General features: G+C 47.4%; 2 protein-coding genes and 3 non-coding genes across 5 annotated transcripts; all 5 read right to left on the bottom strand.

Moving 5' to 3' along the window:
- Positions 1–12,414: 12,414 nt before the first annotated feature.
- Positions 12,415–18,863, bottom strand: HSPA8 (heat shock protein family A (Hsp70) member 8). Its single transcript, XM_059866985.1, has 9 exons — positions 18,720–18,863; positions 17,555–17,764; positions 16,879–17,084; positions 16,577–16,729; positions 15,561–16,116; positions 15,109–15,311; positions 14,624–14,822; positions 13,773–14,005; positions 12,415–12,924 (listed from the first exon to the last, which is right to left on the bottom strand). The coding sequence occupies exons 2-9, from the start codon at positions 17,757–17,759 to the stop codon at positions 12,739–12,741; spliced, it is 1,941 nt and encodes a 646-aa protein (XP_059722968.1). The 5' UTR covers positions 17,760–17,764; positions 18,720–18,863; the 3' UTR covers positions 12,415–12,738.
- Positions 13,596–13,692, bottom strand: LOC132338155 (small nucleolar RNA SNORD14). Its single transcript, XR_009489395.1, has one exon. It is a non-coding gene; the product is annotated as a small nucleolar RNA SNORD14 (small nucleolar RNA).
- Positions 14,898–14,994, bottom strand: LOC132338154 (small nucleolar RNA SNORD14). Its single transcript, XR_009489394.1, has one exon. It is a non-coding gene; the product is annotated as a small nucleolar RNA SNORD14 (small nucleolar RNA).
- LOC132338153 (small nucleolar RNA SNORD14) lies at positions 15,383–15,479 on the bottom strand. The gene has a single exon (XR_009489393.1). It is a non-coding gene; the product is annotated as a small nucleolar RNA SNORD14 (small nucleolar RNA).
- Positions 18,864–23,610: 4,747 nt separating the features above from the next.
- CLMP (CXADR like membrane protein) lies at positions 23,611–92,200 on the bottom strand. Its single transcript, XM_059867105.1, has 7 exons — positions 91,689–92,200; positions 42,052–42,209; positions 41,218–41,419; positions 38,601–38,768; positions 37,645–37,767; positions 31,819–31,960; positions 23,611–27,657 (listed from the first exon to the last, which is right to left on the bottom strand). The coding sequence occupies exons 1-7, from the start codon at positions 91,714–91,716 to the stop codon at positions 27,366–27,368; spliced, it is 1,113 nt and encodes a 370-aa protein (XP_059723088.1). The 5' UTR covers positions 91,717–92,200; the 3' UTR covers positions 23,611–27,365.
- Between the last annotated feature and the right edge of the window lie 29,696 nt (positions 92,201–121,896).

Here is a 121,896-nt window from a genome sequence, read left to right as displayed (position 1 = left end):
TCTCAGTATTTATTACCATTATATAATATTATATTGTGTTCTTTAATATTACATTATATGATGTGACAAATATTTATTATTAATAATATTATTATATCTCATTGTTTATTATTATTTTATAATTTAATATGCTATAGAATATTACATGATAATATAATATATTATAATAGAATAGAATAGAATAGAATAGAATTAATATATAATATATATTATATAATATATATTATAATATATACATAATATAATATAATATAATATAATATAATATAATATATATTATATTATATTATATTATATTATATTATATTGTATTATATTATTATATTATTATATTATATTATATTATATTATATTATATTATATTATATTATATTATATTATATTGTATTATTATATTATATTATATTATATTATATTATATTATATTATATTATATTATATTATATTATATTATATTATATTATATTATATTATATTATATTATATTATATTATATTATATTATATTATATATAATTTTTTAAAATTTATTTTATCTGTATTTTGAGGACACTTTCTGGGGTACTGTGGGTGGGAAGTCCCCCCGGACCAGCCCCAGAGTGCCTCCCCACCCCGGCCCAGGCGCAGCCAGCACCACCAGCCCTGTCCTTGTGAGGAAGCTCATGGCAGGAGCCAGCCCTCCCCGGAGCCCGGGGGAGGAGAGCTCGCTCTGGACGGGAGGGAACAGGAGATACCCGTGCCATCCCGGCGTTCTGCTGCTCCGAGCCAGCAGCACCCAGCACCGCCCCTCTCCCGGGCCATTTATTGCCGATTTCTGTCTTGAGGCCGCAGAGCAAAATCAAACCATTAGAACCTCTTAAAAGCTTTCTTGCCACCGACTAAAAATATCCCTGGCTGACAGATGCAAGCTGTCAATAAAGAATTTAAGGACTCAGTGTGGAGAGTGCAAAGAGTGCAAAGTCTTGATAAACATCTCAAATTGGGTCTTACTCGGTGGGGAACGAGGGGTTTATAGTGGTAATTGTAAAGGGCATTTTACACGGGATCAATTAAATGAAAATCTTTTAAACCCCTTTTAAAAAGAGACCTTTTGAAGTTAACAGGTGATTTTAATTGGAACCATGGGACTTGCAGCCCGGGAGGTGGGTTGGGGGTTTTTTTTTGTCGAGGAGGGTTTGGTTTGGTTTGGTTTTTTTATTTTTTTTGGAAGCTTTCAATATAGGGGAAAATCGATCCACTTCCATCAGCATCTGAACTCCCAGAGCCCTGCAAGTTGAGGCTGAGCAAGAATTGCAGTTTGCTCTGGTTTGTGAAGCTTTTCCTTGCAATCAGACGTGTCTCTAATTGTGAAAGGTGCAGGAGAATTTCTCAAGGATAATTCATTTAGTCAGAATCCTCTGCCATGACCTACTGTAAAAATTTAGAAAATTTAGAGCTATTTTATGTTTAAATTTGAATTCAAGCATCCCAGCTGACACAAGTCGTAATTCCATGTGAGTAAAATTCACTCCCTAATTGTGAAAGGTGCAGGAGAATTTATCAAGGATAATTATTTTCAGTCAGAATCCTCTGCCACGTCCTACTGTAAAAATTTAGAGCCATTTTGTGTTTAAATCTGAGTTCAAACATCCCAGCTGACACAAGCAGAAATTCTAAAACAGTTCCTGCTCCAGCTGGGCACCAAGGACAAATGATCCAAATCTCAGCCCAGGAGCACAAACCCCGTGGGCTGGAGAGAGAAAAACAAGGGTGGGACTGGCTGGGCTAAAGCTGGGATGGGACAATGAACTGCAAGGGGCAAATGGAGCAGAGCTGATCCCAGGGAGAGACCCCGGGAGCGCTCGTGCATTTTGGGGCCATTTTGGGTCATCTTGGGTTCATTTTGGGGCCATTTTGGTTCATCCTGGGCTCATTTTGGGACCATTTTGGTTCATCCTGGGTGCAGCCCTGGCTGGGTTCTTGTGCTGCCCAAGGTGCATCCATGGAGGTCTGTGGAGGTCAAAGTTGGTTCCTCTGGGTCTGGACTGAAGGCCCTCGAGGCAGCAGTTCCTGCTCACACTCAGGTGTTTGTTATCTCTTATCACAAACAGCCTCACAGCCATGAGCTCTGCAGCCATGCATCAGAAGGCACAGAATGGCCAACAAGCTCTGCTTCCAAGGGCTTTTAACACTAAACCATCCAATTAAGAGCTGACACCTGGATTATTTCCCTTTTAACCCAATAACTGATCCCACAGAGCTGCAATGGGGACTTTTCTGCCCCATTACAAAATGCCCCCCAAACCCATGGAGGAGGAGGAGGAAGGAGCAGCATGAAGAAGAAGCCCAGGGCAGCACCCTGTGCCCTCCATCTTGCTTCCACCCACAGCACACTAAAAACCCCAAACCCTCAATTTCTCACCCAGTAACACACCCACACTGCTCTCTGTAATCCATTTCACACTTCTGTGGGTTCCAGTCTGTCTTGGAGTCTGGGAAACTTTCTCCATGAGTGAGGGTCAGAGTCAGTGCTGCCCTGGGGGTCAGGGCACCCCAGAGCCGACACAGAAGTATTCCTGTGCTCTGGGTATCCACAGAGGTCTTTTAACAAATATCTGTTTTTTCCTTTAACTCTGTCCAGCCTCCTTCCCAAGGCATCAGGAAGGGAAACTGAGGCACAGCCATCAGGGGAGGCGGCAGCAACCCTCCATGGCCTGCAGCCCCAGCTCCTGCCACTCCTCCTCCATGGAATTGCTGTGTTCCCACTCCTCCTCCATGGAATTGCTGTGTTCCCACCCTTCCTCCATGGAATTGCTGTGTTCCCACTCCTCCTCCATGGAATTGCTGTGTTCCCACCCTTCCTCCATGGAATTGCTGTGTTCCCACTCCTCCTCCATGGAATTGCTGTGTTCCCACCCTTCCTCCATGGAATTGCTGTGTTCCCACTCCTCCTCCATGGAATTGCTGTGTTCCCACTCCTCCTCCATGGAATTGCTGTGTTCCCAGCTTTCCTCCATGGAATTGCTGTGTTCCCACTCCTCCTCCATGGAATTGCTGTGTTCCCACTCCTCCTCCATGGAATTGCTGTGTTCCCACCTTTCCTCCATGGAATTGCTGTGTTCCCTCTCCTCCTCCATAGAATTGCTGTGTTCCCACCCTTCCTCCATGGAATTGCTGTGTTCCCACTCCTCCTCCATGGAATTGCTGTGTTCCCACTCCTCCTCCATGGAATTGCTGTGTTCCCACTCCTCCTCCATGGAATTGCTGTGTTCCCACCCTTCCTCCATGGAATTGCTGTGTTCCCACTCCTCCTCCATGGAATTGCTGTGTTCCCACTCCTCCTCCATGGAGTTGCTGTGTTCCTGCTCCTCCTCCATGGAATTGCTGTGTTCCCACTCCTCCTCCATGGAATTGCTGTGTTCCCACCCTTCCTCCATGGAATTGCTGTGTTCCCACTCCTCCTCCATGGAATTGCTGTGTTCCCACCCTTCCTCCATGGAATTGCTGTGTTCCCACTCCTCCTCCATGGAATTGCTGTGTTCCCACTCCTCCTCCATGGAATTGCTGTGTTCCCACCCTTCCTCCATGGAATTGCTGTGTTCCCACTCCTCCTCCATGGAATTGCTGTGTTCCCACCTTTCCTCCATGGAATTGCTGTGTTCCCACTCCTCCTCCATGGAATTGCTGTGTTCCCACTCCTCCTCCATGGAATTGCTGTGTTCCCACTCCTCCTCCATGGAATTGCTGTGTTCCCACTCCTCCTCCATGGAATTGCTGTGCTCCTGGCGTGCTCACAGTGATTAGAGGCTCTGTGAAGTTATGGAGTGGGGATCCAATCCCCAGCCCCCTTTGGAGGGGTGAGTGTTCCGCAGGTTTTCTCCCTGCCTGAGCCAATCTGCACAAATAGGCTTTTAAATTAAGCAGTGATTTGGAATATAAGTGAGTGCATTTAAGCTGCTAAGAGATGGAAAGATCCTAATGGCTGAAATATTTGTCATATCACAAATAAACTGGCTGGATCGGGAGCCACTAATATAACTAATTTTTACCAAATCCTTCACTGCTCTGTGAGAGAAAATGAGGTCAGCACAGGTTGAGGCAACAGCAAATGAGCAGCTGCCAGGAGGCAGCACAGAATACTGATAAAGGAACTGCACTGCCTGCCCAGAGAAACTGGAATCACTCTGTTCAAATTAAGATACAGCTTCCTCCAGAGCATCCAGGGCCTTAATGGAAAGGTGCCAAGGAATAGAGGCTCCAATGGATCTGGAATACAAATGCATTCCAAAGGCTCCCCACACCTGGGCTCACCCAGCCTTTCTCCATCCCTGTGATTTGGGCTGGGACAGAGGGCAGGAGGGTGCTCTGGGGCAGCTGAGGAGTCCCTGGGATTCTCACAGCTCCTCTGGGATCTTCCAGTTCCAGGAATTAAAGCCTGACCTCATGTGTCATTCATGAGAAGGAAAAGTGAGGTGGAGAGGAACTCACAGTTCACTTTAACAGGAAAAACCAAGCCCAAATCCCACAAAAATTGTGCCAGGAGCAACTCTTGCACTTCTGGATCTGGAATGGATCTGGAATACAAATGCATTCCAAAGGCTCCCCACACCTGGGCTCACCCAGCCTTTCTCCATCCCTGTGATTTGGGCAGGAGGGTGCCCTGGGGCAGCTGATGAGTCCCTGGGATTCTCACAGCTCCTCTGGGATCCTCCAGTTCCAGGAATTAAACCCTGACCTAATGAGGAGGAAAAGTGAGGTGGAGAGGAACTCACAGTTCACTTTAACAGGAAAAACCAAGCCCAAATCCCACAAAGATCGTGCCAGGAGCAACTCTTGCACTTCTGGAGGGTGAGGAACCAAGAGGAGCCCCCAAACTGCCCTGGGCTGTGCCAGTTCCAGGTGCTCAGGTGGAGAATAAAACACCTTGGGAAGAGGGAGAAGCTCCTGCAGCAACAGCCTGTGCTCTGGGAGCTGCCCCAGCCGTGCTCTGGCTCTAAGGGAACAACAGCAGAATTGTTTGTGTGCTCAGAAAGGATTCAGGAACACTCGGGAAGGGGAATTTCCTCCCTCCTTTACAGGCAAGAACAGGCTGTCTGAAAAAGAGGAGGATTTTGGTCATAATTTGCCCTTTTCATCCCTAAACCCCCAAGGAGTGAAGGAAGTGCAATTCCATGGGAAACTGAGGCACGGAATGGGTTCCAAAAGAGTCCTGGAATATCCTAGATTGGGAGGGACCCTCAGGGGTTGAGTCCAACCCCTGGCCATGCACAGACTCCTGAACAACCCCACAACATCCAGGAATCCTGGAGCTCTGGCAGCCTCGGGGCTGTGCCATTCCCTGGGGAGCCTGGGCAGTGCCAGCCCCCTCTGGGGAAGAACCTTTCCCAAAATCCAGCCTAAACCTGCCCTGGCTCCAATCTGTCCCTCCAGGCTCTGGTGTAAGGAAAGAGCCCGAGCATCTCCTCCACTGGGACCCCCCAAAAACCAGCTCTGAGGGGGGACCAGGGTGTCCTGCTCTTCTTTGGGATGATCTTTAATGCAGGGTCACTGGGATCCAACCCCAAATCCCAGCGGGAGCCACGGGAGAGGGGCTCTCCCGGGATCAATCACAGGGAGGGGCACAGCGAGCACTCGGGAGCATCAGCCAATTTCACCAAAATAAGCTTGACATGGATTAACAATTGCAATAATTCCTAAATGGAACAGGAGAGGGGTTCATATTTGATAACCATTAAAGGGTTTAATGAAATAATTATAACCCAGAGCCCCGAGCCTGGCCACGATCAATAGCCATGAGCTCTGAGGCACAGCCTGAGCGCAGCTCCCAGCAGGCAGAGTGGGGACTGCAAATGTGATCGACACTAAAGCTGCATTAAAACTCCCCCATCGAGGGCAGCCATAGATTAAGGGCCGCTGGGGCGCTGCAGTGGGCTGGTCAATACCCTTTATTTCCTGCATCAGCCCCAATTTCGCCAGCCTCCCTCACGCTATTAGTGGGAGTCGATGCCTGGCGCTGGCAGAGCTGCATTAATGCGGGCTCACAAAAGCGGCAGCGCGGCATTATCGCTTCACTCACTTTCAAATGACGGCTCATGCCGAATGCGGGCGGCCCCGGCCGCGTTAACGCCCGGGGAGCGCCGGGGCGGCGAGCATCGCACGGGAAGGGATGCGGGGAGATGGGAGCAGGGAACCAGCCTGCTGCCCGGGGAATCACCGGGAAGGGAGGCGGGCACGGCTGGGAATCAGCGGGGAGGGGATGGGGATGGGGATGGGGAGGGGATGGGATGGGATGGGGATAGGGATGGGGATGGGATGGGATGGGGATGGGATAGGGAGGGGATGGGATGGGGATGGGATGGGATGGGGATGGGGAGGGGATGGGATGGGGATGGGGATGGGATGGGGATGGGATGGGGATGGGGATGGGGATGGGGGTGGGGGATGGGGGTGGGGGATGGGGATGGGATGGGGATGGGATGGGATGGGATGGGGATGGGGATGGGATGGGGATGGGGATGGGATGGGGATGGGGATGGGATGGGGATGGGGATGGGGATGGGGATGGGGATGGGGATGGGATGGGGATGGGGATGGGGATGGGATGGGGATGGGATGGGGATGGGGATGGGGATGGGGATGGGGATGGGGGTGGGGGATGGGGATGGGATGGGGATGGGATGGGGATGGGGATGGGATGGGATGGGGAGGGGATGGGATGGGGATGGGGATGGGGAGGGGATGGGGATGGGGATGCGGAGGGGATGGGGATGGGGATGGGGATGGGATGGGGATGGGGATGGGATGGGATGGGATGGGATGGGATGGGATGGGGATGGGGATGGGGATGGGATGGGATGGGGATGGGGATGGGGATGGGATGGGGATGGGGATGGGGATGGGGCTGGGATGGGGATGGGATGGGGATGGGATGGGGATGGGATGGGATGGGGATAGGGATGGGGATGGGATGGGGATGGGATGGGGATGGGATGGGGATGGGGATGGGGATGGGGATGGGGATGGGGATGGGGATGGGATGGGGATGGGGAGGGGATGGGATGGGGATGGGGATGGGGATGGGGATGGGGATGGGGATGGGGATGGGATGGGGATGGGGAGGGGATGGGGAGGGGATGGGGATGGGATGGGGATGGGATGGGGATGGGGATGGGGATGGGGATGGGGATGGGGATGGGGATGGGATGGGGATGGGATGCCGAGGGGATGGAGATGGGGATGGGATGGGGATGGGGAGGGGATGGGGATGGGATGGGGATGGGATGGGATGGGATGGGGATGGGGATGGGGATGGGGATGGGGGAGAGGAGGAAGAGCAGGGAGGAGGAGGAGGAGGAGGAGGAGGAGGAGGGTGCTGGGTGCCTGTGTGTGCTGGGAAAAGAGAGGTGGGAATAAACCCAGGCCTTGTTAGGTACAGGGTTAGAAATAAACCCACACCTTGTTAGGTGCAGGAATAGGTAAAACCCACACTTTGTTAGGTACAGGATTAGGAATAAACCCAGGCCTTGTTAGGTGCAGGATTAGAAATAAACCCAGGCCTTGTCCCCAGGTACCAGGACTACACACCTTGGTAGGTACCAGGACCAGGTGTAAACCCAGGCCTTGTTAGATACAGGAATAGGTAAAATCCAGATTTTGTTAGGTACCAGGATTAGAAATGAACCCAGGCCTTGCCACCTGGTACCAGGATTAGATATAAACCCACTCTTGTTAAATACAGGATTAGGAATAAACCCAGGCCTTGTTAGGTACAGGATTAGGAATAAACCCACTCCTTGCCCCCTGGTACCAGGATTAGGAATAAACCCACCTTGTTAGGTACAGGATTAGGTGTAAACCCACACCTTGTTAGGTACAGGAATAGATAAAACCCAGATTTTGTTAGGTCCCAGGATTAGAAATAAACCCAGGCCTTGTTAGGTGCAGGATTAGGAATAAACCCAGGCCTTGGCCCCCCAGGTGCCTGGTTTAGGTGCCCAGTTTAGGTGCCCTGTTGCTGCTTTTAAACGCTGAATAATCCCCAAAATACACAAAAGGTGTGGATGTGTCCAGAAAAACGCTTTATTTCACTAATTCCCAGCTGGGGCTCAGAACCAGCCCATCCTGTGCCCCCCTGAGAGCCCAGCCCCACCTGAGGCACCCCGGCCCTGACTCACCCCTGGTCCTGGCTTGTGCCAGCCCCTGGCACTGGCTGCTCCCGGGGCACAGGCTGCTGATTTCAGCTGGGCAAAACAGCCCCAGTCAGTCAGGGGAGGGAAAAGCAGGGACAGGAAAGTGAGGCTCAGGCACTCCTGCCTCAGTTTGCTTTAAAATCCCTCCAAAAACGAAAATCTCCAACCACAATGTCAGCCCATGCCTTTCCTTACACCCAGCTCTCTCCTCTCCTGAAGGGTTTTTATTTTATCCTTTTTTATTTTTTCCCTTTTTTAGGTGTTTCCTTGTTGTGCTCAATGCAAAAAAATCCCATCAATCCCATCTTGTTTCACTCCTTTGTCACCTGCTGCCCTGGTTCAGGCGCTGCTGTGGCTGCAGGGCCCTGCAGCAGCTCCTGCTGTCCCCACACGTCCCAGAGCTGTGCTGTGCTGTGGGATTTACCCTCTGAACCCTCCTCCCCGAGCCCCACCGGGCTGTGAGCTTGAACCAGGGCTCTGACAGCGCCCAGGAACTCCTTTCACCCACTAAATACCCTAAAACAGCAAATCCCTAACCCACCAAATACCCTAAAACACCAAATACCCCAACCTAACCCACTAAATACCCTAAAACACCAAATCCCCAACCCACTAAATACCCTCAAACACCAAATATCCCAACCTAACCCACTAAATACCCTCAAACACCAAATACCCCAACCCACTAAATACCCTAAAACACCAAATATCCCAATCTAACCCACTAAATACCCTAAAACACCAAATCCCTAACCCACCAAATACCCTAAAACACCAAATCCCTAACCCACTAAATACCCTAAAACACCAAATCCCCCAACCTAACCCACCAAATACCCTAAAACACCAAATATCCCAACCTAACCCACTAAATACCCTAAAACACCAAATATCCCAATCTAACCTACTAAATACCCTAAAACACCAAATATCCCAATCTAACCCACTAAATACCCTCAAACACCAAATCCCTAACCCACTAAATACCCTCAAACACCAAATACCCCAGCCTAACCCACTAAATACCCTAAAACACCAAATCCCTAACCCACTAAATACCCTCAAACACCAAATACCCCAACCTAACCCACTAAATACCCTCAAACACCAAATCCCTAACCCACTAAATACCCCAAAAAAACCAAATCCCTAACCCACTAAATACCCCAAAAAAACCAAATCCCTAACCCACTAAATACCCCAAAAAAACCAAATCCCTAACCCACTAAATACCCTAAACACCAAATCCCTAACCCACAAATAGCCCAAACCAGCCCTTCCCAAACCCCATTTCCATTTCGTGGCCCCCAGGGCAACAAAAATCTTGCCCACAATTAATGGGAGGTGCTGCTCTGGGTCCTGTTAAACACCAGAAATAATTTGGGGGGGATGTAACTCAAACGCAGAGGGGCAACCAAAAAAAAGGGACCCAGAAAAGGGATCCAAAAAAAAGGATGTCCCAAGAAAAAGATACCCAAAAAAGGGATGTCCCAAAAAAAGGGACCCAAAAAATTGATGTCCCCCCAAAAAAGGGACCCAAAAAGTGATGTCCCAAGAGAAAGAGACCCAAAAAAGGGATGTCCCAAAAAAAGGGACCCAAAAAGTGATGTCCCAAGAAAAAGGGACCCAAAAAAGGGATGTCCCCCCAAAAAAGGGACCCAAAAAAGTGATGTCCCCCCAAAAAAGGGACCCAAAAAGTGATGTCCCAAAAAAAGAGACCCAAAAAAGGGATGTCCCAAAAAAAGGGACCCAAAAAAGGGATGTCCCAAGAAAAAGGGATCCAAAAAAGGGATGTCCCAAGAAAAAGAGACCCAAAAAAGGGATGTCCCAAAAAAGGGACCCAAAAAGTGATGTCCCAAAAAAAGAGACCCAAAAAAGGGATGTCCCAAAAAAAGGGACCCAAAAAAGGGATGTCCCAAGAAAAAGGGATCCAAAAAAGGGATGTCCCAAGAAAAAGGGACCCAAAAAATTGATGTCCCCCCAAAAAAGGGACCCAAAAAGTGATGTCCCAAGAAAAAGGGACCCAAAAAATTGATGTCCCCCCAAAAAAGGGACCCAAAAAGTGATGTCCCAAAAAAAGGGACCCAAAAAAGGGATGTCCCAAAAAAAAGGGACCCAAAAAGTGATGTCCCAAAAAAAAGAGACCCAAAAAAGGGATGTCCCAAAAAAAGGGACCCAAAAAAGGGATGTCCCCCCAAAAAAGGGACCCAAAAAGTGATGTCCCAAAAAAAAGAGACCCCAAAAAGTGATGTCCCAAAAAAAGAGACCCAAAAAGTGATGTCCCAAAAAAAGGGACCCAAAAAATTGATGTCCCAAGAAAAAGGGACCCAAAAAATTGATGTCCCCCCAAAAAAGGGACCCAAAACGTGATGTCCCAAACAAAGGGACCCAAAAAGTGATGTCCCAAAAAAAAGAGACCCAAAAAAGGGATGTCCCAAAAAAAGGGACCCAAAAAATTGATGTCCCCCCAAAAAAGGGACCCAAAAAGTGATGTCCAAAAAAAAAAAGAGACCCAAAAAAGGGATGTCCCAAAAAAAGGGACCCAAAAAAGGGATGTCCCCAAAAAAAGGGACCCAAAAAAGTGATGTCCCAAGAAACAGGGACCCAAAAAGTGATGTCCCAAAAAAAGGGACCCAGAAAAGGGATGTCCCAAAAAAAGGGACCCAAAAAGTGATGTCCCAAGAAAAAGGGACCCAAAAAAGGGATGTCCCAAAAAAAGGGACCCAAAAAAGGGATGTCCCCCCAAAAAAGGGACCCAAAAAGTGGTGTCCCAAAAAAAAGGGACCCAAAAAAGTGATGTCCCAAAAAAAAGGGACCCAAACAAAGGGACCCAAAAAAAGGATGTCCCAAAAAAAAAAAGGGACCCAAAAAAGGGATGTCCCAAATAAAGGGACCCAAAAAAGTGATGTCCCAATCAATGGGACCCAAAAAGGGATGTCCCAAAAAGGGAGCTCTGTGATTCCGTGGGCAGGTGCTGCTATCTGGTGGCCCAGCACCAGCAGTGCCAGCAGGGCCCCCAAACTGAAATTTATTTGAATCCTTCTCATTTCCTTCTCCATTTTGGGTGATTCATGAATGTTTCAGGATTCCCTGGCTCATGCTGGGGCTCTCCCAGCTGGCCGTGCCCTGCGGGGACAGCCAGGGCAGCCCTGGCAGTCCGTGCCAGGCCAGAGTCACCCGGCTGGGGCTGGCACAGGGGACTTCTCCAGGGAGGAGCACTCCGGGCTGTCCTGACCCCAAATCAGCCCCGGGATGGCCCAGAGCAGGGCGGGGGCTCCTGGGGCTGAGGAAGAAGGGGACACGGGAATATTCTGGATTCCAGCTTGCCCAGGAATGGCTGAACCCTGCCTGGGAAAGGAAGCAGGGAAAGAACTCCATGAATGCTTTTTGTTTGCCCCAGGAAGTTTTGGGGGTGCTCAGGTTCCTGCCAGCTCAGAACAACCCAAAAACGAAGGTGAACATCTGGAATTTGAGGGATCAGGGTTTGCCCTCAGGGACTGCTGCTGGGATCAGGGGGAATCTCTGCCGTGCCCCCACATCGGCCATGGGAGAGGGGCTCCACCCCAAAATATTTTTCAGCCCTGGACTGGATCATCTCTCACGTTCTTTCCACCTGGTACTGCTCTAGGAATTTTCTGACTTTAGCTGCAAATTAATTAATTGTTCCTCCACTGGAACTATACAAACACATTTACATATACAGCAGTGGGGTTTTTCTCACAAACTATCACCGAAATAGCTTTCCTAAAATATTACTTGCATACAAAATGCATAAAATATTTTTCATTAATGATTATTTCAGCCAAGCATTGCTGAGAACATCGCCCCAGGCCAGCAAGTTCTCCACCTCCAGCCACACCTCTGAATCACCCTAAAGCTGAAATACTTCAGCTACCAATTCTTATAACCAATTATCCAGTACTTTTGTACTTGATGGATGCAATTTATAGGTTAGACTTGATCTAAAAGGTCCTCTCCAACCCAGTTAATCTTGAGATTTCCACCACAGGTCAGTCATACCTCCCAAAAATCCATCCAGGCCCAAAATGCTCAAGCAGCACCTGGTTCCAAACCCTCTTCCCAATTTAATTCCCACCTGGATCACATTCAGTTCAGCACCCATCAATTGCATTTAGGGGTTTTTTTATTACTGTATTTAGGGGGTTTTAATTACCTGTATATTTAAGGGTTTTTTTTCCCTATTTCCACAGGTCAGCTGGTACAAACAAGTGAAGGCAGAGACAGTGTGATGCCCATTAAATAGTTTTTATTCTTTAGGACATGAATTGCATTCCCACTCATTTACAGTACTGTAAAGTGCAATGGTTTTTTTTTCCATCTCCCACCTGCGCACACTTTCAAGTATTTAAAATGCCCAGAAAAAAAAAAATGGTTTTGTTCCTTTTTTAATTTTTTTTCTCTTTTTTTTTTTTTTACAGCAGCTCAGTTATGGAGTTATTAATCTGGCCAAATAAACCCAGATGTGCCTACAGGATTGGGTCCTTCACTCCAACCCCCAGCTGGGGTCTCCTCCAACACTAACTGCTAGTGGAATGCACTGCCCGGGCTCCTTAGTCCACCTCCTCGATGGTGGGGCCAGAGGAGGCTCCCCCGGAGGGAGGAGCTCCACCCCCAGGGAATCCTCCGGGCATCCCACCGGGCATCCCTCCTGCACTCTGGTACAGCTTGGTGATGATGGGGTTGCAAACCTTCTCCAGCTCCTTCTGCTGGTGCTCAAACTCCTCCTTCTCGGCAGTCTGCAAGAGAAACGAGAGCTCAGAGGGCAGCACAACACCTGGGTCACACATTGCAAATATCTGGGCACAGGCTCAGCCCCCAAACCTGGGCACCTCTGGCCCCAGCACCAAGCCAGACTTGTATTAGAGGCACTTTTATTCTTTCTGCTTGGTTTGGCATCTCACATTGCTCCAGAACAACAAAATCCTGAGAGGCAGCCAGGGACCCAGGGGGGAGACTGGGGCAGCCAGGGGACCCAGGGGGGAGACTGGGGCAGCCAGGGGACCCAGGGGGGAGACTGGGGCAGCCAGGGGACCCAGGGGGGAGACTGGGGCAGCCAGGGGACCCAGGGGGGAGACTGGGGCAGCCAGGGGACCCAGGGGGGAGACTGGGGCAGCCAGGGGACCCAGGGGGGAGACTGGGGCAGCCAGGGGACCCAGGGGGGAGACTGGGGCAGCCAGGGGACCCAGGGGGGAGACTGGGGCAGCCAGGGGACCCAGGGGGGAGACTGGGGCAGCCAGGGGACCCAGGGGGGGGAGACTGGGGCAGCCAGGGGACCCGGGGGGGGGAGACTGGGGCAGCCAGGGGACCCGGGGGGGGGAGACTGGGGCAGCCAGGGGACCCGGGGGGGGGGACTGGGGCAGCCAGGGGACCCGGGGGCGACTGGGAACTCCGTGCTGCCCAGCTGTGGTCGCTCAGACATCCAAGGAAGGAACTTGGACCAACACCAGTCTTTCGACTTCTGGTGGAAACTACGAATGGCTTTGGAGTCACTTTCATCACAGCAACCAGTGCTCCTCCTCCTCCAGCCTCAACTGCCCCTGTGGCTCAGCCAGACCCTGGGAGCTGAACGTGGAATGTGACAAACCTGGTTCTTGTCCAGCCAGTTGATGATCTCATTGCATTTGTCCAGGATTTTCTGCTTGTCATCGTCAGAGATCTTGCCCTGGAGCTTCTCATCTTCCACGGTGGCTTTCATGTTGAAGGCGTAGGACTCCAGGGAATTCTTGGAGGACACCTTATCCCTCTGCTTCTCATCCTCTGCCTTGTACTTCTCTGCCTCCTGCACCATCCTCTCAATGTCCTCCTTGCTCAGCCGGCCTGCAGGGAACACAAGTCATGAATGTGGGCTGTCCTTTTTAGGGAATGACCTCCACTTCCCAAACCTTTTTTTAGGGAATGACCTCCACTTCCCAAACCTTTTTTTAGGGAATGACCTCCACTTCCCAAACCTTTTTTAGGGAATGACCTCCACTTCCCAAACCTTTTTTTAGGGAATGACCTCCACTTCCCAAACCTTTTTTTAGGGAAATGACCTCCACTTCCCAAACCTTTTTTTAGGGAAATGACCTCCACTTCCCAAACCTTTTTTTAGGGAAATGACCTCCACTTCCCAAACCTTTTCTAGGGAAATGACCTCCACTTCCCAAACCTTTTTTTAGGGAAATGACCTCCACTTCCCAAACCTTTTTTTAGGGAAATGCCCTCCACTTCCCAAACCTTTTTTTAGGGAAATGCCCTCCACTTCCCAAACCTTACACACTTCTAATCTGGGGAGGCCCACAACCTGCCTTCTTAATAAATCAAATACCACAACTCAAAAATGGCTCACACAGATACAAATCTGATTACAGCCAAGTTCTGACTAAAGCAGCAGGCAGAGCTTGACAAAACCATTTGTAAGTGCTCTCTCCCACCCTCAGGACAGTGAATCCTTACCCTTGTCATTTGTGATGGTGATCTTGTTCTCCTTGCCAGTGCTCTTGTCCACAGCAGACACGTTCAGGATGCCATTGGCATCGATGTCAAAGGTGACCTCGATCTGAGGGACCCCTCTGGGAGCTGGGGGAATGCCAGTCAGCTCAAACTTGCCCAGCAAGTTGTTGTCCTTGGTCATTGCACGTTCTCCTTCATACACCTAAGGAGGAAAACCACCACGTTATGTCATTAAAGTCATAATGAGTTAATTAATTATCACCCTGAAGGGATGTGGTCGCTCAGACATCCAAGGAAGGAACTTGGACCAACACCAGTCTTTCGACTTCTGGTGGAAACTACGAATGGCTTTGGAGTCACTTTCATCACAGCAACCAGGAATTCACAAATTACAGGAACTGAACACCTCTGGCCTAAAAATTACTTCAACTGTTACCCAGTGAAAGCCCTGACAGTGCCCTGTTACCACCCCAGAGCTCTTTGCTCACCTGGATCAGCACCCCGGGCTGGTTGTCAGAGTAAGTTGTGAAGGTCTGGGTCTGCTTGGTGGGGATGGTGGTGTTGCGCTTGATCAGGACTGTCATGACCCCTCCAGCTGTCTCAATACCCAGGGACAGGGGAGTCACGTCCAGCAGCAGCAGGTCCTGCACGTTCTCAGACTTGTCTCCAGACAGGATGGCAGCCTGCACAGCTGGGGAGAGAGAAAGACACAGCATTAAAACCCTGCAAAACATGCCTGGCAGCTGTGCTGATGCACGGGGCTCGCTCAGACATCCAAGGAAGGTACTTGCACCATCACAAGCCTTTTGACCTCTGGTGGAAACTACGAATGGCTTTGGAATCTGATTCATCATTGCAAGTCCAAGGGAATTCCTACAGGACCGAGGTGCAAAACCCAGGGCCTACACCACCAAGAGCTGCAGAGCGAGCCATCAATTACCTGCCCCATACGCCACAGCCTCATCAGGGTTGATGCTCTTGTTGAGCTCTTTGCCGTTGAAGAAGTCCTGCAGCAGCTTCTGGATCTTGGGGATGCGCGTGGAGCCCCCGACCAGCACGATGTCATGGATCTGAGACTTGTCCAGCTTGGCGTCCCTCAGCGCCTTCTCCACGGGGTCCAGCGTGCCCCGGAACAGGTCGGCGTTGAGCTCCTCGAAGCGAGCCCTGGTGATGGAGGTGTAGAAGTCGATGCCCTCGTAGAGGGAGTCGATCTCGATGCTGGCCTGGGTGGAGGAGGACAGGGTGCGCTTGGCGCGCTCGCAGGCGGTGCGCAGGCGGCGCACGGCGCGCTTGTTCTCGCTGATGTCCTTCTTGTGCTTGCGCTTGAACTCGGCGATGAAGTGGTTCACCATGCGGTTGTCGAAGTCCTCCCCGCCCAGGTGGGTGTCCCCAGCCGTGGATTTCACCTCGAAGATGCCGTCTTCGATGGTCAGGATGGACACATCGAAGGTGCCGCCGCCCAGGTCGAAGATGAGAACGTTTCGCTCAGCACCAACCTGCAGAAAACAGTGGAAAACACTTTCATTCCTCAGTTCCTACTACACTGAAACACCTTCCTCACTGGCCAGTCACCCTGTGGTGGTGCTCACAGGGGTCCCAGAATGAGGTGAGAATCTTGCCTCCATGTTTTAAAAGTTTATTATTTTATGATTTCTATTAAAAGAAAATGATACACTAAAACGATACTAAAAGAATAGAAGAAAGGATTTTACCAGAAGGCTAGCAAGGGAGAGAAAGGAATGATAATAAAATCTTGTGACTGATGAGAGAGCCCAAGACAGCTGAACTGTGACTGGTCATCAATTAAAAACAACCACATGAGACCAATCAAAGATGCACTTGCTCATTCCACAGCAGCAGATAATTATTGTTTAATTTTGTTTCTGAGGCCTCTCAGCTTCTCAGGAGAAAAGATCTAAGCAAAAGGATTTTTCATAAAACACAACCCCTCCATACCTTCTTGTCCAGCCCGTAGGCAATGGCAGCTGCTGTGGGCTCGTTGATGATTCTCAGCACGTTGAGGCCTGCAATGGTTCCAGCATCTTTGGTGGCCTGGCGCTGGGAGTCGTTGAAATAGGCTGGGACAGTCACCACAGCGTTGGTAACAGTCTGCAAACACAGCAAACAGCTCAGTCAGGGGAGCAACCCCCACACTTAACTGCTCACCACATCCACTTCACCCCAGACTCAAACAGCTCAGTCAGGGGGGCAAGCCTCACACTCAACAGCTCACCACATCCACTTCACCCCAGACTCACCTTCCCAAGATAGGCCTCTGCGATTTCCTTCATTTTGGTTAGAACCATGGAGGAGATTTCTTCTGGGTAGAAACTCTTGGTCTCGCCTTTGTACTCGACCTGCACCTTGGGCCTGCCTGCATCGTTCACCACGGTGAAGGGCCAGTGCTTCATGTCAGACTGCACCACAGAGTCATCAAACCTGCGCCCGATCAACCGCTTTGCATCTGCAAAACCAGATTTGAATACATTAATAATGGTCATTTCGAACTGAAAACACAAAATTCTCACTAAAAATGCAGAAAATCCTACGTCCCCATCCTTTACGTTGTTACTGCTTCATGCTCAGATGCAAACACTAAATTTTGTTTCCTTTATATACACAAATCCAATGCTATCACCTCTAAAATACTTCAAACGCATAAACCAGCTTGAAACAACTGGTTAAGATTATTTAAGACTGACTACCCAAAAAAACCTACTAGAAGGCAAATATTTTTTCTGCTTCTAATGAATTTTAGCTTTTAGTATTGCAACTCTATTCTAGCTAGAAATAACTATGTAACTTCTATGAAAATACTTGAATCTTACTCTTAGCAATTCACTAAAAAATGGAAAATTATTTTTCTAGGAGAATTATTTTTCAGGAAAAATTTCTTTATAATCATTTAAGAGTGTGCCAATCCTGCAGCCTCACCGAAGACTGTGTTGGTTGGGTTCATGGCCACCTGGTTCTTGGCAGCATCACCGATGAGCCTCTCTGTGTCTGTGAAGGCCACGTAGCTCGGCGTGGTGCGGTTGCCCTGGTCATTGGCAATGATCTCCACCTTCCCATGCTGGAACACGCCAACACAGGAATAGGTGGTGCCAAGATCAATCCCGACAGCTGGTCCCTTTGACATCTTGTCTAAAAAAAAAAATTTAAAAAAAAAAATTTAGTTAAAAGGGAAGATGAAGCTTGACCAGACCAGAAAAATTGTGAAAATTTCTTTTTTTAAATGTTCAAGGGCAGGCTGGTGGGTTTGGGAGCAGGCTGCTCGAGTGGAATGTGTCCCACTGTAAGGGGGTGTAACCGGATCCCTTCCCGCCTGAGCTCCGGATGATCCCCGGAATTCCGGCCCCGTTCTCCCACGTGGCCCGAGCCGCGCACGCCGGGTGCATTTCCCGCCTCCGCCGCTGGGCGTCCCCCTCTCCATGCGGCGAGACTCCAACTCCCAGCGTGCCCCGCGCCGCCCTCGCAACGTGACCGCGGCGGCGGGGCGTGGCCGGGGGCTGCCGGGAAATGGAGTCCCCGCCGGGCGGGCCGCGTGTGCCAGCAGAGCCGCAGCCCCGTGCGCCACCGACCCCCCCCCCCCCCCCCCCCCCCCGGAGCCATCCCCTCCACAGCCCACGCGTGGCCGTTCTCCATCCCCGGGCACTGCAGCACCCGCGGTGTCCCCGCTCCACCCCAGGCCGCCCCACAGCGAGGCAAGATGGGCGCTGCGTCTCCTGAAACCCTCCCCTCTTCTCCCCTCCCCCGTCTCAGAAAAAACTAACGGGGGGGGGGGGGGGGGGGGGGGGGGAGGAATGAAGGAGAGTCCCCGCTCCCCCCCCTCCCGCTGCAGATCGCATTGAAAAAATAAATGCGGAAATACTGGAATAAAAACCAGCGCCCCATCGGCTCGAAATAGGTCAGTACTCGCTATTCCCTCCCTATCCCCGCAGCACAACGGTTCCAGAGGACACAGAATCACCCGGGAGGCCCCTGCGCCCTTCCCAGACCACCCCAAAGCTGCCTCCAACACCCGCCCTACGCCATTCCAGGGCAGCCGGGTCCCAGCCCGCCCTTCCCGTGCCGCGTGGTGCCCCCCCAGCCCCGTTACCCGCAGTCCGGCCCGGTCTCTCGTTCACACACTGGGCAACCTCTCAGCTCAGCTCCGGCTCGCTCAATGCCCCGCGACCGCCGCGCCGCCTTTTTATACCCGCCCAGAACCTTCCAGAAGGCCACGCCTCCCCCGCACAGCTCTGACCAATCAGCACGCGGATCCCGCCCCCTTGCCCGCCAGTGATTGGTGCCCGCCGTGCGTGACGCGCGCCGGAAGGGGGCGTTGCGCGCCGGCCAGGCCCGCGTTCTCGAACCTTCATGCGCTTTCCCCGCGCCCCCCCAAACCCCGCGGTGGGCGCGCCTTTCCTCACGCTTTGACCAATCAGAACCCGGATCGCGGGTGACGACACCGGTGGAGGGCGCGGCGCGGGGAGCGGGCGGGCTTTTCAGCCAATCGCCGCTGGGCGCGCCAGGTCTTTATTTGCATATTTCGCAATTGGGCGGGAGGGGCCAATCGGCGCGCGGGAATGGCGGGTGATTTGCATAGAGGGCGGTGGGGAAGGAGCGCGGCGGGGAAGGGGAAGCGCAAGATGGCGGCGCCATGAGGGGCGAGCCTGGGCGCAGCCCCGGGGATCCTCCCGTGCCCGCGGGGATCGCTCCTTCCCCTCAGGAACGGCGGCATTCCCCGTCTCATACTCGCAGCCATCGTCGGGCGCTTCCCGCAGCCTGTGCTCAGCAAATCCCCCGGGTACAATAATCTGCATCCTCCATCTTCCCTCCTGCAGGGCACAGGAGTTCCCCCTTCACCCGCGGCCTGTTCCTCTGGCAGGAATCCGAGTTTGGGGTGGTTTAGGCACTGGAACTGCTTGTTCCACAGAGAAAAAGCCACCTCAGCATCTCCACACTTTATAATCCATCCTAAATGTCCCCATCCATCAGCAGCCTGAGTCCGGGCCAAGGACAGGCTGGCAGCCCTTGGCCTGTGGGTAACGCAGATCCTGGCGTGGATTAATTAATTTATTTATTTGTTTATTTGTTTGTTTGTGAGAGGAACTGTGGATTTGTCTTTCCTAACCAGCTGTGGGGCTGCTGGGAGATAAAACCAGCACTGGGAGAAAAAAGAAACAATGGGAAGGATTCCACTGAGTGATGAATGGAAAAAGAGACTTGCTTTTACAAATAAACTTTAGGTTTGTTGGTAAACGAAATTAGACATTGAAAGATGAAAGAAACAATGGGGGAAAACCCCTAAATTCCATAAGAATTAAAAGGGAGGGTTATACTTTGGAGGGGAATCTCTGGGATCAGGTGTTCTGGGGAGTCTGAACCTCTCCAGTCCCTCAGAAATGGGGAAAGAGAGAAGGGAAATGGGGCTGGAAATTGGGATAAAAAGGAGGCTGAGTCCTCCAAAAATGGGAGACACCCCAGGGGAATGCTCCATGGCCTCTGCCTTGGTTGGAATAAAGTTCCAGGACTGCTCTGTCTCCTCTTTGGACACCAACCTCTGGTGTTTGGGGGTGAATTTTCCTAACATTTGGGAAGGGAAATGGTGGAAAACAGGTTTTTTGGTGTCCCTAGGGGTGAGGGGAGCGGGGCAGAGGTCGGGAATCACCTGAGGTCACGCTCAGGGCCGTGATTGCATCCAATGTTTACAGGGAATAAAGGCCAGGGAGGCTCTGGGAACACAAACCCGAGTCCTGGCCAGGCTCTGGGACACGGCACAGGGGGAAACAGGCACGGCTGTGAGAAACAGCTCCTCGCTTTCCATCCTTTAGGAAGGTTTAACAAACCTTATCAAAAATACAACACAGGACTGAATAGAGAAAAAATATTACCTTTTCTGAATAGAGAAACAAGGTATTTTCCCTGCCGTGTGCTCAGCCCCCTCACCATGGAGGTTTTACCCTGTTTAACCCTTTATTTTATCAAAAATACAACACGAGACTGAATAGAGAAAAACGATTATCTTTTATGAATAGAGAAAAAAGGGGCCAGGAGCAAAAGATTTTCCCTGCCATGTGCTCAGCCCCCTCACCATGGAGGTTTTACCCTTTTTAACCCTTTATTTTATCAAAAATACAACAGGAGACTGAATAGAGAAACAAGGTATTTTCCCTGCCATGTGCTCAGCCCCCTCACCATGGAGGTTTTGCCCTTTTTAACCCTTTATTTTATCAAAAATACAACATGAGACTGAATAGAGAAACAAGGTATTTTCCCTGCCGTGTGCTCAGCCCCCTCACCATGGAGGTTTTGCCCTTTTTAACCCTTTCACCCCTCCCAAAGTTCTGTCCATCAACTCTTTCTTTGCTGTCCAGTGGTGGAGATCTCCTCAAAATGGGTAAAAGAAAAGGGAGATCTCTTCCATTTAAAGGGGCAAAAACAGCCCAAAAAGCATTTTGGGTCCTCCCAGGTTGACTTTAGACAAAAATGCTCTTAAAAATGCAGCACAGGAGCAGATCCCTCAGCCTGTTCCTCGTGTGTGTCTGTGACAATTCCTGAGGGCAAGCCACATCCTGAGACAAGGGTGGCAACATCCCTTTTGCTGGCAGTTTGGGGTGACAAAATGAGGGGATGTGACACAGTGCCCTGGCTCAGCTGGTGGCCAGCCCACAGAAGCAGTCCCTCACCAGAGGCACTGCTGGCCCCACTGGTGTCCTGCAGTCTGGGGCTCCTGCTCAGGGCTCAGAGCTGAGCTGGATTTTGGGGTGGCATCCCAGAGGTGGCTCTGGAGCTGGAATTGGGTGCAGAGGGTTAAAGGTGGGGCAGGGGAAGGGGCTCTGTGTCATGGAGCACCAGCTGTGCCTCCTGAGGAAGGACAGCAACACCTGGCCAGGTGAGGTGTGCAAAGTACACTGCACCCTGTCCAGAGTACAGCCTGCTCTGGTGCTCTGCCCCAGGGTTACTACAGAGATGCTCCTCAGTGTAATTCCCACTCAGGTGTGCAAAGCACTCTCCACCCTGTCCAGAGTACAGCCTGCTCTGCTGCTCTGCTCCAGGGTTACTCCAGAGATGCTCCTCAGTGTAATTCCCACTCAGGTGTGCAAAACACTCTCCACCATGTCCAGAGTACAGCCTGCTCTGCTGCTCTGCTCCAGGGTTACTCCAGAGATGCTCCTCGGTGTAATTCCCACTCAGGTGTGCAAAGCACTCTCCACCATGTCTGGGCTGCTTTGCTGTTCTGCTCCAGGGTTACTCCAGAGATGCTCCTCGGTGTAATTCCCACTGAGGTGTGCAAAGTACACTGCACCATGTCCAGAGTACAGCCTGCTCTGCTGCTCTGCCCCAGGGTTACTCCAGAGATGCTCCTCAGTGTAATTCCCACTCAGGAGTGCAAAGCACTCTCCACCATGTCCAGAGTACAGCCTGCTCTGCTGCTCTGCCCCAGGGTTACTACAGAGATGCTCCTCAGTGTAATTCCCACTCAGGAGTGCAAAGCACACTCCACCATGTCTGGGCTGCTCTGGTGCTCTGCTCCAGGGTTACTCCAGAGATGCTCCTCAGTGTAATTCCCACCGAGCCCACCACAGCACCCTTGCTGTTCGCCTTTGGGGTGGTTTTTCGGGGTTGATTTTCGGAAAAGCACGGGCAGAATGTCGGTAGGACCTAAGAATAGCAGCTTGGGATGCCACGGTGACATTTCCATGTGCAAGCACACTCGGGAGAGCAGGCTGAGAGCAGTGAAACTGCAGTGAGTCAGAGCAGGGAGGAGGGCAGTTTGCAAATGACTCACCCCATCAGGAATTAGAGCTGTTCAACTGGACAAAAGGAGCTCATTTGCTTGATATCACAGAAATTAAAGCTTGGCAGGCTTAAGTATTTCGTTTAAGTGTTGAGTGTGGAGGATTTTTTTTTTTAATTATGGATTGAAATGTTATTTTGGGGAGTGAATTTAGTGTATCAAGGATCTAGCACTGCTTCTCCTTTCAGTGTTTAAGACAGAACTGGGAGGAGAAGGGAGATTATCAAAGGCATTCCTGCTGCTCACCACAGCAGCACTTATTTATCTAACGCTTGCATCGCTGGAGTTGGAGAATCACCCATTTCCAAGGCCCTCCCTTCCCTTTCCCTCGGGGTTCCCCCTCTCAGCCTGCCAGGACAAACTGCTCCGGGTTAAAAATAACCCCAAACTCCTGCTCCTGTAGGAAATCTGCAAGTGCACGGCTCCCCTCTGAACCTGAGCAGGGTTTGAATGTCATCAACTCCCCTGGGAGCAGGATTGCACTGGAACTGGGGACAGACCGGCCACACCCGTGAGCCCACGGTGGTGTCACTCACCCTGCTTTGTGTGAAATACTAATTATGTCGCAATTTTTGCTCCCAGATTTCAGCAAGGAGGATTGTTGGGCACCCCTGCAGACACCCCAGGGGGAGAGAAAGCTGAGAGAAACCAAGCACAGCACCTTTGGCTCCCCTGAATCCAACCCCAGCTGCCTGCACAGGTTTATCTGCAGAGATCTGCACTGGCTGAGCACAGCTCAAGGTTTCCTCCCCACCTCGGAGCTCACGAGGAGAGCCAAGCACGTGGGCTGGTTCAGCAGGAAGGTCACAGCAGGGCCAGGGTGAAGCCACCAGGGGTTGTTGTGCTGGCATGATTTATTTACCAGCTTGGCTTCCAGCACCTGCATCCTCAGCCAGAATACCCCAGATCCCCAAATAAACCCAGATATCCCAGATATCCCCAAATATCTGGGGTTTATCCCCAAACAAAACCACATTTGCTTCCGTGCATCACCCAGGGTTCCACATCTTTTGTGAAATGTCACCTAATTTATACTGAAAAATACCCAGGAAAAAAGCCCAGCTTCCCCACGCTTCCCATGCAAATGTGCACACAGGCCTGCTTAGCTTAGTTAAAAATGGTATTTTTAACTCCAGCCTTTTTTTTTTCCCCCTTTGGATTCAGCTTGACAGCATGAAACCCAGCACACCACAGGAAATGGCACGAGTTGAGTTGAGCTGCAGCACTTCAGCTGCAGCACCTTTATTTATAAAACAACCAACCAAAAAAAAATTATTAAATCATTGATTCAAAGGAATCAATAATAAATATTTGCTTTCCTCTGAGTTGTTCAGACACAGTACAAGTACACCAATCATAGCAGGCAGCAGAGATGGAAGCTTAGTTCAGCTGCTGAGAAACAAAAAGCTACTTAACATGGTAGGCAGTTAATCACACAATGAATTAATAGCTGGTATATGACAGTAAATGCTTTAATACACTATTTTACAAAACAAGGTTTGGCTTATTTGCTTCCCTTGTGCAACTCCTGGTGGGCTGGAGCTTGGACAATAAATACCTTTGGAATGATCCCTTTCTCCTGCTCCCTTTGGTGAAGAACTTTTCCCTTCCCTGGGAGTCACTGATGGGCTGAAGCAGACACCTGGGCAGCTCCTGCATCCCTCCAAACCCCGTGGGACAGTTAAAAAGCAAAGCAAATAGTAAAGGAATAGTAGTTCTGGGGGCAAGAGTAGATTTAAGGGCATTTTGTGTTAACCTTTCACACAAAATATTTTCTCCTCTAAAAAGAACAGAAATAGCCTGAGCATCCCAAGGAGGGTTGCTAGCCCTCGTTTAGAAGGGATTCAAACAGTGAAGGAAAATTATTTGAAAAAGCAATTTAAAGACTCTCATCCATCTCAGGGCCTGGGAATTCAGAGCCAACAGGGCTTGGAGCAGCCAGGATGGATCCCCCAGAGCAGGATCCAGCCCCTGCCCCTCCCCAAGCCCCCAGAGCTCTCAGCCCCTGCCAGCAGAGCTCCCAGCACGAGCTGAGGTTGCCAGGGCTGCCCAAGGGCTCCAGGAAATCCTGCCAGGGCAAATTCTCCTCCCTGCAGGCTGCAGAGGCTCCTCTCTGCTAATTACCAGCCTGGGCTGGGATCAGAGCTGCCCCTCTGGCTCCCAGGCTGTGGCCAGCTCAGCTGCTGGGGCTGTCAGGCTGGGTTTGTGGTGAGGAGCTCCTGAGGCTCAGGAGAGCAGCCAGGGAAGCAGGAAAGCAGCCAGGGAAGCAGCCAGGGAAGCAGCCAGGGAAGCAGCCAGGGAAGCAGCCAGGGAAGCAGGAAAGCAGCCAGGGAAGCAGGAAAGCAGCCAGGGAAGCAGCCAGGGAAGCAGGAGAGCAGCCAGGGAAGCAGCCAGGGAAGCCCTCCTGGGTCTCTGTGCTCAGGGTGAGGATCCTCAGGTGGAGGAACGTTCCCTCTGTTGACAGAGTGACTGAATTATTCTCTGCTTAAAAGGGCAAAAAGCCCAGAAGTTCCCCTCCCAATTTGGTACAAAGACCTCACAGGAGCTTTGGGACTTCACCTCAGACCTGGGGCTGTCTGAGTGGGCAGAGGCTGAGAGGTCTGGCCTAGGTAATTCCCTGGAAAAAGAGGAGAACAAAGGAAATCATCCCTTTTGTGGGGTGTTTTGCCCACCTCTTGCCCTTGGCTCGGTTTTTCTCTGTAACAGCTTTGTTATTTTGTCTTTGATTAAACTTTTTCTGTTTCCATCCCTACCTCAGAAGCCGTCCTGCTGATGTGATGCCATTTGGGGTAGCTGTAGGGGCTCTCTCAGGTGTGATAAGTTCTCTGAGAGCTCATAAATCCTGGCTGGAGGAGAAACCATCCCTCAGGTGCAGCATAGGGAGCACCCAGAGGCTGCTTCCACCATCCTGTGCCTGCTTTTGGAGTTTCCCCTGCTCTGGAGTGGCTCAGGAGTGCTTTGGAGCACCTGAACCTTCAGGGCTCAGGGTCAAACCAGCTGCAGAGGGATCCCAGACCCCCAGAGCTGCTGCTTCCCCTCAGCTGATCCAGGGTGGATCCTGCAGCATCCAGGGTGGAGTGGCAGAGAATCCACCCCCAGCAGCTGCCCGGGGAGGAGCAGCTTGTCAAACACCTCACAGCAGGTCTCCCTCCTTAAAACTGGGATTGTTTTCCCTGCACAGCGTCAGGAGTTTGTCCTGCCAAGGGTTAAGTCTGGGGTAGAGAAAGTGGAATTGTGAGTGACTGCTCCTAGGAAGGGAAGTTCTCACATAGTCTAGGGCAAGTTTGGAAAATCTTTCTCATCTGGAAGTAGCCCAGTCAGGGCTTGGCTTTGATCAGGTTGTCAAAGATCTCAAGTATAGAAATGATAAATTCTGGGTTTCAGTCAGAAAAGGAGATTAATGACAATCCTGGAGTGAAAGAATTCTAGATCTGTGGTTCTTCTGTGCTCATCCATCTTCTGTAGGCTCTTTCCACAAATTGGAGAAACCCTTTCCCTCCCTCCAGTGGGGAAAAACCCCCAACACTCTCATTTTTGAACCAGAAAATCACCAGTCTAGGGGTACAGGAGTCTGGAACCTACAAGCTCAGTGTCTTGTGTGTAGCAGTGGTCAGAGCCAAGTCCTTCAGAGGAAAATTCCGTGACAGAATTCTGCATCTGTCCCTACCTCCCATCCTCCCCTAACTTCATATTCCGTGGAAATGCTTAACCTGGTTGCTCACAAAAAATATTTTTTACAATTCTTGCAATTTTTTTTCAGAGTCTTGCTAAAGGTTTGAGCCTCAGCCCTGGCACATGGCCCAGGGTGGGAGCAGCGTTTTGTGCTTGTTTACCTGTCCCAGGTGTGTTTTCCTCTGCCAGGGATCCCTTCAGGCCTTCCCTGGGGTCGCTCAGTCTGGGGAAGAACTTTCCAGAAGGCTTCTCCAGCACAGCTCCCCCAGCACAGCTCCCCCCAGACCTGCTCAGTTCTCCAGCTGGCAGTGACTGAGAGCTCTTCCCAGTGCTCCAGCCAGGTTTTTGGTACCTTGGTGGCCCTCCCCATCCGGGCAGTGCCTCCCTGCTGGGTTCTGGGCCCAGTTCTCCTCTCTCTAAGGCTCAGTGGCCACGGGCACCCCTCCCGTGGGGCTCCCCTGGCCCCGCAGTGTGCCCGTGGGAGCAGAGTCAGGCTCCAGGCCCGAAGTTTATTCTGGCAATTAAAGCACCTCTGTTTTCTTGTCAGAAAAAGTCCTTTCTCTTCAGTAGAGTTTAGTTCAGACACCTCAATGCTGCATTTCTTGTCCTTTGGGAGTGATCCTTTAATTTCCACTTTAGTTACAGCCTCCAGTATTTCACTGAATGCAGGAAATGTGAAGCACCCGTCAGTTCCCTTTGAGGCTGGACACCCTCAGCCTCAAAATCTTCACTTAAGACAACACATCTTCGAGAAACTTCTCCTAAACCAGCCTGGGAGACTTCTCCCTCCCCACAGAACCTCTCTGGAATATTATGCATCTTTAAGTCTCTGTTGATCCCTTTTTAAAAAATCCTGAGGTTTGGCTTCTTTTCACTCACACAGTTTCACTCGACAGCACAGCTTTGCTGCCGTGGGGTTTTAATGCTCAGTGGTCCATCTTCAAAGGGAAAGAACCAGGGAAAAAAAAAAAAGATAATTTGCAAAGAAGCTCCTTTTCCCCTCCAATAAATCTTTCTTAAATCTGTATGAGAATCAGAAGGGTCTGAAGCTCAGTGAGTTCAGAAAGGAGCGGGGGGGAGGTGAGAATAATCCCGAGTGATTTCGGTGAAGCTGACCAGGAGGAGATCTAGCTAGCCTAGCGCTGCTGAGTGGCCGGTGCTGTGACAATTTTTGGCATTTCCCCGGTGCTGTGACAATTTTTGGCATTTCCCCGGTGCTGTGACAATTTTTGGCGTTTCCCCGGTGCTGTGACGAGTGGCGCTGCGGGGCAGGGGCCGCTCCGGGGATGCTCAGACGGTCTGGAAGGCGCGGCTCTGCGCGGGCACCATCACGGCTGGCACTGCCACCTTCGCCAGCTGGTTGTAATCGACTTTTTTGGGTTCTTCCTTCCTGTCCAGCTGCCGCTGGCTGTACTGGGGAGGGGTCAGGTGGGGAGTGGCTTCGGTGGACAAAGTCCGCTGGCTGCGGGAGGCACTGTTGGCGGTGGATCTGGTGGAGGAGGAACCCGAGCGGGAGCTGCGGGAGCCCGAGGAGGAGGAGCTGGGTTTGACGAGATGCGCCTTGGGTGCCTCGGCATCTTCCCTGCGAGGGAACAGAGCGCACACAGGGGTCAAACACGGCGGGAATGGCCCGGTCAGCCCTGCGGATTGCTGCTGGGAAGGGCCGGGAGCGGGGGAAAGAGCGGGGGAAGAATGGGAAAGAATGGGAGGCAGAAGGGGAGAAAGAAGGGGAGGGTAAGAAGGGAAAGAAGGGAGAAAAGCGGGAGAAAGAAGAGGAAAAAGAAGGGGGAAGAGGAAAAAGAAAGAGGGAGAAGATGAAAGAGAAGGGGAGGGTAAGAAGGGAGAAAAAAGGGAGAAAAGTAGGGGGAAAAGGGAGAAAAAAGAGGAAAAAGAAGGGGGAAGCAGAGGAGAAAAGGAAAAAGGAAGAGGAAAAAGAAGGGGAGGGAAAGAAGGGAGAAAACTGGGGGGAAAGGGAGAAAGAAGAGGAAAAAGAAGGGAGAAAAGAGGAAAAAGAGAAAATAAAGGAAAAAGAAGGGAAAAAGAAAAGGGGGAAAAGGGAGAAATAAAAGGAAAAATATGGGAGAAAGAAGAGGAGAAAGACAGGAGAAAGAAGAGGAGAAAGAAGGGGGAAAGAAGGGAAAAAGAGGGGGAAATAAAGAAAAAAAAAAAAAGAAGGAAAGAAAACCACCCCCAAACCGTCTCAGACACACAAGGGACAGCAGTTTTCATTTAACACCATAAAAGAATATGCAAATTCTTCAAAACACCGACATCGCAAATGTGGGAGAAATCAGTCGGTTGAGGTCGGTGCTAATTAGCCCGGGGAAAGAAGGGGGGAATTTAATTTAATGTCCTGCAAATTGTCCAAACTCCGCTGTGTAACTCGATGGATTAAACTGCCCCTTGCAGAGTGTTGGTAGGTGAATTTGGAATAAACACATGCTGCTCACACCCGGCTGTGTCTTTATTCCAAATTTATTCACCAACACCCTCGTGTGTGCAGCGAGCTCCGAGTGTCAGCGCAGGTTGAGCTGTGCGCTCCGCAATCCTCAGCCAGAAGGACAAACGGGATGGGCACGACTGCCTGGAACCGGTTCTGCCGCTCCAAAGCAGCCCCGAGGGAGGGGAGAGGAGCGCCACAACCGGGTCCTGACAGAGGGAGAGGGAGAAGGAGGGGGAGGATGGAACAGGCAGGCGTGAAAGGTGAGAGCAGAGAGGCTCCAGCTGAAAAGGCCAGGAAAGGAAACTGGAAAAGGGGAGGGAACCAGAAGAGACTGCCCTTGTGGAGAAGGGGGGAGGAAGGGGGGAAAGTGGGGGAAAGAAGGGAGGAAAGTGGGAAAAAAGGGAGAAAGAAGGGAGGAAAGTGGGGGAAAGAAGGGAGAAAGAAGAGGAATAAGAAGGGAGAAAGAAGAGGAATAAGAAGGGAGAAAGAAGAGGAATAAGAAGGGAGAAAGAAGAGGAAAAAGAAGGGAGAAAGAAGAGAAAAAAAGGAGAAATAAAAGGAAAAAAGAGGAAAAAAAGGAAGAAATAAAGGAAGGAAAAAAGGGAAAAAGGAAGAAATAAAAGGAAAAAGAAAGGGGCAAGAAGAGAAAAAAGACGGGAGAAAGAAGATAAAAAAGAAGGGGAGGGTAAGAAGGGGGAAAGTGGGGGAAAAAGGAGGAAGAAGCGGAAAAAGAAGGGAGAAATAAAAGGAGAAAGAAAAGGAGGGTAAGAAGAGAAAGAAGGGAGGAAAGTGGGGGAAAGATGGGAGAAAGAAGAGGAAAAAGGGAGAAATAAAACGAAAAAGGAGAAAGAAAGAAAAGGAAAAGGAAGGGGGGACACATGAAAAAGATGGGAGAAATAAGAGGAAAAAGAAGGGAGAAAGAAGAGGGAAAAAAGGAGAAATAAAAGGAAAAAGAAGGAGGGAAAAAAGGAAATAATGAAGGAAAAAGGAATAAATAGAAGGAAAAAGAAAGGGGCAAGAAGAGGAAAAAGATGGGAGAAAGAAGATGAAAAAGAAGGGGAGGGTTAGAAGGGGGAAAGAAGGGAGAAAAGTGAGAGAAAGAAGGGAGAAAGAAGAGGAAAAAGAAAGGGAGGGTAAGAAGGGTGAGAAGCAGGGGATAGAAGGGAGAAAGAAGAGGAAAAAGAAAGGAGAAAAAAGAGGAAAAGGAAGGGGGAAAACAGGAAAAAGATGGGAGAAATAAGAGGAAAAAGAAAGAAGAGGAAAAAGAAGGGGAGAGTAAGAAGGAGGAAAGAAAGGGGGAAAGAAGGGAGAAAGAAGAGGGGAAAAAAGGAGAAATAAAGGAAAGGAAGGAGGAATAAAGGAAAAAGAAGGAGGAAGAAAAGGAAATAAAGGAAGGAATAAGGAAAGAAAAAAAGGAAAAAGAAAGGGACAGGAAGAGGAAAAAGACAGGAGAAAGAAGATGAAAAAGAAGGGGGGCTAAGAAGGAGGAAAGAAGGGAGGAAAGTGGGGGAAAGAAGGGAGAAAGAAGAGGAAAAAGAAAGGAGAAAGAAGAGGAAAAAGAAGGGAGAAAGAAGAGGAGAAAGAAAAGGAGGGTAAGAAGGGAAAGAAGAGAGAAAATCAGGGGATAGAAGGGAGAAAGAAAAGGAAAAAGGAGGAGGAAAGAAAAGGGAAAGGAAGGGGGGAAGGGGGAAGCAGGAAAAAGATGGGAGAAATAAGAGGAGAAAGGAGAGGAAAAAGAAGGGGGAGAGAAAGAAAGAAAGAAGAGGAAAAAGAAGGGAGAAGAAGCTGAGAAAGCTGAGAGGGATCAGCAGCTGAGGGGATTGCAGAGGTGCCTGGTGGTGCAGAGATGTCACACGAGGCCAGGTGGCCGCACAGAGAGACATAAAATGGATCAGGGGTTTGTTTCTTGGAGGGCAGCAGCAGCTCAGAGTCATTCCTGGAAATAGATCTTGGCGGTGCTTTCCGTCCCGAGGAGTTTAGGCCGGCTTGGCTGGAGCCCAAGCTCGGCTTAGGGGAGGTCAGGGGCGGGAACAGATGAGCTCCAGGAAGAGGAGTCAGCGTTCCCGCTGCTGCTGCTCCTCTCCGTGCCCACCCCGAGCTAAATCCGGGGGAACAGTTGTTCCGAAGGCTCAGAGAGGGCTCAGGGAATGTGACTAAACGGAGTGCCAAATAGGAGCTGAAAATTGAAGGAAAAAAGGGGAAAAGAAGGGGGAAAGAAAGGGGAAAGAAGGGAGGAAGAAGGGGAAAAGAAGGGTGGAAAAAAGGTGGGGAAAGAAGAGGGAAAGAAAGGGAAAAGAAAGGGAAAAAAGGTGGGGAAAGAAGGGAGGAAGAAGGGGAAAAGAAGGGGAAAAAAGGTGGGGAAAGAAGAGGGAAAGAAAGGGAAAAGAAGGGGAAAAAAGGTGGGGAAAGAAAGGGGAAAGAAGGGAGAAAGAAAGGGAAAAGAGGGAAAGAAAGGGAGGAAGAGAAGGGGGAAAGAAGGGGAAAAAATAAGGGTGGAAAAAAGGTGGGGAGAGAAGGGAGAAAGAAGGGAAGAGGTGGGAAGAAGGAAGAAAAATGAGGAAAGGAGGTGGAAAGAGGAGAAAAGAAGGTGGAAATGGGGGAAAGAGGGTGGGAAGAGGGGAAAAGAAGGAAGAAAGAAGGGGAAAGAGGGAAGAAAGAAGCTGAAAAGAAGGTGGGAAGAGGGGAAGAGGGAAAGAAGGAAGGAAAGAAGGAAGGAAGGAAGAAGATGAAAAGAAGGTGGAAAGGAAGGGGAAAATAAGGGAGAAAAGAAGGGGGAAAGAAAGAGGGGGGAAAGAAAGGGAAAAGAAGGAAGAAAAAAGGGGGAAAGAAGAGGGAAAAGGCAGAAAGAAGGTGGGAATAGGGGGGAAGGAGGAGGAGAAGTGAGGGAAGAAGAGTGGGAAAGAAAGACAAAGAAAAGAAAGAAAGAAAGAAAAGAAAGGAAACCACCCCCAAACCCTCTCAGAACCACAGCGGACAAGCAGCTTCAGTTTAACACCATGAAAGAATATGCAAATGCTTCAAAATACCGAAATTACAAGTGCGGGAGAGAACAGTTGGTTGAGGCTGGTGCTGATTTGCCGGGGGAGAGGAGGGGTGACTTCAATCTGATTTTCTGGGAAGTCTTCACAAAGATTCTCACAGTCACCACATTTGTCGGTGACATTTCACAGAGACTTAAAAAGCTTTTTAGAACCTCTGCAGACACTTGAAGCGATTTAAAGTTGGTTAAAAGCGCGGTGCAAGGACGTGGGAACCTGCGGGGAGGGAGTGTGGGAGGTGGGGCGAACCAAAAGGCGTTACCTGATTTCGTTGGGAGCCTCCTCTTCCTCGTATCTCTTCTTTTCTTTCCTCCTTATGGTCAGCCTCACCACCAGGAGGAGGAGGGAGAGCCCCACCACCACTCCACACACTGCCCCGGCGATCATGCTGATGTTTTGGGCATCTGTTGGCCAAAACCCAGATTTATTGGTGTGAAATACCAAGCTGTGTTTGGTGTCAGGTACAGGCAGGCAGTGTGAGTATTTGTGACTGTGATCTGTGTGGAGTCTGACATTGGGACAGTTGTGAATTCTAATAATAACTGAGGAGAGTAAAGCATGGCAGAAGGCTTTGAACCTCTCTTTGGTTTGCAATTAACCTTGGCTGATTTAGGAGCATTCCAATTAAAGCATTAAGGATGTTGCTTTTTGCTTCTAGTCAGGCCTTAAAGAGTGCTGCAATAATAACCTTTAGAATAATAGTTTTAGAATATTGCTTGTATCCTTGAAACTAGAGCTTTGGAATATCTGTAAAGGAAGTATGCTTCTCTCACACCTTAACAAACCAGAGAAAAACAGCCTGAGAAAGGAAGATGAACATCATCTCAAGGATTTATAGATTTGACCAAGGGAAGCTGGATATCACTGATGTGAGATTTATGGTCATTGTAATTAAAAGGTGGACCCACATCTGGGGAGCTGGACTCCACCAGATGGGATTTGTCTTTGTTCTTGGGGAAACCAGGACCAACATTTCGGACACCACCCCAATCTGGGGACTCTCCTTTTTGGGACACATCCTGAGAAAAACTAAATCACAACAGTGTATAGCATTGTGATGTAAAAACTGGGAATAGAAACTGCTGATGACTAAAAACTGGAATAGAAACTGCTGCAATAATAACCTTTAGAATAATAACTTTAGAATATTGCTTGTATCCTTGAAACTACTGCTTTGGAATATCTATAACGGAAATATGCTTCTCTCACCTTAACAAACCAGAGAAAAACAGCCTGAGAAAGGAAGATGAACATTGTCTCAAGGATTTGAGGTTTTGACCAAGGGAAGCTGGACATCACTGCTATGAGATTTATGGTCATTGTAATTAAAAGGTGGACCCACATCTGGGGAGCTGGACTCCACCAGATGGGATTTGTCTTTGTTCTTGTGGAAACCAGGACCAACATTTTGGACACTACCACCCCAGTCTGGGGACTCTCCTGTTTGGGACACATCCTGAGAAAAACTAAATCACAACAGTGTGTAGAACTGTGATGTAAAAATTGGGAATAGAAATTGCTGATGACTAAAAACTGGAATAGAAACTGCTGCAGTAATAACCTTTAGAATAATAACTTTAGAATATTGCTTGTATCCTTGAAACTAGAGCTTTGGAATATCTATAAAGGAAATATGCTTATCTCACCTTAACAAACCAGAGAAAAACAGCCTGAGAGGAAGATGAACATTGTCTCAAGGATTTGAGGTTTTGACCAAGGGAAGCTGGACATCACTGCTATGAGATTTATGGTCATTGTAATTAAAAGGTGGACCCACATCTGGGGAGCTGATGGACTCCACCAGATGGGATTTGTCTTTGTTCTTGTGGAAACCAGGACCAACATTTCGGACACTACCACCCCAATCTGGGGACCCTCCTGTTTGGGACACATCCTGAGAAAAACTAAATCACAACAGTGTATAGAATTGTGATGTAAAAACTGGGAATAGAAACTGCTGATGAATAAAAACTGGAATAGAAACTGCTGAGAAAGCTCAGGAGTACCCCTATAAAAACCTGTAAGCCCCAACCATGGGTGTGCAGTTGGGGGGAAACTGCCCCCACTGTACCAGAGCTGTGCTGCTCATATTTACCATATTAATTAATAAATTGATTGCTGCTCGAATATTGGCATAGTCAAGCTTCTTAGTTATACCACTGGTGAGCCCTTGTTGGTGGTGAGGTTCTGGGTACAGCTCAGGACAGAGGCTGGAGGTTATTTTTGAGGTGTGTCTCCACCCAGAAGTTGAACCAGTTTATCTCCAGCTCAGCTGAGCTGGCAGGGAGTGAAGCAGTCACCTCTGGGAAGGTGAAACCACGGGTGCTGTGCCTGCAGCTGTGGGGCAGAGTTGAAATAGGGAGGGAAAATCCCCTTCCAAGGGTGTAAAAATGCAGAAAATGCAAAGACAGGGCAGCCCCTGTGAGAAACAGCACCAGGCAGCACTGAGACAGAGTAGAAATTTTCCAAGTTCCAAGGTAAAAATCCATTTTGGTTTAAGTTAAATGTACACCTTTTAGTTAAACCTTGAATTTGAAACCTTAACTGTTTAGTCTGACTGCCTGTTCTTGCAAAAGCCTAAGCTCAGAGAAACTGCTTCTGTGAAAAACAGAAATAAGAAGAGAAACAGGTCAACTTGGCCTAGGAATTCTTTCTGATAACAAAAGAACTAGGGCTAAATGTCCCTCGAAGTCTGTAAAATGAATATGTATGAACCTATTGTGAAATTGTATACATATGTATTTAAAAAGAGAATAAAAAAAGAACCTCAAGATCCCAAAAGTAGGAATGCCTTTTAAGGGGAGTAATCCCTGCATGTGTCCAGCACTGCAATAAACATACCAGCTTTACAACTTTTACAAAGTTGTAGAGTTTTTGATTTTCTCTGAAAAGCAGCACCCCAAGGCAGAGGAATGTTTAATCTCTGGGTTTCCCCATGAGGATTTTTCCCCCCTTCAACTCCCCTTGAATGATTACAGCCCTATTCTGAAATTAATTATTCAAACGAGGAGGAAAGGTGACCTGACTGAGGCAGACAGAGCAGGGAAGGAAGCCATCCTGGGCAGGGCCTTTTCCAGGAAGGAGAGAACATTTCCCATGGGTGATGGGCCCTTTGCTGATAGTTTGGGACAGCCTTTGCATCAAAGTGCTCAGGCTGGCCTGGCTGGAAGGTGTTTCCTGAGGCTCAGTCCCTCAGGAGGGTTTAGCAAAGCCCAGTGAGGTTTTGAACAGCTCAGTTCAATTGCCAGAAAAGCTGCCTGGACGCTTTTACTCCACATGCCTGAGGCAAACCGGTTTTCCTTATTCCATATTCCGGTTATTTCAGGCTTGGCTGGGCAGAAAAATTCCAAAGCTGTGGAATCTCCAGGAGGAGACTTCCTTAGGAGTCTTATCACAGCAGGTCCAGCTTGGGGAGCTGCTAAACTGCCTTGTTTGGCTTTGGGTGATAACTCCACCTTTTCCTGGCATGCAGATGCCAAGGACACCCTGGGGGGGCTGCACACACCCTGGGGGGCTCCTCAGGCCATTCTGACCTCGGCTGTTCAGGTCACAAATGGCTAAACCTGATTCAGTTATGTGTTTATCCTGCAGATTAGCAGCCAGCCTTTCCAACTGCCTTTAGATATTTTGCTGTCCCAAGTGCAGCAAATACATCATTTGGAGAGGTGGAATTCCCACAGAGAGAATTCACACCTGAGAGTCACCTCAAGCACTCACTCCAGCCAGAGGAGCCCCTAACTTTCCATTTTCCCTGCTTGGGTTTCATGAATCGTTCTGAAAATCAACTTTTCTGACAGACCCAGACATCTAAAGTGATAAAACCATTGTCAGGGCTGGGGTTGTGATGTTGTTTTAGGTGAGGGCTGCTGTGTGAATCAAAACTGCAATAAACAAAAGCTATTTTTGTGGGATTAAAGGATGAAAGGGCAAAGGAGCAGCACAGGATTTTCCAGGTGGGAGAGCTGGGAGGCAGCAGGTCCCCATGGAGCAGTGACACAGTTCTGGGTGAAGGGAATGAGGGACTTGTCACTCTGTACGGCTCCTGAGAGGTGGCAGTGCTCAGGAACAGCCTCCAGCTGTGCCACGGGAAATACAGGCTGGATAGCAGGAAAAGGTTTTTACAGAAAGGTGATAAAGTTCTGGAATGTTCTGCCCGGGGAGGTGGTGGAGTCCCCATCCCTGGGTGTGTTTAACAAAGCCTGGATGTGGCACTGGGTGCCAGGGTTTAGGTGAGGGGTTGGGCTGGGCTGGACTCGATGATCTTTGGGGTCTCCTCTAACTTGGGGATTCTGTGATTTGTCCTCACAAACAAGCTGTGGGTCTGCTGGGAGATAAACCTAACACTGAGAGATAAGAGACACAAAGGGAAGGATCCCATTGATGAATGGATGGAAAGAAGGAGAGAGATTTGTCTTTCCAAACAAACTGCTGGTCTGCTGGTAAATAAATTTGGATCCTGAGTGTTGCCACATTTCTCTTCACAGAGAGAAGCAAGGCACAATTCTTCCCAGGAATATTTCTGGGTTTCACATTCTCTGAACCTCAGAGGAAGGGCAAACAATTCTTATCACTTGCTGTGTCTGTGTTTGTGCCAAAGCAGAATGCAATGTGGAGATTGTTTACCCTCAGAGATGGGGGTTGGTTGCTTGGGGCCAGGTGTGGGTGTGTGTGAGTGTGTGTTGGGACTGTCGGGACAGTCACGACATTCTGGGCTTGTACTTTGGGTATTCAATACCTGTACAGACAAAAGGGCTCTGTAATCACCTGTAAATTGGGTGTGTATTTGGGAGCTGTCCCACAATAAACAAACACTTTAAACTGTCAGGGAGTTTTTGGATATCGGTACCAGATCAATATCCACATTGGGAATGGGGTGTACCAAAGTTAGAATTTGTATTTTGGGTATTCAATACTTGTGCAGATAAATGGGCACTAATCACCTGTAAATTAATACCTGCACAGATAAAAGGGCTCTGTAATCACCTGTAAATTGGGTGTGTGTTTGAGAGCTGTCCCACAATAAACAAACACTTTAAACTGTCAGGGAGTTTTTGGATATGGTACTGGATCAATATCCACATTGGGAATGGGATGTACCAAAGTGATTAATATGTATTTGTATTTTGGGTATTCAATACCTGCACAGATAAAAGGGCTCTGTGATCACCTGTAAATTGGGTGTGTATTTGGGAGCTGTCCCACAATAAACAAACACTTTAAACTGTCAGAGAGTTTTTGGATATCAGTACTGGATCAATATCCGTATTGGGAATGGGGTGTGCCAAAGTTAGAATTTGTATTTTGGGTATTCAATACTTGCACAGATAAAAGGGCTCTGTAATCACCTGTAAATTGGGTGTGTATTTGGGAGTTATTCCACAATAAACAAACACTTTAAACTGTCAGGGATATCGGTACTGGATCAATATCCACATTGGGAATGGGATGTACCAAAGTTGTGAATATGTATTCATATTTTGGGTATTCAGTACTGCACAGATAAAAGGGCTCTGTAATCACTGTAAGTTGGGTGTGTGTTTGGGAGCTATCCCACAATTAACAAACACTTTAAACTGTCAGGGAGTTTTTGGATATCGGTACTGGATCAATATCCACATTGGGAATGGGATGTAGCAAAGTTGTGAATATGTATTCATATTTTGGGTATTCAATACTTGTACAGATAAAAGGGCTCTGTAATCACTGTAAGTTGGGTGTGTGTTTGGGAGCTGTCCCACAATAAACAAACACTCTCTAAACTGTCAGGGAGTTTTTGGATATCGGTACTGGATCAATATCCACATTGGGAATGGGATGTACCAAAGTTGTGAATATGTATTTATATTTTGGGTATTCAATACTTATACAGATAAAAGGGCTCTGTAATCACTGTAAGTTGGGTGTGTGTTTGGGAGCTATCCCACAATAACTAACACTCTCTAACTCTAATCTGTCAGGGAGTTTTTGTCCCTCACAGTTGGATATCGGTCCCAGATCAATATCCGTATTTTTGATCGATCACTCCCGTGTCTCCCTCCTGCCACCGGGGCTGTTGGTGGCGGATGTCCCTGCCCGGGGCCGTACTCACGCTGCACTGTCACCCGCAGCACGCAGCTCTCCTGCCCCGCCTCGTTGGTGGCCACGCACCGGTAGAGCCCCGTGCTCACCTGCGTCAGGTTCTTCAGCAGCACCTGCCCGGGGTTCGAGATGTCTGCGGGGCACAAACACCAGCGGGTTACTGGGGGAGGGAGGAACTTAGAGGAGCAAATTGGTCTGTGGGGTGAAACCGGCTCCAGAACAATGCCGAGGGGGAGGAAAGGAGGAAGGGGGGAAGAAGGAGGAAGGAAGAAAGAAGGGAGAAAGGAGGGGGAAAGAAGGAAGGAAGAGAGAAGGGGGAAAGAAGTGAAAAAGAAGGGGGAAAGAAAAAAAGAAGGAAGGGGGAAAGAAGAGAGAGGGAAGGGAAGGGAAGGGAAGGGAAGGGAAGGGAAGGGAAGGGAAGGGAAGGGAAGGGAAGGGAAGGGAAGGGAAGGGAAGGGAAGGGAAGGGAAGGGAAGGGAAGGGAAGGGAAGGGAAGGGAAGGGAAGGGAAGGGAAGGGAAGGGAAGGGAAGGGAAGGGAAGGGAAGGGAAGGGAAGGGAAGGGAAGGGAAGGGAAGGGAAGGGAAGGGAAGGGAAGGGAAGGGAAGGGAAGGGAAGGGAAGGGAAGGGAAGGGAAGGGAAGGGAAGGGAAGGGAAGGGAAGGGAAGGGAAGGGAAGGGAAGGGAAGGGAAGGGAAGGGAAGGGAAGGGAAGGGAAGGGAAGGGAAGGGAAGGGAAGGGAAGGGAAGGGAAGGGAAGGGAAGGGAAGGGAAGGGAAGGGAAGGGAAGGGAAGGGAAGGGAAGGGAAGGGAAGGGAAGGGAAGGGAAGGGAAGGGAAGGGAAGGGAAGGGAAGGGAAGGGAAGGGAAGGGAAGGGAGCATCCCCCAGGTGCAGGTGCAGCGGTGGGCGCGGTGTTGGAGCACCCCCCCGGGGATCCCAGCGCTCGAGGGAAGCAAAGCCCCGACTCACTGACTCTGGAGTTGGGCGGGAGGTGCTCGGCTCTCTCGTCCTGCTCGCTGAGGCGCTGCCAGCGGTAGGAGATGGGGGCAGTGCCCGAGGCGGAGCGGCACTGCAGGGACAGCTCCTTCCCCTCCAGCATCTCCCCCTCCAGCCAGCACTTGGGCTTGGAGGGTTTCTCTGCAAGGAGAAGACAGGTCATGGCATCACAGCGGAGTTTGCTCACTGGAAACCCTTCCTTTGGCATTTAAACAGCTTCCAAGAGCTGCCTTTGGAATGCGTGAGGGAATCACACCAGTGATGGTTTTAGGAGACTAAAAATTCCTTTTTCCTTTCCCCTTTCCCTTTTCCCTTTTCCCTTTTCCCTTTTCCTTTCCCTTTTTCCTTCCTCTAGGGCACACAACAGAAGTTTTTAGGGTTTTAGCTGCCCCCCCCAGAGGAGCTGGCTGGCTCAGCCACAGCAGTGACAATCTCACATTTTTGCCCCGTGGTCACTTGGAGCTCTGTCACCACATTCCTCTTCCAGGCACATTTTCCAAAACATCTTTCCCTCCCTTCCCTTCTGCAGTTCTTCCTGCTGCCCTGACAGCAGCAGGATCCTTCCAGGGGATCACAGGGAGTGTGAAAAGCAATGAACTGCAATCAGGGAGGGAAATGCCACCCTCATGTGTCACCCCCCCGGGCTGGGGTCAGGTCTGGAGCGGGGACATGCAGAGCCAGTGCCCAGCAGGGTGTGGGCAGGGCAGTGGCCAGCTGGGATGGGGTATCAGCCTGCTGTGGGGGTGAGATCACAGCCATGGCTTGGAAAGAATGGCTTTGCAGGGCTGTGCCTGTTTGTGGACTCCTCTGCTGCCAGGAAGTGGAGAGATGAACAGAGGAACAACTTTGGCAAATGAGGGGTTGGAATCACTGAGCAGAAACCTACTAGAGGCATGATCAGATGGGAACCTTGATATTTTCATGGTGGAGCCATTGTGCATGAGATGATCTTATGAATTTTTTTGAGGGTTCAGTGCTATCACACCAACCTCAAACCAGTTCTTTAGGCTCTTCCTGTGGCTAAAAAACACAAAGGAAGATATAAAGTTGGGCACTGAAACCCAATCCTGAGGTGTCTGTGCTAGGCAGAACCCTACTAGAGACACGATCAGAGGGAACCTTGATGGAGCCATTGTGCATGAGATGATCCTAATGAATTTTTTTGAGGGTTCAGCACTATCACACCAACCTCAGACCTGTTCTTTAGGCTCTTCCTGTGGCCCAAAAACGCAAAGGCAGATACCAAGTTGAGCACTAAAACCCAATCTTGAGGTGTCTGTGCTAGGCAGAGCAATACTAGAGACATGACCAGATGGGAACCTTGATATTTCCATGGTGGAGCCATTGTGCATGAGATGATCCTTATGAATTTGTTTTATGGTTCAGTGCTATCACACCAACCTCAAGCCAGTTCTTTAGGCTCTTCCTGTGGCCCAAAAATGCAAAGGAAGATACCAAGTTGAGCACTAAAACCCAATCCTGGGGTGTCTGTGCTAGGCAGAACCCTACTAGAGACACGATCACATGGGAACCTTGATGGAGCCACTGTGCATGAGATGATCCTAATGAATTTTTTTAAGGATTCAGCACTATCACACCAACCTCAGACCAGTTCTTTAGGCTCTTCCTGTGGCCCAAAAATGCAAAGGAAGATACCAAGTTGAGCACTAAAACCCAATCCTGAGGTGTCTGTGCTAGGCAGAACCCTACTAGAGACACGATCAGAGGGAACCTTGATGGAGCCATTGTGCATGAGATGATCCTAATGAATTTTTTTGAGGGTTCAGCACTATCACACCAACCTCAGACCTGTTCTTTAGGCTCTTCCTGTGGCCCAAAAACGCAAAGGCAGATACCAAGTTGAGCACTGAAACCCAATCTTGAGGTGTCTGTGCTAGGCAGAACCCTACTAGAGACACGATCAGAGGGAACCTTGATGGAGCCATTGTGCATGAGATGATCCTAATGAATTTGTTTTACGGTTCAGTCAGTGCTATCACACCTCAGACCAGTTCTTTAGGCTCTTCCTGTGGCCCAAAAATGCAAAGGAAGATACCAAGTTGAGCACTAAAACCCAATCTTGAGGTGTCTGTGCTAGGCAGAAACCTACTAGAGACATGACCAGATGGGAACCTTGGTATTTCCATGGTGGAGCCATTGTGCATGAGATGATCCTTATGAATTTGTTTTATGGTTCAGTGCTATCACACCAACCTCAAACCAGTTCTTTAGGCTCTTCCTGTGGCTAAAAAATGCAAAGGCAGATTTAAAGTTGAACACTGAAACCCAATCTTGAGGTGTCTGTGCTAGGCAGAGCCCTACTAGAGACACGATCACATGGGAACCTTGATATTTTCATGGTGGAGCCATTGTGCGTGAGATGATCCTAATGATTTTTTTTAAGGGTCCAGCACTATCACACCAACCTCAGACCAGTTCTTTAGGCTCTTCCTGTGGCCCAAAAATGCAAAGGAAGATACCAAGTCGAGCACTGAAACCCGATCTTGAGGTGTCCCTGTGTATTTCTACCCTGCTGGAACCAATCTGGGTTTCTGTTTTCCCCTTTGGGAGACCAAGGGGCTGTCCTTACCCACGACCTTGAGGGTGATGCGAGCCCACTCGTACTGGCCGGCGTTCTTGACCTTGCAGATGTATTTCCCTGCATCGCTGGACTGCAGGGAGATGATTTGCAGGGATGCATCTCCAGCGAGGAAGTTGGAGGTGAAGGAGACACGGCCCTTCTGCTCCTCGTTCAGGTCATCATAAACACGGCCCCCAGAGTAGGTGATCACCTGGGAGCAGAGCAGGCACTGAGCTGGCGTTTTATTTTCACGTGGAACAACAAATCTGAGCATTTCCAGGAGCTGCACATCCCAGGGAAGTGACGTGGCAAGGAAGCCTGGGCAGGGTGGGGAGGCAAACCTGGGTTTCTATCCTGAGAATGATGCAGAAAGTGTTTTTATTTCTGCTGGAGGTTTATATTGGGCACTTCACAAGTGTGAAAACAGGCAGCAGTTTGTGGCACAGCACGTCAAAGCAGTCTGGAGGTTTGGCTGTGCTAATTTCAGTCCCTGCAGGCCTCATTTTTATAGACTCTAAACTGCTGTGAGTTGTACTGAAACCAAGGATTCAAAAACTGGGCCTGCAAAACCCAAGGTTATTTTAAAAGCCTGAAGGGCACTTCTGAACCTGATCTAACAAAAACTGACTACATTAAAAAAAAAAAAAAAAAACATTGTAACACAACCTGATCCATGTCAGATATCAAATAACTTTTCCACATCCTAAATCCCTCTAAATCAGCTCTGTTTCCCAAACCCTGCTCTCGTCATCAGAACAACCTGCACAGATCATCCCAGCAGTGCTGGGATGGAGGGCTGGTGGTGTGAGGGCAGGAATAAAGCGATTTTCTCAGCAGACCCACCGCTTTCTGCACGGTCTCAGAGATGTGCAGCAGCCACTCGATGTCCAGGCTGCCCTGCTCCAGCAGCCCCAGGCGGTGGTGGCAGGGCAGGGTCACGTTTTCTTCTGCCACCCTCTTGAACTCAGTCTGAGCCTCGCAGAGCCAAACAGAGCAGGAAGCTGGAAGACAAATTTCAAATTTCAATCTTCAAAGTGGTCAGATGTCAGAACCCAGGGAATCCCTCTGGCTGCCCTGGAGGACTCCAGACCCTGCCCAGTGGGGCTCAGAGACCCTGGCCCAGAGCCCAAGATCCCTCTGACTTTGATCTTGACCCATGAAAAAACAATGACCAACCTTTATCTGAAGAATTACAAGTCAAGAGAGTTTAAGTAGAATAATAGTCAGTTTGTCACGGGGTGAAAAATAGATTTTTGAGGTTTTTAGAGTGGGGGCTTGGGGTCCCAAGATGAAGGAATTTGGGTGTGCCTTGTCCTTTTTCCTTCTTCTTCTTGGCCTCCATCTTCTGGGTGATGTTGGCACTTTTGGATTGGTTTAGAGCAGAAGCTCACTGTCTAACACAGGTGTTGGGAAGTTATGGTGAATAATGCACATGGAGTTTTTAGTATAAAAGATTACACCAGAGTGCCTCAACCCGACTGCCAGACAGACCTCGGTGGGTCAGAGAAAGAATGTTAGAGATAAGGAACAATAAATAGCCTTGAGAATGAGAACTGAAGAGTTCTGACTCCTTCTTTGACTGCTGAGCTGGGAAAAAGAGACTTTGTGACACATCTCAGGGTCACTGTGAGCAGCAGAGACCCCAAGAGTCAGAGACTGCCACCCTCACATTTTCTGGAAAATCCCTTGGCCAGGATTTCTCTCCTGGGAAGCTGAGAAGCCTCAGAGAAAAGGAAAACAAGAACGATCTGATTGCTGCTCCTGTGTTTGCTGCTTTGGATGTGGTTGGAGATTGTTTATCCAACAGGTGATTGTTGGGTTGGTTTCATGTGAATTGTTTTGACTCTTTGGCCAATCAGTGCCAGCTGTGTCTGAAGAGAGTCACGAGTTTTTCTTTAGTATCTTGTTAAGCCTTCTGTCTGCATCCTTTCTCCATTCTTTAGAGTAGTTTTAGTAGAGCATTCTTTAATATAATATAATATAAAATAATAAATCAGCCTTCTAAGAACATGGAGTCAGATTCAACCATTCCTCCTCCATCTGGGGAGCTCTGAAAATACCACAGAAGGCTCAATACTCACAAAATACCTCAAAATGCCACAAAATACCACAAAATACCCCAGAATACCACAAAATACCACAGAATACCACAAAACACCACAAAATATACCCCAGAATACCCCAGAATGCCACTTCCAGGGTGTGGAAGAGGTTTTACAGTGACTTCTGTGAGCCAGAGGGAATCTGAGCCCTTCCAGGAGCGGCACATCCCAGGGAGGTGACTTGGCAAGGGTCACACAGGGAGCCTGGGGCAGGGTGGGGAAACCAAGCTGGGTTTCTACCCTGAGAAAGGAGGGAAGAAGAGGTGGAAAGAGGGAAGAAAAATGAGGAAAAAAGGTGGAAAGAGGAGAAAAGGAGGGGAAGGAAGATGGAAAAGGGGTGGAAGAAGAGGGAAATGGGGGAAAGAGGGTGGGAAGAGGGGCAAAGAAGGAAGAAAGAAGGGGAAAGAGGGAAGGAAGAAGCTGAAAAGAAGGTGGAAAGGGGAAAAGAAGAGGGGGAAAGAAGGGAGGAAAGAAGGAAGAAAGAAAGAAGAAAGAAGAAGAAAAGAAGGTGGAAAGGGGGGAAGGGAGGAAAGAAGGGGGAAAGAATGGAAAAAAAGGTGGAAAGAGGGGGGGAAAGAAGGGAGAGAGAAGGGGGGAAGAAGGGAGAGAGAAGGAAAGAAGAAAGGGAAAGAAAGAAAAAAAGAAATAGAAAAGAAAGAAGGAAAGTAAACCACCCCTAAACTCTCTCAGAACCACAACAAAGAGCTTCAATTTAACACCATGAAAGAATGTGCAAATGCTTCAAAATACCGTATATCAGAAATATATATGTCAGAAATATTATGTACATCAGAAAGATATATATGTCCGAAATATTATGTATATCTGAAATATATATATATCTCAGAAATATTATGAATATCAGAAATATTGTGCATATCATAAATATTATGCAAATCAGAAATATTATGAATATCAGAAATAATAAACCAGCCTGGGAAGAAGAGGGTTAAACTGAAGAAAAGCGTGGAATAAGTAGGATTGGGAAGGAACTTTGAATAGCAGCGCCAAAAACGAACCCTGTGATTTTTTTTTGGTCTGTCAGCATCTAAAATAGAAATAAAAAGGGAAGCGCCGAGCGGACCCGCTAGAGGGAAGCAGAGCCCGCGGAATTTGAGACAAAATCCCCCAAAAGGGCCCGGAAGGCCCTGAGAGCTGCCCGGGAGATGCTGCAGCGCAGGGAAATGGGATGTGCAGCCAGCACTGCCTCAGGCACCCTCTGCTCGAGCTTTTATTCTGCATCCACTGAAAACTGCCCCAAAATCCACCCCCAGTGCTTGGCTTTGCCCATCTCCGACTTGTAAACGTGGACACAGCAGGGGAAGTTCAAACTCGGTTCAAACTGACCCAAAAGATCCGAGGGAGGGAAGGTTTCAGGCACAGGGGTCAGGGGCAAAATCCAAAATTCCCCACCCAAATGTCCCCTCTGCCGTTTGCCTGCGGGGTGTAAATCTCCTCTCGAGTTGTTCTGCAGTTTTGCTGTTCAAAACAAAACCCTCAAGCTGTTTCTTTTTTGCCCTGTGAAATGAAGTGGGAGGAAATATTTGTCTTCCTGGGCCAAATGTTGTGAAAATGCTGAAAACTGGGGAAGTTTGGAGCACTGGGAAGTCCCACACAATCCTGGGAGGAGAGAGCAACAGCACGAGAGCTTCCAATTGCTCAGGCTGGATTGATTCCTATATTTTTAATGTTATTATGTACTATTTATATCCTTTGATGCTATTTAAACAGCGGATCCTGAAGCTTCAAGTGAAAGCCAGACAGAAAATTGACATCCCACACGACTCTCCCTCATTTTTTTCCATTTCTTCAGGAGCAGCTTTTAGAAAATTCCTTCTATCCCTGCTCCCATTCTCAGAGATTTCATTCCTCCTTCCCAAGGTTCTTCTCCTTCCCGAAATTCCTTATCAAGAGTCACCATCCACTCCATCAAACACCCAGATTTTGGGCCGGGTGGAGCCTTGCCAAGGCTGCAGCTCTCCCCCAGTGGAAGCTCCCCCCAGCCACACGAGTGCTTGCTCTAAAGGGAAAAGTAAATCAGTTTATCGCTGCCCTCGCTGCTCTCCAGGCTCCATCTGCCAAATCCAATTAGAATTCCTGCCCGGGACGGGTCCAGCTTTTCCCTGGAGCTCACCTTGCTGCGGGCTGCCCTCATTAGCGCTGATCAATAATCTTAATTTAGGCACCACAACCGGGACGTTCACGCCACGTTTGCAGCTTTGTCCAAGCCCTGTGGAGCTCTGAGGGTTCTGCACAGCCTCCGGAGGTGTTTTGAGTGTTTTAGCTTAGTGCTGCTCGAGGTTTTTTGTGTGAAATTATAATTTTTCTGCGAGGTTATGGCAGAGTTTTGGTTCCTTTCTGGTTTAGACGGGCTGGGTTTAGCAGAGCTCACACCTTAGAGGGATTCTTGCTGCTCCCAGGAATTATCTGTGGGTCTTATAAACTCATGTTCTAAACAGGGAGAAAAACCAGGGACACATCCAGTGGAAAAGTGACAAATTCCTACAGCACCCTTTATATTTTCAAACAATCAGAAATAATTTGGAGCTGATTCATCACTGACCCATGAACCAAACTCACACACCGTGCAAACATTATTAAGTAAAAAAAAATCTTATTTACAACCCCCTGATTTGTCACTTTAATCCTGATTAATACTTTAGCAATGCCTGAAAATTCCCACAGGAAATTAAATTTTGCAGGTTCTCTAGAGAGGAGCCTCACTTTATTTCCCTCCAGTCACCCAATGTTGAAAGAAAGATCCAACAGCCTCTTGCAATAAGAGCCAGGTAGAGAAATTACCCACAAAAAATCCCAAAAGGCCTCAACATGAACAAATCTCACATTTTCCTCAGTTTGGGCAGGAAACGGGGAGGAAATGGTGATTTAGGTGTAGAAATGTTATTATCCAAAAAAAGAACAAACACTGCCTGAAGTTTGTGTAGGTGAGACCTTGCAGGGACAGACAAATCAATGAGATTTTTAATAGATAAATAAGGTTTTAACCCTTTTCATGGGTAAAAGTTGAAGTGAATGAGATTTTTAATAGATAAATAAGGTTTTAACCATTTTCATGGGCAAAAGTTGAAGTAAGTGAGATTTTTAATAGATAAATAAGGTTTTAACCATTTTCATGGGTAAAAGTTGGAGTAAATAAGATTTTTAATGGATGAATAAAGTTTTAACCATTTTCATGGTTAAAAGTTGAAGCAAATGGAATTTTTAATAAGTAAATAAGGTTTTAACCATTTTTATGGTTAAAAGTTGAAGTAAGTGAGATTTTTAATAGATAAATAAGGTTTTAACCACTTTCTTGGGTAAAAGTTGGAGTTTCATTTAAAGTCTGCCAGGGGAGTGTCTGCCCCTTCCAGCAGCCCTGCCCAGGACCCAGGGCCAGGGTTGCAAAGGGATTTATTTATCCCTGAGCTGCTCCAAACCTTCCCTCCCAAAGCTCCCCAGCCCTGGGAGGCCTCCAGGGCTGGATCCTGCACACAGTGGATGAAAGAAGGGCTGGTTTTCCCAGAAATCACGTCCAAAAGCAATGCCACATTTCTGCAGGCTCCACAGTTCTTACCCAACAAAGCCTCTGCCCCCTTCCACATCCTGTGGGCAGCTCCTGGTGCTCTCAGGAATTCGGGAATTGCTGCCTGTGGCTTCTCTCAGTGTGGATACCCAGAGCACAGGAATATTTCCCTGTCTGCTCTGGGGTGCCCTGACCCCCAGGGCAGCACTGACTCTGACCCTCACTCATGGAGAAAGTTTCCCAGACTCCAAGACAGACTGGAACCCACAGAAGTGTGAAATGGATTACAGAGAGCAGTGTGGGTGTGTCACTGGGTGAGAAATTGAGGGTTTGGGGTTTTTAGTGTATTGTGGATGGAAGCAAGACAGAGAGCACAGGGTGCTGTCCTGGGCTTCTTCTTCATGCTGCTCCTTCCTCCTCCTCCATGGGTTTGGGTGGCATTTTGTAATTGGGCAGATCTTTAGGGTCAGTTATTGGGTTAAAAGGGAAAATAATCCAGGTGTCAGCTCTTAATTGGATGGTTTAGTGCTAAAAGCCCTTGGAAGCAGAGCTTGTTGGCCATTCTGTGCCTTCTGATGCAAGGCTGCAGAGCTCATGGCTGTGAGGCTGTTTGTGATAAGAGATAACAAACACCTGAGTGTGAGCAGGAACTGCTGCCTCGAGGGCCTTCAGTCCAGACCCAGAGGAACCCACAGCTGGAACTGCCACAACTCAGCTCCTGTCCCAACTCCAGGAGGAGGTGGCATTGCTTTTCCTCCTTATCCCAACTATCCCAACTCTTTTTTTTCTTTTTTTTTTTTTTTTTTTTTTTGGTTGTTTTTAAATGCTTTTGGAAGCGTCCCTGAAGGCTTTGGGAGGCAGAGCAGTGACCCTGTGTGACTGTTCCCTGCATTGTTCCCGGGACAATAACTCACCCCACACCCTGCAGACAGCCACAGCCATCCTCTCATCCCTCCCCTCTTGAAATCTCCAAGGAAAACACAGCAACAAAGATTTTAATCAAGCCCAAACCATCCAGGCAGCGCCCAGATTGATCAGGGGAAGGACTCCAAGGGGATTTTAGCCCTCTCAGCCCCTTCTGCCTCGCACACATGGCAGAGTTTAAATAAATTAAAAATAAATAAATATGGACAACAGGCTGGATCGCTCAGCAAAGATGTCAGGCTTGAGGAATTCCTCAGAACTGGTTTCAGCAGCGGTTTAAGGACTCCTCATTGAGAGTGTGTGTCATGGAAGGGGTTGGATTTCAGCAGCATCAGCCCTTTGAGAGGGGGGCAGAGGGAAGGAGCCTGTGCAGCACAGTGAGCAGCAAATGCTGAGTGAACCGAGGCTGTGCTCTGCCTTTTCTCAAATTCTGCCCCCCCAAAGCAGAGTTTTCCTGCCTGAACCCTTCCAGGATCCCACACTGTCACGCCGTGCTGAAGCCCAGGGGGTTTCCATACCCGTTACAGTTCAGTGTATGAACACACCCCCCACGTGTCCCAACATCAAATATACATCACCAGGCAAGCAGGATCAAAGGGGAAATAAATGCTTTGCTGACGTTTTTATTTGTAGGCAAATTCCCATCCTAAAAGCTAAAGAGCTTCCAGACTTAAATCTTTCATTAGGTTCAGAAGGTTTGAATTAGGGAGCAATGCTAAAAATAGATTCTGCTATTTAAAAAGTAATAGGTTGTGCTGTATCACCAAACTGCTGGAATTAGGAGGAGCAGCCTAGAAAAGATTCAGAGAATGAAGATAAAAGAAATGCACAATGGAGCTTTGTAAGCTTAGCCCAAACCACACCCGAGCTCACTTAAAATGTGAATATGCAGAACAGGTTTCCAAAAACTTCAGCTCCTTCAGGAGCCTCCGTGCAGTTTGTCCTTCTGCACGGCTTTTTATGATTGACTTTGGCTTTTTATCGAAGATGAGATTTGCACCAGAGTATCCCTGCTGTCCAGGGAGGAGCAGAAATGCAGCCTGTGGTTTTCCTGCAGCTCCAGAGGTCGGAGGTGACCCAGGAGATGCCTGGAACCTGCTGCTGAGGAAAACTCCCCTCCAGAGAGCAGCAATTCCATTGTTATCCACACCCACCCACAGTTTGTGCCCTGTCTGAACAATTCCCAGCTCACCTGTGATGGGGGTTCTGCCTGCTTTTGTTGGGTGGGATCACAGCCTGGGCTGGCTGCAGGTGTGACAGGAGCAGCAGCAGCCCCGGGGCCAGGGCACACCTCATCCTCCCTGCACAGCAGCTGTCCCCTGCAGACAGGGCTGGCATCCTCCTGAAAGTCACCCTCAGCTCTGTGCCACTCCTCTGAGGGAAAATGGGATCTTCCCAAGAAGGAAGGCTGGATATCAGAAAAGGTTTTTACAGAAAGGTGATAAAGTTCTGGAATGTTCTGCCAGGGAGGTGGTGGAGTCCCCATCCCTGGGTGTGTTTAACAAAGCCTGGATGTGGCACTGGGGGCCAGGGTTTAGGTGAGGGGTTGGGCTGGGCTGGACTCGATGATCTTTAGGGTCTCTCCACTCTGGCCATTCTGTGATTCTGTGAATTCCCTGTGGTCCTGAGTCACCCACTCTTCCCAAAATCCAGGCTGTTGGAAAAAACCCCCTCAGTGCACACAGAAATCCCCTGCTGGAGCTGCTCTCAGCCAGGCCTGATCTGCTGAAATACTTCATTGTAGTAAGAACAACCCAAATAAGCAAAAACTTCCTGCTGAAATCAGCCCAGAGAGAATAAACACCCACAGAACTACACCAGGGTGTTCCTTCAGCTGGACCATTCTTCATCTGCCTCCCTGTTTTGTGCTAAAATCAAAGTGTCTGAAAACAAGAGGTGTCTAAATCAGGCATGTGCAGGAATAATGTGTTTGGGAGTTCAAAACAAAAAGGACAGCCTGCCGTGGTGCAGCTCTGAACCACTCCCTCCTGCCAGGAATTTGGGATGTTTCACATCTGTTGGAGTCTCCTCTTGCTGGAGTCTTAGAGGAAATTATTTACTGAGTTTCTCTATCAGCAAGAGCTTGCCCCCCATCCAGGGCTGACGAGAAAAAACCCTGAGCGTGTTGCAATCAGCAGATTCAGGATTTCAGCTGCTGGAGCAGGAGGCTGAACACGACTTTTATGGCCAAGGAATTCTGTGTGCAGGCAGACTGGGGAGCTGGGGCAGTGGAGTGCTGAGGACGCTGCAGGGAGTTCCACACTCCAGCATTTAAGGCTCAGAGGGCCTTAAAATCAAACTCTGGAGGAGCAAAACCTCTTCCCCACGGTGCTGATCAGCACTGCTGACAGACACAGGCACACAGAGGGTTCCATGTCCCCTTGGATTCCTCCCCCAGCTTTTGCTGCGCGTAGAGCAGGACGAGGCAAAGCTGTGTTGTTTCATCCCAGAGTTATGAGCAGAACCCAAAAAGGTCGACAGCCCCACTCATGCTCAGACCACAGCAGCCCTCCCAGTTACCCTGACAGCAGCTCAGGCCAAAATAAACAGCAGGCAGCGTCTCCTTGCAGCCAGCTCAGTGCATTCCTTGCACCGGGGAGGGAGCCTGGAGGCGGCCGCCGTCTCCCGAGGGTCATTAAGGGAGCACAGGCTGTGCCCTGGGACATCTGCTGGCTGTGTTCCTTGGCTGGCACAGCCACACAGGCCAAGGGTTGCCTTCTCCAGAGAGCCCCAGTGCTCCCAGTGACCACGGGCTGCCCCCAGCACGCTGCCTGCAGCCGCCTCCCCTCCGCCTGCCTTTGGTGGCCACGCAAAAGCTCCCAAATAGGAAAGACGGCGGGTAAGAGGGGGCTCCCCCTCCCTGAGGTGAAGGAGAGGGGTCAGGCCAGCCCCATCCCCATCCCCAGAGCCCTGCAGAGCCTCTGGAATTGGAACCAGATGTGCTGAGGCTGGCGGAGCCGTGCAAACAGAGCCCGGTCCTGCACGCGGCCGAGCTTCCAAGTGGTGACGTGAAGAGTTTGGAATTGAGACTGCAAGGCCAGGGAGAGCAGAAAAACCAACAAAAGCAGAGCAAAACCTCTGCCTTTTAGAGGTTTGCACCAGGAGCAGGGCTGGAATTGGGCTGGTGGCGTTTTAGCAGCAGAAATATCAGCAGTGGTCAGCAATCCTTCATTTGGAAATCTTGGATGAGCCAGGGAGGGGGTGTGGGGTGGCTGCACCAGCATCAGGGTGTGAGTAAATTCACTCTTCCCTGAGTAAATTCACTCTTCCCCGAGTAAATTCACCCTTCCCTTTTTAAAGTCACTCTTCCCTGTGTAAATTCACCCATCCCTGCTACCTGTTCACTGCTACCCAGGGAAATCTTCAGGATTCCCTATGGATTAAAAACAAGTGAAAAACGAATCCTGCAGCACCCAGCGACCACGTGCAACTAAATTTTGCAATAAAAAGGCAAATTCCTGTCTCTGAAAGTGCCAGAGTTAACTTCCAGCACCAACCCACATGGAATGCAGAGTCTAGAGAGGCTTGGGGATATTGGGAAATGAAGCATTGAAGCCTTCCCCCATCCAAGGAGCCTCCCGGGCAGCCAGCAGCTCTGGGTGTGTTTCCTGTCTCTCACTGCACTCCAGGAACTGCACTGCAAGCAGGAGATTCTGGCTCTCCATGCCTGGAGCCTGCAGAACAGAAAACAAGGCTGCAGCCCTGCATCTCGCAGTTGAAGGGTTCAGGGAGTGCCTGTGCCCAGGAAGGTGTGAATCCCTCTGCCTTTGGTCCAGGTGATTTTATCAGGGATGGACCCAGGTGTCTCCTGCTCACAGCACCTGCTCAGCCAAGCCTCTCAGTGATGGAGCTGGGAATTCTGCAGGGCAGATCCCAGACTCCTGGAGGGAAGAAAGCACCTGTGGCTCTCTGAGATTCCCTTTTTTCCCAGGCATTTTGGGGTTGCTTTGTGTACCTTAAAGATCTGAAGGCAAGAAAACCTAAAAATTCCATCCCTAAACATCAGAAATTTCACTCCTTTGGGCTGGTTTCAAAAGGATTAAGAGGAGGAAGATGGTTTCAGCGATCATTTCTAGGGTTTCTTTTGTCTGAGGAATATTCTTAGGCCTCAGTCTCCCAGGGAATCTCTTGTTGCTGTCAGTTCAGGGACGCACAAATGAAGGCACACAGAAATGAAGTTCTCTGCCCAAGGCAGACACGGAGCAGAATCCAGAATACAAACCCAAAGAGACAGCAACAAAACTGTTTTCAAAGCAGTATTTGTCCATCAGATCTTTCCTCACCCATTTTGAAATCCAAGGAGAAGGTTGCATCAGCTAACTCTGAAAACTGAGGAGATTGGAAGAGACGTAGAGATTGATAAGGATTCCCAATAGAAATGTTGTTCTGCTGAGGATTCATTCTCCCTTTTTTATGCCTTTGCATCAAGATTTTAATCAGAAGGCAGTGAACTGCTTGTGCTTTCCTGCTGCTTGGTGTCCTGCAAATTCAGCTTGTTCTGAACCTGCCCAAAAAGGGACCAGGAAACTCAAGGTTTTCACACTTGGGGTTTTCACACCTGAGGTTTTTCTCATCAGGGTGAGCTTTGTCCCTCCCCGTGGGAGGGAACTGAGGCAAGAGCTGGGGAGCTCAACCAGCCCAGTGTGCTCCTTTGGCTCCATTCCCTCCTGTGAGTCTGGAAATGCAAACAGCCCCAGGTTTGCATCTGCAAACCCCACAAAATCTCCTTTCCTGAGAGGAATTTGAATTATTGCAATTTACTGTTCCAACGGGTTCATTTTGGCTTTGAAAATTCCCAATGTTCTGGAGCCAGGATTGCCACGAGCAGCCACCAAAATATTTGGCTGCTCTGTGCAGAGCAGAGATCCCTCTGATCCCACTGCCAGCAGGGTTTGGTGCAGTTTGGAGGCTCAGCCTTCACTCCCTGCTCAGCCCATCTGTCAGGAAAATCCATCCCCAAACACCAGAGGCTGATGTCCAAAGAGGAGACAGAGCAGCCCTGGAACTTTATTCCAACCAAGGCAGAGGCCATGGGGCATTCCCCTGGGGTCTCTCCCATTTTTGGAGCACACAGCCTCCTTTTTATCCCAATTTCCAGCCACATTTCCCTTCTCTCTTTCCTCATTTCTGAGGGACTTGAGAGGTTCAGACTCCCCAGAACACCTGATCCCAGAGATTCCCCTCTAATGTATAACCTTGCCTTTTCATTTTTAATTCTTACTGAATTTAGGGGTTTTTCTTCCCCATTGGCTGAGGTACTGGAGAGGTACAGACCCCCTGATACGCCTGATCCCAGAGATTCCCCTCTAATGTAGAACCCTCTCTTTTCATTTTTAATTCTTATGGAATTTAAGGGTTTTCCTTCCCCATTGTTTCTTTCACCTTTCAATGTCCAATTTCATTTACCAGCAAACCTACAGTTTATTTGTAAAAGCAAATCTCTTTTTCCATTCATCACTCAGTGGAATCCTTCCCATTGTTTCTTTTCTCTCCCAGTGCTGGTTTTATCCACCAGCAGCCCCACAGCTGCTTAGGAAAGACAAATCCCTCATTGCTCTCCCATCCCTGTTGCCTCCATGGGATGTTCAGTTTTGGGCTCCTAATTGCACATAACAGGCTCTGACATCTCACTTACCCACTACAAGCCCCACTAATATGATACAAAATGAATGCCTCGTGTATTAACACTCTGTCACTTCTCATCTCCTCTCAGCCTCAAAGCCTCGGCCACAGCTGCCCCGAGGCACCCAGAGAACAGCAGCAGCTCCTCCCCATCACCCCCAGAAGTCGTGTAAGGGAGATGTTCAGCTCTGCCAGGCTCCAGAGATGGAGCCAAGGTGCAACTGCAGGGGCTGAGCAGCAGCAGCTTCACCCAGAGCGCTGGTGGCCACGCTGGTGCCTTTTGGGGCTGCACAAAAATGGGGCTAGGCAAAATAAAGAGAATAAAAATGTGTTATTCCTTCAGGTTTTCAGGGATTTAGGGCAGGTGAAGCCCTCCAGGGCCCGCACCCAAAATGGACAATGGGTCAGAGGTTTCACACTTTTATAACTTTGGTCCATTTGCATTTTGGGGGTGAATCTGCCAATTCCAGCTCCAGCTAATGAAGGCATTGACCCCAAGTTTGCTGCCCCAACTCCCTTTTGTTCCCATCTCTGGGGCCTGAGGCAGTGAGGGGTCCTTGACTGCCAGGCCTGGAGAGGAATTGTTGTGTCTGCCCCAAATGGGGAAGCAGCAGCTCCCACTGTGTGTGGGGTTTGGAGTTCTGCACTAAAGAACTGCAGGTTACAAATAGATGGAAAATATAATAATATACTGTTACTAAATATAATTTATTATTATTGGTAGTAGTAGTAGAAGAAGTATTAACAATAGTATTAGTACTAAATATAATATCATCTGTTTCAAATAGATGGAAAATAGAGAAGCTGAAATCCTGGAGAGGAATTGTTGTGTCTGCCCCAAATGGGGAAGCAGCAGCTCCCACTGAGTGTGGAATTTAGAGTTACAATCTAAAGAATTGCAGGTTACAAACAGATGGAAAATAGAAAAGCTGAAATCCTGAGGCCTCAGCAGTGTCAATCCACTGCTTGCAGCCTCCTTCTCTCCATTCTGTTGTAGGCAGGGTCAATTATTTTGTCCAGTTATTTTAAATATTCACTTAAACTGTAAGCTGGTTTCCAGTTATTTAAAATATTTACTTTAATTGTTAGCTTCTTCCTAGTTATTTAAAATATTCACTTTGCCTGTTAGCTAGTTACCCATTATTAAATATTCCTTTAGCCTGTTAGCTTATTTCTAGTTACTGAAGAGACTCACTTTGCCTGTTTGCTTGTTTCCAGTAATTTTAAATATTCCTTTGCCTGTTTGCTTGTTTCCAGTAATTTTAAATATTCCTCTACCTGTTAGCTGGGTTTCCAGTTATATTTTTAATATTCCTTTGCCTATTTGCTTGTTTCCAGTTATTTCAAATATTCCTTTGCCTGTTAGCTGTTTCCAGTAATTTTAAATATTCCTTTGCCTGTTTGCTTGTTTCCAGTTTTATTTTAAATATTCCTTTACGCCTGTTTGCTTGTTTCCAGTAATTTTAAATATTCCTTTGCCTGTTTGCTTGTTTCCAGTAATTTTCAATATTCCTCTACCTGTTAGCTGGGTTTCTAGTTATATTTTTAATATTCCTTTGCCTATTTGCTTGTGTCCAGTTATATTTTAAATATTCCTTTAACTGTTTGCTTGTTTCCAGTAATTTTAAATATTCCTCTACCTGTTAGCTGGGTTTCCAGTTATATTTTTAATATTCCTTTGCCTGTTAGCTTGTTTCCAGTTATTTCAAATATTCCTTTACCTGTTTGCTTGTTTCCAGTAACTTTAAATATTCCTCTACCTGTTAGTTGGGTTTCCAGTTATATTTTAAATATTCCTCTACCTGTTAACTTGTTTCCAGTTATATTTTAAATATTCCTCTACCTGTTAGCTTGTTTCCAGTTTTATTTTAAATATTCCTTTGCCTGTTAGCTCGTCTCCAGTTATTTAAAATATTCCTAACCCAGAGGTAAGACAATGAAAGGAACCTCATTCTTCAATCCTCACCTTTCACTGGCTTTAGTGTGAACAGAAATGGAAATTTCTGACTCCCATCACCGGGGCTGAGCTCCCTCCCTGCACTTTCCCTGGCGTTTGGCAGAGCCCTGCCCCAGCTGCCAGCAGACTTGGAGCACACCAGCAGCTTTCCCTCCCTTTTCCCACTCTTGGCAGGCGTGGAAGCTTCTGGAACCAGGCTGAGCTCGGGCTGGAGGGGGAGCTGCGAGTGCAGTTTGTGAATCAGCCCTGCCGGGGGGGTTGAGAGGGGTGCAAAGTCAGGGAAGGCTGGCAGGGACCCCTGGCTGCGCCTGGGGGAGCTGGGATCCCACTGGGAATTCCCTGAGGCTGGGATCCCACTGGGAATTCCCATTAGCTGGGATCCCACTGGGAACTCCCTGAGGCTGGGATCCCACGGGGAATTCCCATCATCTGGGATCCCACAGGGAATTCCCTGAGGCTGGGATCCCACTGGGAACTCCCTGAGGCTGGGATCCCACTGGGAACTCCCATCAGCTGGGATCCCACTGGGAACTCCCTGAGGCTGGGATCCCACTGGGAATTCCCTGAGGCTGGGATCCCACTGGGAACTCCCATCAGCTGGGATCCCACTGGGAATTCCCTGAGGCTGGGATCCCACGGGGAATTCCCTCCATCTGGGATCCCACTGGGAACTCCCATCAGCTGGGATCCCACTGGGAATTCCCATCAGCTGGGATCCCACTGGGAATTCCCTGAGGCTGGGATCCCACTGGGAATTCCCATCAGCTGGGATCCCACTGGGAACTCCCTGAGGCTGGGATCCCACCGGGAATTCCCTCCATCTGGGATCCCACTGGGAACTCCCTCCATCTGGGATCCCACTGGGAACTCCCTCCATCTGGGATCCCACTGGGAATTCCCTGCAGCCCCGGGGAGCTCCCTCTGCTCTGAGCGTGGCCTCACCTGGCCCCAAACCATCCCAAATCCCTTCCCAACAACTCCCACAGGCCCAGGATTGGGCTGAGCACCCCTGAGAACTGGGAAATGGGACAAAAACACAGTTTGGGAAGAATTCTGCCTCTCCAAAGGGGAGCACAGCCACTCTTAGCTGACAGCACTGCTGGACGTGATCCCAAAATCCTGAAATTCCGGGAAACGCAGGCACAGGAAACAAGGAAATGTTATTGAGCACAAAGTATGGTCAATTCTTGCACATATAAATGTATTAAAATATATATATGAAATACTTTTGGTTGTGAGTATGGTTACTTATTTAATATTTATATTTATATTTATATTTATATTTATATTTATATTTATATTTATATTTATATATGTTATAGTTATTGATATAGTTAGTTATAGTTATTTTTTCATTTATATTTATATTTAGATCAATATATATCAATATTTAGATGTATATTTATATCTATTTATATATTTATATTTATATTTATATCTGTTATACTTATAGTTATAGTCATAGTTAGTTATAGTTATTTTTACATTTATATTTATATTTAGATCAATATGTATATCAATATTTACATCTATATATATATCTATTTCTATTTCTATTTCTATTTCTATTTCTATTTCTATTTCTATTTCTAGCTGTTATAGTTACAGTTATAGTTAGTTGCAGTTATTTTTACATTTATATTTATATTTAGATCAATATGTATATCAATATTTAGATCTATATCTATATATATTTATATTTATATTTATATTTATACTTATATTTATACATATATTTACATTTTTATTTATATTTATATTTGCTAAAGTCATTTATATTTATATCAACATGCATATCGATATATATTTATATTTATATTTATATTTATATTTATATTAATATTTATATTTATATTTATAGATGTTATTTATATTTATATTTATATTTATATCAATATATAAGAATATTTAGATCTAAATCTATATTTATATCTATTAATATTTATTCTTATATTCATATTCATATATTTATTTATGGTTTTGGTTTTGGTTTTGTTTTCCTGACCCAAGGTGTTCTCCTGCAGTGAAAAAAGCCTGAGAGGGATTCTGCTCCCCGCAGGGCTCCAGCCTGGGAGCTGAGGATGCCAAATTCCCACTTCTGATCCATCCCCCTTGACAAGCCCACAAACCTAAGAAGGGCACGGCCACACTCAATAAAAAGTGCAGCCACGTTTTCAGCCCCAGAAAGAGCCTCAGAAAATGAAGAAATATTGAATTTTTTTTTGCTTCCGTCAAACTTTTGGGAGATTGAAAAACTTCTGGGAAATCGTGTTGGTTGGTTTGTTTCAAATCATGTTTATTGGTTGGCTTTGGGGTTTTTTTACTTATTTACTTAGAAACCTCTTCAGTTTTAGTGAGGGTGTGCCAAAATCCTGATCTTTAAAAGTTCAAGGAATGAGTCAAGGCGCCAAGTGAGATGTTTGGAGAAGGCAGAAGGACTCAAGCAGAAAGCAGCTCCATTTCCTTTCTCTCAGGAAGACACTCCAATTACAACTTCTCTATTCCAATTTTAGCAGCCTGTAAGAAATACAGGTGGGAAGGCTGAAAATAAAGTTTTGGCTTTCCTGGAGGTAAAATCAAACCTGCAAAAACTGCTGCAGGGGCCGGAGAGGGATGGGGCTCCAGAGGCAGGGAGCTCAGCCCAGCACTCTGGTGTCACATCCAGCTGTGTCAGTGGGAGAGGAATGAGGGATTTGTCTTTCCAAAGCAGCTGTGGGGCTGCTGGGAGGTAAAACCAGCACTGGGAGAAAAAAGAAACAATGGGAAGGATTTCACTGAGTGATGAATGCAAAAAGAGATTTGCTTTTACAAATGAACTGTAGGTTTGCTGAGAAATGAAATTGGACATTGAAAGGTGAAAGAAACAATGGGGAAGAAAAACCCCTAAATTCTGATCAATGAAATTGGACATTGAAAGGTGAAAGAAACAGTGGGGAAAACCCCCTAAATTCAGTAAGAATTAAAAATTAAAAGGCAGGGTTGAACATTAGAGGGGAATCTCTGGGATCAGGTGTTCTGGGGAGTCTGAACCTCTCAAGTGCCTCAGAAATGGGAAAAACCCCCTAAATTCTGTCAGAATTAAAAATGAAAAGGGTGGGTTGTACATTAGAGGGGAATCTCTGGGATCAGGTGTTCTGGGGAGTCTGAACCTCTCAAGTCCCTCAGAAATGGGGAAAGAGAGAAGGGAAATGGGGCTGGAAATTGGGATAAAAAGGAGGCTGCGTCCTCCAAAAATGGGAGAGACCCCAGGGGAATGCCCCATGGCCTCTGCCTTGGTTGGAATAAAGTTCCAGGGCTGCTCTGGCTCCTTTTTGGACATCAACCTCTGGTGTTTGGGGATGGATTTCCTGACAAGTGTCAGGAATGAGGTTGGGAAGGCAGCAGATGCTCCTCCCTGCCCAGCACAGGCTCCCCAGCCAGCAGCTGAGCTGTGACAGGGATTTTTCATGTTTGCAAACACCAAGGGTCCTGCAGAGGCAGAGGATCTGTGCAAGCCCAGGGCCATGGCTGGGGGCTGCCCCGAGCGAGAAGATGTTGAGCCTGGAAAGGTCTCTTTCCTGTGACCTTTGCTGGGAAAGAGCAAAGCAGCTCCTGGCACAGGGCCCTGCTGCAGCCAGGGATGCCCCGAGTGAGGCTGCAGAGGCAGAGCCCTTTGGAAGGACAGGAATTGGGGATCAGCCTAAAAAATGCCTGGCTGAGAGCTACAGCACGTCACGGAGCCCTGGGGAGGCAGCTTGGAGATTCCAGGGTCTGGGGAGGAGGAGGAGGAGGAGGTGAAGATGGGATTCAGGCAGCAGCTGAAGCGTTGTGCTGATGGGATGTGAAAAGGTCAGGCATCTTTGGGGGAACACGCTGGGAAGGTCAGGGGAGGATGGAGGAGTGGGGCCGGGAGGAACCGGGGTGCTCAGGGCCAGGCTGGGCTCCCCGCTCTGTTGTGGTGTGATTTCAGGGTTCACCTCAGAACTTGGGTCCCCTCCCCTGAAGATTCCCTCCCAGGTGTGTCAGTCACCTCTCCTTTCCCCACCCTGACCCCCCCCAGCACTGTCTGTCAGTCCTGGAATTCCAGATCGGCAGATCCAAAGGATTCCCTCTACCCCCTGGGGGCACTGGGCCATCCAGGTGTCCTTTGTCCCCTGAGACCTCCCCTCCTGTACCTGGCTGGTGGCTCCCTGTCCCTTCCCTGCCCTCTCCCCGGGGTTAAAAGGAGCAGCACCCACGGGGTCAGGAGTTCTGCTGGAGCTGGTGCTGGGTTCAGAGGCTGTGGGCCAGAACAAAGCTCTGGATCCAAACCCTCCATCAGAACCGACTCCTTTCCTTCCCCATCACCTGGAAGCTTCTCCACAGAGGGAAACCTGAGGAGCAGCCCCTCCACGGGGGAAGCTCCATCCTGCAGCCACCAGAGCTCCTGCAGGCCTGGACTTGTCCCCACGCGCCCAGCTGGAGCTCCCAGCCAGCCCAAAGTGTCTGTGGGGTGAAACACCACACAGCCATGGCCAAAAGTGTCTGTGGGGTGAAACACCACACAGCCATGGCCAAAAGTGTCTGTGGGGTGAAACACCACACACCCATGGCCAAAAGTGTCTGTGGGGTGAAACACCACACAGCCATGGCCAAAAGTGTCTGTGGGGTGAAACACCACACACCCATGGCCAAAAGTGTCTGTGGGGTGAAACACCACACAGCCATGGCCAAAAGTGTCTGTGGGGTGAAACACCACACAGCCATGGCCAAAAGTGTCTGTGGGGTGAAACACCACAGTGCCAGTGTTTCTATTATAATATAGAATATAGAATATAGAATATAGAATATAATATATTTTATATGAAATCCAGTCCTGTGCTGAATTTCATGATCCTGATGGGTCCCTTCCAGTTCTCAGCCTCTCTCAGGTGTGTAACACCAAAGAGAAGCAGAAAATTGCCCAGAAAAGGAAATTGAGTTCAATATTGTCATTATTTACTGTTTTAAACCTCCTTATTTTTACTTTTTCTTCTTGTGTAAGCAAAGAGATGCCACAGTACCACCTGGGCAATAAAAAAGGACAAAAATCACAACTCCCCCTGCTAAAACCTCTGGGTTCTCCTCACTGGAGCTCCCAGCTCTCCCTGTTTTCAGTTTGCAAGGGAACAAACCAGATATTGGGAGCACAGTGGGTAACTCAGGGTGCAACAAGAGTGACCAAGGTGGGGAGGGACCCAGCCTGGGGCAGATTTTGGGATCAATCTACAATCCACAAGGTCCATGCAAAGGCAGCCTCTCACCTGGCTGCTGGCAGATTTCAGTCCCCTAACCACGAGGCCAAGCTTTAACTCCAGATTAATTTATGCCCCCCGGTCTTTCTGCTTCCAAAAATTATAAATTTTATGGAGTTTCTGCAAGGGACCTGTGGGAAAAAAGCTGTGCTGACTTCCAGAGATTGGCATCTCACCCAGCCCACAGTGGGAAGGGGAAAAACCCCAAAATCAGCTCATTGCTCCTGGTTCCCAGCTAGGGGAGTGAGCCCAGCCAGCCCGAGCTAGGCTGTGAGGAGGTACCTGGCTTCCTGCCCAAACCATCCCTTCCTTCTCCTGAGGCCCCTCCAGCTCCACAGGGCTAAAAAAGGCAGCTGGAAAATGTCCTGGGAGCACAAAATGCTGCATCCCTGCCTCCCTGCCTGCCTGCCTGCCTGCAGGGAGCAGCTCCAGGTGAGCTCTGCCCGAGCTCTTCCCGCTTGGGAAGGGTTTCCACACAGTGCTTGCCCCCAAAAATGTGGAATTGATGATTCTTCCTGGCACTCCCATGCTCCTGGCTGTAAAATCAGGTTCACCACGGCCCCTGCAGCTCTGAGGAACTGCAGGCCCTGAAGAACAAAACTCAATTTCTTTTCCCTCCGTGCTGGTGCCACGGGAGCTGAGCTGGCAGCTGGGAGTGTTTCCTCCTGAACCTGGCACTGTTGTGACAGGAATGAAACATTTCCCCATTTTTACTAAAAAATGGCAACAAAACATGGCACTGTTTACGCTGCAAGGGCAGGGGGGTTGGTTTAGGGTTTGTGTCTGTTTGGTTTTTGGTTTTTTTTTAAGGTTTTTCTGCCTGGAATTGCCACAGCCCAGGGAACAAAGGCTCCACTCCAGCTCCAGCAGCTCTGCTCCAACATCCCAAGGATGGAGGAGCAAAATGATCCCTTCTAGCTTCATTTCATGGTGCTGATTAAAAACCCAAAATTATCCTTTTTTTCATGGTCTCATGGTGATTAAGAACCCAAAATGTTCCCCTCTTTCTTTTTCTCATGGTACTGATTAAGAACCCAAATGATCCCTTCTGTCTTCATGTGTTGGTGCTGATTAAAAACCCAAAATGATCCTTTTTTTCTTTGTGTCATGGTGATTAAGAACCCAAATTTTATCTTCATCTCATGATGCTGACTAAGACCCCAAAATGATCCCTTCTATTTTCATATCTTGGTGCTGATGAGGAACCCAAAATGATCCTTTTTATCTTCATCTCATGGTGTTAATTAAGACCTCAAAATGATTCCCTCTATCTTCATCTCATGGTGCTGATTAGGAACCCAAAATGATCCCTTCTATTTTCATATCTTGGGGCTGACTAAGAACCCAAAATATCATTTTTTTCTTTGTCTCATTGTGATTAAGAACCCAAAGTGATCCTTTTTGTCTTCATTTTATGATGCTAAGACCCCAAAATGATCCTTTTTATCTTCATTTTATGATACTAAGACCCCAAAATTATCCATTTTATCTTCATTTTATGGTGCTAAGACCCCAAAATGATCCATTTTATCTTCATTTTATGGTGCTAAGACCCCAAAATGATCCATTTTATCTTCATTTTATGGTGCTAAGACCCCAAAATGATCCATTTTATCTTCATTTTATGGTGCTAAGACCCCAAAATGATCCATTTTATCTTCATTTTATGATACTAAGACCCCAAAATGATCCATTTTATCTTCATTTTATGATGCTAAGACCCCAAAATTATCCTTTTTTTCTTTGTCTCATGGTGATTAACAACCCAAAATGATCCTTTTTATCTTCATCTCATGGTGCTGATTAGGAACCCAAAATGATCCCTTCTATTTTCATATCTTGGGGCTGACTAAGAACCCAAAATATCATTTTTTTCTTTGTCTCATGGTGATTAAGAACCCAAAATGATCATTTTTATCCTCATCTTTTGGTGCTGATTAAGACCCCAAAATGATCCTGTTTTTCTTTGTCTCATGGTGATTAACAACCCAAAATGATCCTTTTCATCTTCATTTTATGGCGCTAAGACCCCAAAATGATCCTTTTTTCCTGTGTCTCATGGTGATTAAGACCCCAAAATGATCCTTTTTATCTTCATTTTATGGTGCTAAGACCCCAAAATTATCCTTTTTTTCTTTGTCTCATGGTGATTAAGACCCCAAAATGATCCTTTTGATCCTCATCTCACGGTGATTCAGACCCCAACGTGGCCCTTCTGTGCCAGTCCTGAATATCTGACTCAGATTCCCTGGATGGGGACTGGAAAAGCTTTTCTACCTCCCACTGCCAGGTGGGAATTCCAAGGAAATCCCTTCTCCTTCCCCTCCCAGCCCCTCCAGGAGCTCCCAGTTTGGAGGGCAGAGCAGTTACATAAGGGCTGCAGGAACTGAGGGGGAGAATGAAAGTCAGAACTCTCTGGAACCCGGGAGCTTTGTGGATCCAGCATCCATCAAACATGATTAATTTTAATGTCACAACATTTTAATGTCAATTACTTTTAATGTCACAGCTTCCCGTTTGCTGCAGCAGCCACATTGCCCAGCTGAGAGGAGATTCCCCCAAAGAACTTTTGAGATGAAATAAATAAACAATTCAGGATAAATGCTACAAACAAGCCTCTCTGCTTCTGGAAGGATGTGGGGAATCTATTCCAAAGGCATTGAGAAACAGAGCATCCGAAGCTTTCACATCTAAGGGCAAATTGCTACTTAGAAAAATTCAATTCTGCTCTTTTTTCTGGCTAAAAATTGGGCAAATTCCCAATGCCAACTGGAGATGTGGCTTGATACTATTTGTATTAGCCAAGGAAATCTTTAATTTAGGTGCTGCAGAAAGAATATTAAAGTTGTGATTGTGGCAGCTTAAAATGTGTGTGCAAAAGGAGACACCAGGCAAGTTAAGACTGATGGAAAAACTCGTAAAAGAGAATTTGGGACTTAAAATATTTAAGTTATTGTGTGGCTGGGGGAAAAAACAAACAGCTGAAGGGTTTTTTGCAATGCCAAAATATCTCTAATTCAGGTTCTGCATAAAGAATAACAAAGTTGGGATTATTGCATCTTGAAATGTGTGTGCAAAAAGAGACACCATCAAGTTAAGACTGATGGAGAAACTCATAAAAGAGAATTTGGGACTTAAAATATTTAAGTTATTGTGTGGCTGGGGGAAAAACAAACAGCTGAAGGGGTTTTTGCATTGCCAAGGAAATCTTTTATTTAGGTGCTGCATAAAGAATAACCAAGTTGTGATTGTGGCATCTTTAAATTTGTTTGCAAAAGGAGACAACACACAAGTTAAGACTGATGAAGGAACTCAGAGGATTTGGGACTTAAAATCTTTAGGTTATCGAGTGGCTGGGGGAAAAAACAGCTGAAAAAACAAACAGCTGAAGTTTTTTTTGCAGTGCCAAGGAAATCTTTTATTTAGGTGCTGCATAAAGAATAACCAAGTTGTGATTGTGGCATCTTAAAATGTGTGTGCAAAAAGAGACACCAGGCAGGTTAAGACTGATGGAGAAACTCATAAAAGAGAATTTGGGACTTAAAATATTTAAGTTATTGTGTGGCTGGGGGAAAAACAAACAGCTAAAGGTTTTTTTGCAGTGCCAAGGAAATCTTTTATTTAAGTGCTGCATAAAGAATAACCAAGTTGTGATTGTGGCATCTTAAAATGTGTGTGCAAAATGAGACACATGCAGGTTAAGACTGTGGAAAAAAACTCATAAAAGAGAATTTGGGACTTAAAATATTTAAGTTATTGTGTGGCTGGGGGAAAAAACCAGCTGAAAAAACAAACAGCTGAAGGTTTTTTTTGCAGTGCCAAGGATATCTTTTATTTAGGGGCTGCATAAAGAATAACCAAGTTTTGATTATTGCATCTTAAAATGTGTGTACAAAAAGAGACACCAGGCAGGTTAAGACACCAGATGAAGAAACTCAGAGAATTTGGGACTTAAAATCTTTAGGTTATCAAGTGGCTGGAGGAAAAACAAACAGCTGAAGGTTTTTTTGCAGTGCCAAGAATATCTTTAATTTAGGTGCTGCAGAAAGAATAACACAGTTGTGATTGTGGCATCTTTAAATGTGTGTGCAAAAGGAGACACCAGGCAGGTTAAGACCGATGGAGAAACTCATAAAAGAGAATTTGGGACTTAAAATATTTAAGTTATTGTTTGGCTGGGGGAAAAACAAGCAGCTGAAGGTTTTTTTTTGCAGTGCAACTCCTCACAATTTCAAACCCATTTAAATGCCACCCCTTCAGCAGCCTGGACTCACATTCCAGTTCCTCTGGCTTTCTGTTTTTCCTGACCTTGTGTTTGCTAAATGTTATTTTAAAGAGCTGGTGAGGCTGGCAGAGCCTCAGACTCCCTGGGGTTTCTCACGAGAACAAAAGCAGCCCTGTGGATATCTTTAGAACAAATTATAAGGCTGAGGAGAAGTCAGGCCTTTAATATGAAACTGAGGTGGGTCACCAAAGGTATTTGGAGAGACAAACAAAATAAAACAGGAAAGTGAGTCAGGCACCTGCATGGGCTTTGTTAGAGTCCAAGAACTGACTTGGTGCAGTCATTAAAACAAATTTCTGTGCCTAAATTTGCAGTTAATGGTGGTGCAGAGCAGCTTTAGCTCAGAGTTTTGAGGGATTTTTGGCCAATAACTGTTCAATAGGGTGAACAATAAGTGCACAACTCAAGTCTTAACCAATAACCAAACTGCAAAACCAAAATGCACCATTTGGCAATAGATCTGTCAAAAGAGAATAAGAGATTTTGATGGGGTTTCAGCAGGTTTAGTGCAGCAGAGACATTTTGAGAGTCCAAGAACTGACTTGGTGCAGTCATAAAAACAAATTTCTGTGCCTAAATTTGCTGTTAATGGTGATGCAGAAGCAGCTTTAGCTCAGAGTTTTGAGGGATTTTAAGCCCATAACTGTTCAAAGGAGAATTCTAAATGCACAATTCAAGTCTCAACCAACAATCAAACTGCAAAAATGCAATGCAGCATTTGGCAATAGATCTGTCAGGACAGAATGAGAGATTTTGATGGGGTTTCAGCAGGTTTAGTGCAGCAGAAACACTTTTTAGAGTCCAAGAACTGACTTGGTGCAGTCATTAAAACAAATTTCTGTGCCTAAATTTGCAGTTAATGGTGGTGCAGAAGCAGCTTTAGCTCAGAGTTTTGAGGGATTTTGGCCCATAACTGTTCAATGGGGTGAACAATAAGTGCACAACTCAAGTCTTAACCAATAACCAAACTGCAAAACCAAAATGCACCATTTGGCAATAGATCTGTCAAAAGAGAATAAGAGATTTTGATGGGGTTTCAGCAGTTTTAGTGCAGCAGAGACATTTTGAGAGTCCAAGAACTGACTTGGTGCAGTCATTAAAACAAATTTCTGTGCCTAAATTTGCAGTTAATGGTGCAGAAGCAGCTTAAACTCAGAATTTTAAGGGATTTTAAACCCATAACTGTTCAAAGGGGCATTCTGAGTGCACAATTCAAGTCTTAACCAATAATCAAACACCAAAACCAAAATGCACCATTTGGCAATAGATCTGTCAAGACAGAATGAGATTTTGATGGAGTCTCAGCAGGTTTAGTGCAGCAGAGGCCACACAACATCACCACAGTGTTTGCAGCTTGACAGCCTGCAGCTCCAGCAGCATCTTTTGGTGTGAAACAGAAAACTGCCACAGAAAATGCAACAGAAAACTGCCACAGAAAACTGCCACACAGAAAACTGCCACACAGAAAACTGAAACAGAAAACTGCCACAGAAAATGCAACAGAAAACTGCCACACAGAAAACTGCCACAGAAAATGCAACAGAAAACTGCCACAGAAAACTGCCACACAGAAAACTGCCACACTGAAAACTGCCACACTGAAAACTGCCACACTGAAAACTGCCACTGAAAATGCAACAGAAAACTGCAACACAGAAAACTGCCACAGAAAACTGCAACAGAAAACTGCCACACAGAAAACTGCCACACAGAAAACTGCAACAGAAAACTGCAACAGAAAACTGCCACACAGAAAACTGCAACAGAAAACTGCCACAGAAAACTGCCACAGAAAATGCAACAGAAAACTGCCTGAAATTCAGTTTCTATCCCACGTTTGCCAAACTTCCAGCGAGCAGAGCTACATTCCTGTCCTGAAGAGCTCCGAGGGCTCTGAAGGGCAGCAGGGGCTGCCCTGCTCCCGGGGGGGCTGAGCCTGAGCCAGCCTCAGCTGTCAGATGCCCTTAGCATCCAGGGCTCATGAAGAAGCCAGGCTGGAATGTCCATGACTCGATGAGTTTGGGTTCCTGAAAAGAGGGAGGATTATCCCAGCCCTCTCCATCTGGGCTGGGTGTGACCCAGCCTGCTGCTCACCTGGACACAGCCAGGAGTGTTTGCTCTAAAGGGAACTGGCACTGACACATTTTCTGAAAAATCCTTTGGATAAGATTTTTCTTCTGAGAAAACTCAGAAATGAAATGTAAACAAAAATTATGGCTGTGGAATATGGCCTGGAGATGGTTCACCAACCAAGGTGCATCTTTGATTGGTTGCATGTGAATTATTTTTAATTAATCACTAATTACAACCGGCTGTGTCAGACTCTCTGAGTCAGACACAAGATTTTATTATTCATTCCTTTCTTTGCTAACTTTCTGATGTCTCCTTTCTCTATTCCTTTAGTATAGTTTTAATAGATCATTTTCTTTTAATTAAATATAGATAATAAATAATAAATCAGCCTTCTGAAACATAGAGTCAAGATTCTCATCTCTTCCCTTGTCAGGGCTGCTCACAAATTCCTCAGGTAAGAGGTAATCAAAAGCTGAGCGGGTGAAGCACGAGGTGGCAGGCAGCACAGTGTGACAGCGAGCCCAGCCTGGAGGCAGCCCCAGCCTGCTGAGCTCACATTCCTGGGGCTGCCGAGAGCAGCTGAGCCCGCCCGGGCTGCCGGGACCCTCCCCTGAGCCAGACTAAGCAAAGCTCTGCAGGCACCAGCTCCTAAACAAACCCCACGTTTGATTATTGACACATTGCCTGTGTCCTGAGCCAGCCAGGGACAGAGAGCAGGGCTGGGAGGCTGCAGGGGGGGCAGCTCCTCACCCCAGGCTGCACAAAACTCCCAAAGCCAAAGCTCAAACCCCTCAAAAGGCTCCTCAGACTGCTTTGGTTCCAACTCCTCCGTCACTTTGAGAAAAGCTCTTGTCTCTAGCACAACCAGACCCACTCAAATTCAGCAGTTCAGATTCATAAACTGTCTTTGGTTTTTATTTTCACTCAGATGTTGGTCATGAAACAGGAAAAATCTCAGCTCAGCCTCAGAGCCACTCAAATTCAGCAGTTCAGATTCATAAACTGTCTTTGGTTTTTATTTTCACTCAGATGTTGGTCATGAAACAGGAAAAATCTCAGCTCAGCCTCAGAGCCACTCAAATTCAGCAGTTCAGATCCATAAACCCAGCCAGTGTCTGTGGGTTTTATTTTCACTCAGATGTTGGCCATGAAACATGAAAAATTCTCAGCTCCAGTTCCCTCCCCAGTTTGGTTCCCTTTTTCCCATGGCAAGCTGGGTCCATCCCATCAAGGCTAAACAGAATCCTTATTTTTATTCTGAGCACTCAGTCCCTAAAATCCTTTAGGAGACAGGTTTGGAGTTCAATAATGCAGTATCAGCAAAATACTAAAATAAAATAAATCATTAAATAAAAAATTAATTCAATGAAACACCAAATAAATATTAAATAAAAGAATATCAGCAAAACCTGAAATATTTTCCCTCCAGGGCTGATGTGAGCAGAGGTAACTGACACACCTGGGAGCCAGGGGAGGGGCAATGAGGTAAAGGAGGGAATTGGCTCCTGCTGATGGGGCAGGTAAGAGCCTGAGTGAGGGATGGGGGCTCCAGGGGCTCTGCCAAAGGCAGTTTATTCCATCCAAAATGCAGTTTATTGTATCCAAGGTGTCACAGCAGCCCAGGCTGGTGGGTGACAGAGCTGTGCCCACAGCTGTCAGCTCCAACTGCAGGCAGGCCTGGACACCCTGAGTTTAGGATCCAGTGAATTCTATCCTTTTCTTTTGGTTACAATGCATTCTATCCTTTTCTTTAGGTTCCAGTGCATTCCATCCTTTTCTTTGCTGAGCATCTTCACCCAGCAGAACCAATCTACACCTTCACTGTCACCTACAGCCTCTCATAACTCCTGTCATTCCCACATCCATGGCACTGCTCTCCAGTCCCTCACACTCAGTACATCACAGTTTCAGCCAGAAGTTGTTTTTCACTTTTCTTGCAGTGGGAAATTCTGAGCCCTTTTTTCTCCTTGCCACATTTGTGCCTTGTCTGCCTGTGCTCTCTTTGTGCTTGGTACAAACATCTCCGTGTTTGGGGTGGGTTTATCCTTTGCTCTGAGCCATAAAACCCCTTCTCACTAACACACCCTTTGCTCCTTGGTTAGCCAGTCAGGCTGGCTCAGCAATTCCTTTCTTCTACATCAAAACTTGCTTCCATCTCTATTCCTTCTTCAGACTCTACATTCAGAAATCTCTCTGCCAAGCACACACACACCTGTGAGACTCTTGTCAAACTCTCATCCTTCCCACCAGGCAGGGGTAGCTGACACACCTGGGGAGCCACGGGAGGGGCAGTCCAGGTGAAGGAGGGAATTGGCTCCTGCTGATGGAGAAACCAGCCCAGGAAAAGGCTGGGCTGCAGATTTTACCCTGTTGGGTGTCACTGCCTCAAACCTGCTCCTGGGAATGACTGGGAACAAACTAACAGGTGAGGGGTCTGAAATAACTGGAGGCAAGCTCACAGGTACAGTGATCGATTTCAAACAACTGGGAACAAGGTCACAGGCAAAGGAATATTTTAAATAACTGGAGACAAGCTCACAGGTAAAGTGATTGATTTCAAATAACTGGACACAAGCTAATAGGTAAAGGAATGTTTTAAATAACTGGAGACAAGCTCACAGGTAAAGTGATCTGTAAATATCCAGGAACAAGCTCACAGCCCAAGTGATCGATTTCAAGTATTGGACACAAGCTCACAGCTAAAGGAGAATTTTAAATATCTGGACACAAGCTAACAGGTAAAGGAATATTTTAAACAAGCTAACAGGTAAAGTGATCTATTGTAAATATCCAGAGACAAGCTAACAGCCCAAGTGAATATTTAAAATATCTGGAAACAAGCTAACAAGCAAAGGAATATTTTAAATAACTGGAAACAAGCTAACAGGTAAAGGAGTATTTTATATATCAGGACGCAAGCTAACAGGTAAAGTGATCTATTGTAAATATCCAGAAACAAGCTAATAAGCAAAGGAATATTTTAAATAACTGGAAACAAGCTAACAGCAAAAGGAATATTTTAAATATCTGGACACAATCTAACAGGTAAAGTGATCTATTGTAAATATCCAGAAACAAGCTAGCAGCAAAAGTGAATATTTAAAATATCTGGAAACAAGCTAATAGCACAAGAGAATATTTAAAATATCTGGAAACAAGCTAATAGCACAAGAGAATATTTAAAATATCTGGAAACAAGCTAACAGCACAAGTGAATATTTAAAATACCTGGAAACCAGCTAACAGCAAAAGGAATATTTAAAATAACTGGACACAAGCTAACAGGTAAAGTGATCTATGGTAAATCTCCTGAAACAAGCTAACAGCCCAAGTGAATATTTAAAATATCTGGAAACAAGCTAACAAGCAAAGGAATATTTCCCCCTTCCCAGCCTGGATTTGCCCTCCTGGGCTCCTCCAGCCCAGCAGAAAGCACCAACAGCTCCATCACCCTGGAAATTGTTTGTTATTTTTGCCTAGTAGAGAAGGGATAACGAAAGCCCCTAAAGTCAAAGCAATGCAATAGCTGCAGATCAGAGCAGCCCAGAGTGCCCCAGAGCCCATCTGGGCCTCATTAACATCCAGAAACAGCCCCAGAGTGTCTGCCAGGCAATGCTGGGCATTTCTGAGCCAGATGTGCCCAGCTGTGGCTCCTGATGGATGCAGGGGGTTTGGGGAGGTGCCAGGCAGGACAGGGTGTCCTGGGCAGGGTTTGGGGTGTGCTGAGGCCAATTCCCTGCTCAGAGCTGCTCCTGCAGGATCCAGACTGCTCTGGGGGGGATGTGGCTGCAGGTTTGCTCAGAAATGTTTTATTCAGGCTGTTTATCCTCAAAAGAGCATTTTCCTTTTAGATTAAATTATCTGGCCTCTGTTTATTCTAAACACAGGAGACAGGACTCAAGCATTTCCTCTTTTAGGAAGTATGGCTGAGTGTGTTTCCTACAAAATTTATAAAGAATTCAGGCCAGGGCTTGTGAGGCTCCTGAAGATTTCAAAGCCTTCCTCCCTCAATGCTCAGAGCTGCCTCTGCCAGGGCACAGCTCCATCCCAGGGACACCGAGTACAAATGCAAGCAGACAGCAGCTGGGAGCTCTTTGGAGAGGGCAGCCTGATAAAAACCATAATCAAATTATTTACCAATGCTCCCCATTTTGTCTCAAGACCAGAAATTCCTTTACTTAATGAGACATTTCCCTTTTTCTTTAATTTTTTTTTTTCTTTTTTACAGCTGTGGAAGCTGTGGCTCCAAGAGGATTTGTTAAAAGGACCTCGTGGGACTGGAGGTGAGATGAGTTAATCAACAACAGGATGAGAGGAGATGAGTTAATCAATGACAGAATAGAAATTTAACAATGAAAATTTCCATTCCAGTAGATGACAGAGTCACAGCTGGAACTGGAAGAGAAACCACGGATTTCTGTCTTCCCATCCCGTCTCCTTACAAAGAATTCTGACTTCTCTTGCTACAAACCCACATTTTAAATGCCATTTTCTGTGCTTTAGTCCCCATGCTCCTGCAGGATTCTCCAGCTCCTCCTGGAGCTCGAGGGGAGTGCCCTGCTGTGCTGCTCAGTTTTCCAGGACACCTGAAGGCAGGTCCTGCTCAGAGCTCCTGTCTGAACCCCAGGGCCCAGCCCAGCCCCATGCCCAGGAGTTTTCACCCCCCAGCTGCCCAGGACGTTCCCCTGGTCTCTCCCAGCCCGTTCATCCATTCTGCCCAGCTCCAGGGGCAGGGAGCACAGGAGGGGATGAGCAGTGGCTGCTGTTTGAAGGGGCTGCAGGAATCCATTTCTCTGCTCCATCCAGCCCTGCCTGAGTGGCTCCAGCAGCCAGGGGGGGATTTTAGGCACCCTCATCATCATCACCTGCTCAATCCCTGCTGGTGGCACCAGGAGCTGCCCGTGCTGCTGCTCCACCAGCTCCCTCCACCAGGGGAATTCTTCCCGGTTTATTTTTAATTCTGCCTCATAATCAGGCCCTAATTTTATGCATATTGGCTCAGGATATTTTTTCCCCCTTTCTTCTACATTGTCAGTCTGCTTGTCACATCCTTGCTGAAGGGGATTCCTCGCCGAGTCCTGCTCTTGCAGGGCTAGGGTGGCCTCTTTCGCTTGAGGATGATGGGCTCTGACAGTGCTGACACAGAAAAACAAACCCCTGAATGGTTTCAAACCACGAGCAGAGCAGGAATTCAGAGCTGCTCCTGCCCTTCCCTGCCAGAACCCAGACCCAGCCTAAACCCAGCTCCCTCTCCTCACCCCGAGCACTCCCAGAGCCTCTGACAGCCTCTCCCTCCCTTGCTGATAAGATTATCAGTTCTGCTAACACGGAGACCACCCACGCTGGGCCCTGCATGAGTTAAAGCTTGCAGAGGCACAGCAGAAGTCACAACAGAGCCGGGACATTAAATCAGCGAGGGAGAGGAGAACTGGATCTCCTCAGAGGCAAGAACAGCACAAACTCCTCAATCCAGGAGTTTTGGGGCACTTAACTCCCACTGCCAGGCAGATCCTTCTTGCAGCTAAGAGACATCTTCTCCAGGAGAGAGCATTGAGGCAGCTCTGTTCCAATCCCCACACAGATATTGTAGAAAAACAGAATTTATTCGGTTTTTAGTCTGGAGTTTTTTTCTCCCTGCTCTGTTCTGCTTTTACAAGATGATCTTTAAAAATGAAGCAGCATTGAAATCAGCAGCGAGGGTGGAGGAGCAGTGCTAATTCCTGCCTGAATCAGCTCCATCCTCGCAGGAACTGGGAATTAATTTGCCTTCCATGGGCTGAAGCTGTTCCTGAGTCGACCTCCTAAACCAGGAGCTTTCAGTGTGGAGAGATGACAGAGACAGAGAATCCCAGACCCCATCAAAGCTTCTAAAAGCCCCAAACCCTGGAGAGAAGACAAGAACACAGAGACAAAAGAGCTCCAGCACACTCCCAGCCTGTCTCAGCAGCACCAGGAGCTGTTGGAGCTGCTGGTTTTTCTGGGCAGGCTGGAAGAAAAGGAAATATTGAGGGGACAATCCACTCTGCAGAAAAGGAAATATTGAGGGGACAATCCACTCTGCAGAAAAGGAAATATTGAGGGGACAATCCACCCTGCAGAAAAGGAAATATTGAGGGGACAATCCACCCTGCAGAAAAGGAAATATTGAGGGGACAATCCACTCTGCAGAAAAGGTAATATTGAGGGGACAATCCACTCTGCAGAAAAGGAAATATTGAGGGGACAATCCACTCTGCAGAAAAGGAAATATTAAGAGATCAATCCACTCTGCAGAAAAGGAAATATTGAGGGGACAATCCACTCTGCAGAAAAGGAAATATTGAGGGGACAATCCACTCTGCAGAAAAGGAAATATTAAGAGATCAATCCACTCTGCAGAAAAGGAAATATTAAGAGATCAATCCACTCTGCAGAAAAGGAAATATTGAGGGGACAATCCACTCTGCAGAAAAGGAAATATTGAGGGGACAATCCACTCTGCAGAAAAGGAAATATTGAGGGGACAATCCACTCTGCAGAAAAGGAAATATTGAGGGGACAATCCACTCTGCAGAAAAGGAAATATTGAGGGGACAATCCACTCTGCAGAAAAGGAAATATTAAGAGATCAATCCACTCTGCAGAAAAGGAAATATTGAGGGGACAATCCACCCTGCAGAAAAGGAAATATTAAGAGATCAATCCACTCTGCAGAAAAGGAAATATTGAGGGGACAATCCACTCTGCAGAAAAGGAAATATTGAGGGGACAATCCACTCTGCAGAAAAGGAAATATTGAGGGGACAATCCACTCTGCAGAAAAGGAAATATTGAGGGGACAATCCACTCTGCAGAAAAGGAAATATTGAGGGGACAATCCACTCTGCAGAAAAGGAAATATTAAGAGATCAATCCACTCTGCAGAAAAGGAAATATTGAGGGGACAATCCACTCTGCAGAAAAGGAAATATTGAGGGGACAATCCACTCTGCAGAAAAGGAAATATTGAGGGGACAATCCACTCTGCAGAAAAGGAAATATTGAGGGGACAATCCACTCTGCAGAAAAGGGAACACAGAGAGGACAAGCCCGAGGGCAGGAGTGGAAGGAAAAGCTGCAGCCAGCAGCAAAGGGATGCTGCACACTTGGGTTTGCATCTCAGGGTGGGGGGAGGCTCCGAGGCTGCTGGGGGAGGGGGGAGGGTGGCAGGAGTGGCACTGGCAGGGGAGAGGCTCCTGCATATGCCATGTGCCATTGCAAAGTGATAAAAAGGGTTTGCATTCAAAGGGTTCTCCTCGGGGAAACGGAATTTTATTGGCCCAAATAAAGGACAACGTTCAAAATAAAGCACGGCCTCCAGTAGGGGATGGTGAAAAAGGCTGTGAAGGCACAGCAGTAAATCACTCCCAGCAAATAATTGGGGTTTTAATTTGTTTAACATTCTCTTGATATAAGTGAGGGGAATGAGGGATTTGTCTTTCCAAAGCAGCTGTGGGGCTGCTGGGAGATAAAACCAGCACTGAGAGAGAAAAGAAACAATGGGAAGGATTCCACTGAGTGATGAATGGAAAAAGAGATTTGCTTTTACACATAAACTGTAGGTTTGCTGGTAAATGAAATTGGACATTGAAAGATGGAAGAAACAATGGGGAAGAAAACCCCTAAATTCCATAAGAATTAAAAATGAAAAGGCAGGGTTCTACATTAGAGGGGAATCTCTGGGATCAGGTGTTCTGGGGAGTCTGAATCTCTCCAGTACCTCAGAAATGGGGAAAGAGAGAAGGGAAATGGGGCTGGAAATTGGGATAAAAAGGAGGCTGCGTCCTCCAAAAATGGGAGAGACCCCAGGGAATGCCCCATGGCCTCTGCCTTGGTTGGAATAAAGTTCCAGGGCTGCTCTGTCTCCTCTTTGGACATCAGCCTCTGGTGTTTGGGGATGGATTTTCCTGACAGAAAGGTCTCTTCCAGCCAGGTCTCATAAGCCCTTGGAGCTCCATATCACACCCAAGGTGCTCAGCCACCTCAGATGGCATCAGGCCAGCAGGATGGCTCCTGGGGCAGTGCTGGAAACAGAAAGTTTTAATAAAAGGCAAAATAACAAAACTCTTTACAGGGAAAAACTGAGTTAGAGCAAGAGGCTCTTGCCCCTGCTAAAGCACCCCACAAAAGCCATCAGTTCCTTTGTTCTCTTCTTTTTTTAGGGAATTGCCCAGGTGGGACTTTTGGCTCCTGTCCAATCCTTAAGTTTGAGGCGAAGTCCCCAAAGTCCTGTGAGGAGTCTTTTACCTCATTGAGGAGAGAAACTTCTGGGCTCTTTTCCTTTTTAAGGAGACAGAGGATAGTTTGGTCACTCCATCATTCCCACACTCTCTGAGGGGGGACAGAGGATGCCCTGCACCACCCTCAGGACCCTAAACCAGGAGGTTGTGATTTATTGTGAAGAGCAGGCTCCAGCAGAGCTCACAAACCCCCAGCACGGCAGGGAAGTGCCAATATTGCCCACGTGGCTCCCTAAAACCATCCTGCATGCATGAAGAATCAGCTTTTGTTGTCAGCTTTGTTTCATCCCCCGCGTGGTTTTTGCTTAAAGGTGTTTGTCAGGAGGAAGGGAAGGAAATAAAGAGTTCATTTGAGCTGGGTGGCTTCAGCTCCCAGTTTTTGTGCAGGAATTTGTGCTCTGGGATGCCACAGAGAGATGCTGACCTGGTGCCTGGCTGGTTTGGACCTGGCTAAAACTTTGGATTTCCATGCAAACATTTGAGGTTGCAGGGTTTTAAGGAACAGTGAAAATAGCAAAAGAAACAATGCTGGCTTCAGAGCACTTAAAATCCAGGAAAATATCAATAGAGCCAGAAAATAAATCAATATATTAAAAAAAAAAAATCAATATAGTCAGGGAAAAATATAAAGATATCCAGGAAAAGATCAATATAGCCTGAAAAATATTGATATATTAAAAAACATCAATATAGCCAGAAAAATATCGATATAGCCAGAAAAATATCAATATAGCCAGAAAAAATATCAATATATTTAAAAAATCAATATAGCCAGGGAAAATATTTTAAAAAATCAATATAGCCAGGGAAAAATATCAATATATTTTAAAAAATCAATATAGCCTGAAAAAAAAAAAAAATCAGTATATTCAAAAAAATCAATATAGCCAGGGAAAAATATAAAGATATCCAGAAAAATATCAATATAGCCAGAAAAATATTGATATATTTAAAAAATCAATATAGCCAGGGAAAATATTTTAAAAAATCAATATAGCCAGGGAAAAATATCAATATATTTTAAAAAATCAATATAGCCTGAAAAAAAAAAAAAATCAGTATATAAAAAAAAATCAATATAGCCAGGGAAAAATATAAAGATATCCAGAAAAATATCAGTATAGCCAGAAAAATATCGATATAGTCAGGACAATATCAATATAGCCAGAAAAAAAATCAATATATTCCCCCCAAAAAATCAATATAGCCAGGAAAAAATATCAATATGGCCAGGGAAAAATGTCAATATATCCAGGAAAAAATATCAATATAGCCAGAAAAAAGTCAATATAGACAGGGAAAAATATCAATATAGCCAGGAAAAAAATCAATATATCCAGGAAAATATCAATATAGCCAGAAAAAATGTCAGTATATCCAGAAAAAATATCAATATAGCCAGAAAAAATGTCAATATAACCGAAAAAATATCAATATATCCAGGAAAAAATATCAATAGAGCCAGGAAAAAAATCAGTATAGGCAGAAAAATATCAATATAACCAGAAAAATATCAATACAGGCAGAAAAATATGAATACAGCCAGAAAAATATGAATATAGCCAGCAATAAATGCAATAAGGCCAAGTTTCCTCCATTCCCATCCCAGCTGTGGCCTCTCCTGTGGAGGATGTGGAGAGGGCAGGGTGCCTGTGGCAGCCCCAGTGCCTCTGGACCCTTCCCTAGGGGCAGAGAGCATTCCTGGCTGGCCCACAGTGGGAGCAGCAGGCTCCTGCTCAGCAGGGCAATGGAGCCCGGGGCCTTGGAGAAGGAGCCCGGTGTGACCCAGCATGGTTCTCTGCAGAGCAGAGCAGCCCCCAGCAGTGTGTCTGAGCGGGGACAGCTGCAGAACCGTGGGGTTTGCTGGCTCCAGGGGTGGCCTCGGGCTAAGAGGAAGGAGCTGACAAAGGCAGGCAGGATGGAAGCACAGCAAGGGAAGCATCTTCCCCCGTCAGTGGGTGGAGCAGGCTGGCTGGGCTCTCCAGCCCCTTCCTGCAGGGTCTCAGAGCTCTCTGCAGCTCGGGAGGGCAAGGCTGGCACGGTGGGAGCGCTCTGCCTCTGCAGAATGAGCTCAGAGCTGTCAAACACAGCACCTCCAGTTCTCCAGTGCACCCCAAATCTCTACAGAGCAAGGACAAATCAAAGATTCTGGTACCCAACGCAGACGTTCCCCGGATGGGGAGAGAAGGTGCTCCACTGTCACTGACATGTTCTGTGAAAAATCCTTTCCTTGGGATTTTCCCTCCTGAGAAGCTGAGAGGCCTCAGGAACAAACTGCAAGCAATTCTTATCTGCTGCTGTGGGGTGCAGCAGGTGGAGCTGGGATTGGTCTCTGTGGTTGTTTCTGATCAATGGCCAATCCCAGCCCAGCTGTCCAGACTGTCTGGGTCACAGACAAACCTTTGTCATTCATTCCTTTTCTATTCTCAGCCAGCCTTCTGCTGGAATCCTTTCTTCTGTTCTTTTAGTAGAGTTTTAATGTAATATATATCATAAAGTAATAAATAATAAATAAAGCTTTAATATAATATATATCATAAAATAATAAATCAGCCTTCTGAACATGGAGTCAACTTTCTCATCTCTTCCCTCACCCTGGGACCCTTGTGAACATTGACACCCCACACGCTGAGCTGGGGTTTGTCAGAGCCCAGGGAATCCCTCTGGCTGCCCTGGAGCACTCCAGACCCTGCCAGGGGGCTCAGAGACCCTGGCACAGAGCCCAAGACCCCTGTGCCTTTGATCCTGACCCATGGAAAAAACAATTACCAACCTCAGATGAGGAGTTACCAGCCACGAAAGTTTAAGTAGAATGACAGTGAATTTATCATGGGGTGAAAATGTAGAATTTTGGGGTTTTTGGAATGGGGGTTCAAGAGGCAAGATAAAGAAATCTGGACGTGTCCAACCTTTCTCCTTCTTCTTCTTGGCCTCCATCTCCTGCTGGGATGGTGGCACTTTGGATTGGTTTAGAGCAGAAGCTCACTGTCTAACACAGGTGATGGGGATTGGGAAGTTATGGTGAATAATGCACATGGAGTTTTTGGTATAAAAGATAACACCAGAATGCCTCTGTCTGACCTGCTGAACGAACCTCAGCAAGCCAAGAGAAAGAATTTCATAGATGAGAAACAATAAACAACCTTGAGAACGAGAACAGAAGAATCCTGACTCCTTCTTCGACTGCTGGGCTGGGAAAAGAGACTTTGTGACACATCTCAGGGTCACTGTGAGCAGCAGAGATTCTGAGAGTAGTTCTTCCTGCGGGATTGTGGAGAAAACAGGAAGAAATAAGATGGAAATCTGCTGCTGCTCTGGCAGAGCAGGTGCATAAACTGAAAACTCAAACCAAACATTCCAAAAGAAAAGCAACTGCAGTTGCCTGTAGCCAAACTGCCATACATGATGATGATGATGATGATATTTTCAATCCCCTTAAGAGCACCTTCAATACATATGGCCAAGGAAAAAAAAAGATAACCAAGCTTAGAAAAGCTCTAGCCTGGTAGAGGCCAGGGAAATGGTGGTTTTTAGACTGTGTAAATTCGTTAGCCTGACACACCTGAGAGGAACAGTGGATTTGTCTTTCCAAAGCAGCTGTGGGGCTGCTGGGAGATAAAACCAGCACTGGGAGAGAGAAGAAACAATGGGAAGGATTCCAGTGAGTGATGAATGGAAAAAGAGATTTGCTTTTACAAATAAACTTTAGGTTTGCTGGTAAATGAAATTGGACATTGAAAGGTGAAAGAAACAATAGGGAAGAAAAACCCCTAAATTCTGTCAGAATTAAAAATGAAAAGGCAGGGTTCTACATTGGAGGGGAATCTCTGGGATCAGGTGTTCTGGGGAGTCTGAACCTCTCAAGTCCCTCAGAAGTGGGGAAAGAGTGAAGGGAAATGGGGCTGGAAATTGGGATAAAAAGGAGGCTGCGTCCTCCAAAAATGGGAGAGACCCCAGGGGAATGCCCCATGGCCTCTGCCTTGGTTGGAATAAAGTTCCAGGGCTGCTCTGTCTCCTTTTTGGACACCAACCTCTGGTGTTTGGGGATGGATTTTCCTAACACATCTAAACCACAAAAATACAAAGCTTTAGTTGACACTGACACCCCTGGGGTGATTAAAGGACACATCAAGTGTCACCCCAAGTGTCACCTCCTTTGGAGTGACCCAGCTCGGGTGGCCCCACAGTCACAAATTCCAGAGCACCAATCCCTTATAACGCTGGCAATGGAGACACTCGAAGTGAGCAGGCATTCAAAAATGAGTCCTGAACCACTAAATCATGAATCACTGGCAAAATCCAGGCTGGAACCTCAGCATCCTGAATACTTCTTTGACCAGAAGACACTCACCATTGCTTCATATCCCCCCTTGAATAGGAAAACAAGGAAAAAAAATCATGGCATTTGTCAGCACAAAAAGCTCTGCTTTGTGTGGCTCAAATTCCCTTTGTCTCCAAGGAAGGGCTTGGAACAATGGAAACAGGAGAGGATTTGCCCAGAGCAGAGACCACAGACAAAGCTGCACTGTGGGAACATCTCCGTGGCCTTGGGTGGATCCAAACAGCTCCTCTCACACAGTCACAGAATGGCCAGGGTGGAGGAGACCCTAAAGATCATCGAGTCCAGCCCAGCCCAACCCCTCACCTGAACCCTGGCACCCAGTGCCACATCCAGGCTTTGTTAAACACACCCAGGGATGGGGACTCCACCACCTCCCCGGGCAGAACATTCCAGAACTTTATCACCTTTCTGTAAAAACCTTTCCCTGCTCTCCAGCCTGTATTTCCCTTGGCACAGCTGGAGGCTGTGAGCTCTGGTTGTGTCAGTGCTGCTGCAGACAGAGCCCAGCCCCAGCTGAGCACAGGCACCTCTCAGGAGCTGTGAGAGTGATGGGGGCAGCCCTGAGTCTCCTTTTCTGCAGGCTGAGCACCCCCAGCTCCCTCAGGGCTCCTCTCAGGGTTTGTGTTCCCAGCCCCTCTCCAGCCTCGCTGTCCCCTCTGGATGTGCTCAGTGTCCCAAGGTCCTTTTTGTGTCCCTGGGCCAAAATTTCTGCACCAAATCCTGGGTTTGGTGTCTCTGGAAACCACTCAAGCCCCTCCAGCACATTCTTGTGTCCCTCAAGCTCCCCAGGCAGAATTTTTATGTCCCTGGGCCAAACTCCCTACACCAAATCCTGGGTTTGGTGTCTCTGGAAGCCACTCGAGCTCCCCCAGTCAATTCTTTTGTCCCTCAAGCTCCCCCAGCATTTTTTTGTGTCTCTGGGCCAAACTCACCACTCCAATCCTGGGTTTTGGTGTCCCTGGGAATCACTTGAGCTCCCCCAGGAGATTCTTTTGTCCCTGGGCCAAACTCACTGCACCAAATCCTGGGTTGGGTGTCCCTGGAAGTCCCTCAAGCTCTCCCCAGGAGATTCCTGTGCCCCTCAAGCTCTCCCCAGGAGATTTTTTTGTGTCCCTGAGCCAAACTCACTGCACCAAATCCTGGGTTTTGGTGTCTCTGGAAGCCACTCGAGCTCCCCCAGTCAATTCTTTTGTCTCTCAAGCTCCCCCAGCATTTTTTGTGTCCCTGTGACAAACTCACTGCACCAAATCTTGGGTTGAGTGTCCCTGGAAGTTCCTCAATCTCCCCCCAGGACATTCCTGTGTCCCTCAAGCTCCCCCATGAGATTTTTTTGTGTCTCTCAAGCTCTCCCCAGGAGATTTTTTTGTGTCCCTGGGCCAAACTCACTGCACCAAATCCTGGGAGTCACCCAAGCTCTGCCAGCAGGTTTTTCTGTGTCCCATTTTGTGTGCTGCTCTCCTGTGCAGCTCCCAGGAGGGGCAGGGAGGTTGAGCAGCCTGCTGCTGCAGCTCTGGAGGGAGTGCTAGTGCCAGCCAGTGCCTGGGGAGCACGAGGCCGTTCCCTCCCCATTGCTGAGCCAGGCAGGATCCAGAGCAGCATTCCCAGCTCCCTGCCAGCCTCCCTGCTGCAGATCCACCCCGCAATTCCAGCTCCAAATCCGCCTCTGCACCTCTCCCAGAAACGCTGCTTTGTTCAGGGGAAAGGGAAATAAAAGGGGAAAATGAAGCCCTGATGTTGGAGAAAGTGGCTCCTTTTTTCCTCTTGTCCCTGGAATTGTGATTGGAAATAATTGGAAGTGTCACTGGAAGTAATCAGAAGTGACAGTCCCTGGGCTACAAGGCTTTTGCTTCAAGTCTAACGATCCCCCCGCAAAACAAAACCTAAATTTAAACAATGAAGTCATAAAGTGATTTGCCTTCAAGGTTGAAAACCCTGCAATATTTTTTTTAATAAAAAAAAAAAGAAGAAGTGCCTGGCTCTGGCTCAGGTCAGAACTCCAGGCTGGCTGTGAGAGATGAAAGCACAAACACACACAAAGGCACCCTGGCATTTCTGGCCCTACCTGGCCAATAAAAGTCCAAATCTCCATTAAACATTGCTGCGACCTTTGAAATTCTATCAAATCTGCAAGGAAGGAAAACCACAGCCTGAGAAATCTGTGACACCATCAGCACCCATCGCAAACATCCCAAATACTGGAGAGCCACAGAATTCCAACATTTTGCTGAAGCACAAAGGGAGTGGAATGGAGTAATTATAAATTTTTTGTTGTTTTTCATTTCTGAAAAGGCCTCCTAGCAGCCCATCCAGGCACTGAGGGAAAGAATCTGTTCGAAAGACCTCCCAGCCACAATACCCTCCGTGCATTTGTTAAAAACTCCTTTTCCTTTTGTCATCTGCAGCACGAGGCAATTCAGAGCCCGGCATTTCCTTCCCGAGAGGTTTCCCTGAGAGCACCCAGCACTTCACACCCCCTGTGGAGCTCCTCAGTGCCAAAACCAGGTTAGAAACCGCTGTAAAAGAGTCGATAATTGTTCAGCAGTGCTGTGAGTTTGGTTATTGCAAAAGGGGTTCAAAAGGGAGGTGGGAGAGATCCGCTGCCAGGAGGGTGGGCCCGTTTTTAGCATCAAAAGCAAAAAATCCATCAATAGGTGATAAATAGCAGAAATTTTTTCAGAAAAGAAAGCCAAGTCCCTCCAGGTAGCAGGTGAAGGATTTCAGCTTGGATTCAGCTGTTTGTGAATGATCTGCACATCCCTGCTGTGCCCACATTTGGGGATGGATCTGGAGGAAAATGCCCTTAAATTAAAATGCCTTTAAGTTAAAATGACTTTAAGTTAGAATGCCTTTAAAAGTTAAAATACCTTTAAGTTAAAATACCTTTAAGTTAAAATGCCTTTAAGTTAAAATGCCTTTAAAAGTTAAAAAGCCCTTAAGTTAAAATGCCTTTAATTTAGAGGTGTTCAAGTGCTCCACCACCCTCAGCAGCCTGCACCCACCTGTGTGTGGGTTTCCCCTGCCCCAGATGTGCTTTCAATGCTCTCTGTGCACTGGGGAGGGAGTGAAATCTCTCTTGGAGTGACCAAGCCCTGGTCATGCCTTGCCTCTAACCCTGCACGCTCCATTTCAGAGCAGCCCTCCCGCCAGGCAATGTCACAAAACCACCCCAATCCTCAGTGACCTTTTCCCTCAGCTGCAGGCACAAACCCGAGCTCCAACCTTTCCACCCAGCCAGGGCTCAGCCTGGTTTTCCTGCCTCAAAAAAACCCCAAAAAACCCCAAAAGCTGGCAGCTGCCAGGAGGAGAGAGAGGCTCTGATGGGTATTGATCCTGGTGGGACAGCAGATCTGACACCCTGGGGCTGGAGCTGGGAAGTTCTCCGTTCAATATTTGCCTTTTTTCAGCTGCCAAACGATTTCCTGGAGGAAGGGAAGGAGCAGATGAGGACAGGATGGGGTTTGTGGCCTCCTGTCACATCCCACACCTTGGAGCTGCTCTGTCCTCTTTACAGCTTGTTGCAAAGAGCCAGAGCTCATGAAGGAGTCAGAGAAATAATCCAGGGTGCCAAGGGGAGGTTTAGGAGAGCCTGGCCTGGTGCCCATTCTCCATTTGGTTTGGTGTCCCTGGGAGTCACCCAAGCTCCCCCAAGAGATTCTTTTGTCCCTCAAGCTCTCCCAGCAGACTTTTTGTGTCCCTGAGCCAAACTCACTGCACCAAATCCTGGGTTTGGTGTCCCTGGAAGTCCCTCAAGCTCCCTCCAGGAGATTCCTGTGTCCCTCAAGCTTGGGGGATCCCAGGACTGGGATATTTCTGGCAGGAAGGAGCAGCTTTACCCTGGGTTGATAGCCCAGCACAGAGCTCCAGGTTCCCCTTGCACTCATTTTAGCCCTGGTGGGGCTGAGCCAGGAGTGACAGAGCCCAGAGGTGGCTGCCACTGCCCCCAGCAAGGCTGAGGGGAGGAGGGAGGTGGAGGAGCTGCAGTTCAGCCCCGTGCCTGGTGACTTCTCACACATTTTCCATTGCTGTGCTTCCTGCCCGGCATCCTGCACGGTCCTGTCATCCCAGGCTCCACTCCCAGCCCTCCCTGACCTGCCTTCACCCTTGGCTTTTTGCTGGGCTGCTTCTGCAAACTGAGCATTTCTAAAAACGAATGAAGACACAGCTTTGGGGCGGAAAAAAACAAAAAAAAAAAAAAACCCTAAAAAACCAACAGCAGAAAAACCCTCCCCAAAAAACCAACAAAAACCAAAATAAAGCAAATCCCAGACACAAAAACCAACCAAACCAGACCCATTCATCTTTTCCACAAGGCACCCCCAAGCTCCTGCTGCCCCCAGAGCAGCCTGCTCTGCAGCACACAGGGTGTGCACAATACAGCACGTTTCAGAGGCACAAACACTGCCTGCAGCCTGGGGTGTCTCAGGGCACTGCTCAATTAGGAATTCAAGGTGGCTTTTGGCTAAAATTGGGGGGGAAAGGCACAGAAAGCAGCTTGCAGCACCCTTTGTAGCACTGTAACACCAATTTTGTTGGTATTTCACATTTCACACCATTTTTAGTCTGGTGTAACAAAGACTTAGACTGAAAAGATTTCCCAAGTACATTTAAGAGTGTTTAAGATTGTTTCCATCTCTTTTTGGTTCTGGAAACAAATCCCAAACCTGCTGAATCCCCCACAGAACCCCGTGTTTGCCTGCAGGAGAGCAGGGCTCGTGATCCTCAGGATAAACCCCAGGATCTCTCCCTGCTGGTTGAGCAGTGCCATTTCTGGGAAGGATCTTGTGCTGCTCCCACACAAAAAATCCCTCTGAAGTGGGCCAGGCTCCCCCAAACCCAAACCACTAATTCTGCACGGAGGAGACAAAGCCAGGGTGGGCACCAAGGCAAAACACCACTGGTTTTCCATGGGAAATTCAGAAAAGTTTTCTTCTCTCTGCCTCTACTTCCCATAAAAATGAATTTTTCTCCACAAATTTGGCTGCTTTTCCTCTCTGTGGTGGGTTAGTCTTTTCTCCCTTTTCTTCCTCGTGGTAAAATGTCCTTTCTGGATTAAAAAAAAACCCCACCAAAATGAAGTTTGTTTGGTGTTAGATGTTAAAAATGCCAACTATTTCATACAAAACAAAGCAGCACTAGAGAAAAACAGGCAATTCATCATCAAATGTCTCGACAGCAAATATTTGATGCAAACCATCCCTGGCTTTGGAGGAACTGGAGTGTCTGAGAGGAGAGTTAACCCTGAGAGCAACTCAGTCGTGTCTGGCTCCTTTGAGCTCCCCCTGCTCTCCTTTATTCCCTTCCCTCAGGTGTTCCCAGAGCTGTGCTCCAACAAAGACTTGGAATTAAACCCAAGTTTCATTCCTAGAACAGCCTGAATATCTCCCAGCTGACGTTTTGTTGCCTGCTCTTGGAATTGGAGAGGATGATTATCAATCCCACCAGGCTGTCCTGGGGAGAACAGTCCTTTTTAAAGCTGAATACACCACCAAGCTCCCTGCATTCCTTCAGCAGCCAGTGACAAAGGGGAGGTGAAATCAAGACACAAAATCACACACAAAACTCCTTTTCCCAGCTGGTTTTTTTTAAACACCACTCCTGAGCCAAGGTTTGTGCTAAATGTTAGAAAAAAGTGAGGCAAAGCTCTTGTACCACCCAGTCCAAGGCAAGAGAAGGAGCCAAAGAAAACTAAAATATAGAATATATCTGTTAGTTTCCAGTTATCACTGAGAAATTCTGGAAATATCTGGAAAATCAGCAGAACTAGAGGTCCCTAACTTTGGTTTTTGGCAACCTGGAAACAATCTCCTTTGCTTTCTGCTATTTCTGGGAAATCAGCTGCAATAAAAGTCCACAAGCTTTGTTTTAAACAACCTAAAAACTGTTTTTACCCCTGGGAAATCAGCAGGAATAGAGAACCACAAGCTTTGTTTTAAAGAACCTGAAAACCTTTCTTTGGTTTTTCACCACTGCTGGAACACCAACAGGAATTAAGGTCCACAAGGTTTGTTTCAAGGAATTTGAAAATTATCTCCTTTGGTTTCTGGAAAGTAAAGGTGCAGAGGCTTCGTTTTAAGGAAACTGAAAACTCTCCTTTTGGTTTTTGGGGAATAAAAAACCTTAAGCTTTGTTTCAAGGAACCTGGAATTGGTTTCCTTTGGTTTTTGGGAAATAAAAATCCACAAGCTTTGTTTAAAGCAACCTGAAAACCCTCCTTTGGTTTTTGGAAAATAAAAGTCCATAAAGTTTGTTTTAAGCACCTTGAAATCTGTCTCCATTTTGGGGAATAAAGGTTTTGGGAAATAAAGGTTCCTATGCTTTTTTTAAAGAAACCTGAAAATTCTCCTTTGGTTTTTTGGGAAATAAAAATCCACAAGCTTTGTTTCAAGCAACCTGAAATCCCTCCTTTGATTTTTGGGAAATAAAAAAAAATAAAGTTTATATTAAGCACCTTGAAATCTGTCTCCTTTGGTTTTTTGGGAAATAAAGGCTCATGTGCTTTGTTTCAAGGACCCTGAAATCTGTCTGCTTTGGTTTCCACCACTCCTAGGCAGCAGCACCCACCAAATTCCCAATTCTCACTGAGAGCAGGGGCACAAACTGCCCCAGTGGGGTTTGCTGAGCTGGGGCCCAGGACAGGAGGGATTGGGGGGCAGGACAGGAAGGTTTGGGGGGCAGGAACGGGGGGGTTTGGGGGGCAGGAACGGGAGGGGTTTGGGGGGCAGGAACGGGAGGGGTTTGGGGGGCAGGAACGGGGGGGTTTGGGGGGCAGGAACGGGGGGGTTTGGGGGGCAGGAACGGGGGGGGTTGGGGGGCAGGAACGGGGGGGATTTGGGGGCAGGAACGGGGGGGATTTGGGGGCAGGAACGGGGGGGTTTGGGGGGCAGGAACGGGGGGGTTTGGGGGGCAGGAACGGGGGGGTTTGGGGGGCAGGAACGGGGGGGTTTGGGGGGCAGGAACGGGGGGGTTTGGGGGGCAGGATCGGGGGGGTTTGGGGGGCAGGATCGGGGGGGTTTGGGGGGCAGGATCGGGGGGGTTTGGGGGGCAGGATGGGGGGGGATTGGGGGGCAGGAACGGGAGGGATTGGGGGGCAGGAACGGGGGAGTTTGGGGGGCAGGAACGGGGGGATTTGGGGGGCAGGAACGGGGGGATTTGGGGGGCAGGAACGGGGGGATTTGGGGGGCAGGAACGGGGGGATTTGGGGGCAGGAACGGGGGGGTTTGGGGAGCAGGAACGGGGGGGTTGGGGAGCAGGAACAGAGGGGATTTGGGGGGCAGGAACGGGGGGGTTTGGGGAGCAGGAACAGAGGGGATTTGGGAGCAGAAATGGGAGGGTTTGGGGGACAGCAACAGGAGGGTTTGGGGGGCAGATTGCCAAGGCCGGGGCACCCCACAGGTTGGCTGTGCTCTCTCAGCAGGAACAAGGGCTTTGGGGGGCAGGAACAGGGGGGTTTGGGGAGGAGGATGCCGAGGCCAGGGCTGGCTGTGCTCTCCCAGCAGGAGCAGGATGCCAAGGGCAGGGCACCCCACAGGTTGGCTGTGCCCTCCCAGCAGGAGCAGGATGCCAAGGGCAGCACCCACAGGTTGGCTGTGCTCTCCCAGCAGGAGCAGGAGCCTTTCCCAGCAGACACAGCCCCAGGCAGCCCCAGCCCTGCATCAGCTCGGATTTCCCAGCTACCAGCCGTGGATACCTGGGCAAATGCCGGCTGTCAGAGGCAATTCCTCACGCCAGCAGGCCCTGCAAGGAGCTGCTCCAGAACCTTTTTTGCTGTGCAGTGAGACAGGAGGAGCTGGAGCTCAGCACGGCAGGGTCAGAGCCCTGGGATGGCGCTGAAAGAGATCCTGAGCTCAGAGCGTGCAGGGCAAAGCTGAGCTGCTCTGCAGGGACCTTCACCCTCAGCAGCACCCCAGAGTGACCCCCAGCTCCCACAGGGCTCCCACAGAATCACTGGTGTCAGGAAAATTCACCCACAAACACCAGAGGCTGATGTCCAAAGAGGAGACAGAGCAGCCCTGGAACTTTATTCCAACCAAGGCAGAGGCCATGGGGCACCCCCTGGGGTCTCTCCCATTTTTGGAGGACGCAGCCTCCTTTTTATCCCAATTTCCAGCCCCATTTCCCTTCTCTCTTTCCCCATTTCTGAGGCACTTGAGAGGTTCAGACTCCCCAGAACACCTGATCCCAGAGATTCCCCTCTAATGTAGAACTCTCCCTTTTCATTTTTAATTCTTACTGAATTTAGGGGTTTTCCTTCCCCATTGTTTCTTTCATCTTTCAAAGTCCAATTTCATTTACCAGCAAACCTAAAGTTTATTTGTAAAAGCAAATCTCTTTTTCCATTCATCACTCAGTGGAATCCTTCCCATTGTTTCTTTTCTCTCCCAGTGCTGGTTTTATCCCCCAGCAGCCCCACAGCTGCTTTGGAAAGACAAATCCCTCATTGCTCTCCCTGGTGAGGTGCTGCTTTTCCTGCACTGGGGTGGGTGACCCCAGCACTGCTGGGAGGGGACAGTGCCCAGCAGGATGGCAGAGGTGGGTGAGGGGTTGGGGTTGGCACAGCTCCTGCAGGGCAGAGCACTCACAGCAGCCCCAGCCAAGGAAAAGGCACAGGGAACCTGTGACAGAGCACAGGGAACCGGTGACAGAGCCAGGCACACAAATAATCACCCCTCCAAGCTGTTCTGATCAAGAGAAAATCAGCTTTTTCCCCTCATTGTTTCCTTCATTGTCAATCATTAAAAACATTCATGACTGACTTGGAGTGGGGGAAAGGCAGAGATTTCCCACCCCATAAAATTTAAACCAATTCAGGAATACATTCAACAAAAGCACTGGCTGCTTCTTTATGGGCTGAAAGTGCAACATCCCATTAGGAACTTTCCCACTCTGAAGTGAAGAACCACTTCAGAATTCTGCTTTTCAAGGGTGCAGTGGCACAAAGGGAGTTTGGGACACCTGATCCTCACTCCTCAGCTGGTCACAATCATGTGGAACTCCCAGGGCCACCTTGCCCTGCTCAGCCTCCCTGGCAAAGTGAGCTCTTGTCCACACTCAGCCAAGGCTTCCATCTCATCCTGTGTTAATAAAGTCTCCTTCAAACCCTGGCTCCTGTTTCCTGCCTCCTCACAGAGCTGCTGGTGTGCCCCAGAGAGGTAAACAGTGGAAAAGACAGGACTTGTGTACATTAGCCACAGTATTGGGATGTTTAATGGTGAAAACACAAACCTTCCTCTCCAGGCTTCTCTAAAAACTCTTTTTTTCCACATTAGTTTTCACTTTATCAGAGAAAAAAAAAAAAAAAAGCAAGACATCCCTGGCAGTTCTGTAGATTTTTAGTGCAGAAAATCAGCAGAATTTAGCCAGCATATCAGACCCCCAGCCTCCTTGTGTTCAGGAGGCTCCAGGAACAGGGAACCCCAACATTTCCTTCCTTTTCCCTGGACTGGTTCTATTATTGCTGAACAAAGCTGGACAAGGAGCAGACAGGGCAGGTAAAGCTCAGGTAAAGTTCAGTGCCCACTGCAGGACCAGGAAACAAAACATTCCAGGTTTTGCTCTGAGTTTTGAGGACAATTCTCCCCTCACCAGCACTTGGGCAGGAGAGGCTGAGAAAGCTGGCTCCAGGTGAGGGCCAAGTGTCTTTGTTGGGCACTCCTGTGTTCCTGTCCTTGTGGAGATGCTGAGGACACGCTGATAATTTCAATTCTCCATCCCAGGAAGGATTTCTGCCTTCCCCAGCAAACAGCTGCCCTGTGAGAGGAGCAGCAGGTTTGTCTTTCCAAAGAAGCTGTGGGGCTGCTGGGGGATAAAACCAGCACTGGGAGAGAAGAAAGAGTGGAAAGGATTCCACGGAGTGATGAATGGAGAAAAATATTTGCTTTTACACATAAACTTTAGGTTTGCTGAGAAATGAAATTGGACATTGAAAGATGAAAGAAACAATGGGAAAAAAACCCCTAAATTCTGTCAGAATTAAAAATTCAAAGGGAGGGTTATACATTAGAGGGGAATCTCTGGGATCAGGTGTTCTGGGGAGTCTGAACCTCTCAAGTGCCTCAGAAATGGGGAAAGAGAGAAGGGAAATGTGGCTGGAAATTGGGATAAAAAGGAGGCTGAGTCCTCCAAAAATGGGAGAGACCCCAGGGGAATGCCCCATGGCCTCTGCCTTGGTTGGAATAAAGTTCCAGGACTGCTCTGTCTCCTTTTTGGACATCAACCTCTGGTGTTTGGGGATGGATTTTCCCAATACTTGTAAACCAAGTCAATTGATAAAGCCACGGGTGTTTTATAGATAAAAGTAGCAAAGGTGAGTTGCTGTTGTATTACAGACCAGCCCACCTTCTCTGCAGCAACACTTTGTTCCTTTCACTCCAAACCTTCCACAATTGGAACAGTCAGCAGCTGAACAGGATCACAGACTGCAATCTCCATCAGCAAGGTGAGCAACCCACCCCCTGTGTCCCCAATTTCCACAGAGCCACTTCCCGAGGGGCTGAGCTGCTCCTGGCCCTGCTCTCTCAAGCACTCCCACCAGAGAGGCACAAATGAGGAGATGTGCAGGGCACAAGGTGCAGCCTGCAGTGCCCACATCCCCCAGCACAGAGAAGCAGAGAAACCTCCGAGATCTACAGAGAGAAACCTCGGGGCCTGACAGAGAGAAACCTCGGGGCCCTACGGAGAGAAACCTCGGGGCCCTACGGAGAGGAACCTCGGGGCCCTACAGAGAGGAACCTCGGGGCCCTACAGAGAGGAACCTCGGGGCCCCACGGAGAGGAACCTCGGGGCCCTACGGAGAGGAACCTCGGGGCCCCACGGAGAGGAACCTCGGGGCCCCACGGAGAGAAACCTCGGGGCCCCACGGAGAGGAACCTCGGGGCCCCACGGAGAGGAACCTCGGGGCCCCACGGAGAGGAACCTCGGGGCCCCACGGAGAGGAACCTCGGGGCCCCACGGAGAGGAACCTCGGGGCCCCACGGAGAGGAACCTCGGGGCCCCACGGAGAGGAACCTCGGGGCCCCACGGAGAGGAACCTCGGGGCCCCACGGAGAGGAACCTCGGGGCCCCACGGAGAGGAACCTCGGGGCCCTACGGAGAGGAACCTCGGGGCCCTACGGAGAGGAACCTCGGGGCCCCACGGAGAGGAACCTCGGAGCCCTACAGAGAAAACCTTTGCTTGATTGACAGCAATCCCCAGGGCCAAAGCCACTTCTCCAGTTATCAGCAGCTGCACAAACGTTGAATTTGATCACCAAACCTCCCTCTCCAGTCCACATCCCACATCTGGCAGCCTTAGACTGGGCTGTCCCTGCCACAATCCTTTTGAGCTGTTCAAAGATCCCATTTCTGCCTGTGCCCCTGCCCTCAGCCCCTCCCAGGGAGGCAGAGCCCAGCCCCCTGAGTCACACCTGTGCCAGGTTCCAGCAGGTCCTGGAAGGGGCAGGCTTTGCCCAGCCAGGGCTGGTGCTGCCAGCAGCACGGGGTGAGCAGGAGGGAGGCACAGCTCCCTGCAGGAGCCCCTCACACACCTCAGGGCTGCCAGCTCTTTTCCCTCCAGCTTTCCTCCACTCTCCTTTCCCTTCCTCTTTCCATTCTCTGCTCCTCAGCTAATCAGCCCCTCTCTCTTTTCTCTCTCTCCTTCCCCCTTCTCTCATCCCTCTCTCCCCCTGCTGCACTCCAACACATCTGTTTCTAATCTCAGCCACCCCTTGCAAACAATAACTCCTTTTTCTTTTCAACATCTGAACGCCCAGTGCCCAACAATTCCACACAGTTACACAAATTTGACACTCTGCCTGAGACAAAGACATTTTATTCAACCTTGTTTTGCCCAAGAGCTCTGAGCCCCTCTCTCCTTTATCCCTGAAAAGCTCTGCTCTCTTCAAACAACAAACACACATTCCCAAATGAATCTGACCAGCACTTTTTAAAATTAACCTGGATAATCAGAGATCTCTGGCTGTCAACCTGCTCATAAAGCCACCAGAAAAGGATCAGAACTCCCAACCCCACTGAAATTTAGAGGTTTCCACAAAAGTTTCCCCGTTACAAGCCCCAACTCACCAGCAATGAATTCCAGGCACACGGAGCAGACTCGTGGAAGTTGGATTAAATAAAAAGCCAGCAACACCAAAAAAAGCCAACCTACCTAAGAAGAGGATTGAAAATGCAGACATTCCGTCTCCCAGCAAGAGGGACTCGTCCTCCCTTTCTCTTCCTCTCTCCCAAGGACAGCAGGCAGACCTGCTCGGGGTTCAAAGGAGTGCCTCTGGAATGCACTGGGTGTAATTGCATCCATGTGCCAGAAAAATCACCAACTTCACTCTTTCTTCCCTCCTGCTATTCATCCCCTGCTCCGTCTTCCACCCAGATCCAGCCCGATGGATTTCTTTATATTTTTTGGGGCTGCAAATTCAAGGCCCCGGGAGTTTCTGGGGGAGAAGCAGCACGGAGAGGACTTCACATCTACGGCAGCACAGAACAATTTTGCCTGTCTGGAGAGGAGAGAAGCAGGGGGAAAACACTGAGCTCAATGTTCACCACATGGCTGCCTCCCACTAGAGCCCCTCCCTGCCATCAGCTGAGATTAATAGTGAACAGCAGTCATGTGGGTGAGGTAGAGCTGATTTCTAGCAAGAATACAGATATTTAACAGAGAAACAAGAGCATTTCTCCAGTGGCAAAACAGTTAAGTTTGGAGGCAGCAAAAAAAAAAAAAAAAAAAAAAAATCCAGCATGGAAAAAAAAAATCAGATTCGACACTCAGGGGTTGGAGGGAGACTCTTGGAAAAAGCTCCTCAGGAGGACAAACACACTCCCCTGGATGCATTAGCTGTGGGCTCTTTTCTGCACTGGAAATTGAAGATTTCAGGCTTGGTGGAACCCTTGCCCTCCCTGCTGCGTGGTTTTCTTTTTGTGTTTTTAGGAGGGAAAGAAATCCCTGAAAAACAGATTGAATTTCTTGTCGTAGCTGCGCTTCACCGATGAGGGCAAAGCTCAATCAAGCAGAAATTGGTGGCCACGGGCTGTGAGTTTTAGCTCCCTCCCAAAGGGCATTTTAAGGCACACAGAGACACCTTTAGAGCCCAGCTTCAGCCTCACCCTCGTGCAGGGCAGCAAGGTTTTAAGATTCCCTCAGGTATGGCATAAAGAAACACCCAGCACGGAGAGCAGAAGGGAAATAAAGAGGATTTACCCACCTCGGTGCCTCGGAGCACAGAGCAGGAATTCCTCCCCTCAGAACAGTTATGAAAGTGTTTGTAAAGCCTGGAGGAAGGCAGCAAACCACGGGCAAGGCTGCCAGCCTGTGGTTTGGGACATCACACTCCAGTTTTCCAAGATTTCTTTCCTTTCCCTGGGTTACTCCACCCACACAGCATTTCTCTGTACTTCCCCCCCCCCCCCCCCAAAAAAAAATCAGGGATAAAATGCTGCTCTGCCTCTCCAGGGATGAAAACAAAGCCTGTGCAGAGCCAGGAGCTGGGCTTGGTGATTCTTTCGGTCACCTTCAGTTCAGGATTTTGGTTTTTTTATGAAATACAGAAATATTTCTGGAGCCCTCAGCGAGGGGCACGACTCCTGGCAGCTCTGGAGGAGTTTGGTGTTGATGACAGAGCTCTGTAGGTGTTTATGGGAAGACAACAAAGATCAAAACCTAGATCTTGGAATCCTGGAACCAAAATCTGGATAGATCCAGAGAGAATAAAAGGGATAAAAATCATCTTTCTGCACCCAGTTCCATCCAAGTTTTGTTTGCCCCTCCCAGCCCCAGATGGACACAGGAGCAGCATTTGGCTCCTCCTCTCCAGAACTGATTTTCTCTCTGGATCACAACATTTCAAAAAGCATTTTTATCTAACATAGACTGGTTATCCAACTCTAATCTAGATTAGGTGGATGTCACAGCTCCCACAGAGCAGCTCTGTCCATCCCACAGAACCAAATTCCAGGATTCCTCCAGAACTTTTCCCCCATGCTTGACCAAACCTGATTTCCTTAATGAATGCACCTAAACCCCCCTTGATTCTCAGAGCAGGACACGAATCAATGGAGAAAAATTTCATTTTTCTGCAGGCCAGGCAGCACTGAGCCTGTCTGTGTGCATTAGGAGTGTGACAGAAGATGTCCCTGGCTCTGCTGTGAATTCCCTGATGGATTTAATGGGATCAATTCCTCCCCAGGGAGAGGCAGAGGAGTGCTGGCACCCTGCACTGCCTGCCCACCTCCCCCAAACAAAACTTCATTTGTAAATAAGGTTTCAAGTTTTAAAACTTTATTTTTAAATAAAGTTTTGTTTGCTCCTCTGTCCTGGTTTAGGGCAATTTTAGGAGAAAAACTTCCAAGGGGTTTCCCTCTAAGGTGTCAGGAAAATTCATCCCCAAACACCAGAGATTGGTGTCCAAAGAGGAGACAGAGCAGCCCTGGAACTTTATTCCAGCCAAGGCAGAGGCCATGGGGCATCCCCTGGGGTCTCTCCCATTTTTGGAGGACTCAGCCTCCTTTTTATCCCAATTTCCAGCCCCATTTCCCTTCTCTCTTTCCCCATTTCTGAGGGACTGGAGAGGTTCAGACTCCCCAGAACACCTGATCCCAGAGATTCCCCTCTAATGTACAACCCTCCCTTTTAATTTTTAATTCTTACTGAATTTAGGGGTTTTCCTTCCCCATTGTTTCTTTCACCTTTCAATGTCCAATTTCATTGATCAGCAAACCTGAATTTTATTTGTAAAAGCAAATCTCTTTTTCCATTCATGACTCAGTGGAATCCTTCCCGTTGTTTCTTCTCTCTCCCAGTGCTGGTTTTATCCCCCAGCAGCCCCACAGCTGGTCAGGAAAGACAAATCCCTCATTCCTCTCAAAGGGGAACCCTCTCTAAGGGGATTTCCTCTAGAAAAACAAATTCACATCCCACGGGGCCGGGGTGTGCAGGGGGAGGAGGATGGAGGGTGAAGAGGGAGGTTGTGCATGAAAAATCTCCTTTTCTTCTTCCTCCTCCCATTCCAGAGCCTGTTCCCACACCAGCTCCTCCTTTGGGGATTCTCCCTCTGGTTTGGGCTCCTGCAGGAGCAGGACGGAGGTGCTGCTCAGCCACACAGCCTCTGCTGCTCCTCTCTGCAGCTCCCTGTGCTTCCAGGAGGGAGAATTCCCTCCAGGAGGTTTGGGACAGCTCTCTGCTGCTGCCCCGTGGGAGATGGAGCAGGAATTCTCACAGGGAGAGCAGGGAGAGGGAAACTGATGGTGGAGAAAAGCATTAAAGCAAAACTTTTGTAAAAAACTGTGATAAACTGAGCTAGTTTTTCAGTATTTCCGAGTTCCTGTACTGCTGTTGACAGAGCCCAACTTTTAAGCTCAGATTAAAACTCTGGCTGCAGAAATCTGCAGAAATCCTCTTGGGCATAAACCAGTTTTTTTGGAGCTGCCTTAGTTTCAGCTCCTTGACATTTGGATGATGGAACCTCTCAGAAAACACACTCCCTGAAATCTGAAATCTTAAATCTTAAATCTGAAATCTTGTCTCACATCCCAGGAGCCTGCCCAGCACAGTTTAATGTGATTTTTTTACCCCCCAGCTTTGTGGGGACTCTTTCTCTAATCCCAGGTGATTTTTTTGGTTAAACAATTTATTCCTTTCACTCTGCTCTTCCTCCTCCAAGGAAACACCTCCTGGAGCCTGAGCTGTCCCCAGAATTGCAGAGCTTCTCATTCTCTTCTCAGAGGTGTTTAATGTCCCCATCACCCAAAACTTACCCAAAAGCTCCATTTTCTCCCCAAAACTCCCACTGTCACTGCTGACTCCCCCCTGGTGCTGGTTCCTTTTTGTCCCTTCTCCAAGACTCCCTTCCATTTCCCTATATTCCAAGATTTCATTTCCTTCTACATTCCTTCACTCAGTTTAATGATCTGAGCAGCTTCTTGATAAAATCACTAAAAGAACAAAAATTCCTTCATCACTTTGAATCTCTTGAGCAAAAAAAAAAAAAAAAAAAAAAATTCTGCTCCATTTTTGGGACAACAAATAAAACACCAAAAACCCCAAATGACACAAACAAGCCTCAAAACAGACAAGAAAAAAACGTTAGGGGAGAAATGAAACCCTTCCCCCAGATTTCTTTTCACAATCAGGCACTGGAGGAAAGGCTGGTTTGTGTTTTGGGGGAGCCAGAGCTGCTTTGTAGAGCAGCTGTTGAAGGAGCTCTCCTCTCTCAGCCAGGCTTCAATAATTGATTAGAAAAGCACAATTAGTCGTTTGGTGTCAGTAGGAGAATATCCTTCAATGAGGCTCAGCACTCACAGTGTCAGAAATGTATTTGAGGGAAGAAAACCCCTAAAAAATCTCTTTACTCCAGCTCAGAGCCTCAGTGCACAGAGCTCCAAGGTTTATTTTTATTTGTTTGTTTATTTTTTATATTCTTATTTTCCTCTGTGAGGCTGTGAGACTCGACAGAGTCCAAGGAAATTGTTCCTCACACAAAGAAAGAGCATTTTTAATCTCCTAACTGATGCTTCAAACCCAAAGAGCTGAGCACAAACCTGTTACACTGAACCTTTGCTTGAAACTAAACCAGCTCAAAATCTACAAGGCTGAAATTTATCACCATAAAATCTTGAAATACTTTTACAACACCAGACCTTTGCTGACCAGCCAAGCTCTAGGAACACTCCTGGTCTGAAAAATGCACCAAGGCATCGTAGGCAAAGAAGAATTTCTCTTTTCCTTCAAGTTTCAGGTCCCAGTGGTTCAGGGGATTGAACAGGGAATAAGTGGCCAAAAGAAAAAAAAAAAAAGGCTTGTAAACTTGAAGGTCATAATTTTTTTATTATTATTCATTAATTTATATGTAATAAGAATGAATTGATGTATTGAAAATAATGAATTTTGATTATTCACGAATTAATATGCAACACTAATAGAAAGTGTTGGAGGAAAAGCTGAATAAAGGAGGAGGAATTCAGTTGTTTCTCTTGTATTTCTCATTTATTCAGTTTTTCTCTTGTATATCTCATTTTTTCAGTTTTTCTCTTGTATATCTCATTTTTTCAGATATTTCTCTTGTATTCCTCATTTGTTCAGTTGTTTCTCTTGTATTTCTCATTTTTTCAGATATTTCTCTTGTATTTCTCATTTGTTCAGATATTTCTCTTGTATTTCTCATTTTTCAGATATTTCTCTTGTATTTCTCATTTGTTCAGATATTTCTCTTATATTTCTCCTTTACTCAGTTGTTTCTCTTGTATTTCTCATTTATTCAGTTGTTTCTCTTGTATATCTCATTTGTTCAGTTGTTTCTCTTGTATTTCTCATTTTTTCAGATATTTCTCTTGTATTCCTCATTTGTTCAGTTGTTTCTCTTGTATTTCTCATTTTTTCAGATATTTCTCTTGTATTTCTCATTTTTCAGATATTTCTCTTGTATTTCTCATTTGTTCAGATATTTCTCTTATATTTCTCCTTTACTCAGTTGTTTCTCTTGTATTTCTCATTTATTCAGTTGTTTCTCTTGTATATCTCATTTGTTCAGATATTTCTCTTGTATTTCTCATTTGTTCAGATATTTCTCTTGCATTTCTCATTTATCCACCCCAGGAAGGGCGGGGAGGCTCCAGCAGGTCATTTCCCTGTGGGAATGCTCCCTGGGATTCCCACACCTCTGCTCTCTCCACTTCTGCTCTCTGTTTAATTGTGCTGCTCACCCCCAGAGGAGCTGCTCTATAATTAATTAATTAATTACTCCAAACCACACTTTGGTTTGCTGCACCAATACGTACAGGAGGACAACTCTGAGGTATTTCTTTTAACATTTCCTGAAATCCCTGAATTTTTTGGGTGCCTAAACTCAGATTTTTGATATTTAAGGAAGGTGCCTTCCTTGGAAGACCTCAAATTGTCACATTTATATTTTCTGAAAAATCCCTTCACCCAGGATTTCTCTCCTGGAAAGCTGAGAAGCCTCAGAGAAAAGGAAAACAATTTTATCTCATTTGCTTCTCCTCTGTTTTACTCATGTGGAATGTGTGTGGAGATTGTTTATCCAACAAGAGATTGTTTAATTGGTTTCTAGTGTGAATTATTTTGACTTATTGGCCAGTCAGGGCCAAGCTGTGTCAGGACTCTGGAGAGAGTCAGGAGTTTTCATTATTATTTTTTAGCCTTCTGTAAGTATCCTTTGTGTATTCTTTAGTGTAGTTTAGTATGGTATTCTTTAATATAATATATTCTGTAAGTATCCTTTGTGTATTCTTTAGTATAGTTTAGTAAAGTGTTCTTAAATATAATATATTCTGTAAGTATCCTTTCTTTATTCTTAAGTATAGTTTAGTATTCTTTAATATAATATTGTATCATAAAATAATAAATTAACCTTTGAGAAGATGGAGCCAGATTCATTATTCCTCCCTTCATCTGGGGCAACACAAACACAATATCAAACCTGTTAAAAATGACTTTATCCATCACAAAATCCTGATTTCCAGCCTGGTTTTAATGAGTTCAGGTGTCCGTGTGCTTGAAGACCTGCTGGAGCTCCTGCAGGGCCTGGCCCAGCCCCACGAGCAGAGGAGCTGCTGCACACTCATGCATGGCTGAGCTGCACCGTCCCTCAGCTCTGTGCTGCAGCTGCTCCAGGCCGATGTCCTGCGAGGTTCTGTTGAAATGATGCCAGCTAAGATCACCATTTAACGGGTATTACTAATTTAATGTGAAGTGCAAAGGACTGAGGGCTCCCAGAGCTGCTCCTTCAGCTCCCATCAGGACTCCAGCGTGGTCACCGGGGCGGTGGCACTGGCTGAAGGACACCTGGGAAGCTTCCTGCTCACTAGTCATGATATTATCATCATTTTCTTCCCTGAACCTTCTCTGACAGTCCCAGGTGCACCAATCAAAGCCATTCAAACACCAGAGAGGAGAGAGGAAACCTGGAATGAGCACAAGGGATCTGCTCTTAGAGGTTCCCCTGTCTGTGTTGGAGGAGTGGATGAAATTCAGCCCTCCCAAGGGCTGGAGCAGTGGAATGAAAAGGCAGGAACAGAGCAGGAAATGTCTCATCTCTTCCCTCATGCTGCCCTGTTCTCCTCTGGGCTCTGAGCGAATTGTTTGGGCATTGGGGCAGCCTGGAAGAGGCAGGAGTGGGGTCAGTGGGAATCATGGGAATCATAGGAATTGTCACTGTCAGATTTCTGGAAAAATCCCTTCACCAGGATTTCTTCTCCTGGGAAGCTGAGAAGCCTCAGAGAAAAAAGAAAACAATAATTATCTGATTGCTTCTCCAGTGTTTTGCTGCTTTGGAATGTGGTTGGAGATTTTTACCAACTGGTCATTGTTTGATTGGCTTCATGTGAATTGTTTTAATTTAATGATGCCAAGCTGTGTGGGACTCTGAGGAGAGAATCATGAGTGTTTCATTATTATCTTTTTAGCTTTCTGTAAGTAACTTTTCTCTATTCTTTAGTGTAGCTTGCTATCATATATCATATCATATCAGATCATATCAGATCAGATCATATCAGCCTTCTGAGAACATGGAATCAGATTCATCTTTCCTTCCTGCATGAGGGACCCAGAAAATACCAGGGAAAAATTCCCAGGGAATAATGGGAATATTGGGATAGCAGCTCTTTCCTCCCAGGAGGCAGGAGCTGAGCAGGAGCTGCCCCTGCTGCCCCTGGCAGGCTCCTGTCTGCTCTGGTTTCACAGGAACATCTCTTCTGACAGCAGATCTATTTCTCTCCTCTCTGAGGCTCTGGAGCCAGGCTCCTGCTGGAATTCTCATTTCAGATCAACACACTGACCAATCCAGTGCCATTCATGTTCTGAGGGAATCCCATTCCCCCTTTTCTCCTTCACATGGGGCTGATAAATCACCCTCAGGAGCTCCTGGTCTGTTCCTCTCCTCCCCCCACCTCCTGTCACCATTCCTGGTTCAAGGGTTTGGAGCAGCCCTTGCCATGCTGGGAATGAATCCTTATTAAATGAATATTTCTCCAAGGTCTCCCTGACTACTTGAACCTGGATTTCTCTGGATTAGAAGGAGTTCAGTCAGAGCAGATAACCAAGATGAGTTTGCTCCTGTTCCTTGGCAGCCAAAGGACAATGGCCCAGCATCTCAAAGGAAACCCATTGTTTTCATGGTCCCAGCAGAAAGGCAAGAAGCAGAAGGATCTCCTTCCCCTGTGCACAGAAATATTCATGAAGATGTTGAGATGGCTCAGCTGGAGTGAGAGCACTCCATCAATAAATAAAGAGCATCAGGATCTTATGGCATTAGAGAGGAGAGAGCGACATCTCCTTTGCTTTTATTTCCTTCTACTTTGGAGCATTCACGTTAGAATATTCAGCTCCAAGTGGCACTTGGAGCACGGTGCTGAGGACTGGATTAAAAAAGGGAATTTGTGTTGTGCTAAAGGAATCCATTAAGCTGAGAGGGGGCTGTGGGAGCCAGCCCTGAGCCCTCTCCATGGGCTCCTCCCCTGAGAGCAGAAATCCTCTTCTGTTCTCTCCAGCTCCTGAAAGTGGCTGTTTTTTCTTGTGAAGGATTTCAAAGAGGACACTCTGCCCATTCCTGGTGAGGAGAATCCCATCAGGACTGGGTGCTGGCCTCACAAATATCCCCTGAGAGCAGAAATCCTCTTCTGTTCTCTCCAGCTCCTGAAAGTGGCTGTTTTTTCTTGTGGAGGATTTCCAAGAGGACACTCTGCCCATTCCTGGTGAGGAGAATCCCATCAGGACTGGGTTCTGGCCTCACAAATATCCCCTGAGAGCAGAAATCCTCTTCTGTTCCCTTCCAGCTCCTGAAACGGGCTGGTTGTTCTTGTGACAGAATTGCAGAAGGCACAGGAGAATCCCATCAGGATTGGGTGCTGGGCTCCCAAATACCCCCCAAGAGCAGAAATCCTGCTCTGCTCCCTTCCAGCTCCTGAAATGAGCTGATTTTTCTGGTGAAATAATTTCAAAGAGGACACCCTGCCCCATTCCTGGGGAGGAGAACCCCATGAGAATTGTATTCTGGCCTCACAAACACCCACAGAAAGCAGAAATCTCCTGTTCTCTGCTAGCTCCTGTTTTTTCTTGGGAAGGATTTCAAAGAGGACACCCTGCCCCATTCCTGGGGAGGAGAATCCCACCAGGATTGGGTGCTGGGCTCCCAAACACCCCCTGAGAGCAGAAATCCTGGCTGTGTGCAGCTCCCCTGAGGAGGATCATCCCTGGAAGAGGAGGAGCAGTGTGGAGGGAGGGCTTTGGCAGCAGCTCCTGTTCCCAGTGACTTTACCTGAGGTAATCTTTTCCGCCAGGCTGGCTCTGACATTAAAAATGGAAGAGGCCAGGGACATTTTCCACCCAAAGCTCAATGGAAAGTGGCAGGTGTCAGATTTTTGCAAATTTCTTTCTCTTAACTCAGAGGCTTCTGCTGACAGGGATGTGAAGGCTCCAACCTGGAAAAGCTCCAAACTCAAACATTTTTTTTGGTGAGAGACTTAAAATGCAAAATATTTTTTAAAGGTGGCGGGGAGGGGAAAGGACAGAGAGGTCAGGAATGGAAATTGTTCAGCGTGGGGGAGAAATGTGGTTTGTAAACTGCAGCACAGCCACTCATGTTAGGAAAATCCATTCCCAAACACCAGAGGTTGATGTCCAAAGAGGAGACAGAGCAGCCCTGGAACTTTATTCCAACCAAGGCAGAGGCCATGGGGCATTCCCTGGGGTCTCTCCCATTTTTGGAGGACGCAGCCTCCTTTTTATCCCAATTTCCAGCCCCATTTCCCTTCTCTCTTTCCCCATCTCTGAGGCACTTGAGAGGTTCAGACTCCCCAGAACACCTGATCCCAGAGATTCCCCTCTAATGTACAACCCTGCCTTTTCATTTTTAATTCTTATGGAATTTAGGGGTTTTCCCCATTGGTTGAGGTACTTGAGAGGTTGAGACTCCCTCATATGCCTGATCCCAGAGATTCCCCTCTAATGTATAACCCTCCCTTTGAATTTTTAATTCTTATGGAATTTAGGGGTTTTTCTTCCTTATTGTTTCTTTCATCTTTCAATGTCCAATTTCATTTATAGCAAACCTGAATTTTATTTGTAAAAGCAAATCTCTTTTTCCATTCATCACTCAGTGGAACCCTTCCCATTGTTTCTTTTCTCTCCCAGTGCTGGTTTTATCTCCCAGCTGCTTTGGAAAGACAAATCCCTCATTGCTCTCACTCAGAACACGGTGCCTTTGCCAGGAACACGGAATTTCCTTCTCCAGGAGCAGGATTTTCCTTCTCCTGGCACGGGAGCAAGCTGCTCAGCAGCAGCCCTCTGGCTCACCCCTGCGGGGCACCAGCTGCACCTCCCGGTGTTGGCAGGATCCGAGCCCTGCATGCCGTGGGTGAGATGATGCTCGGTGTCACTGCTCTGCCCCCAGATGAGGAACAGATGCTGCAGGAAAGCGGATCCAGGTTTAGGTGACTCATTTCCTGCTCCTAACAGAAACCTGACAGCTCTGGCTTGGGCAGCGCTCGTGTCTTTTGTCAGGGCAATGAATTTCAGGGAATTAATCAACCTGCAAACCAGGGCTTGGCTGAGATGGAGTCTTTAGGGCTTGGGGCTGTGCTGAATGAAGGACTGAGTGGCTGTGCTGGGACTGCAGAGTTCGGGCTGTGAATGGGTGACACACACATATTCTATGAAAACCTTTTCCTGAGGATTTTTCTCTTGAGAAGCTGAGAGGCTTCAGAAACGAAATGCAAACAATAATTATCTGCTGCTGAGGAATGTGGCAGGTGCATCTTTGATTGGTCTCATGTGGCTGTTTTTAATTAATGGCCAGTCACAGTCCGGCTGTGTCGAGGCTGTGAGCAGTCACAAGATTTTATTATTGATTCCCTTCTTTGCCAGCCTTCTGATGAAATCCTTTCTTCTACTCTTTTAGCATAGTTTTAGTATAATATATAATATAATGTGTATCGCAAAATAATCAATCAGCACCTGAAACATGGAGTCAAGGTTCTCATCTCTTCCCTTGTTGGAGTTGTCTGCAAATCCCACAGATGGGAGCTCCAGTCCCAGGGGAATCTCCCCATCAGCCGCTGTCCAGGCAGCTCCAGGCAGCCACATGTGAGGAGTGTGTAAATTCCTGCATGGAGTGTGTCAATTCTTGCAGGAGTGTGCCAATTCCTGTGAGGAGTGTGTAAATTCTTGTGAGGAGTGTGTCAGTTCCTGAGAGGAGTGTGTCAATTCCTGCATGGAGTGTGTCAATTCCTGCAGGAGTGTGTCAATTCCTGCAGGAGTGTGTCAATTCCTGCAGGATTGTGTCAATTCCTGCAGGAGTGTGTCAATTCCTGCAGGAGTGTGTCAATGCTTGCAAGGAGTGTGTCAGTTCCTGCATGGAGTGTGTCAGTTCCTGCAGGAGTGTGTCAATGCTTTCGAGGAGTGTGTCAATTCCTGCATGGATTGTGTCAATTCCTGTGAGGAGTGTGTCAATTCTTGTGAAGAGTGTGTCAATTCTTGTGAGGAGTGTGTCAATTCCTGTAGGAGTGTGTCAATTCCTCTAAGGAGTGTGTCAATTCCTGCATGGAGCATGTCAATTCCTGCATGGAGCATGTCAATTCCAGCATGGAGCATGTCAATTCCAGCATGGAGTGTGTCAATTCCTGCATGGAGTGTGTCAATTCCAGCATGGAGTGTGTCAATTCCTGCAGGATTGTGTCAATTCCCACCCTGGTGGGAGTGCTCTTCCCTCTCCAGTGCTGCCTTAGAGGAATAAAATCAAACGTTGAAACTTTGGTTGAAGAGATGTAGAGCTGAGGTGTAACCTGGAATTTTCTGGCTCCATGTGCAGGAGAACTCCTGTGCATTGATGTTTTTGGAGGAAGCTGCTTTGCTTAATAACCAGCAGGAGTTTGCAGCTGATTTCTGCACACTGCCTGAAGGGATTGGGGAAAAAAACAAACTATTTTCACTCCAAGAGCTGGGGAAATGAAAGATAAACCCAATTATTTTGATCTGCTCTATTCACAATTCCATTTTTTATCTCCCACCCCACGCCAGCACTCCTGAGGAATGTCACAAAGCACAAACAGCCCTGAGCTCTGACCTGTGTCACTTCACCCTGCACTCAGGTGAGGTGGCCGATCCCCCTCTGCCTGTGCCACAGGGTCCAGGGTTCCTGTGCTCACCTGAACCCCCTGCAGCAGCTCTGGGTGGTTTTGTGCTCAGGGCTGCGTTATTGCTGCGCTTGCACACTGTGAAAAATGGGTGGTTTGTGATTGTCTTTTTGCAAATATTCAAATGAATATTATATGTGTAATGGTAGAAAGTGATGCTGTGTTAATTCTCTGAAGCAGTGTGTTAAATGTAGTTTCAGGTTAGAACATAATGTTAAAATAGAAACTGTGCTGTGTGAGATACTTTTGTAAAGAGAGGACTCACACCGAGACAGCAGCCACGGGACACCTCAATCGTTCAGAGAAAGAGAATTTATTGCCCCATTATCACAGGAAATGAACTTCTTCTTGCCTTGCTCAGCCCTGGAGACTCCTCAGGATTCAGAGGAAGAATCTGGCACTGCCCAGACAGAATCCTGTGTGTGAATGGAATTGATGCACCATGGATGAGGTGTATGAATGTGCAACAGGCTGTTGCTGTTAAGGGTTAATCCTCTGTCACTGTGGCTCCTTTTTTGGGCTTATTTTGCCCAGAAAAGGTACCCAGACTGTCCATAACTCTTAGTTTCTATTGCCTCATATTGTCCTTATCCAAATTATCCAAATTATTATTTCTCTAATTATATTGCTCTTGTTATAACCATTTTATTACTGTTAAACTTTGAAAATATTAAAAACAAGTGATTGGAGTTTTTCTCAACAGCTTTCCATGCTGAGTGGAGCAGCTCTCAGATGAGCTGTGATCCTTTGCTCATGGAAATCTCTCCTTTAGCTCCAGTCCGTGTCCAAAGTTGAGCTTTGCATGTTCTTCCAGCATGTAGCTCTGAATTATTTATGTGACCTTCAAAAAGCAAAGGGAAAAAAAATGAATTTAAAAAAAAAAAAAAGCAGGAAAAGCCAGTTAATGGAAATGCTTTCAAAATGCAAATATCTTTCCCCAGAACACTGTGTGTCCCTTTGGAGCTGAAGACAAAATAACATGTCTGGGAGATGATGAAGCAAAAAAGCTCCTGGGGAGATAAATTGTAGGAAGTTGTGGCCTGCTGTGAGTGAGCAGGGGGATGCTGGGGGGGATTCTGGCACTGCAAAGTGTGCAGATGGAGCCTTTCCCTGCTGCTGCCCCCATCCCTTACAGGGAGAAGAAAAAAGGGAGAAACCTCAGCAGGAGATCATTTTCTGGGACAGCAAACTGACCAGGAGTTCATTTTCTGGGACAGAAAACTGACCAGGAGTTCATTTTCTGGGACAGGGGGACACAGGGCTGCTGTGGGCTCCTGAAGGGGTTTTGCTGGCACAGGGGACAAGCCGTGGTCTGGCCTGTGCCTGGTGTTAGCCTGGAGTTTAAATTGACTTTAGGCTCCCAGAATAAAAGGAAATTAGCTCCAGTTTTTCTGTCACATCTCCTTGGCTGCTCTGACTCCCCAGGATGGATGTGGCACTCGGTGCTCTGCTCTGGTTTGTCACAGGGTGCTTGGCCAGAGGATGAATTTCATGATCCTTGGGGTCTTTTCCAACCTTTGTGAGCTTTTCCTGCACCACCACTCATATTTGGCAGCTGATTCTGACCCCTTCACTGAATAACTGGAGTTAGGAATCCTCTGAGTTTCAGGAGGGAAGGAGAGCCAGAGTTTGTTTTGAGTTCCACCCAGAGAAAGGTTGCAAAAAGCAGCTGTGCTTTCTACCATCTGCTAGGAAATGCAGTCTGTGGTGGGGCCTTCTGCTGAGACAACTTTCACCTGTCCAGGTGATGATAAATGTGATAAAATCTCTTTTCTGCAGCTCACTCTTCCTTCCCTTCTCCTGTATTTTGTTCAGTCACTCCCAAGTGGAAGGTTTGCTGTTGAAAGGTTGAGGATGGAGGGATGGAGCAGCAAATATCCCAAATATCTTTGGGAATCCAGGAGAGCTCTGAAACAGAGACCAGCCCTGCCCAGGGTCAGGTGGTTTGTGGTTTGTTCTGTTCATTGATGCCCTGGGAGAGGCTGCTCACTCCGAGCTCTGCACTGACAGATTCAGCCATTCCTGGCAATCTTCTGGCAGCAGATCTGACAGGACCTGGCTGCAGAGGAGCCTGAGGGGCAGCGAGGGCTTGGAGCTGTGTCATGGAGGAGGCAGGAGGGGAATAACTCCAGGGTCACCTGGGCTGATCACAACTGTGATGCCAATGTGAATTTAAAGCTGGGTGTGCACCTCAAGGATTGGGTTTCTCCATGTTTGGTGGGACTTCTGGACTTGGAACAGTCTTGTCCCGTTTTATTTCATTGCCCTCAGTCTGGCATGAGAACAGAACTCAAAGCTGCTTTTTCTGGGAGCTGTCCCTTGGTGTTTGGATAAAACTCCTCACTCTGCTGAGCATGAATTTAAACCTCAAAAATTGAGTTTCTCCATGTTTGGTGGGACTTCTGGACTTTGGGGAGCTGTCCCTTGGTGTCTGGATGAAGCTCCTCACTCCACTGAACATAAGTAAAAGCCTGTTAAAAAGGAAAAAGTGTTCCAGCCAGATATGGAGATTGTTACAGATCATTTGTCACATCCTGTGGCTTTTCCAGAGTCTGGCCACAAAAAGGAGAGGAAAATGTTGCTTGATGAATAATTCACAGCTCCTGCTCTGCTGGGATTAGTGCCCCTGACTGAGTGTCAGCATTGCTGCTTCCCGAGCCTCTGTTGCAATCTTGGTTTCTGGATGTTATTTTTTATAAATTTCAGGGTCAGAGGGAGGAGCAGCACAAGAACAGTCAGGAACCAAACAGCTCTGAAGGAGCTGGGCTGATCTGGTGAAAGACAAAGGAGAGGAAATTCCTTTATCTTCCAGATCTCCTGATGAGCACATCAGGGATTTGAGAATTGCATGGAAACCACCCATTAAAGCAGCATCAGCTCAGGGCTGCAACACCTGAGAGTGGCTTTGACTTGGTGATCTCAAAGGTCTCTTCTGACCGAGCTCATTCTGTGGTCCTGTGATTCTGGGAAACTGATTCTGTGATTCTGTGATCCTGTGATTGATCCTGTGATCCTGTGACTCTGTGATTCATCCTGTGATTCTCTGATGCTCTGATTCTGTGATTTATTCTGTGGTTCTGTGGTTCTGTGATCCTGTGACCCTGTGATTGATCCTGTAATTCTGTGATTCTGGGAATCTGTGATTCTTTGATTCCATGATTCTGTGATTGATCCTGGGATCCTGTGGTTCTGTGATTTTGGGAAACTGTGTTTCTCTGATCCTGGGATCCTGTGATTCTGTGGTTCATCCTGTGATTCTCTGATCCTGTGATTCATCCTGTGATTCTCTGATCCTGGGATTCTGTGATTCATCCTGTGATTCTCTGATCCTGGGATTCTGTGATTCATCCTGTGATTCTCTGATCCTGGGATCCTGGGATTCATCCTGTGATTCTCTGATGCTCTGATTCTGTAATTGATTCTGTGGTTCTGTGATCCTGTGATCTTGTGACCCTGTGATTGATCCTGTAATTCTGTGATCTTGTGATTCTCTGATTCTGTGATCCCATAATTCTGTGGTCCTGTGATTCTGGGTTGATCCTGTGATTCTCTGATTCTCTGACTGATTCAGTGATTCTGTGATCTTGTGATTCTCTGGTCCTGTGATCCCGTGATTGATCCTGTGATTCTGTGATCCTGTGATTCTGTGATCCTGTGATTCTCTGATCCTGTAATTCTGTGATCCCATGATGCTGTAATTCTGTGACTGTGATTCTCTGATTCCCTGACTGATTCTGTGATTCTGTGATCCTGGGATTGATCCTGTAATTCTGTGATCCTGTGATTCTGTGATCCTGTGATTCTCTGATCCTGTGATTCTGTGATCCTGTGATTCTGTGATTCTCTGATCCTGTAATTCTGTGATCCCATGATGCTGTAATTCTGTGACTGTGATTCTCTGATTCTCTGATCCTGTGAGCACTGTTAGGTTCTGCTCCTTGTGTTAATTAGGGCTCCCAGTTTTTACAACTTAATCCTCCAATTCTGACCAGAGGGAAAAATCTTCTCCTGTTTTATTTCATTGCCCTTGGTCTGGTGTGAGAAGAGAACTCTAAGCTGATTTATCCAGCTGGGTCTTGGCACCACCTCACTCTGCCTGAGGAGAAAGGACAGGGAATTTTGGGAGAAGGGATGGCCCTCTCTTGGAAAGGACAGGGAATTTTGGGAGAAGGGATGGCCCTCTCTTGGAAAGGACAGGGAATTTTGGGAGAATGGATTGCCCTCTCTTGGAAAGGACAGGGAATTCTGGGAGAAGGGATGGCCCTCTCTTGGAAAGGACAGGGAATTTTGGGAGAAGGGATGGCCCTCTCTTGAAAAGGACAGGGAATTTTGGGAGAAGGGATGGCCCTCTCTTGGAAAGGACAGGGAATTTTGGGAGAAGGGATGGCCCTCTCTTGGAAAGGACAGGGAGTTTTGGGAGAAGGGATTGCCCTCTCTTGGAGCAGCTTTTTGACCTGTCTGGGGACTCCTTTCCACAGGAGCTCAGGGAAAAGCCACTGGAAAATGATGGGGAGGAGAAATGAGGAGATGCCCACAGCCCTGGCAGTCAGGGAAGGATGCAGTGAGGTGAGGGAAGATTTTAGTGGTTGAAAACAGAAATTTGGCAAAGATGGGGAAAATCTGAGCAGGTTTTGGGCCTGGTTTTGTCATTGCTCTGGAGGGAAAGCTCAGCCTGCCACCGTCACATTTTCTGGAAAATCCCTTTGCCCAGGATTTCTTTCCTGGGAAACTGAGATGCCTCAGAGAAAAAGGAAAACAAGAATTATCTCATTTGCTTCTCCTGTGTTTGGCTGCTTTGGAACGTGGTTGGAGATTGTTTACCCACAGGTGATTGTTTCATTGGTTTCATGAGAGTTGTTTTGACTCATTGCCCAATCAGGGCCAAGCTGTGTCAGGGCTCTGGAAGGAGTCAGGAGTTTTCATAATTATCTTTTTATCCTTCTGTCTGTATCCTTTCTGTATTCTTTAGTATAGTTTAGTTCAGTATAGCATTCTTTAATATAATACAGATCATCAAATAATAAATTTGTATTCTGCGAATGTGGAGTCAGACTCCTCAATTCCTTCCCTGGTCTGGGAACCCCAGAAATGCCCCCCTGCCCCTTGGCAGGGCTCTGCCAGCCATGCCCACAGCCCTGGCAGTCAGGGGAGGATGCAGTCAGGTGAGGGAAGATTTCAGTGGTTAAAAACAGAAATTTGGCATGGATGGGGAACACCTGAGCAGGATTTGGGCCTGGATTTGTCGTTACAGTGGAGGGAAAGCTCAGCCTGGCCCTCTGCAGGGCTCTGCCAGCTGTGTGGTGCCCCCGCAGCCGGGGGAGCTCTGGGGGAGTTTCCCCTGGGCTGGGAAGGCGCTCGTGGGGATTTGGGAATGCAGACACACTCCTGGCTGCTGTTTGCACAGTGAGGTAGAAAATGTCACCTCGGTTCAGCTTCTCCTCCGTCACATCGATTACAGCCGGCCTGGAGAAGGGCAGGGTGATCTTCAGCACCAGCTCAGGGCTCCTGCAGCCTTCATGCTCTGCAGGAAACCCTTGGGATTCTGCAGCCTGGCTGGGAATGTCCAGTGGAGTCGAAATAAAATAAAACCATTTATTGTTTATTTCATAATCATCTTTATTATTGTAGTAATTATTATAATTTTATTTTTATAGTATTTTATTATTTAAATGAATGGTTTATTTTTATATTCATTAATTTTATTTATTTTATTAAGTTATTTATTTTATTATTTTAATTTTATTATTTTAATATGTGATTAATTTTACTTATAATGATTTATTTTAAATTTATTTTAATTTATTATTATTTGCTTATTTTATTATGATTTTAATTTATTATCAATTTAATATATTAGTATTTATTATCAATTTAATATGTTATTTATTTATTTATTGTCATAATTATTTTAATTTGATGCATCATTCTCTCTCCCCTTCGTCAGAGTCGCTGTTGATTTAGAATCTCTCAGCACTTGTATTGTAAATTAAAGGTGACTCTTGCATTGGTGATGGAGACAGAATGATGTATTTGACTCCATCAGCAGAAGGCTAATTAATTACTAATTAATTACTTTATCATACTGTACTGTGTACATTCCATCTAAACTGACTCTGCCCTGCACTCTCTCTTGCTCACACTGCCAGCCCTGCTCTGGTCTCTGCCCCTGTCCCATGACAGTCCCACACAGCCCTGGCCCTGGCAGGCCAAGGGAACCAAACACCCTCACTGCGGGCAAACCATCTCCACATTGCATTCTGCTTGGGCACAGCACAGGCACAGCCAGCCCGATGAGAATTGGGGTTTTGTGTTTTCCTTCCTCTCTGCTCCTCCACAGCTTCTCTCTGCCCAGAGGGCGTGTGAATGCCCCAGAGGAGCAGAGAGAATGGGAGAACTTTTATCATTTGGAGATGGAACCAGGCAAAAACCTGAGCTGGGAGGGTGGGAGGCAGGGGCTGCTCCAGCATGAAGCATTGAGGCAGATGTCAGGAGCGATGGGAGTGACGAGGGATGGGATTGTTATGGAAATCGGGGCTGGAGAGGAGATGCACAACGGGAGAGCTCTGGGGCACCGCAGGCCCAGGTCCTTTAAAGCCGGGTCCAGGCAGCAGCTGCTGCTCCAACAAAATATTTCTATTCTAGAGACCAAAGTGAGGCTCATCCTGCCCCTCCGAGGGGGTGCCGGGGTGAAATTTGATTTTTCAGGGCATAGAAAAGCCTCTCTGAGCTCTCTGCTGTGCTCTGGAAATGCAGAACAGACCTTTTATTTCTTAATAATTTTATAATTTTAAATTTTAAAATAATTTTTCACTTTTATTTATTTATAATATTTTTATTTCTTTATTTATTTTTATTAAGTTTTCCCCACGACTTTTTATTTCTTTTTAATCCGACTTTTTATTTCTTTCTTTTTAAAGGAAAATTGGAATTTAAATTGGTTTAAGGGAAAAATTGGAATTTAAAACCTGTGGGGTTTTGGGTGAAAATCCAGCTCCCAACTTCTCCAAACTCGGGGGTTGTGTTTGACGGCTGGTTAATGGATTATGAAATAATTAATTCCTGAGTTTTTATTCTTTTCGAAACGGTGCCACCTCGTGGGCTCGGCCGGGAGGAAGGGCTGAAATCCAGGGAGCAGGAGATGCTCCCAGCTCTTTAATTCCCATTTTACAGCCTCACCTCACAACAATTTCCTGGTTAAGAATGATTTATTTCACTCTTCTTTCTGCTGTAGCCAGACAAGAGCTATTTGGTCCGTTTGAATTTGCATTTTTCAAAGGAGTTCCTGGGCAATTCTATCAAATCCATATCAAAGGAATGCAGCACCAACTGCAGCTCGTTAGCTGGAAATTTTAATCACACAGACACTGGGTCTTTGCTGAGGATTTCAAAGTGCTTTTTAACTACTTTAATCAACTCAGTTCAAAAATGGGTAAAAACCAAGGCATGGAGAAGGAGCTCCTTGATATTCCAACATCTGGGTCTGTCCTGAAACGCTTCCCCTCCTCAGGATTGATGAGATGCCCTTGAAAAATGAAATAATTTGATTTTTCTGCTCTGTTCTTAAAAAAGTAATATTCAATATGTGAGAAGAATGAGTATACATTTCTTCATCCTTGTGAAAATTGTGAGGCAAATCCATCCCCAAACACCAGAGGCTGATGTCCAAAAAGGAGACAGAGCACTCCTGGAACTTTATTCCAACCAAGGCAGAGGCCATGGGGCATTCCCCTGGGGTCTCTCCCATTTTTGGAGGATGCAGCCTCCTTTTTATCCCAATTTCCAGCCCCATTTCCCTTCTCTCTTTCCCCATTTCTGAGGGACTGGAGAGGTTCAGACTCCCCAGAACAGCTGATCCCAGAGATTCCCCTCTAATGTACAACCCTCCCTTTTCATTTTTAATTCTGACAGAATTTAGGGGTTTTTCTTCCCCATTGTTTCTTTCATCTTTCAATGTCCAATTTCATTGATCAGCAAACCTAAAGTTTATTTGTGAAAGCAAATATTTTTTCCATTCATCACTCAGTGGAATCCTTCCCATTGTTTCTTTTCTCTCTCAGTGCTGGTTTTATCCCCCGGCAGCCCCACAGCTGGTTTGGAAAGACAAACCCCTCATTCCTCTCAAAAATACAGTGATTTTTCATGGTATATTTTTCATTCTCACCCAGCAGCTCGAGGCTGTCCCGTGTCCCAGCAGGTGGAGCCCCTGCCCAGCTGGAATCTCGGCATCTCCTAAAGAGGAACTTACAGCTAACCCTAACCCCAAATAACAAAAACATTCACCATCAATGCAAGTATTTTTAATTTTAATTGGATGTCTCATGGAAGTTACAGGGAATTCTAAAGGTTTTTTGTTTCTTTCACACAGCAGACACTCAGCTTTAACGCTGGTTCCATCTGGCTGCTTCTGAAAGCTCCAGAGAAAAGCAAAGGAAAGACACAGAGGAAATGGAAGGAAAGACACAGAGGAAATGGAAGGAAAGACACAGAGGAAATGGAAGGAAAGACACCAAGGAAATGGAAGGAAAGACACAGAGGAAATGGAAGGAAAGACACTGAGGAAATGAAGGGAAAGAGACCAAGGAAATGAAGGAAAGAGAACAAGGAAATGAAGGGAAAGACACCAAGGAAATGAAGAGAAAGACACCAAGGAAATGAAGGGAAAGACACTGAGGAAATGGAAGGAAAGACACCAAGGAAATGGAAGGAAAGGCACCAAGGAAATGAAAGACACCAAGGAAATGGAAGGAAAGACACCGAGGAAATGAAGGGAAAGAGACCAAGGAAATGAAGAAAAGAGAACAAGGAAATGAAGGGAAAGAGACCAAGGAAATGGAAGGAAAGGCACCAAGGAAATGGAAGGAAAGACACAGAGGAAATGGAAGGAAAGACACCAAGGAAATGAAGGGAAAGAGACCAAGGAAATGGAAGGAAAGAGAACAAGGAAATGAAAGGCACCAAGGAAATGGAAGGAAAGACACCAAGGAAATGGAAGGAAAGAGAACAAGGAAATGAAAGGCACCAAGGAAATGGAAGGAAAGACACCAAGGAAATGGAAGGAAAGACAGAAAGGAAATGGAAGGAAAGGCACCAAGGAAATGGAAGGAAAGACACCAAGGAAATGGAAGGAAAGGCACCAAGGAAATGGAAGGAAAGGCACCAAGGAAATGGAAGGAAAGACAGAAAGGAAACGCGATGTTTTCCTGGAGCTGTGCAATTCTCTGATAATGAGCTGTGAAATGCAGCAGGGAGCATTTCCAGTCCTGCCCAACACACCCTGGGAAGAAAAAAGTCCTGGAAGGGTTTGAAGCAAAAAGTCTGGGAAAGGTTGGTGGGCTGTGAAAAACGCCAGTCACTTGTGTTTAAAATTTTCAAAGTTTAATAATAATAAAATGGTTATAAAAATAGCAATATAATTAGAGTAATAAAAATTTTGGACAGTTAGGATTAGGACAATATGAGAGAATAGAAACAAAGAGTTATGGGCGGTCTGGGTACCTTTTCTGGGCAATATAAGCCCAAAAAAGGACCCACAGTGACAGAAGATTAACCCTTTACAGCAACACCCTGTTGCACATTCACACAGCTCATCCATGGTGCATCAATTCCATTCACACACAGGATTCTGTCTGGGCAGTGTCAGCTTCTGCCTCTGAATCCTGAGGTGCCTTCAGCGCAGAGCAGGCAGGAAGAAGTTCATTTCCTGTGATAATGGGGCAATAAATTCTCTTTCTCTGAATGATTCTGGTGTGCTGTGGCTGCCAGCTCGGTGCAAGTCCTTTCTTTAAAGGTATCTCACATAGCACAGTTTCTTTTTAACATTAGGTTCTAACCTAAACTATATTTAACACACTACTGAAGAAAACACAGCATCACTTTCTACCATAACACATATAATATTCATTTGAATATTTGCAAAAAGCCAATGATAAAACACTCATTTTTCACAAGGGCCAAGGAGGAAAGGGCAGGAATTACAGCTCATTTCTTTGCAGGAGCTGATCCAGGAGATAAAGGATTTGCTGCACAGGAGGAGCAGAGATTAAAAAAAATAAAATGTTGTGGCAAGCAAAGCCAGTGCACTTCAAGAGAAAGCAGAAGTGGTTCTGACCAGAGCCTGGTGCTCCATCCCTGTAATTCAGGGGGGAGGATGCAGGAAGCTGGATCATGATCTAACAACTCTTTAATAAGTCTGCACATGTCATCCCACATTAAAGCTTCAATATGTTTCTCCCCAGGCCTCCAAAGAAAACTTAATGCCTTTCCCCAGTGCTTTTATCTCTCCTTCCCCTGCACTTCAATTATGAACATTGCTGCTTTCCACAGCAAAAATTTTTTCTAGGTCATGATTTTTATCTGGAAGTGGAAGTTAAGCAAGGCTAGCCTGGGTTAACAAGTGAATGAAGACTCTGACATGGACCCCAGAAAGTCTGAGGATAGATTATTTGTGTTGGATTTCCTCTTCAGGGCTTTGGGTGAGCGTGAGATGCATTTGTGGCATGGAGGAGGGAGGTCCTGATGGTTGGTGTTGATGGCACTTCTGAATGAAGCTGTTTTTTGCTTTATTTCAAAGATTTTGTCTTCTCAGCTGGGTTATTTCAGCCAAAGGAAACATTGGTTGGTCTTTGTCCTACAGTGCTCGTGACCTGCCCTGGTGCTGTTTAAAAAACCCCTTGGGGGTGCTGTGGGTGCAAAACAGCTCCAGTTTTGGTGCCACATGCCAGGGTTTGATCTCAGAGGAAAATTCCTGGAGCCCTGCAAAGCCAGGATGAAGAAACTCCTGGAGTGGCCATTCCCTGCTCAGGGACACAGGATGAAAATGCTCCTGGAGTGGCCATTCCCTGCAAAGCCAGGATGAAAATGCTCCTGGAATGGCTGTTCCCTGCTCAGGGACACAGGATAAAGAAACTCCTGGAGTGGCCATTCCCTGCACAGGAACACAGGGAACAAATGCTCCTGGAGTGGCCATTCCCTGCAAAGCCTGGATGAAGAAACTCCTGGAGTGGGCATTCCCTGCTCAGGAACACAGGATGAAAATGCTCCTGGAGTGGCCATTCCCTGCTCAGGGACACAGGGAACAAGTGCTCCTGGAGTGGCCATTCCCTGCAAAGCCAGGCTGAAGAAACTCCTGGAGTGGCCATTCCCTGCACAGGGACAGAGGGAACAAATGCTCCTGGAGAGGCCATTGCCTTCTCAGGAACACAGGGTGAAAATGCTCCTGGAGTGGCTGTTCCCTGCTCAGGGACACAGGGAACAGGTGCTCCTGGAGTGGCCATTCCCTGCAAAGCCAGGATGAAAATGCTCCTGGAATGGCTATTTCCTGCTCTGGGACACAGAGAATAAATGCTCCTGGAGTGGCTGTTCCCTGCTCAGGGACACAGGGAACAAATGCTCCTGGAGTGGCCATTCCCTGCAAAGCCAGGATGAAGAAACTCCTGGAATGGGCATTCCCTGCTCAGGGACACTGGATGAAAATGCTCCTGGAGTGGCCATTCTCTGCTCAGGGACAGAGGGAACAAATGCTCCTGGAGAGGCCATTGCCTTCTCAGGAACACAGGGTGAAAATGCTCCTGGACTGGCCATTCCCTGCTCAGGGACAGAGGGTGAAAATGCTCCTGGAGTGGCCATTCCCTGCAAAGCCAGGCTGAAGAAACTCCTGGAATGGTCATTCTCTGCTCAGGGACAGAGGGTGAAAATGCTCCTGGAGTGGCCATTCCCTGCTCAGGGACACAGGGAACAGGTGCTCCTGGAGTGGCCATTCCCTGCAAAGCCTGGATGAAAATGCTCCTGGAATGGCTATTTCCTGCTCTGGGACACAGAGAATAAATGCTCCTGGAGTGGCTGTTCCCTGCTCAGGGACACAGGGAACAAATGCTCCTGGAGTGGCCATTCCCTGCAAAGCCAGGATGAAGAAACTCCTGGAATGGCCATTCCCTGCTCAGGGACAGAGGGAACAAATGCTCCTGGTGAGGCCATTGCCTTCTCAGGAACACAGGGTGAAAATGCTCCTGGAATGGGCATTCCCTGCTCAGGAACACAGGGAACAAATGTTCCTGGAGTGGCTGTTCCCTGCTCAGAGACACAGGGAACAAATGCTCCTGGAGTGGCCATTCCCTGCAAAGCCAGGATGAAGAAGCTCCTGGAGTGGGCATTCCCTGCTCAGGGACACAGAATGAAAATGCTCCTGGAGTGGCCATTCCCTGCAAAGCCAGGCTGAAGAAACTCCTGGAGTGGCCATTCCCTGCTCAGGGACACAGGGAATAAATGCTCCTGGAATGGCCATTCCCTGCAAAGCCAGGATGAAAATGCTCCTGGAATGGCTGTTCCCTGCTCAGGGACACAGGATAAAGAAACTCCTGGAGTGGCCATTCCCTGCTCAGGGACACAGGGAACAAATGCTCCTGGAATGGCCATTCCCTGCAAAGCCTGGATGAAGAAGCTCCTGGAGTGGCCATTCCCTGCCCAGGGACACAGGGAACAGATGGCAGGGAAGCCTCAGCTGCTCCCAGCTGTCACAGCAGTGTCCTCCAGCACTCTGCAAACACCTGACAGAAACCTGGGCTTTTGTCTGAGCTGGATGCAACACAAACCCCTGCAGGCAAAATGAGCCAGGGCTTGTGCATTTGCTGGGATTCAGGCAATCCTTGGCTTTTTGGGCCCAAGTCCTTTGTGTCACACTGGCTGGGAAGGGTGTGAGCATGAGAGAAAAGCAAATTTGAGCTGGAGGGTGGTGATGGAGAGCTGCTGTGGGTGTGAATGGAAAATGGGGGAAGAGCTGACTTCTGCACCCCAAAATCTTAACATTAAAGCTGTGCCTGAGCCAGAGATTCTCACCAGGACAGACCTGCCCTGCAGGGAGTTTGTGTTCTTCCCAGGGGGACACAGAATTCCCCACCCTGAGCTGCCAGGTGTCACACTGCTGCCTCAGGTTTTAGATTTTCTATTTTCAGATTCTGTGCTGCTTTAGTGTGAGGGTCTGGGTTCACATCAGGGCATGGTGAGCTCTGGGCACAGAGCAGGGAGACAAAACAATTCCTGCTCCAGCTGGGCACCAAGGACAAATGATCCAAATCTCAGCCCAGGAGCACAAACCCCGTGGGCTGGAGAGAGAAAAACAAGGGTGGGACTGGCTGGGCTAAAGCTGGGATGGGACAATGAACTGCAAGGGGCAAATGGAGCAGAGCTGATCCCAGGGAGAGACCCCGGGAGCGCTCGTGCATTTTGGGGCCATTTTGGGTCATCTTGGGGTCATTTTGGGGCCATTTTGGTTCATCTTGGGTTCATTTTGGGGCCATTTTGGGTCATCCTGGGTTCATTTTGGGGCCATTTTGGTTCATCTTGGGTTCATTTTGGGGCCATTTTGGTTCATCTTGGGTTCATTTTGGGAACATTTTGGTTCATCTTGGGTTCATTTTGGGGCCATTTTGGTTCATCCTGGGTTCATTTTGGGAACATTTTGGTTCATCCTGGGTTAATTTTGGGACCATTTTAGTTCATCTTGGTTCATTTTGGGACCATTTTGGTTCATCTTGGGTTCATTTTGGGGCCATTTTGGTTCATCGTGGGTTCATTTTGGGACCATTTTGGTTCACCTTGGGTGCAGCCCTGGCCAGGCTCTTGTGCTGCCCAAGGTGCATCCATTGAGGAGGAGATCCTTTTAATAAATCCCTGCTTTATTCTGTAACTTCTCCAGCCTCTGTTCTAGGCCAGCCTGCACAAGGCATCAACACCACCCTGCCTTCAAAAGCTGATTAAAAATCAAGATGCTTCTACAAAGTGTTTTGGGGTTGCATCTTGGGGACAAGATCTGTATAAATACAAATTTAACATCACCTGCTTCAAAATCCCTCTTTATTTTTCAGTGGCTGTGTTGGGCCCCGTGGGTTTTTTATTCAAAATTTCTCTCCTGCCCCCAGTTTTCTGCAGAGCAAAATGCAGCAAAGCTCATTCCCTTTTCCAGTTCAGATAAATAAACTCGGATCAGGCACGGATCTGCTGAAGGAGGCTGGAAGGGCTGGAGCCTGTGACAGAAAATTGTCAAGGTAAAGCAGATTCTCACCACACTGATGTGATAGAACTTCATTTCCCCCCTACTCAGCCTGGGGAGTACATCTGCCTGGGGTTTTTTTCCTATAAAAATCCAAATTCAGCCTTTTTTTCCTCTAAAAAGGGAAATTCAGCCTCTGGGAAAGCACTGGGTGTGCTTATGTAACAAAGCCTAGCAGGGCACAGCTGCAGCAGGAACACAAGTCTGGGTAATACCAGCAAAAAGAATTCATCCTTCCACATTTGCTGCATCCCCTGTAGCTATGAAAAGATGGTTTGGCACAGATTCTTCCTCAGAAGCTCCATAATTTGCCACAGCACTGGAAATAATTGGGATTGTTCCAGGCTGGCAGACCTGCTGCTGCCACAGCCTTTAGGAGTCAAAGCAAGGGATGAGCTGCTGGCCCTGCCTGCCACAAGTTCTGCCCCCCAGGGCTCCCAATCTCCTCCTGCTTTTCCCTCTGCTCTCTGGAGACTGGCTGAACACTTCCTGATTCCAGCAGACACATCTTTATGCTTCTTGCCAGCCAACCTCCCGTCAGCCAAGAGGCTGCCCTGGATCTCCCAAATCCCAGAGGAAGGATGGAGGAAGAGGAATGGTGGCAGAAATCTCAGAGTGACTCTGCCTTGTTGGAAGCCAGGGCTCAGGGAATGTTGCTCTGCCTGTCCTGAGGTGTCCTGACCCCCCAGGAGGGCACTGCTTTAACCTTCATCCATGGAGAAAGCTGCCAGGCTTTGGGATGAATTGGAATCTGGGAGTGTGTGAAACAGACACTGGTAGAGTTTATCACAGGGTGAAAAACTGAGAGTTTTGTGGTTTTAGTATGGAGGTGTCACCATTTCTTGGGGTCTGGACTGAAGGCCCTCGAGGCAGCAGTTCATGCTCACACTCAGGTGTTTGTTATCTCTTATCACAAACAGCCTCACAGCCATGAGCTCTGCAGCCTTGCATCAGAAGGCACAGAATGGCCAACAAGCTCTGCTTCCAAGGGCTCTTAGCACTAAACCATCCCATTAAGAGCTGACACCTGGATTATTTCCCTTTTAACCCAATAACTGATCCCACAGAGCTGCAATGGGGACTTTCCTGCCCCATTACAAAATGCCCCCCAAACCCATGGAGGAGGAGGAAGGAGCAGCATGAAGAAGAAGCCCAGGGCAGCACCCTGTGCCCTCTGTCTTGCTTCCACCCACAGCACACTAAAAATCCCTAAAAAAACCTGAACTGGGAGAATGAGCCAGGTCTGGACTGAAGGCCCTTGAGATGATAGTTCATGCTCACACTCAGGTGTTTGTTATTTCTCATCAGTGACACAGCCTCACTGCTGTGAGTTTGGCAAGGCACAGAATGGCCAACCATCTCTGCTTCCAAGGGCTTTTAACACTAAACCATCCAATTAAGAGCTGACACCTGGATTATTTCCCTTTTAACCCAATAACTGATCCCACAGAGCTGCAATGGGGACTTTTCTGCCCAGTTACAAAATGCCCCCCAAACCCATGGAGGAGGAGGAAGGAGCAGCATGAAGAAGAAGCCCAGGACAGCACCCTGTGCTCTCTGTCTTGCTTCCACCCACAGCACACTAAAAACCCCAAACCCTCAATTTCTCACCCAGTGACACACCCACACTGCTCTCTGTAATCCATTTCACACTTCTGTGGGTTCCAGTCTGTCTTGGAGTCTGGGAAACTTTCTCCATGAGTGAGGGTCAGAGTCAGTGCTGCCCTGGGGGTCAGGGCACCCCAGAGCAGGCACAGAAATATTCCTGTGCTCTGGGCTTCCACAGAGGTGGAGAGGAGAGAAAATGAAGAAGGATTTTGGGCATTGTCTGATCTCCTTCTTGCTCTTCATCTGCTCTGTTTTCTGCACTGTTGGGGCACAGGGTGATTGGTGAGAAACAACAATGCAGATGTGGCGTGGACAAACAAATAGTTATTGGTAGAAGGGTAGAAATAAAGTAGATTCTAAGAGTTAATTGGACAAAATAGCTTTAAAAGACCTTGAACCTCTGTGTCTGGTGGCTTTTGGTGCCTTTTCTTTGTACACCAAGGCTGAGATGTAGACAGAGTGCAGAACTTCTGATAAGAGAAAAATAAACAACAACCTGAAAAACAAAAAACCAAAAATCCCATCAGCCCCTCATTCCTGGCACAGAACCTTTTAGGGTTCTCCCCATCAGGGGGACCCACGAGGGAGGTTTCAACTCTGCCTTCTGTCCCTACACGCAGCTCACACTCCTGTTCTTGGGAGCATTTCACCCAGAAAATGCCTTGGGGAAAGATCAGTGAGTGTGCACAAAATGATGGCAATGCAGCCTAAAAACACAACAGAAAGTGGGGGGGTAAATAAAAACTTGTGACATGGCCTTCGTGGTTTCCTAGTTCAGGTTTTATTTTGAATTTGTCACACTGAAGGGGAATATTGGCAAATGCCACCACATCCCCTCCCTGAGGCTGTTTGCTGATAAATCTTCCCAAACTGATTGCTGTGAATATTTTATTTTGCTGATGGATCCTCCCAGACTGATTGCTGTGAATATTTTACTTTGTTGATGGATCCTCCCAAACTGATTGCTGTGAATATTTTATTTTGCAGATAAATCCTCCCAGACTGATTCCTGTGGATATTTTATTTTGCTGATAGATCCCCCCAAACTGATTGCTGTGAATATTTTATTTTGCTGATAGATCCCCCCAAACTGATTCCTGTGGATATTTTATTTTGCTGATAATTCCCCCCAGAGTGATTTCTGTGGATATTTTATTTTGCTGATGGATCCTCCCAGAGTGATTCCTGTGAATATTTTATTTTACTGATAGATCCTCCCAGACTTATTGCTGTGAATATTTTATTTTGCTGATAGATCCTCCCAGACTGATTCCTGTGAATATTTTGTTTTACTGATAGATCCTCCCAAACTGATTGCTGTGAATATTTTATTTTACTGATAGATCCTCCCAAACTGATTGCTGTGAATATTTTATTTTGCTGATAAATCCTCCCAGACTGATTCCTGTGAATATTTTATTTTGCAGATAAATCCTCCCAGACTGATTCCTGTGGATATTTTATTTTGCTGATGGATCCTCCCAGACTGATTGCTGTGAATATTTTATTTTGCTGATAGATCCCCCCAAACTGATTCCTGTGGATATTTTATTTTGCTGATAATTCCCCCCAGAGTGATTTCTGTGGATATTTTATTTTGCTGATGGATCCTCCCAGAGTGATTTCTGTGAATATTTTATTTTACTGATGGATCCTCCCAGACTGATTGCTGTGAATATTTTATTTTGCTGATGGATCCCCCCAAACTGATTGCTGTGAATATTTTATTTTGCTGATGGATCCTCCCAGAGTGATTGCTGTGAATATTTTATTTTGCTGATGGATCCTCCCAGACTGATTTCTGTGGATATTTTATTTTACTGATAGATCCTCCCAGACTGGTTGCTGTGAATATTTTATTTTGCTGATGGATCCCCCCAGACTGGTTGCTGTGAATATTTTATTTTGCTGATAAATCCTCCCAGAGTGATTGCTGTGAATATTTCACTTTGCTGTTCAACAGACTGAAATGCTGTTTCCCCAGGAAACTGAGCAATATTAACACTTTCCATTGGGTGGACAATGAATAAATAATCTCAGCCTCAGCTAGACTGGGTCTGAACAGAAGAAAGAATTTGCATGGAAATATCTTGTACTGGAAAGCTTAAAATTCAAATCCTGCACTTCATCCTGAAGGAACTGAAGGGATTTTTTCCTGCCAGGCTTCTCCAGGTTTTTTATGGAGACTGGCAAGTGCTTTCTCTCTCTCAATCCTCCCATGTAAGGGCTTGTCTCCTGCATTGGATTAGTACAATCCTCAGATTTCAGATCGAGTTTTCTCTGCCTCCTACTGAAGTAATCCAATCTTTATCTCCAGAAGAAGCAAATTTGCTGCTGCACTGGATTATTTGTCCCAGGTATATTGTGTTAAGGAATGGATTTCTTTAGCTTGCCATAACTAAGCCTGGCATGCCTCTCTCGTTATTTTTTTTTTTAATCAGTTTTTAGGTTTAAAAGTTTTTTTATCAGTTCTTAGGTTTAAAAGCTTGTTTGAAGAATAATTTTGGGGTTTTTTTCCCCCCACAGTCTGTCTCACAGGGATGTTTGCAACAGGTCCAACATTTGC

Source organism: Haemorhous mexicanus, chromosome 24 (assembly GCF_027477595.1).
Source record: "Haemorhous mexicanus isolate bHaeMex1 chromosome 24, bHaeMex1.pri, whole genome shotgun sequence".
Classification (NCBI taxonomy): domain Eukaryota; kingdom Metazoa; phylum Chordata; class Aves; order Passeriformes; family Fringillidae; genus Haemorhous; species Haemorhous mexicanus.
The sequence above is the reverse complement of the archived record's forward strand: the minus strand, read 5'-3'. Positions and strand labels throughout refer to the sequence as shown.

Bases quoted from the DNA above. Each gene is read 5' to 3' on its own strand.
- CLMP (XM_059867105.1), bottom strand. From the start codon at position 91,716: ATGTCTGCATTTTCAATCCTCTTCTTAG. The intron at 38,769-41,217 runs GTAAGGACAGCC...TTCTCCTTGCAG, and splicing joins CATCACCCTCAAGGTCGTGG to AGAAACCCTCCAAGCCCAAG. The intron at 27,658-31,818 runs GTAACGCCTTTT...GTTCCCTCGCAG, and splicing joins GAGGCTCCCAACGAAATCAG to GGAAGATGCCGAGGCACCCA.
- HSPA8 (XM_059866985.1), bottom strand. From the start codon at position 17,759: ATGTCAAAGGGACCAGCTGTCGGGATTGATCTTGGCACCACCTATTCC. The intron at 16,730-16,878 runs GTGAGTCTGGGG...CTGTGTTTGCAG, and splicing joins CAGAGGCCTATCTTGGGAAG to ACTGTTACCAACGCTGTGGT. The intron at 12,925-13,772 runs GTTTGTCACATT...TTTCTCTTGCAG, and splicing joins ACTGGCTGGACAAGAACCAG to ACTGCCGAGAAGGAGGAGTT.